General features: G+C 41.0%; 1 protein-coding gene and 1 pseudogene across 20 annotated transcripts, besides 7 other annotated features; one reads left to right on the forward strand and one right to left on the reverse strand.

Moving 5' to 3' along the window:
• Positions 6,134-6,781: an enhancer, noted in NCBI's record as "NANOG hESC enhancer chr10:4857623-4858270 (GRCh37/hg19 assembly coordinates)". NCBI's record gives its function as "activates a minimal SCP1, AML or CMV promoter by ChIP-STARR-seq in primed H9 embryonic stem cells {active_cell/tissue: H9 hESC(primed)}" and the evidence as "EXISTENCE:reporter gene assay evidence [ECO:0000049][PMID:30033119]".
• Positions 6,218-6,267: an enhancer, noted in NCBI's record as "active region_2923". NCBI's record gives its function as "activates an Ori minimal core promoter by ATAC-STARR-seq in GM12878 lymphoblastoid cells {active_cell/tissue: GM12878}" and the evidence as "EXISTENCE:reporter gene assay evidence [ECO:0000049][PMID:35858748]".
• Positions 15,676-63,940, forward strand: AKR1E2 (aldo-keto reductase family 1 member E2). Of its 19 annotated transcripts, XR_001747220.2 has the most exons (11): positions 15,676-15,741; positions 21,378-21,545; positions 24,053-24,169; positions 26,378-26,512; positions 28,162-28,284; positions 30,432-30,529; positions 32,488-32,560; positions 33,124-33,207; positions 37,851-37,933; positions 38,191-38,363; positions 63,917-63,940. XR_001747220.2 is itself a non-coding variant. In XM_011519715.3 (10 exons), exons 1-10 carry the CDS (start codon positions 15,691-15,693, stop codon positions 38,231-38,233), a joined length of 975 nt encoding a protein of 324 aa, XP_011518017.2. In that variant the 5' UTR covers positions 15,676-15,690; the 3' UTR covers positions 38,234-38,765. The 19 variants fall into 19 exon arrangements, 8 of the variants coding, with proteins under 8 accessions (XP_011518017.2, NP_001035267.1, XP_047281767.1 ...); XR_930518.3 differs by lacking the exon at positions 63,917-63,940 and having other exon boundaries at positions 37,851-38,002; positions 38,191-38,765; XM_011519715.3 differs by lacking the exon at positions 63,917-63,940 and having other exon boundaries at positions 38,191-38,765.
• Positions 17,337-17,416: a silencer, noted in NCBI's record as "silent region_2078". NCBI's record gives its function as "represses an Ori minimal core promoter by ATAC-STARR-seq in GM12878 lymphoblastoid cells {active_cell/tissue: GM12878}" and the evidence as "EXISTENCE:reporter gene assay evidence [ECO:0000049][PMID:35858748]".
• Positions 40,400-40,694: an enhancer, noted in NCBI's record as "tiled region #4775; K562 Activating DNase matched - State 5:Enh". NCBI's record gives its function as "activates a minimal TATA promoter and a strong SV40 promoter by Sharpr-MPRA in K562 cells {active_cell/tissue: K562}" and the evidence as "EXISTENCE:reporter gene assay evidence [ECO:0000049][PMID:27701403]".
• Positions 57,382-57,657: a transcriptional cis regulatory region, noted in NCBI's record as "candidate enhancer chr10.180 targeted for multiplex CRISPR interference". NCBI's record gives its function as "positively regulates AKR1C1 gene expression with high confidence in K562 cells {active_cell/tissue: K562}" and the evidence as "EXISTENCE:mutant phenotype evidence [ECO:0000015][PMID:30612741]".
• Positions 58,340-58,634: an enhancer, noted in NCBI's record as "tiled region #12277; K562 Activating DNase matched - State 5:Enh". NCBI's record gives its function as "activates a minimal TATA promoter and a strong SV40 promoter by Sharpr-MPRA in K562 cells {active_cell/tissue: K562}" and the evidence as "EXISTENCE:reporter gene assay evidence [ECO:0000049][PMID:27701403]".
• Positions 61,348-61,875: an enhancer, noted in NCBI's record as "NANOG hESC enhancer chr10:4912837-4913364 (GRCh37/hg19 assembly coordinates)". NCBI's record gives its function as "activates a minimal SCP1, AML or CMV promoter by ChIP-STARR-seq in naive H9 embryonic stem cells {active_cell/tissue: H9 hESC(naive)}" and the evidence as "EXISTENCE:reporter gene assay evidence [ECO:0000049][PMID:30033119]".
• On the reverse strand, positions 62,370-106,976 carry AKR1C6P (aldo-keto reductase family 1 member C6, pseudogene; annotated as a pseudogene). The gene is made up of 11 exons (NR_026743.1): positions 106,896-106,976; positions 104,439-104,505; positions 82,586-82,727; positions 80,540-80,707; positions 78,788-78,904; positions 78,041-78,117; positions 75,683-75,796; positions 68,158-68,267; positions 67,340-67,505; positions 66,674-66,756; positions 62,370-62,641 (listed from the first exon to the last, which is right to left on the reverse strand). The product of NR_026743.1 is annotated as an aldo-keto reductase family 1 member C6, pseudogene (transcript).
• Positions 106,977-131,386: the final 24,410 nt, after the last annotated feature.

The raw sequence follows: 131,386 nt of genomic DNA on the forward strand, positions 1-131,386 counted from the left end.
TGACATGGGTGGATTCTTGAGGAAAGATGTCACCATGATTTGTGTCTCATTAGCCAGCGTCCCTACAACTTTGTGGAGCACTGGCTGGAGCGAAGAGTGACTAGAAGTGAGATAATCCTCTTCTGCAGTTCTGCGTTCACTGTCTGTAATGCCCTTTGGACTCACAGACTACATCAAACTTACAATGAATGCAGAGAGTTCTTTACTACAAATATATCTATCTAAGCACAGACACAGCAAGTTTTCAATTCCAAAAGGCTCATAGAACTGTTGGTTCCATCCCTTTCCCAATGTGTAAACAGGTTTTCCATTGTGAGTTACACAGAGGAATTATAGCAGTGTCCGGTAAGACCGGGTGATCCAGGAATGGAAGACGGGATGAACAGACAGATGAAGGAACCTGAGAAACGGAGGCTTGGGATAGACCCAGGGTATCTTCTTTCCACCTTTGTTGGAGATCCTTGGTTAGGAGACCGTAGGACAAAAACTGTCGGGCTGTTCTCTGTCGTCAGCGCTGGGGCTTGAGAGCAACATCATGGGATATTTACTGTTCCTTCGCAGATACCATTCACAAATGGCCAGAGTCTTAATGGTGTTGTTTGGAGTAGAGAATTAATAGGGGCAAAGCTCTAATAGCCTCGAGGAAGCTACGGTTTTCTGCTGAGAAGTGTGTAAGGGTTGCTGCAGGACAACTCTGCAGCGGAAGCAGACAACCCAGTTGTTAGTTCCTGAGGAGAGAGGCCTGTCCTCCCACCTCTCCTTAAGGAGCCATTTCTCTCTGCTTCTCTACTCGCTGATGACATCCAAGCTCTTCTTTGTGCCAAGTTTTCCCTCTTTCAATGAAGCCTCGCCCTCAGCAAATAAACACAGTCCAATGCCCGTTAACAAAAAGGCAACAAAGCAAAACTAAAACAACAAGGGCAAAAGAAATCTAAACCCAAAACACAAGAAAGTATCGTCACTCTGACCTCATCTGGCTTTCATCCAATCTCTCCATTCACAGCCAAATTCTGTAGAGAAGAGTGCAGGGCCTACACATCCTGCCTCCTCACTTTTCATTTACTCTCGAATCTTACGCGATGAATCTTGCGTTCATGTGGGTCACACTGAAGCCGCTTGTGTGAATGTCACCAATGAACTTGTCACTGCTTCACCTTCCCCTCCTTTAAGCAACTTTTCAGGCGAGTGTCTGAGATGCCACCATATAAAAATCGGAATGTCTTTAGCTTTGTTTTTTTAAAAAATGGGTAAAAATGAAAGACTCTATAAGGAAATTTTATTATCTCAGGCAAACTAGCCACACTTGGCAACAAGAGCTCCCAATATCTGGAGTCCCCAAGATTAATTCATCATCAGGGCCCACATCATCAAGGCGCTACTGCTGCCTTTTTCAATGTGGCCATGTTCAGATGTTATGCTGATTTGGGGGCTCGATCCACTCGAGCTTTCGTGGTGTGTGTGTGTGTGTGTGTGTGTGTGTGTGTGTGTTTGAGAGAAGGCATAGGAAGTTGGAAGGAAGAGAAAGAGGGAAGGAGGGAGGAAGAGTAATAGAGAGAAATAGAAACAGAGAGTGCTGTGTGCATGTGTGTGACATGTGACAGTGTGAGAGTACCTGTGTTTGGAAAGAGCAAAACCAGACACATCACTGTCCACCAAATGCAAGGAAATTGTTTCTTCCCCAGCTTTGAGAACCTGAAAAAATTTTCTAGGAATCCTTCGGCAGCCTCTTGTCCCAGCATAAATGATTCACAGCCTAAAAAGAAAAGACTCCCCTTAGCTTATGAGTTCCTAAGTAGAAAAAGTCCTATTTGGGCTTAGGAGCCATTCCCCCCTCTAAATGATTCAATCCAATAGGGAAGGGGACCACAGGACAGGCTTACGCTCATCAGGACTGTCCTGATTCACGAAGAAAGGGGTGGCCAGGTTCTGCCAGTGTGGATGGAGGAGCAATGCTTGTTGAGTGGACGACCAGTAATGCCTGCCAAACTCCTTCCACTGGGTTCTCCTTTCCTAGTTCTGCAGTACAAGCTTCATGGTCTCAGCTTCTGCCCATCCATCAGTGTCCTTGTTAATGGAGGTGTTCAGGACCCTCTCCCATCACTTCTTCCTCCCCACTCTCCACTCACAACTTTGGGCCTGTCCACCGCCTGAATGCGCTTGACCTGGACATCCATTTATCTAGGAGAGCTATCTCACTTGTGTTCAAATTGGTATTCTCTCCAATAGATAAGACAGAAAATCTGAACTAATCACACACACTTATACACACACAAATGCACTCACACTCAGACACACACATTCATACACAGACATGCACAGAAATACAGACACACACATACACACACACACCAACACATGCACAGACACACAGACACCCTCAGACACACAGAGACACACACAAACACACACAAACTCATGGACACACACACAATGACACAGATGCACAGACTCATTCCAAATCTTTCCTCTTGCCTTGCACTTTTATGATTAGTGAATTAAATCATAACCCACACCATTACCCAAGCCAGGAACCAGTGAATATTCCTGGCTGTTACTCCTCTCTTGAGCCCCACAGTTGCTGCAAGGAGTTGTGTCCTGCTGATGGCTCCCCTTCCACATGTCTCACCACCTTCTCCTCTCCTGCACACTCTGAGATTGTTTAGTGCAGGCCTGTACAATTGCACACAGGTGCTGCCTGTCACCCCAACAGCAGGCTTGTTCTCTCCATCTGCACCCAGAGAGAGGCTTTGCAGCTGGGGGTGCGAATGTGGCAGAATTTCCATCCTTTCCAACACACATTCATTTTATGGCCCAGAATGTGTTCTCTTCTCTCTTGGTGAATGTCCCAAATGCCTGTGAGCAGAATGTGTATTTGCTTCAATTGGGTGTGGTCACTAATGTCCCGGGCAGGGTAGAGTTGTCCAGCTCTTCTGTCTTTCCACAGATTGTCTAGGCACTGATTCTATCCATTACTGTGTTGAAATCTCTAGCTAGAATTGCAGACTTATTTCCCCTTTTCAGTTCTATCAGCTTTTGATTCCTGTATTTTGAAACTCCAATATGAAGCCCACACTCATTTAGGATTAATATGGAAGCCAGCCTTTAAATAAGAATTTTATCTTAAAATTAATATCACTCTGTCATCTTAAGAAGATGTGAGGCCTGTGAGAGCAGGTACTGTGTATTTTGTGTCTGTATTCTTTCTGTTTCACACTGCAACCATAATCGATGATGAATAAATAATGTTCCCTCTTGAAGATCTGGTCCCTGTCTCCAGGGCAGTGCTATGTAAAAAAAAAAGAGCAAATTCCTGCCTTCTAAACACTCCTCCACACCAACAAACACACTGTGCTAGGAAAGCAGCAGTGATGAAGGTGCTGGGCCTCCGGTGGAAAGGTAACACACATTTCCCATCCTCGGGAGCTTGCAGCACCGGCAGGCGGGCCGTTACACAGATAACACAGTATGCTTCTATGCCAGGGTGGACCCAGGAGTCCGTCCTCCCTGTCACTTACGAGACTGGAGTCCTGGAAAAGTTACTGAACTTCTCTGTGCCTTGGTTTATCCATCATGAAAGTCGGGTTAAAAAGAATACCCCACCCCTAGGGTGGAAGTGGGACTTGCTTGAATTGAAACAGTTGGTTTTTAAGTATTTTGCATAGCTGTTATTATTAAATTAACATCAAAAAAGTTGCCTGGTTATTTTAATATGGTCTTCACATAGGCAGTACAGCCGGCCAGATTTAGCATTTGCATTTATAACTGAGTCTCTCTTCTGCCTCCGTGAGACTTCCCAGGAGTTGCTTTGATGCTGCAGGGAGTCACACATCTCCAGATGCATCACTGGTGACTCAGCAAGCACCTGACCTGGTCCGTTACACATGGGGCTTATGTGCTTAACTCCTATGCGATGATGATTCTTCTCTAGTTCTTGGGGGTCGTTCCCTTTCTCCTACTGTACTGGCTGTTTAAAGTCAGCACTGTATGAGTTGCATACATAAGCCAAATGTCATTGACTTCTTCTTTTTTTTTTTTTTTTTGACAGTCTTACTCTGTTGCCCAGGCTGGAGTGCAGTGGTGTCATCTCGGTTCATTGTAACCTCTGCCTCCTGGGTTCAAGCAATTCTCGTGCTTCAGTCTCCAGAGTAGCTGGGATTACAGGCATGAGCCAACGTGCCCAGCTAATTTTTTTTTTTTTGTATTTTTAGTAGAGACAGGATTTTGCCACGTTGGCCAGGCTGGTCTCAAACTCCTGGTCTCAAGTGATCAACCCACCTTGGCCTCTCAAAGTGCTGGCATTACAGGCATGAGCCCTTGAGCCCAGCATAGATGTCATTGAAATTCAAGGGGGAAATCATTTGGAATGATCACAGCGACTGGTCCAGAGATGACTAACAGCTTAAAATGACCCCACCTGAAACAGCGGCGATCAGTGGAATGTCCAAGTATATATATATATATTTTTTTAATGAAGCTCTTTTGGACCAGAAACCCTAAGAATGTTTAGTCTGGAGTTCCATAATTATAAAAAAAATCTTCTGAAGTTAATCACCGTTTTTATCTGAAACCATACTCTAACTCAGTAACTCTTTCTCAGGGTTTACTTTCTCTTGAGCCACAAGCATCCATTTGTCCCCTACCAAAGGGACTAGACTTTCATGATGGATAAAAGGACACTAGTGCCAGGTAGCTTCTGCTTCTAAATTTTGGTTTAAAAAATGAAACATCTCCTTTTAGATATTCTAAAAAGTCATCTCCCCTAAAATCATGAAGCCTGGTTTATAAACTTTATAGAAGAAACTAGGTCTTTGAGGCTAACACATATTAGTGTATTAAAAAATACGGTAAACCAGCCGGGCACAGTGGCTCACGCCTGAAATCCCAGCACTTTGGGAGGCCAAGGCAGGTGGATCACTTGAGGTCAGGAGTTTGAGACAAGGCTGACCAACATGGTGAAACCCCGTCTCTACTAAAAATACAAAAATTAGCCAGGCTTGGTGGCATGCTCCTGTAATCCCAGCTACTCGGGAGGCTGAGGCACGAGAAAGGCTTAAACCGGGAGGCAGAGGTTGCAGTGAGCAGAGCTCCCATCACTACACTCCAGGTTGGTCAACAGAGCAGGACTCTGTCTCAGGAAAAAAAAAAAAAAAAAAGGTAAACAAACATTGCCTTAAACAAAAATTGTATCTTATAAGATTTTACAAGTTGCACATTATCAACACATTCTAGTTAAATGCTTAAAAATTACTTCACAATTAACCCTATGGATTTTTAAAAGAAGGAAAGCTTAGACACAAACTCAGGAGCCAGATTGTTTTCCAACCCTTGGGCCTGCCACTTACTAAGTGTACCAGCCTCCCTCGGAGTCACTCTATTCCTCGTGGAATCTGAATAGTAAGTGTACACTTGACAGAACATACGGAGTGGTAATGTGAAACAAAAATATAGAATATTTAAAGGACTTACCTAACAGTAAGAAAAAAAATAAGTTCACTTAAAAGTGTTTTTATTTTCTTATTTGCAAAACACCCCTTATTGTGGTAAGGTCTAACAATATACTATACATGTAAAAGTTTTACAGAAAATTACTGTAGCTTTCGATAATTTAATATATAACTGAAATACTTGAGATGGCATAATTCGATTTTATGTCAGTAATATCGAGTGAGACTAATCAAGATAGCAAGATTATGTTGCAAAATTAAAATGAGGAAATTGAGAGGATTTCTCAGGCTTCTGTGAGTCACTGCCTGGGCTGTATTAATAGTTTCATTGTGCTAGGTGCAGTGGCTCATGCCTGTAATCCCAGCACTTTGGGAGGCCAAGGCGGGCGAATCACCTGAGGTCAGGAGTTCAAGACCAGCCTGGCCAACGTGGTGAAACCCCGTTTCTACTAAAAATACAAAAATTAGCTGGGCATGGTGGCAGGCGCCTGTAATCCCAGCTACTCGGGAGGCTGAGGCAGAAGAATCGCTTGAACCCGGGAGGCGGAGGTTGCAGTGAGCCGAGATTGCACCATTGCACTCCAGCCTGGGTGACTATAACGAAACTTCGTCTCAAAAACAAAACAAAACAAAGCGAAAAAACAAAAAAAGTTTCATTGTTTCACCTCCACACAGCTCTGTCTGCATTTTGAGCAATGGCCACCAGAGGGCAGGAAGAACCAATCTATAAAGCACACAAGGGTTTCACCAACTTTGAAGTCCTCCGTTAGAAGGCAAGTTGTCCACTAATATGTAGGAACGATTAATGGCCACCAGAGGGCAGGAAGAACCAATCTATAAAGCGCACAAGGGTTTCACCAACTTTGAAGTCCTCCGTTAGAAGGCAAGTTGTCCACTAATATGTAGGAACGATTAATGGCCACCAGAGGGCAGGAAGAACCAATCTATAAAGCGCACAAGGGTTTCACCAACTTTGAAGTCCTCCGTTAGAAGGCAAGTTGTCCACTAATATGTAGGAACGATTAATGGCCACCAGAGGGCAGGAAGAACCAATCTATAAAGCGCACAAGGGTTTCACCAACTTTGAAGTCCTCCGTTAGAAGGCAAGTTGTCCACTAATATGTAGGAACGATTAATGGCCACCAGAGGGCAGGAAGAACCAATCTATAAAGCGCACAAGGGTTTCACCAACTTTGAAGTCCTCCGTTAGAAGGCAAGTTGTCCACTAATATGTAGGAACGATTAATGGCCACCAGAGGGCAGGAAGAACCAATCTATAAAGCGCACAAGGGTTTCACCAACTTTGAAGTCCTAACTTAGAAGGCAAGTTGTCCACTAACATGTAGGAACTATTTTTAATTATACCATTATTTTCCCTCAATTTTATTTATAAATTAATGAATTCACAAAATATTTCCAAAGCTCAAGTGAAGTACATCCTAATCAACTTGATTTACAATTTGTGATTTTTCTCTGAATCAATCTATAAATAATCAATAAGAAGATAATTATTTAGAAAATGAGGCTCCGAAAAATATGTTGGCTTTACATTTTTTGCCTGTGCAAGTAAATATAAAAATGTCTTTTCTCACATTTCTTCCATTTATAAACCGTTTTTAAAAATCATAAATTAAGACATGTGTGTTTTAAAAGTCTCACAACATGCAGCATTTTAAAAATTGTCTTATGCTTTACTGCTCCCTCCCGTAGGTAATCACTGTTACATTTCTCATTTACTGCAAAATTCTCTGTGCATATGGAGCACATAGATGGATAGATAGATGGGGTGTGTGTGTGTATATGAATGTGTATGTGTCTTTGGGGTGAGTGTGTCTATGTGGGTGTATGTATGTGTGTCTATTTGTGTTTATTTGTGTCTCTGTGTATGTGTATGCATATTACATATGTGTATGCACGTGTGTGTATACAGTATATGTGTGTGTGTCTGTGTACTTGTGTCTGTGTATTTGTGTGTCTGTGAGTACATCTTTGTGTGTATGTCTATGTGCCCATGTCTGTGTATTTGTATGTATGTATGTGTGTATTTACATATGTGTATGTTTGTATATGTATGCATATGTGTATATGTGTGTGTATGTATATACAGTATATTAAGTGTTTGAATGTATGTATCATATTTATCAAATTCCACGTTGTATTAATTGTTCTCACACTGCTATAAATGACTACCTGACACTGGGTCATTTATGAAGAAAAGAGGTTTAATTGACTCACAGTTCTGCATGGGTGGGGAGGCCTCAGGAAACTTACAACCTTGGCAGAAGGCAAAGGGGAAGCCAGCACATCTTAACATGGCCGATCAGGAGAGAGAGAGAGGGAAGCGGGTACTGTCACACACTTTTAAACCATCAGATCTCATGAGAACTCACTATCACGAGAACAGCAAGGGGGAATCTGCCCCCATGATGCAATCACCTTCCACCTGGTCCCTCCCCCAACACTGGGAATTACAAGTCAACATGAGATTTGGGTGGGGACATAAAGCCAAACCATATCACACGTCTTGCTTTTTCACTGAATGTGGGACCTTGGACACTTTCCCTATCAGCATGTGTGGCTGCACCACATGGATTTCAGTAGTGGCAGAATATTCCCTTCTATAGATTCCACAATTCATCCAATCAGTCTTTATTCTTCCAATTTAAGGCAAAACAAATTCCAATGTAAAAGCTTAAGGCCAGGCGCAGTGGCTTACACCTGTAATCCCAACACTTCGGGAGGCCAAGGTGGGCGGATCACGAGGTCAGGAGATCGAGACCATCCTGGCTAACATGGTGAAACTCCATCTCTACTAAAAATACAAAAAATTAGCTGGGCGTGGTGGCAGGCGCCTGTAGTCCCGGCTACTGGGGAGGCTGAGGCAGGAGAAAGGCGTGAACCCGGCAAGCAGAGCTTGCAGTGAGCCAAGATTGTGCCACTGCACTCCAGCCTGGGCGACAGAGCAAGAGTCCGTCTCAAACAAAACAAAACAAAACAAAAAAACAACTTAAATTAATATTAAAAATAGTTGTTGTTTCCTTCCAGTGGACTTAATTCCAACCAGGCTGGTGAAGAAGCCAGTTGGATAGCCAGTCCCTGCTGAAGGTGGATGGCCCCTGCTCTTGTCTCCCGGTTATCAGGCTCTCGCTGCTTTTGGGCCAGAGGAACAGGGCGTCCTCCTTGAGGCTGCGAGTCGTCCCTCTGAGTGCCTCTCACCAAGGGATGAAGCAGCAGCCATTTGGCCAGAGAGCAGTCACTCACCCATCCTTGGGTCCAGGAGAGGCATTGCAGGCTTTACCCTCAGATCTTTCTTTCCAAAGCTCCTTCTCTTCACCCTGTATCCAGGGCACTTGGCCTGAAGAGCCTTTGTCTTCTGGAAGCTTCTGCTGCCTTCCCTGCCCAGATCCCTCAGACAAGGAGCTGTAAGGCCCAACTCCAGGAGGAAATAAAGGAAGAGGGAAGAAGGAGAAGCAGAGAGAGGAGAGATGCATAAATTAATACCTCCAGAAGCAGCCTTGCTACAGACACATCATTTGTTCCTATTTTTTTCTCTGTGTCACACAGTGCTATAATGCAGAGGAACTGCTGCTTCGAAGGGTACGTGCCTGCACAGTCTGAGATTGGCAAGTTGCTATCCCCTGTGTGTCCCCATCGAGGGGGACAAGACCCTTTCCTTCCACATTCTCATGTGTACACGACGGGGCTTTAACATTTACTCATATATATACCATCTTCTTGTCATCTAGAGTTTCAATTCTTTCATTATAAAGAATGTGGTAATTGTTCATTTGTTTACATCTTTATCATTTATATTATTCTCCTAAATTCTTGCCCAAGACATTTGAAGCACCCTAAAACAAGAAGGCATATCTGGGTAGTTCAAACTAAGATTTTATGAAAAGATGCAAATCATTTACAGAAAGGACAAATATATTCTAGACATCTGAGATTGAATTGTTGTAAATTTGACTATGAGCTATAAAAGCTGACATATAATATCAACAATATTATTATCTAATATTATCTAATATTAGATATCATCCCATAAATGAATGCTTTCATATTATTCTAAACAAAAAATTTAGAATAAAAACCTACAGGAAATTATCTTATAGTTCTAAAATATGGGCTACCTTTCCAACTTAAAAAAAAAAAGCACAGTGGTAGTAAAGAGAAGTAGAGAGGAAATGGGGAGTTTTCCATACTGAAGAATATCTGCAATGAAGACCTGGGTACATTTTTTTAAATTACAAAACTAAAAAAATAAAGGCATCTAATATATAATTCAGTGTGGGAAAATAAAAACAAATTGCTAGTTTAACTTACCAATACTGTGAGCAATTTAAAATTGTTAGATTCCACCAAATAATTGTTAAATGAGATAAGCCAGGTAAATGTCCTAGCACAATACCTGAAGTACGGTATTCTCAATAAATTTCAGTTATTGTCATTTCAGTAGTTACAATTATTTTCAAAAGTTGTTTAATCTTTTTTTCTTTCAATCCATGTTAATTCTAACTGACTCAGCTTAAAAGGAAACTACTTCAAGATTGAATTTGAACTAGAAATGGGATCCCCTTGTAGTGATGTTTGAGAGAGCAGGGATTACTCTCCTTAAGGCTTCTATTTAACTAAAATTTTATTGGAACTGGATAACATGTGGAGGTCGGTCATAATCAATCACTGATAGACATAAATCTGCAAAGAATTCACTTGAGGGGGAGATGAGTGTCTTCCACCCCATTCAAGGTTGCCATTTTCCACAAAGTTCAGGCAGTGGAGTGAAATGCCACAATAATACTCTATTAAATCAACACATTGGTAATGTGATGGCAACACCTGTAGCCATTTCAGATACAGGCAGAAGCTCGCAGTTATTAAAGCCACATGGAGAGGGTACAGCAGGAAATGAAGAAAGAGGGAAGAAGGAGAAGCAGAGAGAGGAGAGATGCATAATTTAATACCTCCAGAAGCAACCTTGCTACAGACCATCGTCTGTTTCTATTTTTTTTCTCTGTGTCACACAGTGCTATAATGCAGAGGAACCACTGCTTTGAAGGGTATATGCCTGCACAGTCTGAGATTGACAAGTCGCTGTCCCCCGTGTGTCCCCATCGATGAGAACCACATTTATGGTTCTTGTGGTTGCTTGGACAGTCTTTATTTTCATCATGAGACAAAGATAAGGCAGACATTTCTGGTGAAAGTCTAACAGTTAAGTTGTGGTAAAAGATAGGATAGTTGGCGTTGGGCAACTTCAGTGAAAAAGAGCTCCTTATAATATCATAATCTTGTCCTCAGAAACTCGTGGACTATTATTTGTGGCTGCCTTTTCATCCTTTACTTTAGCAACTTACCGGTTGCTTTCTGTGTATGTGGGGCCAGTTTATGTGAGATTTGAAGAAGGGATTTTCCTTTATTGGGAATGTCTAATGAGCACTTACAAGCAGAATTTCCTCCCGATTTTTTTCCTCTGCACTCTGAATACTGGAAAGTGTTTTGAGGGCCTTCTGACAGTACACCACAGTGATTTTTTTTTCTGTCGTAATCCATTTATGACTAAAAAACATGATGCTTTTTGTTTTTGAGATAGAGTCTCGCTCTGTCACCCAGGGCAGAGTGCAGTGGCACAGTCTTGGCTCACTGCAACCTCTGCCTCCCAGGTTCAAGCGATTCTCCTGCCTCAGCCTCCTGAGTAGCTGAGATTACAGGCATGCGCCACCACGCCTGGCTAATTTTTGTATTTTTAGTAGAGACAAGGTTTCACCATGTTGGTTAGGCTGGTCTCGAACTCCTGACCTTGTGATCCACCCGCCTCAGCCTTCCAAAGTGCTGGGATTACAGGCATGAGCCAACGCATCTGGCCACATGATGCTTTTTTTTTGGTTGCTCACATGACAAGCTATTATTTTTGTGTCACTTTAAACAGAACTTAAGGTATAGACTTCATGCATTCCTTCTTGAGCCCTCTTCCATTACAGCAGTTAAATTTTGTCCAGATTCTGTAAACTAGTATTGCTGCCTGAGTGGCCGTGGTATTTCCTTTGAGCTGAACTTGGCCATTTTAGCTTCTTATTAGACAAAACAGTATACTTGGAGTCCTGGTGAATAACCAGACAAATGGAATTTCTTGTCCACAAAGCTCTAGCACAGTGGTTCGGCGCAGAGGCCCATGCTTCCCTACTTGATCTTGTCGTCACTGGCTCAGCCAAATGCTATTTCTCAAAGTTCATAAATCTCACATCCTCTTTGTGGAGTCTTTCCCCTTTTTGTACATGTATAATCCCCGGCCTCTAAGTAGTCTATTCACTTCTAAAGCTGTTGACTTGGCAAGATAACAACTGCATCATTCACACAAGCAAATCTGCTCTTGGAGGACAAAAAGAGGTTTATTTTGGCTTAGATGACTCCGATTGGCCATCTCCATTGAAACCTTGGCAGAAGATAGGTCCCTTGGCTACTGGGGAGAAAAGTCAAGTAAACCTTTAGTGCCAGGAATGGTGTTTGTAAAGATTCGGCATGAAGTGGTACATTTCGTCCTTGGGCTTCTTACTGGCTTCAACCCAAACAGAATCACTTAGTGCTGTTCCCCGGGTTAATGATGTTATTAGAACAATTGACTCAAAGCAAGAACTGAAAGGCTGAGTGCTTTGTTGTGAGGTGTGCAAAAATTCAAGTCTATCAAAACAGGCTTAGCAGAGCTGCCACCAGCAGGACAGCGTTTAGCTTTTGTTTGCTGCTTCTTTGATTCTTCATGGGCAGCTGGCATTTCTGTTGCTGGTTTCTACTCTCTCATCCCTAGTGGACCCTACGTTTTCTCCCCTGAGTGTGCTTATCTGTCCAGCTGCAAAAAAAAAAAACAAAAGGTGTGCTGTTGTTTCTGCACTTCTCCCTGTCCTCATCTCTCAACATCATATGTGTGCAGAGAAATCACACTTGTTGCTCTGTTGTCTCAAAAGGTCTAGCCCTGAGTTTGCTGAGGTGATGATGAAGGTTGTGTGAAGCTGTGTCAAACACTGAGAAACATACACACAGGCTGTAGCAGATGTGTGTTATTCCCTCAATGCATGCACCAGTGATGGGGATTTAGAATGAGCCACTGTGCAAAGATGCCCCAGAGAGACTATTCCCTATACATTATTATTCAGTGTAAGATACCCAATAAAGCAACTAGATAAAGAAATGCCTATATCTAAACCTAAAATATTCACTCACTCCCAGCGTTAACTTCCCTCATCCTTAAGAACAGGCTATCCATGGAGCTACCAAAATGCACTTTTAAAAAGTGTGTTCATGCTGCACTTCATATTCATGCTCCCTTTTCCCTTGACAATGTGTTATATGTTGAGAATCTTTAAATAAAACTGCTCAACCACCAAAAAATTATTTCTCCCCATTTCTATTCATCAGTACTTCTTATCTTGAAGGCTGATTTCAATAATCATTTATCCCTCACAACTTCATACAATTTCTTCCTTTTAGAGTCCCACTGAATATCATTTATATTTATCCCACGCTATTTTTTTATTCTAGTTTATATTATTACTTGTGAACTTTCCTAATCTCGTCTCCCAAACACACAAACCCTTTAGCTACTTCCATGGGAGGCTATCTTATCTATTACTCTCCACACCCCCAGCCACGGGATATGCAGGAGACACTAATGGATCTAGTATATCACACAGGAAGCAGATCACCAGGACGACAATTACAATCAGCAAATCCCAGTATCCACTAAAGACAGTGACAAGGGTAAAAAGACAATAGCTGAGAGCGAGGTAATAAGTGTTCATGAAGAATTTCTTAAGCCTCAGCATCTTAGCAGCTATAGCAGAATGCCATAACAAAGACAAAAGTATTTTGAGTGTGAAGTTATACCATGACATACAAATGCATCTGTCAATGAGGCCGTTAGAAATCTTCCAGACCAAAGGTCCCAAACACCCACCATAACCTTCTGATTCAATAGGGCACATATGGGGAAACTGTACTGTTAAAAAGCACTTCTACCAAGAAAAGGCAAAAAATGTCCCCTCACCACTCCTTCTCAACACTGTACTGGACATCCTAACTAATATAATAAGACAAAAAAGGAACTAAAAGGTATACAGGCTGGGTGCAGTGGCTCACGCCTGTAATCCCAGCACTTTGGGAGGCCAAGGAGGGTGGATCATGAGGTCAGGAGTTTGAGACCACCCTGACCAACAAGATGAAACCCCATCTCTACTAAAAACATAAAAATTAGCCAGGCATAGTGATGCATGCCTGTAATCCCAGCTACTCATGAGGCTGAGGCAGGAGAATCGCTAGAACCCAGGAGGCAGAGGTTGCTGTGAGCCGAGATCCCGCCACTGCACTCCAGCCTGGGTGACAGAGTGAGACTCTGTCTAAAAAAAAAAAAAAAAAAAAAAAAAAAGATATACAGTTTGGGAAGAAAAAAATTAAACTGTCTTTGTTCACAGGTGACATTATTTGCTATCTTAATTTAATTTCCAAAGAATTGATGAAAAGCTTCTGAAACTACTAAGCAATTATAGCAAGGTTGCAGAAGACAAGATTAATATACAAAAATCAACTATTTTCCTATATACCAGAATTCAACAAGTGGTATTTGAAATTAAAAGCACAGTACCATTTACATTAGCACCCCCGAAAATGAAATACTTATGTATAAATCTAACAAAATACATATGAGTCCTATATAGGAAAACTACAAAACTCTGATGAAAGATGTAAAAATAAATAAATAAATCGAGTGATATTCCATGTTCATGAATACAAGGACTCAATATTGTCAAGACATCAGCTCTCCCCAAACTGATCTAAACATTCAGTGTAATCTCATCAAAATCTTACTAAATTATTTTGTGGATAAACTGAATCCATAGTTCATATGAAGAAGCAAAAGACACAGAATAGATAACTCAATATTGAAGGAAAAGAACAAAGTTAGAGGACTCACACTACCTGACCTCAAGACTTACAATAAATCTACTGCAGTAATCAAGACAGTGTGGTATTTATGAAACAGGCAAATGGATCAATGGAACAAAATAGCACAGAAATAGATCACCACAAATATAATAAGCTGATGTTTGACAAAGGAGCAAAGGCAATACACTGGAGAACTTTCAGTCTTTTCAACAAATGATGTTGGACATCCACATGCAAAAAAATAAATCCAGACACAGATCTCACACTCTTCATTAAAATTAACTCAAAGTGGATCGAAGGCCTAAATGTAAAACACAACACTATGAAACTTCTAGAAAATAAGAGAAAATCTAGATGATCTTGGGTTTAGTGATTTTTTTTATTTTTATTTTTTATATTGATTACTGTGTTCCAGGATATTCTAATTTACTAATTTTTATTTTAATTTTTTTCTGTCTAGTCTCTGATTTTTTAATTTTAATTTTTATTTCAATTGTTTTGGGGCGACAAGTAGTGTTTGGTTGCATGGAAAAGTTATTTAGTGGTGATTTCTGATATTCTGGTGCACCCATCACCAGAGTAGTGTACATTGTGCCCAATGTGTAGTCTTTTATCTCTCACTCCCCTCCCAGCCTTCCCCCTGAGTCCCCGAAGTCCATTATATAATTCTTATGTCTTTGCAATGACTTTTAAAATACAACATCAAAGGGATGAGCCATGAAAGAAATAATTGATAAGCTCACTTCGTTAAAATAAAAATTTTTTTATTTTGCTAAAGACAATGTCAAGGAAATGAAAAGACAAGTTACAGACAGACTGGGAGAAAATATTTACAAAGACACATCTAATAAAGGACTCTTATCCAAAATACACAAAGAACTCTTAAAATCCAACAATAAGAAAATGAATGACCCAAATAAAAAATGGGCAAAAGACCTGAAAACACACCTTATCAAAGATATACAGATAGCAAAGAAGCAGAGTAAAAGATGCTCAACGTCATAGACTTATGGAATTTCTGTTAAAACAATGAAATAGCATGATACACGATTGCAGTGCAGTAGAGCTTCCCCCAGGAATACTGTTCCCAGACTTGTGCAGGGCTGGTTCCCTCACTCTTTGCCTTTCTGTTTGCAGCATAAATGCCACTTCATTGAGGTGTTGAGGATTCCCTCACTCTGTCCCTTCCGCCTCTCACCACAAGCACCTGCTTTATTTTACTATAGCACCTGCTCTTTTTTTTTCTCATGCATTTGCTTTTATGCTCTGTCCATTCATTCCTACAGATGGTGAGCTCCTGAGGGCAAGGCCCATGCAGGTCATTTTCAGCACTGCACCCTGGCCTAACTTGCCCCGTGCACAGGTGAGTGCTCCAGGCACAGTTTCTGAATGAATAAATGAGAGTATCGAAGATCCCCCTTCCCACCTGTGAGGAGCTCACATTGAGGAGATGGATGCTCACAGGAGATGCAAGTTGGGTGGGAGGCAGGGGGACACCCAGAGTGACCCTGGGAGTTTCTCTGGCTGCAGCCGCCCCATTGAGCAGAATGGGCAGCGCCTCCCCTGATGGCCAGCACTGAAGACCCAGGCAAGGAACCTAGAAACAAAGCCCTCATCTGGGTGTGGGTGTCCTCAAGGCAGTAGGACTCCCAGGGCTGAGGGGGGCAATGAAGGGGGAGCTGTAAGCTCCAGGAGAGATAAGAGGGGCGTCGGAAGGCTCCCTTGACCCCTCTTTCCCTCCACTGGCCCTGGGGGAGCCCAGTCCACTCATAAGGGGGGTGTCCAGTCCACCCCATCCACTTCCAAACGGGGGCCCGAGGCTGCAAGCAAGGACGCTCCCCTCTACATGCAGGGCTCGGCCTCCCCTGCACCACCCAGGACCCCCGCTGTCCTGCAAGCCCCAGCCGCTCTGGGCCAGGACCCAGGGAGTGGAAGGCATTTTCCAAGGGCACAGTGGCTCCCTGACGGGGAACCAAGGCCAGGCACGCTTCTCCCAGACTGGGGGCCTCGGGGCACCTGAGAATGGCCATCCTTGGTACAAGAGAGCGGGGACCCACTCCCGCGCACCCTGTGCCCCAGGGGACGCAGGACTCTGCACCCTGACCCTAGAGCTTGCCCTAGGATGGCCCGGCCATGGCGAGGCCCTGGAACGGTGAAGACTCTCTGCCCATCAACCTAGCACCTCTGCCCTACCCTCAGTCGCATATGCACCCGGTGCGAGGGAGAAGGCAACCAGGAGGTCACACCTAAGGTGGGGGCGTGAGCGGCAATGCCAGCCGATTGTAAAACCTTCCCTGCTCCTGCGTGGCTCTGCAAGCCAATCGAAAATTCCGTCGTCTATGCCGCCAGCCAATCAGGATGTCCAGAGCGCGGTGCTTCCAGCCATTTGGGACTCCAGCTGGCTCTGCGCCTCCAGCCAATCGGGGTGCCCGTCCTTAATACAACCAGCCAGTCAGTGCCCGGCGCGCGACACCAGCAGCCAGTCAGGAAGCCCTGCGTTCATGCTTCCAGCCATTGTCGGAGTGTCAGCCGTCACAAGGCACTTCCAGCCAGTCGCAACGGCGGGTCGCCAGCGCCGCAGTAGCTCGCGCGGTGCCTGTCGGTAGTCGCGTGCGGGGCGGCGGGGCGGCGGGGCGGCCGGCGGCGGCCATGGGAGATATCCCAGCCGTGGGCCTCAGCTCCTGGAAGGTGACGCGGTCGCGGGCAGGGAGGCGCGCCTGACCTAGGGGAGCGCGGGACTTGGGGGCGCCCGATGGGACCCAGGCCGGGGCTGGGGAGAAGTGCGGCGGCCTCCCCTCCGCCTGGCCGACGCCCGGGAAAGGCGCTGCTGAGGTGGCCGCCCACCGCCCACAAGCAGCCCGGCCCGGCCTTTCCTAAAACGGAGTCGGTGCTGCCCGCCGAGGCGCTCTCTGGGAGAAGCGGGAACCTCGGCAGCCAAGCCTCAGACTCTGGGGCTGCGGCCGCGGCGTTGGGCGGGGCTGCTCTGTGGAGAGGCGGAGCCCTTGAAGTTACTCAGAACTGGAGCGGGGATGCCGAGGGGAGGCCTTGGCGGCGCTGGACTCGGCCGGAACAGGGAACCTCGAAGCCTCCTCTCCAGCAAAGAGAGAAAGAAAAGTTGGGGCCGGGCGTGGGGTGCGGGCTTGTAATCCCAGCACTTTGGGAGGCCGAGGCAGTAGGATCGCCTGAGCTCAGGAGTTCAAGACCAGCCAGGTCAACATGGCGAAACCCTGTTTCTACAAAAAATGAACAAATCAGCTGGGCTTGGGGGTGCGCGCCTGTGGTCCCAGCTACTCAGGAGGCTGAGGTGGGAGGATCACTGGAGACCAGGAAGTCGATGCTGCAGTGAGCTTTGATGGCGCCACTGCACTCCAGCCTTGGGGACAGAGCCAGACCTTGCTGGAAAAAAAAAAAAAAAAAAGAAAAAAGGAAAATTGGAATTGCTGATTAGGCTTTAAAAGAAACTTTGGGATCTCATGTTGTTCCCTGTTTAGAAGCAACCTGCCCTGATGCCTGAGACATATAATCGCTCTGTGCATTTATGGGGTGCAGCGTAATGTTTTGAGCCGTGTATACAATTGCAATGTGGTTAAATCAAGCTAATTAACATATCTATCACCTCTCTCAGTTATTATTGTTTGTGGTAAGATGTTTGAAATGTCTTGTTATTTTGAAATACACATGTGTAGTAAATTATTGTTGACTGTTGGCATCCTAGTGCGCAGTAAGTCTTAAAAGCTGTGTCTCCTGTGTGTTTGAAACTTTGTACCCTTTGATCAGCAACTCCCCATTCCCTCCTTCCTCACCTCCCCCAGCCCCCAGCGTCTTATAACCACCATTCTATTCTACGACCTTTCTCTGCTTTGAACTTCACAATTCCTGCCAGTGATTTGAGACAGCACTGACTAAAAAGCGTTTAAAATTTGATCTTTAAAAAAAAAAAGCTAAACTTAGTTGTTGATAAAAGCTATAAGAAGTCATATAGGAAGTTAGTTACTGAAGGAGTCAGAATGTTCAAGGCCTGCTCATGAAAATATTATTTAAATTATTTCTCTTACCTGCTTACCAACTCTTAGAGGCTAGGAGTGTCGTTTTGTTCATATTGGTTCTCAGCATCTAGTGAAGGACGTGCATCTGTCAGCCCTTCATTCAGTAAGCACTCGATGGATTAAACTGTTGAGTCTCTTGCTTCCCTTTATTTCTGCAACAATTTGGTGCAGGAGTCCAGACTTTCGTGCACACAGGATAAGGAAAAATTAGTGAAAACTGTGCTTAACAGGTCAAAATATTCTATTTATTTTTCTTGGACTGCAGGTGCATCAAATTGGATTAATCATAATCACTCATCACTGGTCTATGCAAAGGCTTATTTTTACTCGTCTATTTTTAATAGTGAATAAACATCACAGACCTATCCGTTATCTGTTGCCCCAGAAATGCTGCATCAATGGCCAAACACCAGACCTCAGTGGTGTACAGCAGCAAGTGTATTCCTCCCACACGGGAGGTCAGGAGAGCAGCTCTGTGGACCTTGGCTGGGCTCAGTTGGGATGGTTGGGGCTACTCCACTTGGCTCCGCACATCTCCTGTCCTCGTGCGGTTAGTTAGGGAGTGTTCTCAAGATGATGGCTGAAGCACAAGAGAGCAAGGGGAGCGGTGAGATGTCTGGAGACCTCAGCCTGGGCTCTTCATTATTAGGGGCCACTTGATCCATCTGTGTGCCTGATCGGTGCTGTCTTAATTACTACAGTTCCTTGATAAGCGCCCATACCTAGTAGGGCAGGTCACCTCTCCCTGCTGTTGTAGATTTACAGTGTACAATTTGATGAGTTTTGACAGATGCATGTACCTGGGTCCTGGCTTTTTATTTTGGCACCTTACTCTCCACTGTAAGTTTTAGAACTAGCTTAGAAGGTTCCATGAGAAACTTTATTGGGGTTTTGATTGGAACTACATTAAATCTGTAGACCAGCTTGGAGATAATTGACACCTTTGTAATGTTAAATCTTAACTTTTCTACAAGCATGGTATTCTTCTCTGTTAATAAATTGTCCTGAATATGGTTCATTTCTAACATCTTTTCATATGGTTGTATAGTTTTTCCTGAAGAGAATATATGTCTTTTGTTGGAATTATTATTGGGTTCTTGATAGTGTGTTATACTACTGGAAATTATATTTCTCTGAAGTTACATTTTCTACTTGTTTCACCTGCTATATTCATTACACTTCCAGCCACTTTACTAAACTGTACTGTTATTTCTGTTAATTTGTGTTACATTTGTTTGGATTTTCTACACAAATGATCATATCATCAGCAAATAATGGTAGTTTACTTTCCTTTTTTTCCACTCTTTAAGCTTAAAATTGCTTCTTCTTAGTTGTTCAGGTGCTTCTGGAAAGCACCTCCAGCACAGTGGCCATTCTTGTTTTGTACCTGATTTTAAAGGATGTAAGATGGATATTTTTTAATATTGATACTCTTTATCAGATTAATTCTTTTCCCCGACTTACTGGGAGTTTAGATTTTGAATCTAAACTGGTATTGAATCTTAACAAATATTGATTGAGTTGACTTTTGTTTTTGTACTTTAATCTGTTAATATTGATGAATTACAGATTTTCTAATATCAAACCATCCTTAGATATCTGAGATACACTCAACATGGGTGTGGTATATTATCTTTTCATAAATATTGTTGCATCCAATTTGCTTTTATTTTACTTATGAATTTTGCAACGGTATTCATGAATAAGATGAATGTGTGACTTTTAATATTTTTGTCTGATTTTGATTCAGGGTTATGCTAGTTTTGTAGAATGAGTTGAGATAAGTCCGTCTTTTTCTGTTGTTTGAAAGTCTGTGTTAAACTGAGATGATTTTTTTCTTGAAAATTTTATGAAACTGGTGGTTTTCTCTTTTTTTTGAATTCCTTGCATTCTTTAATAATTATGTAACTATTCAAGCTTTATTCTTGGGTTAAATTTTTCTAGGAATTTTCCCATTTTATCTCATTTTTCCAAGTTATTGACATATAGTTATTGGTAATATTTTCTTTTAAGTCCATTTTATCTGCATGTTTTACTGTCCATTCGTGTCAGTTTTTTAAAAAGTTGGCCTCTTCATCAACCTAGCCAGAAGTCTGTTTATTTTACTGAAGTTTTTCAAAGAACTGACTTCTGGTTTTGTTGATCTTCTCTGTTACATCTTTGTTTTCTATTTTATTGATGTTATTCTTAATCATATTTTTATCTTTCCATCCAATTTCTTGGGTTCTTTTTCTAACTTAAGATGGATACTTGGTTCATTAGCTTTCAACCACTCTGAATCTGTTGCCTATAAAATGAAGATAATTATGCTGCTCTAACTCCTAGGGTTACCGTGAAGCTCCAGTGAGAAAGTGGTTTGTGAACTATAAAGCCCTTGTCAGTCTTCAGTTTAATGAGACTGCAAACCCGCCCACCCCCATAGTCTTCCCTAGTTCTAGTCCCTTCCCTTGCCTGAGCTTCATTTAGAGTGACTGTTCTCTTTTCTGAACTACCTTATTGCTTGTAGCATTATACATTCATTTAGGTTTTGTTATATACTTCTTTTTGTATGGATACCTTCGTGTGAGTCTACACCTCAGCCTTTATTATTGGACGCTGTGGTATCTGAGTATACAGGATAAATCTTAAGCCTCTTTGCATCTCAGTTATTATTCATTCTGTACTTTTTTATTGCTTTGATCATTCAGGAAGCATACCATCTAGCTCAGTTTTCTGCAGACACTAAAAATAACCTATAGTTTTTTTTTCCCAAAATATGTAAAGGAGTTGGAACTTAGATTATTCATAAATTCCTTCATAACTGATATTGCCTGTTTTTAGACTGATTATACTAGTACCAAATTAGTGACTTAATTTTTTATGTATTATGTTGTCCACATGCTTGGGTGAAAGGGGAGATTTGTGTTGGATTCCTCTGACTGTGAGAAGACACTTTGTTTTGTTGGTTTTGCAGGCTTCTCCAGGGAAAGTGACCGAGGCAGTGAAAGAGGCCATTGACGCAGGGTACCGGCACTTCGACTGTGCTTACTTTTACCACAATGAGAGGGAGGTTGGAGCAGGGATCCGTTGCAAGATCAAGGAAGGCGCTGTAAGACGGGAGGATCTGTTCATTGCCACTAAGGTAGGGCTTCTCTATGCAAGGCTGGCAGAGCTTGGGTAATGCTACATCTCTGGAGGGCTTTCTACTTTCTTTATGGGAGTTGATGACTTTGTTTCATACTCAAATCGGAATAAACAAGAATATTCACAGCTTCATGAGCATGCTGAATTATATTGTGTGCAGGTTTGTTTCATATTATTTACTTGGTCATTCAGGTAGGAGTACACAGATATCCCCCAATTAACAATACATTATCAAAATTCAGTTAGTGATGGGCACTTTGACTACAGTGGTGAATAGGACAAAGTCCTAGCCCTCATGAAGTCTGTTTACACAGCGATTCCTAAATTCAGAATCACTGGGGTGATTGTTAAATGCAGATTCCAAATTCTACCCCACATCTGTTGAAGGAGAAACTCTGGGTGTGGAGGAAGCAGCTTGAGCACAGGCATAAGGCAGGAAGCAGCACGGCAGGTGCAGGGGTTTGTAGGAAGCTTGGTGTATTAGTCTGTTCTCATGCTGCTGTACGAACATACCTGAGACTGGGTAGTTTATAAAGAAAAAGAGGTTTAATTGACTCACAGTTTCACATAGCTGGGGAGGCCTCACAATCATGGCAAAAGGCGAAGGAGGAACAAAGGCACGTCTTACATGGTAGCAGACAAGAGAAAGTGTACAGGGGAACTGCCGTTTATAAAACCATCAGTTGTCACGAGACTTATTCACTATCACCAGAACAGCATAGGAAAAACTTGCCCCCATGATTCAGTTACCTCCCACTGGGTCCCTCCCATGACACGTAGGGATTATGGGAGCTACAATTCAAGATGAGATTTGGCTGTGGACACAACCAAACCAAATCACTTGGTCTCTCTGGACCACACAATGTCAGGTTGCAGGAGTAATGAGAAGTGAGGCTGAGTGGTGGATAGGCTAAGCCATGGAAGTTCAGCTGTGCCCTGTCAGGAGCTGTGCTTTTACCTAGAGACAGAGGAGCCCTGTTTCATTTTTAAATAGGGCAGCTTGTATCATATGTGAGTGCAACTTGTGTTGTATATAGGATATTTTAGTAGGTGAAAGAAGCTTGCATTTGAGGCAGAGGCAGGAGGCCAGGTAGGAGACATTAACAGCAGTGCAGGTGGAAGATGATGAAGGCCTGCACTGGCACAGTGGGTGAGGGAGGGAGAAGAGGAAATGGATGTGGAGGGTATTGGGAGTCAGGACCTGTGGAAGATGCAGAGTGGACTACGATAGTGGAGAATTCAAGAATTCCTTTGCTTTTGATTTGGAAGCAGAATGTAAGACCATGAGATCAGGAGTCATGGGTTCATGGTCTAGCTGCCATTCAGGAGCTGTGAGTATTAGGGATTAGATGGCTCAGGCTCACAGCTTCATTATTTGTAAAATGAGACTTTGGATTTGAGAATTTCCTGAGTAACTTCCCAGCTAAAGTTTCATACCTCAAGATTCAATGTTGTTTCTATAGTTGAATTGCCTTCTGTTTTACTTTATGGAAGTTAATGTTCTTCAGGCACCATTGCTATCTGCACTAGAGCAGAGGGTGGTAAGAGAGCAGCCTTGGTGTGTGCTTGGCCAAGCGGGGAGAATGTCTTCTGAATAGTCCAGGTAGGGATGTGAGCAACTGGAGATTTCTAAGGCTCACCCTGCAATTTGGAGCAAGTTGCTTCTGTGTGGATCGTAGTCAGCAGTGGAAATATGTTCATTATTTTGGAAATTTGGAAAAGTCATAGAAATGTAATTAGAAATAAATAAATCACACATATAAGCACCACATGGAGACAACTGTGATTAACAATGGAATACATTTACTTCCAGCATTCATTTTTTTATTTTTGTGAAGATACTGTGCTCGTTTGTTTTCATTTATTTGATTCCCCTTTCTTTTACTTTCTTTTACTTTACTTTCTTTTACTTTACTTTCATGTTTTTCCCTTGCTGTGATGGAGCCTTCAGGTTAGCTTATGTCACAGTCAATAAAAGTAAAATGAGGGGAAAAACACAAGTTTTTCTACATAATGAGAGTGTGGAAGGAGATAGCTAAAAGAAGTAAGGCAGTGTGAGCTAACTCACCTATAGGCTAACCCACATGGTTACAGTGCCTTAGGAACAGAGAACTCTTAATACGGAGTCTGTGTAAGTGAGAAACACAAGATAGAGATTCTTCTGATTTTTCGTCATATCTTTTCTGCCTGCAGGAATTTCATTTTCGTTTTTGTTTTTGGTCCCAATGAATCCAAATAACCATCAAATATCTCTTGGATTCCTGAGCTTCCCTTGAGGAGGAGTCAGGCAGAAGGATCCCAGCTTTGGAGCCTCTCCCTGCAGGTGTCCTGGAACTCTTCTGAGGATAATGTCCCTGTCCTCCCATCAGAACTTGCCGTGTTGTATTTGTGGTCATCTCATCTTGGCTATTTTGGGTTCAAGACAGTAGCTTTGTGGGGCTACAGAATGGGTGCCATGCTGGCTCTGGGTGGGCACGTGTGACGCTGGTCCCCTCTCCTTTGTAGCTGTGGTGCACCTGCCATAAGAAGTCCTTGGTGGAAACAGCATGCAGAAAGAGTCTCAAGGCCTTGAAGCTGAACTATTTGGACCTCTACCTCATACACTGGCCCATGGGTTTCAAGGTACCGTTCAGTAGGTAGTTCGTTCTGCAGTTTGCAGGACCTTCCTCCCCGTGCTCACACCCTGTCTTGCGGTGGGGAGAGCATGGACCAGCATTCAGGGCAGGGGTTCCCAGGCTGCATCTGCCACATGCTAGCTGCGGCATTTGGGCAGTCCTCTTGATATCTCTGGGCCTCAGTTAAGGAGAGGCTTGGCTTGACCTCTGAGGCCCCCACAGGTCTGTCTTTCAAGCCAGTCGCTTTTTTTCCAAGCCAAGAGAGCAGTAGATTTTTTTCCCTTAGGTTTTTAGGTGAAAGCAGTGATCAGATGAGGAAATACTGCTGCTCAGAGAAAGTTCCCAGTGAATTCCTAGGCCTTGTCTCTTCTTGCAGGTTCTGTTCTCTTTGGGGAGTAAATGCTGTTTTGCAATATGGGAGATATTTGCTTGTTCACCTGCAGCAGGGTCCAGTGGGTTGTGCTGGTAGTTGACTTTTCCACTTGGTTTTATTCTCTTAATTGCTTCACAGTGTGTCTGGAGCATGCATCTGAGCCATGGCTCTGTCACTAAGCTACCCCAGTCTGGCCGTGCAACTTCCCTACTCTAGGCAACCTGCTTCTGCCTCACACGGGTCCTGGCCAGGATGTCCCTGCATATTTGCCCTGGGCTGTGATGACAGCCTGCCTGGGCAAGGGCCTGATCACACAGTTGACACCTGTGAAATACAGAAGCCCTTGCAGGGATGTTCTTCCTACAATGGAATGGGTGACTGCTGCTCAGCAGTCTTCTACATACCAACCTGTGAGAAGGTCCCTTTATGTGTGCCACACTGTTGGTTACTGTTTTAGAGTAAAATAACAAAAAACACTTCATTCCTAGCACAGCTTTACTTAACTAAGGCTTTGTATCTAGTTTCCATAAACGATGTGGGCAGCTGTCCGTTAGTGACACTGACTAAGAGGGGAAGATACCCAGAGGGCAAAACCAGAGTGATGTCTGTGCCTTGAAATTCATTGCATGCAGAAAATCATAATTAAAACAATGGCTACAGCTGTATTACACTCATTGCCAGCCAGCATTGTTGTAATTATGTACCCAGAACTATGTTAGGTACTTTACACATATTAACTCATTTAATTCTCATGACAGTTCTACAAAGTTGACACTATTAACATCCCTCTTGGAGAGATGATGAAACTAAGATACAGAAAGTTTAAGGTTTAAGTTAGATTATTGGAGCCCAGAAGCATATGCTCAGGTCAGACATTTGTTACACTTTCCTTGCCCTCATCCTTTAGCAGATTCCTGTCTTTGGATTTCTGGGTCGTAGAAAAGGAAAAGGTCTCAGATCATCCAACAAATTACAGAAGAGAATAATGCAGCATCGTCAGCATGTCTTCTGGCCAGTAGGAACTGCTAGGCCTTGTGTGATGCTGGACAATTAGATCAGGGTCCGAGTATGAGTCCCGGGCTGCAATTTTGTGGAGGCTTGGATAAATGGCAACATGGGATGTGGCTTTAAAGTGAGACTGTTAGTTACTTCAGCTCATCATGGAAAATGCCTCTTTCATGTGTATCAGGCTGGAACATGTGACATTCTTCCACTGTTGTTTAGGAGTGTGATTAGGTGTCATTAAATAAACATGCCTATGCCATTCACCCTTAACATGCTACGTGGGAGTACATGAGGGAGGTAGCTGGATTGCACGTCAGTGCTTCTCTGAAAGATGACTTTAGGTTCTTGCCCTTTCAAGATGTATCTCTCTGCCCTCTACCTCCTGTGTACCTTTGTATTCTCACTTCCTTACCTGTCATCATGATGGGGATTCTAAGAAAGAAGACAAGACCCTAACAGTGGAGTTAGGAGAGGGTTGATTGGGCTCTATAAGACATGAAGAAAATGCACTCCTCACCCATTCTTTACCCGAAATTAGTAAACTATTTTCTGGAGGCAATGGGAGAGGACAACCTTGCATCAGTAAGGATACAGGGTCTTCCTTTCCCATCTTGTGAGAGATGAACAGTGAACATCAGGCTGGCAGAGGCTTTGCCAGCCATCCAGTCCACCAGCCATTCATCTTTTCTTAGAAAGGTGAAGACTGGGCCTGGTCACATGGCCAGGCTGGGGTTGCTTAGTGACAGGGCTGTGGCTTGGATGCAGGTCTCCTGACACATGGTTTTTTTTGTTTTGTTTTGTTTTGTTTTCACACATCTCAACTCTCCTTCTTCGCAGCCTCCTCATCCAGAATGGATCATGAGCTGCAGTGAACTTTCCTTCTGCCTCTCACATCCTCGAGTGCAGGACTTGCCTCTGGACGAGAGCAACATGGTTATTCCCAGTGACACGGACTTCCTGGACACGTGGGAGGTGAGCTGAGCCACACCACCAGGCAGCCTCATCCTGTGTGGGTCTCCACCCAGGATGCAGTGAGCCCTGAGCTGCTTGTGTTCAAAGACATCAAGGTTGTCTACCTGAGATGTGGGGTTTGTGGAGCAAAAAAGGAATCAATACCCGAAGAACTCAGAGACCTCAGTGACTTTCTTGTTACCTTTGGTTTGGTATGGTGCAGTTCTCTTGACACATTTGAGGGGTAGCTCATTATAGACCTCACTTTTTTTCTCAAATATTTATTTATTTTTTTATTAAAAACCATATTTATTTCAGAAAATACAGGAGAGTTCTTCTGCATTAAACTAACATTAAAAATTTTATTTTCCTGGCACCCAGCAGTAACCACTGTTAATGTTTTATAGTTCCTTTTTCTCTCAAGCATTTCAGAATGATAAAGTTGGCAGCATGGAAGCTCAGGCTGGGGAGGTGAGACCAGTGTCGGGGAAGGTTACCAAGTGTCAGCCCATTTCCAGGGTTCAGACCAAAAACAGCCCTTTACTGCAGGGGCTTGCAGTAAAGACTTGAGCAGGAAATTAAGGGGGTGGTGGATTTGAGAGGTTCCTGGAAGTTGACCCACAGGCTGGGGTGGGTCTCAGGCTTGGGCTCCAGCATGGCTGACCGAGCACGTGTGGTCTTACAGTCTTGCTAACCATCATGTGGGATGGGACATCACATTTGAGGCCCAAGAAGAAAGTAAGCTTAAGCTTAAGCTTGCTGAGGTTAGGACAGAGCTTGCTGGGTGAAGCTCTCCAGGGAGGAGGCCAGAGGGAACCCTCGGACAGGGAGGAGTCCCAGGCTAGGCTCCCCCCATCAATAGAAGACAAAGACTGACCTAAGGTATCTGAGATGTCAGGACCAGGGCCCATGGGCCTCAACTCTTTCTGTCACAATGTTTTAGGTCCTAAAAGATTTGGGTTAAACTCTAGGGTGCTCATGTAGCACCAGCGAGGTTCCGGTGATTGTTGCAGAGTTGAGGCAGTAACTAACTGCTGCGTGTTGGCCCATTGGTCACTCAGGACTTGCTGCTGACTACGGACCCTGGCACGAAGCTATGCTCTTCCTGAAGCTCAGGGGCAGCCTGGCTTGCTGGTCAGTGACCAGCTCAGAGCTTTAGGTTGCTCTGCCCTAAAGTGTCTTAAAATAGTAAGTGGAGAAGGTGGGATAGGAGAATGGTGATGTATCCGTGTGCTTAAGAAGGTCAGTGTCTCAGTGGAAAGAAAGGTGAACAAATAAAATCCGCAGCAGACATGCTTGCCAGACATCAGGAGGAATAGGAACAAGAAGAGCTCACATGTGTCGAGTACTGGACGCCAGCCTTAGCTGACACTTCCTGTGATTCCACATAACCCCTAAACATCCCCGTGGCACAGGCCATGTAGACCTGTCCTGAAGCTGAGAAAATTGGGGCCAAGTGAGGCCATGCAACTTGCCCAGCATCCTCTAGCCAGAAAAGATGGGACTGAAATCAGACCTTGAGTGCAGAAATGCTTTTGAAGCTTCAAGTAAAATATTGTAAAAATATTGGGTCCAACCAGTTTTAGAATACCATACAGAACTGCTGAGGGACGTAGATTGTCAGTGCAGTAGACAGAAGCTTCACACCCAGCAGAGTCGTTCTCTTATAGGCCATGGAGGACCTGGTGATCACCGGGCTGGTGAAGAACATCGGGGTGTCAAACTTCAACCATGAACAGCTTGAGAGGCTTTTGAATAAGCCTGGGTTGAGGTTCAAGCCACTAACCAACCAGGTAAGCCGATGGAAGCATCAGAGAGTTTAACCTGTGTGGCTGGTCCCCCAGCTGCCACCTCCACAGGGCTCTTCTGGAAATGGAAGAATGGGTGAAGCACAAAACAGGCCTGTTCTCCTCTGGCAGCACTCAGAATGGTGATTAAAGGCAGCAGCTAGGCAAGTGGCTTTCTTGAAGGTGCATCTGGGTAGATGGTACTGTTGGCAGGCAGGGCATGAGCTGGTGCTTGGCCCTCCATGTGCAGTGCAGGCAGGTCACCAGGTGTACTCAGAAGCAGTCAGGGTCCTGGCAGGTGCCTCACCCTTATCCAGGAACATGGGCCTCCCCTCTACCTCTTCCCAGCCTGCAGACTGCAGCAAGAAAGAGTGGATGACTAGATGGCTTCACGCGAGGCTCACAGGCTGCTGAAGGTGATGCAGGCACTTCGTTTTTTTAATGCAGAGAAAAGACTTGTGGGGAAATAACTATTGTATTTTCTAGACTAGCTTTGTATGTTCAAAGATCATTTATACAGTACTTAAGCTTTTTATTGAAGAGTAGAAGTGCACATGTGAAAATGGAACTGTATAAATTCTCATAAACTGAGCATAGCTCTGGGACTAGCATCCAGCTCAGTAAACAGCACGTCCAGTGCCCCTGTAACCCCTGCCGAGCACAGCATCATTCCCATTCCCAGCAGCTGGGATTCACGTCTGAACTTTACACAGGTAAAATAAAATAATAATGCAACATAAACCCCTCTGTGCTCGCCTCTTTCACACAGCACTGTGTTTCTGTACATGTGATTGTAGATAGTGCTCTCTTATTTCTTGTGGTATTCTGTTTTGTGAATTAACCACAATTGAGTTATCCATTCTGCTGTTAATGGGCACTTAGACAGTTTCCAGTTTGGGACTATTAAGAATAGAGCATCATGTTCTATTTTTTTGAATAAATATGCTTTTTAAAAAAGTTCTGTATGGAGTAGATGCAGAAAAGTGTGTGAATCATAAAAGGCATACATAGCTTGATGAATTTTTGCAAGTGAACAAACTCAAGTATTCAGCACCCAGAACAAGAAAAAAGCCCTCAGCCATTCAGTAGCTCCCCTGGGTCCTGTTGTAGCCACCACCATGAAGAGCAACCTGGCTTCTGACCCAGCTTCTCATGTAGTTCAGCTTTGCCTTGTATACAACCCTATATATATAAGTTTTGATATATGTTTATATGGATAGTAGCTTCCGTTTTGTGTCAGTATTTTTAGTTGTTCAGCACTTTAAATACCTGGGAATGATTATGGCATAGTCTGAGTAGACAAAGTGGGGTGGAGGGTCTGCTTTCTGTTAGGTTGATGGACACCAGGAACACAGGATGCGGAAGGCTCCAGAAGGGCTGGCCTCTCTTTTGGAGGCTTTCCAAACAGGCTGATCTTGATGAGCTTGGCATGTTCCTGAGAGCAAACGCACTATTCATAGTTCTCTGTAATTTACACTAAATAACTATTTATTTTAAATCTCCTTATAACCTGGAATTATATGTGAGAGTTTGGAGAATGTGCAAGAGACAGAGATCCTGCTCTCTAGCTTCTTAAAATTTTCATTCAAGTCACCTGTAGAATGTATTTGTCACATGTAGTTCCTCAATTTCATTCATTCATTCAGTGGATATATTTTTAGCACTTCCTACATGTCTAGATTGTTCTTAGTGTTGGTGAGACATCTATGAACAAAACAAATTCAAACAAAAATCTCTATCTTCATGAGGCTTAGATCTTGGTGACACAGAAAGACAGTGAGCAAATATGTAAAATCTATGAGATGTCAGATAGTGATAGATGCTGTAGAGGAAAATAAAGGCCGGGGGAGATGAGAGCTATGGTGTGTTAACAATCTTTATCTGAGTGCTCAGGGAAGGCCCTGCAGAGCAGGTGGTATTGGAACATTCAGATGATGTAGGTGTCCCCAAGGCCGTGGACTCAGAGACCATGACACCTGCTGGCCTCTTGGAGATTGCTCTGTCCAGACTCCTCACAACAGAAACACTTAGGCCTGGAGCTGGGCCCCATGGCTACTCGGTGACAGCCAAGACTTTGACGCAGGTCTTCTCTTGTAGAGCTTTTCTTGAACACTAGTGGTCTGAATTTTATGTAAGCTATGATTCTGTTATAGATTGAGTGCCACCCATATCTTACTCAGAAGAATCTGATCAGTTTTTGCCAATCCAGAGATGTGTCCGTGACTGCTTACCGTCCTCTTGGTGGCTCGTGGTAAGGATACCTCAGTGGTGTGTTAGTCAGAGTCCGACTGGGAAGTAGATGCCACCTTCTCATTTCCTTGGGATGACTGAGGGAGGGCTTAATGGAGGTTTTGACAGGGTGTGGAGGGATGGTACTATAGGGGGCTGTCCACACCTCTCAAGCCTGGGATTGAAGGCATGGTTTATTATTGGAAGCCAGGGAGTGGCTGTGAGTGGGCTGCCCTGGGAGGGTCAGGACCTCTTCAGGGACGTAAATCAGCCTGGAGTGACCCCTTTGCTGAGTTCCCCACCAGGGTGTCAGCCCCCTTCTGACCTCCTGACAAGGATGCTCCCCAGGCCTCTCCATGGTTGGATGAGGCAAAGCCTGCTGTCATCTTTACCCAGGCCCTCCTGCAGCTGTACTGTGCTCCCAAGATCAGCTAAGAGACCTCCAGCCATTCAGCCACCTAAGCCAGAAGCTTGGAAATCATCCCTTCCCACATCCCGAGTCCAATCCAGCACCAAAATCTATTGATTATTCTGCCAGGAGAAGTTGGACTTTGTTTCATGATTTCATTTCTGCCATCACTGTCACTGCCTTAGTTAAGTAGCATTCCCGAGGTCATTAGAGGAGCCCCTCAGCTCCCTCCCTGGCCCACTCCATTCCAATCCATTGCTCCCAGTGGGAGCTGAAAGGAGCTGTCTCTTTCCTTTCCTATGATCCTATCACTTTCCTGGGAAAAATTCTTCAGGTCTTGGTGTGGCCTGTGAGATGCAGCCAGCCTGACCTCTGCCTGCCTCTGGCCTCATTCCTTCCCATCCCTGTGAACATCCTGGGCTTCAGCCACATGAAGCTGCTGTGGGGTCCTTGGATAGAACATGTTTTCTCACCTCTGTGCCTTTGCAAATACTGTTCTCTTTACCCACAAATCTTTTTTTTTTAAATCTGGCAAACTCCAGTTTCTAATTTAAGGTTCAGTCCAGCATCATCTTCTCCAGGAAGCCCTCCTGACCCCTTATTTATGTTTCTTACACAGCCCTTGTCACACTGTCTTGTGATTTTCTTCTCAGTCCCTTCCACTAGTCAAAGCAACCAGAGTGCAGGTATCTTATTTATTCTTCTCTTCCCAGCTTCTAGCTCAGCACCTGGGAAACATTGGGAACCCCGAAAAGGCTGAAATTACTTGAGTTTTATCACCTGTGTGTTTTCCTTGTGAAGTGGGGCATGTGTGTTTGAACTTGGAACCAGCTGGAGAGTCTCTAGAAGGCTGGGTCCATTCCACAGCTGAGCTTTGGGGTAGCGGATCCTCTGATGGAGTGAGTCAGGGAGCTCTCAGACTGACTGGGGTGGGCAACTGGGCACTCTGTTTGGTTCCTTCAGGAGACCTCGAGGACGATACTAGCACAATGCCTGAAACAGGGTGATGGCTCAGTACACACTCGTTAAAAAACTGAATCCTCAGAGTTCTCAGGGCCCACCCGTGCCTGAGCAGAGGATGCACAGGGACTCTATGACCATCTTCAAAACCACTTTTAAAGGTTCCACGTGTTCACAATATTCACTTTTTAGTAGTATTTTGGGCGAACTTTTCTGAAAGTATCATCATCAACAAATATCGATTCGCTGTGCTGTGCCAGGGTGTACAGTAGAAGCTGAGAAGTCAGAGAGCCCTGAGAGTCGGGGGAGTCAAAGCTTGAGAGCCCACTGGCTGCATGCGCTGACATGGCCACCTGGTTTTTGAGGAGAAACACCAAATACACATGAAAAGTGATGTCGTGTAGCCTTGTTCACCAAAGTGTTAGCAGTGGTTATCTCCATACTGGAAATGTGGGGCGATGTGCTTTTCTGCATTTTAAAATTTCCTGTAGTCGGCATGTGTCATGATCAGAAAATAAATCTTTCATTTTGGACAAAGATTTCTTCTTTCTAAAGAAAGGGGCATCCATGTTGGATCTCCTGGCTCACTCCCCTGTACTGTGTCTCTCTAGTGAGGGGGTTGACCTGATAGACAACCCTGTGATCAAGAGGATTGCAAAGGAGCACGGCAAGTCTCCTGCTCAGGTAGGGAGGGAGGGCTGTTCTGAGCCAGGTGGGGTTCTCTGACCGCTCTACATCCTTGGGGAGTCCTGGGGCTTGGCAGGTCCCAGGAAGGGACTGGCTCACCCAGGTGAGTCCATGACTCATTAGAACCTCCCAGCGTCAAGCAGAATTTGGTCTGCAGCCGCATTTCTAGTCACTCAAGCCATGTACTCTTGCCTCCGAGCCTGTCTAGACTCAGAGGAGGAGTTTCCAGGCCTTCTCCCTCTGCCCCACCAACTGCATGCATGGTTAGTATGAGATGGTACAGAAAAGTTATTTATTCTAGTCTTCTTTGTTCTAATGTCCAGTGGGGGGCTGGGCGCATGTTAAGGAATTCTCATTAAGCAGATTCTCTGATCTCCTCCTTGGGCTGATGGCTGTCATTACCAACATATTGACAGAGCTGCTCAGTGAATGCCAGTAACAATAGCTGCTGTCATTGATTCTTGGACTCTTACTGCATGATAAAACTCACATGTTAGAAAATAACTTAGACTACATGGGATTTCCCTTTGTGTGATAGTAGACTTTTTGTTTCCTTGCAGATTTTGATCCGATTTCAAATCCAGAGGAATGTGATAGTGATCCCCGGATCTATCACCCCAAGTCACATTAAAGAGAATATCCAGGTAGGTGTATTCCTTCTTTTATTTGGCGGGTTTCAGATCATGTGTTAGATGGGAAGGGATGACTGCTGTAGCATACAGCCTCAGGGTTGCGGAGCTTGATGCAACAGGGGCTTCTCCCTCTGCACTGTGGGTGTTGGTGGTTGACCTTCCCTCAGCGATCAAAGGACCCAGGCTCCTTCCATCTTAGGGCCCTTTCTCCCCTAGGGTGTTGGTGTCTTCTCCATCCAGCCCAAGATTAGGAAGGAGGGAAGAGCATCTTGTTGGGATGATTTGTGTGGGCCAGGCTGGAGCATGTGCACCAGTCACATGGCTGCGCTCGCCCACAGGGGAGGCTGGATGTCTCCTAAGCGTGCACTCAGGAGAAAGGGGAGGCAGTTGGTGGACAGGTCACCACCTCTGTCGCATGGAGGCATGCCCACGTGGCCTGAGGGCACTGCTTTGAGTTGTGTGGGAAGATTCTGGTCCTGACTCCTGTCTAGTGACTTCTGAGAGGCAGGAGTGAAGACTGGAACAGGTGGAGCGTGTGCAGAACACAGAGAGGCAGCGGTCCTTTTCAGGGCAATCTTTTCACCTAAGCCAAGAACCACAGAAGTGTGTGAAGTGTGTGAAATCTATTTTTGGAGCTATGTGAAGGAACTCTGTGTGGCTTCAACCCTGACGACATAGTCTGTAACCCAGTCAGGGCCATGGACTTGGGATTCCCACAGTCTCACTCACGATTTAACTGCTGCATGACCTCTCTCAGCCTTTGTTTCTTCAGTAGAGCACCCTTCTGATAGGATCACTGAGGGTGAAATGTAATGATACAGTGAAGGGATAGCATAGTGCCTGGCGTATGGAAGTACCTGATGCTCTTAGCTGCCAGTCACCCTCAGTCACGGATGTCACCTGTGATGATCTCACAGGCAACGACAGGCATTGGTGGCAGCCCACACCCATTGATCATGTCAGCATAGGTGTGTGTGATCCTGGGGCCAGCTGCACAGCTGCATTTTCATAGACAGCATGTGCCCAGGAGTATGCTCCCTCTTGGTGTCTGAGCTGCCCATGAGCTCCACAAGGCACTGCTGCATCCTGAGGGCTCGGTTTGGTTGTGCCAAGCAAGCATCGCCATTGGGGTTTATTGACCCATCTGTAACAGTGCCTGTGCCCTCAGGCTTGCTGTGCATGCCAAGCTGGCTGCAGGTGGGCATAGCCCTGCCATTGGCAGGAGAGGCAGGCCACCCACGATGGGAGGACCAGGGGATGGGCAGGTTCCTCATGGTGTCTACAGCACTCTCCCTGCCGGGCCCTTGTCCAGCTCACCTGCTGCCCGCATGCCCTTCTCCTCTCCTTTCTCAGGCGTCCTGCTCTTTGAATGGCCCAGAGCAGCTCTGGGTGACCAGCCAACCTTAAGCCTGAAAGGTATGGATTTGGCTAAACTGTAAACTCAGTTCTCTCCAATGGCTGCTGACGGGCCTCTTGGAACGAGACTGCAGGTCTCTTGTAGTGGTTAGAATTGAGCACTGCTGACTGACCGGCATCTGCTCCACATGGTGTGTCCGGAATTGGTGGGTTCTTGGTCTCACTGACTTCAGGAATGAAGCCGCGGACCCTTGCGGTGAGTGTTACAGTTCTTAAAGGTGGTGTGTCCGGAGTTTGTTCCTTCTGATGTTCGGATGTGTTCGGAGTTTCTTCCTTCTGGTGGGTTCATGGTCTCACTGGCTTAGGAGTGAAGGTGAGGACCTTTGCGGTGAGTGTTACAGCTCTTAAGGTGGCGCGTCTGGAGTTGTTCGTTCCTCCCGGTGGGTTCGTGGTCTTATTGGCTTCAGGAGTGATGCTGCAGACCTTTGCGGTGAGTGTTACAGCTCATAAAGGCAGTGTGGACCCAAAGAGTGAGCAGCAGCAAGATCTATTGCAAAGACCGAAACAACAAAGCTTCCGCAGTGTGGAAGGGGACGGGAGTGGGTTGCCAGTGCTGGCTTGGGCAGCCTGCTTTTATTCTCTTATCTGGCCCCACCCACATCCTGCTGATTGGTCCATTTTACAGAGAGCCGAGTGGTCTGTTTTGACAGGGTGCTGATTGGTGCATTTACAATCCCTGAGCTAGACACAAAGGTTCTCCACATCCCCACTAGATTAGCTAGATACAGAGTGTCAACACAAAGGTTCTCCAAGTCCCCACCAGAGTAGCTAGATACAGAGTGTCGATTGGTGCATTCACAAACCGTGAGCTAGACACAGGGTGCTGATTGGTGTGTTTACAAACCGTGAGCTAGATACAGAGTGCCGATTGGTGTATTTACAATCCCCTAGCTAGACATAAAGGTTTTCCAAGTCCCCACCAGTCAGGAGCCTAGCTGGCTTCACCCAGTGGATCCCGCACGGGGCCGCAGGTGAAGGCGCCTGCCAGTCCCGGGCGGTGTGCCGGCACTCCTCAGCCCTTGGGTGGTCTATGGGACCTGGTGCCATGGAGCAGGGGGCGGTGCTCGTTGGGGAGGCTCCTGCTGCAGAGGAGCCCACGGAGGGTCAGGGGAGGCTCAGGCATGGCGGGCTGCAGGTCCCGAGCCCTGCCCTGCGGGGAGGCAGCTAAGGCCTGGCGAGAAATGGAGCGCAGCGCCGGTGGGCCAGCACTGCTGGGGGACCTAGCACGCCCTCCTCAGCCGCTGGCCCGAGTGCTAAGCCCCTCATTGCCCAGGGCCAGCAGGGCTTGCCAGCCGCTCCGAGTGCCGGGCCCACCAAGCCCACACCCACCCGGAATTCGTGCTGGCCTGCAAGCACCACGCGCAGCCCCGATTCCCACCGGCGTCTCTCCCTCCACACCTCCCCGCAAGCTGAGGGAGCCGACTCCGGCCTCGGCCAGCCCAGGAAGGGGCTCCCACAGTGCAACGGTGGGCTGAAGGGCTCCTCAAGTGCCGCCAAAGTGGGAGCCCAGGCAGAGGAGGCCCGGAGAGCTAGTGAGGGTTGTGAGGGCTGCCAGCATGCTGTCACCCCTCAATGGGGGCTGCCAGCATGCTGTCACCCCTCAATGGGGGCCTGGCCTAAGGTGCCCTCTGTGCCCTGCAGGGCAGCTAGGATTGCCCCTGGGAGGACATAGGCTGGGGAAGATTATCTGACCCTCCCATGGGAGGAGCCACCGAGTGAGCAGCTCAGCAGGTGGCAGGGGGCCACATCGCCCCAGTTCTGCCCTTCTGCCGTCGTGGCTCTCAATGCCCGGGATCCCCATGGCCTAGCAAAAGTGAATGTGACACGGGGACCTTGGGCCCAGCTGAGATGCCCCCATTCCTCTGTTAGGTCTGCTACACACTGAGGGGAAATGCCATCCTCAGGCAGTGAGACAGGACCAGGCTGACGTGAGACCTGAGGGCCAAAGCCGAAGTGATCTGATGGCTGAGGACAGACAGCAGCGGCGGGTTAGGAGGGGCCGGAGGAAGTGCTTATGCTGTCAGGAGGAGGTGGGAGCCAGGTCCACAAGACTCACCAGGGAGGAGAAAGGCATCCAGTGCAGGGGGCTGCCCCGGCCCGCCCCCTGTGGCCCCAGTGCCGCTCAGAACTGCTGCTGCAAGGCTGCCTACCCTTTATAAGGAGTCTTCTAGAACTGCTTGCTGTTCCCCTTAAACCCAAGAATCCGCCTACCCCGGCCCCAGCACTCCCCACTACCTCCAGATGACACGCTGAGGCTACTTTCTCCTGCCCTCAGGAGGGGAAGGCTCTTGTGGGGAAGAGCCTGGGGTGCTCCAGGTCCTTGCATTGGAATCACTCAGTGCACCCCTCCTCCCGCCGCAAGACAGCCACTCTGCCAGGCCGGGGTGGATGCTGATGCTGTGGCCATGGGTCCTGTTCCTCAGTGTGTGGGGACAACAAAAGGGGAGGGAAGGGCTGAGAAGAATACTATTTTCAAGGAAGAAAAATGGATCACTCAGAAAATGTACTCTGTGATATGGGTACTGTTAGAGTTCATAGTCCCAGGGCCAAGTGGGTCCCTAGTTGGCAGGTGTATGGAACAAATTGTTTTGTTGGGGTTTTGAGGGGTAGCAGAGTCAGTGGGAAAAATTCTGTGCCATCCTTTTTTTTTTTTTTGAGATGGAGTCTCACTCTGTCATCCAAGCTGGAGTGCAGTGGTGCGATCTCGGCTCACTGCAACCTCCACCTCCTGGGTTCAAGCGGTTCTCCTGCCTCAGCCTCCTGAATAGCTGGGACTAGAGGCATATGCCACCATGTCCGGCTAATTTTTAAATTTTTAGTAGAGATGGGGTTTCACCATATTGGCCAGGCTGGTCTCAAACTCCTGACCTCGTGGTCTGCCCATCTTGGCCTCCCAAAGTGCTGGGATTACAGGCGTGAACCACCGCGCCCAGCCGCTATAACTTTTAACAATTCCCATATGTCCTTTATTCCACTAAGATGAGTGCAGTATATATTTCCATCTGTCCAAGGCTTCCTAAATGTAGCCAAGGCCAAGCCAACACCAGTCACATGATCAAAATCAAAGGGCATTTGGGGAATCCAGGCTGTGATTCAGGGAAGTTCCAAGTGTCTGATGAAGTGTTTGTTTTACATCTTTGTGTCCCTTGCAGGTCTAGCACTGTGCTATGTAGGTAACATGTGCTCCATTAAATGTGAATTAAACTAAGTTTTCTACAAACATTGTGTTTTGGTTCCAGGTGTTTGATTTTGAATTAACACAGCACGATATGGATAACATCCTCAGCCTAAACAGGAATCTCCGACTGGCCATGTTCCCCATGTAAATATGGCTCCTTCTTTTTAAAACAGAGGGAAGAATATACAGATTGAATGATTGGTGTCTGAATAGGTATTTATCATACACATTTTAGATTAATTAAACTTTCTCATTATAATTCTTTCCTGTTTGAAGATGAGCCACTGAATGAAGCTAATTTCATGCACTGGGGAGTTTAAAAGTATATACCATTTAAAATGTTTCTCTTAAAAAATAATCATTCTTTGTTCCTATTTTTGATTTGTTTTTCTGTTTTTCAGAACTAAAAATCACAAAGACTATCCTTTCCACATAGAATACTGAGGACGCTTCCCCTTCCTTGTTTCTGCTCAGCCCAGATGCACAGACACTATTGGCAATGTTGACCCTCCTCTGTCATCACAGCGCCAGGGCAGCTGTGCCTGGGACAGGAGCCACACAGTCAGAGGGGGATGTAAGAGCCACCTTCTCTGACAAATCTGGAGAATTGAGTGTGTTCTAAGTGAAGGCAATGGGGTTTCTCCAAGACAGCCTGTGTGGCCTCTACTCTGAACAAATACACTGATGAGTCATCAGTGAAATTTGCCTTCACATTTTAAGAAAACTTTATCTTATGGAGTTATTTAAGCCATCTACAGAGCTGAGGAAACAGTGTAATGTGTCTCTGCCCCATTGCGCAGCTCCACCCATTGTGCCCCAGGCCAGCCCGCGTCACCTACACTTCCTTCTGTGCCCTGCCAGTGACCCCCAGGTTATTCTAAAGCAGAGTCCTTCCCTTCCCCCAGTGAGAAGGAAAATGGGATAAGTCTGGGACACTGTTTCAGTTCAATAAAGAGGCTTTTTTCTTCCTTAAAAATCTGAATTTTAATTTCTTTTTTTTTTTTTTTTTGAGACAGAGTCTCACTATGTCACCCAGGCTGGAGTATAGTCAAGTGATCTCAGCTCACTGCAACCTCCGCCTCCTGGGCTTAAGTGATCCTCCTGCCTCAGCCCCCCAAGTAGCTGGTTAATTCCTAAATACTAGTTTTTAATACGGTCTTCTGATAAGTCAGATTATACCTGGGGAACCCCCATAGCGGAGATGAAATACAGCTCACTTTCTCACATCTGCTCATTCAGCCTGTTTAGATTCATGTATCAGAAGGAGGCCCTGCAGAGCATGGTGTTCACGCCCAGGCGTTGGTAGAGGGTGTGGGTTAATGGACTTCCTGTGGTCCAGACGCCATGATCCCTGTCTTTGCTGTCTGCTCAGTGAATCTGGCCTAGCTCCTGTGCCCTGGGATTCATACCGGATCTCCAGGGATATAACTTCTCAACTCACAGGCCCTTGGCTCCTATTCAAAATGAGTTAAGCCAGAAAGAAATTGATGTCTACTCCATGGTCTCTTCCCGCTTCTTGTGTCCCCCACATCAGCCTCCAAACAAGCCTCTCATTTCCTCCTCCCTCTGCATCAGGTTCAGGGAAGATATGGAGGTGTTGCCCAGTGGCTGAAGGGGACTGTTTGGGGACAGTTCCCCTCCACATCACTTCCCATTTTCACTCTATCACAAGCAGGCCAGCTGAGTCAGAGGTGTGGGTTCTGCAGATAAAAGTTGTGCTTTTCTAGCTCTGTGATCCTGAGCAGACTGCCTCACCTCCCAGCCTTCAGTGTCCTTGTCCACTCAGTGGAGGAATTGCAGCACCTCCCGGTTGTGGAGACAGCATCTGGCCCAAGTTATGTTCTAGGAAGAATGCATTGTTACTGCGACCAGTATCATTGCCATTGCCTCATTCCTCAGTTTCTCATCCACCTCCCTGCCCAGCCTTCCAGATGTGCAGGGATGTGTAGAAACCTTCTAGCTTGGCCTCAAGAGAGGACTTTGCTGCGGGTGTCACCAAAACGAAAAGACATGACTGGTGCAAGAGCTTCATGGGAGCCTCGCCCTAGTGGGGGTAGGATTGAGGGTGGGGTGTCATGGTTTGACCAAATTTCCAGGGAGAGTTTAATCAGAAGACTGTTTACAAAGGACTGAGGAAATGGGAGAGTCTCTTGACCTTCCTACGATCAGGCCCTGTCCACCACCATGGACCTTTAATTTTTCCATGTTCGTGACTCCTTATCATTCATTAGCTGTGTGACTTTGTGCAAATTACTTAACCTTTTAAACCTTTAAACTCTTTGTCACTGTCTACCTAGAGGTGTTAGGATTCAGTGGCATAGTGCCATGCAGCAGGTGACACAGTCATCTGCATGTAGCACTCTTGTGAACACATGCGTGTGTAGGTGTGTGACTTGTATTTTATCTCCCACAGAGTCAAAAATCTAACTGCTATTTTGTGAATTTTCCTTGTCACTTATACTTAAACCATTGTTCATTGACCTTAAAAGTAGAGAGTAGAATGGTGGTTACCAGAGGCTGGGGAGGGCAGGGGTGGATGGCTGATGAGGAGAGGTTGGTCAGCAAGGACACAGTTGCAGTTGGGAGGAATGAGTCTCAGCGCTCCATTGCACAGTAGCGTGAGTTGGTTAACAGTAATACGTCAGGTGTCTCACGATAGCTGGCCAATGAGGATCCACTACGTTATTTGCATTTCATGGATTTACTTCCAGCCGGCATGAAAACTGAGTGAAGCTGGCCACCAGGTGGCGCTGGGAAGCACTTAATGGTCCAGTGCATCTGCGGCTCTTAACAGGAGATGGCAGCCTTTTACTGTCTTTGATTTTAAGACCTCTTCAACTTTGTACAATCACAGTGAGGAAGGAAACAATGGATAGCAAAAATAGGCAAACACTGGGCAACTGCAAAGCTTAAAAAGTTTCACAGAAGTTACGCAGCCTCGTTCTTGAGCAGTATTTCCCAGTTCCCTTTTCAGATGGTAATTGATAACCCGGCCCCTCTTGTCTGTTCATTCTGAGTGGAGCTGACAAGCCCTCCCCTTCTTTGGTTCCCTGCTTTTCTCTAGGGAATGTGACTTCTGTGTAAGTTCTTCCCCACTCTGGGGCCTGGAGACCAAGGTCCACAGAGGAGGTGTAAACGTGTGCCCTTAAGGGACCCTCTGCGTCAAATGATTGTGGGCATCTCTCCTGACTTTAAGACTGGGAGATACTCAGATACTCGTTTCAGTAGCTGCTTCTCCTCATTGGCACTTTCGTATTTTATTTGAATGGAAAATCCAAGGATAAGTGGTAATCAAAGGCTTAAAAAGCTGGAAACAGATTCGGGAGGTGTGGATGGGCATCAAATGGGCATCAAGGAGCAAGAGACCTTGGGGAGGATGGCAGGGCCTCGCTGACTGATGGCAGTTTATGTTTGATTGTTTTGAGAAACTGCCAACTGTTTCCCAAAGTGCACAGGCTTACAGTCGCATCAGCAATGTGCGAGGTTCCGGTTTCTCCACACCCTCGCCAGCATTAGTTTTGGTCTGCCCCTGTTGTTGTTACAGCTGTTTTAGTGGGTGTTCAATGGTGTCTCATTGTGGATTTCATTACAATTCCTTACTGCCTAATGATCTGAGCATCTTTTCATGTGCTTATTGGCCATTTGTATGTCTTTGGTGAAATCCCCCATGGCATTCCTATGAGTTCACTGTGGGTGCCGCAGGGTGACTATGTGCACAATCTTGGAACTGTGCATTTAGACACTATTTATTAGTTCCCAACTTTAATCAATGATAAAATTCGCATTTTAGCACGTTTATTTCTCCATCTTTTCTCTTTCTTCCATTTCTCCTTTTCTTCACACAGACATCTAATATGCACCTTAAACTTTATGTGTCTAAAACAATGCTTCAAGCTCAACCCCAGCTCTCCAACAAGCTTTCTTTATTGTTATTCCTTAGTTATAAAGATGAGGGAGACTTGGTCTTGCCCTTAAACACCCAAGTTGAAATGGGAGAGGCACGCATGTGGAGGCGATCACAGAACAGTGACATGTGATGCGACCAGCTCTGGCTGGGTTTGGGCACATTTTCATTTTATATCATGAAATTGATCAAGACCCTGTGTCTTCATTGTGTTCCTTTTTCTTGTTATGCAGCATATTTTCACAGGACTGAATTCTTTTACGTATCCATACACTGGGGCAAATCAACTATCCAGACCTAGGTTAGCAACATTAGATGATGTGACATCCACCATACTGTGGTCATTGTCACTCCCGGTTGGATTCTGCTCTGGGCAGAGAGGGCTAATGGGCGTGACTCTAGGCCCAGTTTCCATAGCCTGGCAGTCCTCACTAGGAGGCTAGAGCTGGACTGGAAGCCTGTCTTCACCAACTGGTTTCTGGTACTTTGAACACATGGAGAACAAGGAAAACTACAATTTTTAATGTGCACTTCTGTCACGTATCGCCTCTGCCACTTAGAATTATATCCATGCTCCAACACCAATCCCTCCCTAACATTAGCTAGTACTAACTCGATGCTTTCTGTGTGCCAGGTACTATTCTATAAGTATGTTACAGGTTTTAACTGAATCTTCACAGAAAGGTAGGATTTACCATTATTTCTGTTTTATAAATGAAATAACCAAGGAATAGAGAAGTTAAGTAAATTACCCGCAAATACCCAGCTAGTAAAGTGATGTAAGTAGAATTTGACTCGGGAAATCTGGCTTCAGAGGCTGGGCTTTTAATTACATACCATGTGGGAAACAGTTAACTAGGTACTCTTTCTCTTGGAATTAATCTTTTTAAACTATGTAAATAAGAGGGTGAGACTTTTGGTGTTGATTCCCGAGAAGATAGGACACATTCCACCCCACAGGACTGGCATGTGGCCCAGTGACAGTGCCAGACCCTTTGAACACACAGCTCCGTTCCATGTGACGCCAGTGGAAAATCAAACATTTCTTGGCAGTATTGACGAGTATTTGGATGAAAGAAACAGAAGAGCTCATTAAACCTGCAAAACTCTATTCCAATGGTGACCAGCATTACTTCACCTGGGAAATCATTGAAAAACAATTACTGTGAGACTGGATTGGTGAGTCACACGAGTTCAAGCCATTATATGCTTAATTTACTTCCAGCCCTGATTTTAAACAGAGGCGGTATATTTAAATCAGAAGGAGATACGGAAACAGCAATTTCTTGGCTAGAAAAATCAGCATCTCTAGGGGGAAGTGGAAAATTCTCAAAGAGCTGAAGAGCATGAAAAAGGCTCCTTCTCTTGTCAAGATAGATCACGGCCCTCATTAGTGAAGAAGATTCTGCAGGCACAAAGGGCCCTGAACAAATGCTGGGCAACAACAGAAACTGTGGTGCGATTAATTCTTGTAAAATAATAAGACAGAAATAGCTCCATCAATGGAAGGAGAATACCGTTAGCTAGAGACTACCCAAAGGAAGAGAATCTCTGAAATTAAGTTAGATTAAGTGGGATTGAGTTGTGACAGCTGCAGGGACAGACCTTCACCACTGTGCCACCCCACCTGGTGTCTAATGAATTTACGCTGAAGCAGGTTAGGACAGTTTGCAAGCAGAAAATACAACAGAGATGGATTGGCAAGGTCTGCTGGAATTGCTGCTGCTTTTTTATTTTCATTTTATTTTGTTGTTTTTGTTCTAAAAATATTTTATTCTTTTTTTTGGCTTACACGGCAGAAATCCATTTTCTCACAGTTTTAGAGGCTAGAAGTCTAGGGTCAAGGTGTTAACAGATTTGGTTTCTTCTGAGGCCTCTCTCCAGGACTTTTCCTTCTGTGTCCTCACATGGTCTTCCTTCTGTGTGTGTCTGTGACCTTGAGGGATATTTTAAAGCTGAAGAGATAAAAGAGGTTGTGGGGCTATGTCTTAAGACAAAAGAACATTTAGGAAACCTCAGGAAATGATCAGAGTGGGATAGATGTTACTAGAAGAAACAAAGAAATTGAATTCAATTAGGAGTTAGAATCATTTACAAAGCAATGGGGAAAGTAAGCCCCTAAAAACTATTGTAGCATATAGTAACCAGAGCCAAACTCTCATAATATATTCCCCAAGGCAAAAGAAAAATATTTACAAGATTGGCGTTGTTTTATATGTTTGCAAACTTATTTAATAAGTCTGGCTTTGTAGATTTCATATCTGAGTCTGCATTCAATCAAAATGTCTTGGCTAAACTTCATGAAAAAACCCCAGCCTCATAAATTAGTAGTTGGAAAAAGGAGGCATATTTAGAGCTTTTTCAGATAATTGTATTTCTTTGATACATTAGACTGGACACACAGTAGTTTGTTTAAGGTTAATTGCAATATTGCAATGAGGAACTTGTTGCCAAAAAAAAAAAAAAAACCAAACTCTGTAAAATATCTGAAGAGATTGATTCTAAGCCAAATATGAGAACCATGACCCATGACACAGCCTCAGGAGATCCTGAGGACATGTGCCCATTGTGGTCTGGTTACAGCTTAGTTTTATATGTTTTAGGGAGACATAAGACACCAATCCGTATAAGTGAGATAGACTTTGGTTTGGTCTGGAAACATGGAACAACTGAAAGTGGGGACAACTGTCAGAGGCATTTAAATCAGAGCAACTCCACCTTGAATAGGGGCTGAGTAAAATGAGACTGAGACCTATTGGGCTGCATTCCCAGATGGTTAAGGCATTCTAAGTCACAGGATGAGATAGGAGGTCACACAAAATACAGGTCATAAAGACCTTGCTGATAAAACAGGTTGCAATAAATCCCCCAAAACCAAGATGGCGATGAGAGTGACCTCTGGTCGTCCTCAATGCTACACTCCCACCAGCGCCATGGCAATGTCAGGGAGCTACCCTATAGGGTCTAAAAAGGGGAGGCAGAAATAATGTACTCCTTGTTTAGCATATCATCAAGAAATAACCATAAAACTGGGCAGCCAGCAGCCCTTGGGGCTGTTTTGTCTATGGAGTAGCCATTCTTTTACTCCTTTACTGTTTTTTTTTTTTTTTTTTTTTTTTTTTAGACAGAGTCATGCTCTGCTGCCAAGGCTGGAGTATAGTGGCACTATCTCAACTCACTGCAAACTCCACCTCCCGGGTTCAAGTGATTCTTCTGCCTCAGCCTCCCGAGTATCTGGGACTACAGGTGCATGCCACCACATCCAGCTAATTTTTGTATTTCTAGTAGAGATGGGGTTTCACCATATTGACCAGGCTGGTCTTTAACTCCTGACCTCATGATCTGCCCACCTTGGCCTCCCAAAGTGCTGGGATTATAGGCATGAGCCACCGCACCTGGCCTACTCCTTTACTTTCTTAATAAACTTGCTTTCACTTTACTCTGTGGACTTGCCCTGAATTCACTCGTGCGAGATCTAAGAACCCTCTCTTGGGGTCTTCTTCCAGACCCTTTGCTGTAACATCTTTCTTGTGACCACTGAAGGGACTATAGTGAGGAACCCCCCGCCCCGACCCAGAGGCTAACTTTGGGTAAGTGGTGGGTGGGGTCCAGTAACATTTTTCTCATGAACCACAAAAGGGCTGATACTGAGGAGACCTCCCACCCAAAGGAAATAGACTACAGCAGTGATCAGCGGACTTTGGGTAAGTGGGGTGTGTATACCCAGGTAAAGAATGGGATTTGGTAGCAGGCCTAACTTAGGGGAGTTAGGGTCTCTCCTAAGACAGAGTAGGTTAGAGGCCCCTCTTCATAAAAGGCAAGGACACTTGACTGACCTTGGGTTAGAGGCCCAACTAAGGAGGGTTAGAGGCCCCTCTGGGTAAAGTCTCTTTCGGCTAAGAATGGGTTTGGCACTATGGGATGTTAACTGCTATTGTCTTTGGAATAATCTGCCTTGCCCTCTTTGCTGATGGCTATGGGTGACAGGATTAGACATGTACAGGATCATGGGACATGGGGAGCTTTTTCCTCCCTAAGAAGGGAAACTTGAGAGCTGATGGGACTGCTGGAAAAGATCGCTTCATGACCACAAGTTGCCACCTGAACTTTTCAGTGTAGCTGCCTTTGGGTGGGTCTTTCTCTGTCCTCCCTGAGCACCTTGCCTTTCCCACCCTGCCTCAGGCAGTGCTTCACCATCCCTGCAAATGGGTTGAATGAATGGTAAAAATAACTGTTTATCTTCTCTTCTTTGTAAAGTGTTGATTAATGGAAAAAAGGATTTGTGAGGCTAGTCATAAGTTGGGGCAAATCTGATGTGCTTTGTGTGTCTTTCTGTATTGTTCTGTCATAAGGAGGAGTATCTTAGAATAGAATATGGGCTTAGGACAGCTATACACCTGCTGTTCAAGATGGCCAAGCAGACGTGTCAGTTATAAACTTTGCTGCAGGTCCCAGAAAAAAACCGGATGAGGTTTCCCCCTTGTCTTGTGTGTCCTTGCGAGCTTGACCTTGTAACCATGTGGCAGTACTTTCTCTTGGTTTCTGCCATCACAATGGCAGCCCAGGTTCAGGTCCAATTCCTGGCTTAGGGAATGAGTCCTTTATCTTCTCTCTGTCTGTATTTGTATGTGTTGTGCATGTAATGTTTACATACGAAAGAGCTTTAATTTATTGGCTTAAAAAGAATAAGAGCTTAAATCAAACATTTTGTCAGAAAAATAAAAAGTGTAATGCCTTTTAGTTCATGTGACTTAAGTAATCTTTGGGAAATAAAGACAGTTTTAAAGATTATTGGTAAAATAAATACATTTGGTCTAAATTAGGCAGGTCAAATATTAGGTTTGCTAAATGCTTTAAGGGCATAAACTGCTTCTTAGACTTTTGAAAATTGTTCAATTTACCTAGTTCGGAGCATTCGATTCTAGATAAGGCCTGGGGACATGTGGAGAGCCATGCCCCCTAGCTGTGCAGGAAACAGTCAGCCCTTACCTGAACTTCTGTCTGCTGTCCTAGCCTGCACACCTAGTACAAAATTAAAATCCCAAACTTACCAAGGTTTTTCACCAAAAGTAAAAGTCGCTTAGAGTTAACAGTGTAACATATATTTGAGACTACTGGAGAAACTGTTCTACATGCAAGGTATGTAAAGAAAGTAGAATATGTTTTTGGTAAAAGACTATAAGAAGTCATGGGAATGTAGATTTTTCTGCTAAAGGGTTAAATAATTGTCTTAAGTTAGAGTAAAGCTGAAGGTTTAAGCTAGTCGTGGAAGGTTTGTGAAAAATTAATCCTGTAAAAGAAATTCTGTTTGTGAACATATTGGCTAAAGTTAAAGGGGTATTATCTAGCTTTTTGTAGACTGAATATTGGAATAAAAGCACAACAGGTTTTTCTTAGAGCAAAAACCTGCTTATGACCTGCTCTTTAACAAAAATTATAAAGGGTTATAAAAGCTTTATAAGAATCTTACCTTATGGTCAAAGTGAATACGATTGGATACATTTATCTATAAGGTTTTATTAAGAATTAGGTCTGACATCAATAATGCACTAATGCAACAGTGACAGTTGACTTATTTGGTATAAAAGTCATACAGGAAGCATTGTCAAATATGAAATGGTGTTTGATTTTCTTTCAGGTGTGTTTGTATAAATGTATTATTAGTATATGTTCCAAAATTATGGGAAACTGCTATAATTCTGATATGACTTAGTGTATGTTATTAATACACTAGTTGTTACATAAAATCATTCCATGGCACAGAGGTAACCAAATTTCTTTGTCAATTATGTTTTTGACTGTAACTGTCCTGAGACTTTTGTCATCCATGGACAATTTTTGCCTTGTTTTGGTCCTCTTTAGAAGATGGTTTATAATCAACTGTAGAACTCTACTGTTCGGTGGTATTAAGTACATTCACATTGTTGTGCAACCATCACCATCATCCACTTCCAGAGTATTTTCATCTTCTCCAGCTGAAACTCTCTACTTATTAAACAATAACTCCCCATTCCCTCCTCCTCCAACCCCTGGCAACCACAAGTCTACTTTCTTGATCTATACATTTGACTCCTCTAGGGACCTCATATAGGTAGAATCACACAATATTTGCCTTTTTATGCCTGGCTTATTTCACTTACCATATTGTTTTCAAGACTCATCCATAATTCATTAGTTCACATTGCGTGGCTGTACCAAAACATCTTATGTACCCTGATATGGTTTGGATCTGTTTCCCCACCCAAATCTCATGTTCAATTGTAATCCCCAGTGTTGGAGGTAAAACCTGGTGGGAGGTGATTGGATCATGGGGTTGGAGTTCTCATGAATGGTTTAACACCATCCCCCACTTGGTACTGTATAGTGAATGAGTTCTCATAAGATCTAGTTATCTAAAAGTGTGTAGTACCCCCCACACACACATCTTCTCTGTCTTCCTCATGCTCCAACAATGTGAAGTGCCCCTCCCTCTTTCCCATCTGCCATGATTGTAAGTTTCCTGAAGCTTCCCCAGAAGTTGAGCAGATGCCAGCATCATGCTTTCTATACAGCCTGTGGAACTGTGAGCCAGTTAAACCTCTTTTCTTTGTAAATTACCCAGTCTCAGGTATTTCTTTATAGCAATGCAAGAACAGACTAATACGTACTCCATAAATATATATACCCGCTATATGCCCACAGAAATTAAAAATAAAAATAAAAATTTTTAAAAAGATTCATCCATGATTCAGTATTGGTAGGTTATGTGTTTCTATGGATTTGTTCATTTTATCTAGGTTATCTAACTTGCTGGCATACAACTTTTTACACTACTCTCTCATACTTTTTTTTATTTAAATGAGTTTTTAAATTTCTGATTTCAGTTGAGTCTTATCATTTTTTAATTTTCTTAGTAAAGCAAGCTAAATGTTTTTCAATTTTGTTGACCTTTTTTGAAGAACCAACTCATTGTTTCATTGTTGTTTATTTCTACCTTTGTAAATATTTTCTATTTTATATATCTCTTCTCTTGTCTTTATTATTTCCTTCCTTCTGTTAGATTCGGTTTCGTTCTTTTTCTAGTTCCTTAGGATGTAAAGTTAGTTTGTTGATTTTACCATGTTAGTTTTAATATAAATATTATCTATGTTGTCAATTTCTTTCATTGACATTTCAGGAAAACGAGTCAAAATGAGTCATACTTATTCTTTGACTTTGTTTGACGTAGCTCATAGTGTTAACTACTCCAGGGAAACAAATTTGAGAAGATCAATTTTAGGCCATTTGAAAATTGGAGTCAGTAAGCATATGAGTAGATCTTACATATATGAAGAAAAAAAGGAAAGTTGGGTACTGTTTTTATATAGACCCACTCATTTATTTCTTCATTCATTCATTCATTCATTCATTGAGCCTACAGCAGGCTGAATCCTATATTCCCCATTAAAAATGAATAGATGAATTGTCTTTGGTCTTTACCACAATATTAAATGGTGGAGATAGTCATGTAAGCAAATAATTATTTCAATGCAATTGGTGCTTCAATTGAGGTAACACAAGTTAGCATAGAACTACAGAGAGAAAGTGTGTGGAAGATCAGGCCAGGGTGGTGGAGACATTTTAGATGAATGCCTAAGGTTCAATAGAAAGACTGCCCAAGACGAGAGGAATATTTCAGGCAGCTTTTACAATGTTCTATATGGTGTTTCAAGGTGGAAAGAAGGCATGCACTAGGGGAGTAGCAATTCGTCGGCACAACCAGAGACTAGAATGCATGGAGATGAGTGGTGGAAGATGAGGCTGAAAAGGTGGGTAGAAATCAGATCACTTTAAACACATACTAAGGAATTTGGATTTTTTTTTTTTTTTTTTGAGATGGAGTCTCACTTTGTCACCCAGGCTGGAGTACAGTGGCGTGATCTCAGCTCACTGCAACCTTCGCCTCCCTGGTTCAAGTGATTCTCCTGCCTCAGCCTCCTGAGTAGCTGGGATTACAGGCATCCACCACCACGACCAGCTAATTTTTGTATTTTTAGTAGAGACGAGGTTTCACCATGTTGGCCAGGCTGGTCTCAAACTCCTGACTTCAGGTGACATCCGCCTCAGCCTCCCAAATTTCTGGGATTACAGATGTGAGCCACTGCACCCAGCCAGGAATTTGGATTTTATCAACGAGATCATGTATGGTCTTTGAAGTTTTGTCACAATTTATTCATTTATTTCACCCACATAAATTGAATCCCAATGTGTTAGTCTATGTATTGGGTTTAGGATACAAATATGAATGAAGCATCGTTTCTATTCTCAACTCTGTCAGTTGAAACACAACAAATATCAGGCACAACAAATGGAAAATGAAACGTTGAGTGTGATATGTGCTACGACTACATTCGGTACCAGAGGCCAAGAGGCAGGGAGGAAGACATGGCACAGGATATACTGGATATAAGATAAGACATTGAGTAGTTATTTGATATGTGAGAGAAAGAAAAACAGTCAGAAATGCAAACAAAATCATGAGGCCTGGAAGAACACTATGGTCTTAAAAAGCAACAGTTTTTCCCCTCTGGCTAGAATTAGCATAGGAAAAGGAGAGGTGAGGCTAAAGATCTAAGTGTGGGGATACAATTCTGCCCGCACTTCTCATATTTCTGCCAATTCTGGGTTTTCTGAGCAAAGGCATTTACAGCCATTGTATGAGGTGAAATTCCAGGAAAGTGAAGAATAGGGTCAGATCTCTCTTTAGATATCTTAAGGTAAAAAGAGGAAGACTGTCCTTCCTTTCTCTGAAAAAGAATGGCTTACGTTACATGAGTGATCTCTCTCTGGAGAGGAGAATAGACAGGTCAGCAGTGGCTCTGTGTAAGATCAGAATTTTCTAATTTTGTGGTGTCTCCCTTAGAATGCACTCCATGCATGTGCAGGTGCCATTTGGCCCTCATGGAGTTGACCTGTGGGAATTGGGGATCGAGGCACCAGATGGGGCTCTGGCTGCTGCTTTTGAAGAGTAGTGAGCCATCTTAGCTCCTGAGGCAGGGCCCTTGTGTCTTCCGCCAGTGTCTGTCTATCTATTGTCAGCAAGTATGACTGTCAGGAGCTGACTATTATATTTCTACTGGGGCAAAAACCTCAGATCCTTTCCAGTTCCTGATTTAACAGTTGGCAAGGCCTACACTATCCCCCCATGTTCCAGGCCAGTGAACTTAAACTTTAACTGACAGGAAATCTTTACAGAGATAAGTCATGATATTGGATTTGTGTTTTTAAAATAATGAGTTAGAGGCTGGGGGTAGAAGATGAGTCCATAGGGCACTAGGCACCTTTGAGGTCAAGAATATGTCTTCTCTCTTCACGGTGCCATTGCAATCTTCTGACAAATAGCCCATCCAACTGCTTCTTCGTTTTTATAGACAGAAGCTGAATCTATGTGGCAAGAGCCAGTTTTGATAGCTGTTGTGATGGACTCTTCATACTCTCTCTGAGGAACCTTTATGACCAAGGACAGCATTGTTGTCCTGTCTGATTCACACAAGGGGAACCTCATAGTGGCTGCCAACTTTTTTGATTGCACCTCTATCAGTAAAGCTTTTTGAATTTGCATAGAAATATATCCATGTTTATTGATTTATTACTATATGAATGTACTGCTTTACTAATACGATGTATACATTATTAAATACTCTTAGAGCATCTGAAGATTAAATTTAAAAATCGAAAAATAAGAGCTTTATTAATAACCCAAACTCTGTGCTCTCTCTAATATATTGTGATTAATACCAAATTCTTTTCAAAGCAATGGTATGAATATGCTTTATTGGCTTTTTTTGTTGGTCCTTCTTGATTTAATGCTTTTTGACCTAGAAATGTGAACCTTGGGATTCTACATTCAGTTTAATTTGAAATACGGTTTTCATGGCAGTCAACTGCAGCTAAGGATGCCTCATAGAGATGCTTCGATGCACATAGGGGAAGTCCGTCTTTGGGTCCTCTTCATAAATCATGGTATGGTTTTCTCAGTCCCCTTTGCCATTTGTATAATTTTTGAAATTTGACCAGTACATTATAATCTCCTCTGATATGCTCTTGGTATGTAATTGTAATCAATCAGGCTCAAAACTTACAAAACATTTTATTTGGAAGATTTTTAAACAGATTAAAACACTCTATCCAAAACTTTTAAAGTGTTCAGGAAATTTTTGTAGGTGCCACACTTCTATCATTTTAACAACAAAATCTCACAGTGACAGAAATATTTTCGGACATCTATTTCAACCTTAAGAAAGAAGATTTAATGTGTTATTTAATTAAAAAAACTCTAAAAACTAATCATCATCCCAGAGCACATTAGCAAATATAGAACATTTTTTTGGGAGGGGAGTAAAAATGTGCAATATGTCTTCTTCTTCTTTTTCTTTTCTTGAGATGGAGTCTCACTCCATTGTCCAGGATGGAGTGCAATGGCGTGATCTTGGCTCACTGCAACCTCTGCCTCCTGGGTTAAAGCGATTCTTGTGCCTTAGCCTACCAAGCAGCTGGGATTACAGTTGCACCACCGCGCCCAGCTAATTTTTGTATTTTTATTAGCGATGGGGTCTCACCATTTTGGCCAGGCTGGTCTCAAACTCCTGACCTCAAGTGATCCTCCCGCCTCGGTCTCCCAAAGTGCTAGGATTACAGGCATGAACCACCGCGCCTGGCCAATATGTCTTTATAGTCAAAAATTCTTTGAAATAATTTACCATAGATAAGTGAACTTTTTGTGTGTGGCCTAAAAGATATATTCCTTCACTCACTTTTTGATGGGGTTGTTTGTTTTTTTCTTGTAAATTTGTTGGAGTTCTTTGTAGATTCTGGATATTAGCCCTTTGTCAGATGAGTAGATTGCAAAAATTTTCTCCCATTCTGTAGGTTGCCTGTTCACTCTGATGGTAATTTCTTTTGCTGTGCAGAAGCTCTTTGGTTTAATTAGATCCCATTTGTCAATTTTGGCTTTTGTTGCCATTGTTTTTGGTGTTTTAGACATGAAGTCCTTGCCCATGCCTATGTCCTGAATGGTATTGCCTAGGTTTTCTTCTAGGGTTTTTATGGTTTTAGGTCTAACATTTAAGTCTTTAATCCATCTTGAATTAGTTTTTGTATAAGGTGTAAGGAAGGGATCCAGTTTCAGCTTTCTACATATGGCTAGCCAGTTTTCCCAGCACCATTTGTTGAATAGGGAATCCTTTCCCCGTTTCTTGTTTTTGTCAGGTTTGTCAAAGATCAGATAGTTGTAGATGTGTGGTATTATTTCTGAGGGCTCTGTTCTGTTCCATTGGTCTATATCTCTGTTTTGGTACCAGTACCATGCTGTTTTGGTTACTGTAGCCTTGTAGTATAATTTGAATTCAGGTAGTGTGATGCCTCCAGCTTTGTTCTTTTGGCTTAGGATTGACTTGGCAATGCATGCTCTTTTTTGGTTCCATATGAACTTTAAAGTAGTTTTTTCCAAATCTGTGAAGAAAGTAATTGGTAGCTTGATGAGGATGACATTGAATCTATAAATTACCTTGGGCAGTATGGCCATTTTCACGATATTGATTCTTCCTATCCATGCACATAGAATGTTCTTCCATTTGTTTGTATCCTCTTTTATTTTGTTGAGCACTGGTTTGTAGTTCTCTTTGAAGAGGTCCTTCACATCCCTTGTAAGCTGGATTCCTAGGTGTTTTATTTTCTTTGAAGCAATTGTGAATGGGAGTTCACTCATGATTTGGCTCTCCGTTAGACACACATAGGCTCAAAATAAAGGGATGGAGGAAGATCTGCCAAGCAAATGGAAAACAAAAAAAGGCAGGGGTTGCAATCCTAGTCTCTGATAAAATGGACTTTAAACCAACAAAGATCTAAAGAGACAAAGAAGGCCATTACATAATGATAAAGGGATCAATTCAACAAGAAGAGCTAACCTAAATACATATGCACCCAATGTAGGGGCACCCAGATTCATAAAGCAAGTCCTTAGAGACCTACAAAGAGACTTAGACTCCCACACAATAATAATGGGAGACTTTAACACCCCACTGTCAACATTAGACAGATCAACGAGACAGAAAGTTAGCAAGGATATCCAGGAATTGAACTCAGCTCTGCACCAAGTGGACCTAATAGACATCTACAGAACTCTCCACCCCAAATCAACAGAATATACATTCTTCTCAGCACCACACCGCACTTATTCCAAAACTGACCACATAGTTGGAAGTAAAGCACTCCTCAGCAAATGTAAAAGAACAGAAATTATAACAAACTGTCTCTCAGACCATAGTGCAATCAAACTAGAACTCAGGATTAAGAAAGTCACTCAAAACCACTCAACTACATGGAAACTGAACAACCTGCTCCTGAATGACTACTGGGTACATAACAAAATGAAGGCAGAAATAAAGATGTTCTTTGAAACCAACGAGAACAAAAACACAACATACCAGAATCTCTGGGACACATTTAAAGCAATGTGTAGAGGGAAATTTATAGCACTAAATGCCCACAAGAGAAAGCAGGAAAGATCTAAAATTGACACCCTAACATCACAATTAAAAGAACTAGAGAAGCAAGAGCAAACACATTCAAAAGCTAGCAGAAGGCAAGAAATAACTAAGATCAGAGCAGAACTGAAGGAGATAGAGTCACAAAAAACCCTTCAAAAAATCAATGAATCCAGGAGCTGGTTTTTTGAAAAGATCAACAAAATTGATAGACCACTAGCAAGACTAATAAAGAAGAAAAGAAAGAAGAATCAAATAGATGCAATAAAAAATGATAAAGGGGATATCACCACCGATCCCACAGAAATACAAACTACCATCAGAGAATACTGTAAACACCTCTATGCAAACAAATTAGAAAATCTAGAAGAAATGGATAAATTCCTCGACACATAAACCCTCCCAAGACTAAACCAGGAAGAAGTTGAATCTCTGAATATACCAATAACAGGCTCTGAAATTGAGGCAATAATTAATAGCTTACCAACCAAAAAAAGCCCAGGACCAGACGGATTCACAGCTGAATTCTACCAGAGGTACAAGGAGGAACTGGTACCATTCCTTCTGAAACTATTCCAATCAATAGAAAAAGAGGGAATACTCCCTAACTCATTTTATGAGGCCAGCATCATCCTGATACCAAAGCCTGGCAGAGACACAACAAAAAAAGAGAATTTTAGACCAATATCCCTGATGAAATTGACGCAAAAATCCTCAATAAAATACTGGCAAACCGAATCCAGCAGCACATCAAAAAGCTTATCCACCATGATCAAGTGGGCTTCATCCCTGGGATGCAAGGCTGGTTCAACATATGCAAATCAATAAACGTAATCCAGCATATAAACAGAATCGAAGACAAAAACCACATGATTATCTCAATAGATGCAGAAAAGGCCTTTGACAAAATTCAACAGCCCTTCATGCTAAAAACTCTCAATAAATTAGGTATTGATGGGACATATCTCAAAATAATAAGAGCTATTTATGACAAACCCACAGCCAGTATCGTACTGAATGGGCAAAAACTGGAAGCATTCCCTTTGAAAACTGGCACAAGGCAGGGATGCCCTCTCTCACCACTCCTATTCAACAGTGTTGGAAGTTCTGGCCAGGGCAATCAGGCAGGAGAAAGAAATAGAAGGTATTCAATTAGGAAAAGAGGAAGTCAAATTGTCCCTGTTTGCAGATGACATGATTGTATATCTAGAAAACCCCATCGTCTCAGCCCAAAATCTCCTTAAGCTGATAAGCAACTTCAGCAAAGTCTCAGGATACAAAATCAATGTGCAAAAATCACAAGCATTCTTATACACCAATAACAGAGTAAGTGAATTATAGTGTGTTCACGTTGAGTCCCTTGTGTGGGCCAGTCTTCCAACAAGGCTATCCTTCTTGTAATAACTTCCTTTCTTTTTGCAGAGATACAGTAATAAGTTCATGAGTGAAAAATGAAATATTCCTACATATCTATGTACCAAAATCCCAATTTGAATAAAGAGTTAACTATGAGTAAAACTACAGAAAAATTAGAAAGGAATATAGATGAATATTTGTTATTTGGCCTAAAAGTAAAGGAAGGAACGATGGGGTGTAAAAAGGGTGAATAAAGTTACTCTCTAACACATTAAAAACAGATATGTCCAAACTTCACATTAAACAAATTAAAAGTCAAATAACCATACTGCAAGAAAAACACTTCTATCTCATTTAAAAGACAAAACAAAAATAATACGTAAAACAGATCTTTTAAATCATTAAGAAAATGAAAAATTTAAAAAGATGGTATTGGAGTGATACTAGTAACTAACAATTATTGATTATAGTTAGTACCCTGTACTCTATATTTATTCCTCAGAATAATCCTTTGCACTGGGTACTGTTGATACCAATAACAAATTTTAGAAGACAGGTAGAAGTCAAGTAATTTGTCAAAGATTATAATAGATAGTAAACATTGAAGCTAGCATTTGAACCTGGGCCATAAAGTAAATGAACAGGTAATTTTCAGAAGAAGAAAATTCCAAAAGCCAGTAAGCAAATTAATGATAATTGAAATAAAAGTGAATCTGACAATGAATTTCCCTTTTCCCCACTCAAACTAGCAAAAGTAAAACATTGACAAGTGAAGAAAAAGAAAATCCCTCAATACATATTAAGTTTGTGGAAAAATAGCCCTTTCAGTGACTTTTGGTAGGACTATAAATTTATATAGGTCTCCTAGAGATAATCGGTATTAAGTTTCAAAATCTTTAAAAATGTGCATAATTATAAATTGGTAGGACTTGAGCCTTTAATTACTGAAGCTTAACAAAAAGAGTCCACCCCAACCCAACCGTTGCCACCACATGCTCAAGTTAGAGAGTTATGTTGCTAAAGAAAAATTGTATTCATCATTATTCATTTGGAATTCTGGGGGAAAATTTAAATTTTATGTTGAAAACAATTTCTAGAAAGGATTGTTTTCCCCTAGGGTTCTTTTGGTCAATCTCCTTCTCTCTCAAACTTACTGAATTCTTACTGTTTTGTAACTAGCAGTACCAAATCCCAGGACAGACGTGAAGTTTCTGTCATTCAGTTTCAGAGAACAGCATGTATATTGGGCCATTGTTTTTCACTGTCCAGGCTAAATAGGTCTGATTATATTTCAGCAAAGTGATCCTCTTTATCATTTCCACTTCCTCCTTCCTGTGCTCTGAGACAGATTTTATGTTTGAATTACATAATAAAAGGTAGGAGGGGTTAAATCTAGAGCCACATCCACATTCTTTTGACGGTGGACTAGAAAAGAATCCAAAGAGAGGACGCGTAGCACTGGAACCAGTTTTCTGGTTTTCTTTTAAATTAAACTGCATTTTGAGATGATTATAGATACACAGGAAGTTGCAAAAAATAATTCAGAGTCTGCCCTTTATTCAGATTCCCTGAATATTACCATCTTGCAAACCTATATAGTAAGTTATCACAAATGTAGCTGCCCAAGGGGTTCACCTTGCTTGCTGCCTAGGCAGAGCCAATTCATCAAGACAGGGAAATTGCAATAGAGAATGAGTAATTCACGCAGAGCCAGCTGTGCAGGAGACCGGTGTTTTATTATTACTCAAATCAGTCTCTCGGAGCATTCAGGGAGCAGAGTTTTGTTTTTGTTTTTGTTTTTTTTTTTTTTTGAGATGGAGTCTCGCTGTCGCCCAGGCTGGAGTGCAGTGGCGCCATCTCGGCTCACTGCAGGCTCCGGGAGCAGAGATTTTAAGGATAACTTGGCGGGTGGGGGGAAGCCAGTGAGCCAGGAGTGCTGAGTAGTTAGAGATGAAATCACAGGGAGTCAAAGCTGCCTTCTTGTGCTCGGTCATTTCCTGGGTGGGGGCCACAATATCAGATGAGTCAGTTTACTGATCTGAGTGGGGCCGGCTGATCCATCAAGTGCAGGATCTGCAAAATACCCAGGCACTTAGGAGCAGTTTACGGAGGGTCAGAATCTTGTAGCCTCCAGCTGCATGACTCCTCAACCATAATTTCTAATCTTGTGGCTAATGTTAATCCTACAAAGGCAAATCTAGTCCCCAGGCAAGAAGGAGGTCTGCTGTGGGAAAGGGCTGTTACCATCTTTGTTTAAACTATAAACTAAGTTACTCCCAAAGTTAGTTCAACCTACCATCAGGAATGAACAAGGACAACTTGGAGGTTAGAAGCAAGATGGAGTCAGTTAAGTTAGATCTCTTTCACTGTCTCAGTCATAATTTTGCAAAGGTGGATTCACAACCAAGATACTGATATTGATATTGTCTTAGACTTCTCCAGTTTTGGTTGCATTCCTTGGTGTCTGTGTGTGTGTTCACTGTTGTACAATTTTTCACACATTCACGTTTCCATCTCCACAGTCAAGGTACAAAACATTTCCGTCACCATGAGGGCCCTCCCTGTCACCATTTTCTAATTGCATTCAGCTGTCTTCTGCCTCTGCTGCCTCCTTAACCCCTGGCAACTAGTATGTTCTTCATTCCTATAATTTTGTTATTTTACAAATTCAGTATAAGTGGAATTACACACTATGTAACTTTTTTGGACTGGCATTCCTCTGTCACCACAATTACCTTGCCATTCAGCCAAGGTGTTGGATGTGCCAATAGTCAGTTTATTTTCATTGCTGAGTAGGATTGCATGGCAAAGATAACGCCATTCATCCGTTGAAGAACTTGACTAGTTTCTTTTTAACCCACAGTTCTAACATTGCTTTCAGCTCTGTGTAGCAGTGATAAGAACAGCGTTGGCCTTCCAGTGTTTTTCCTTCCTTTTCCAAGCCATGTGTTACTTGATGTGACTCATTGTCTGGGCTTTGTCAAAGCGAGAGGCAGCGTCCTCAGGGTCCGTCTTTCTTATCTTTGTAACGAAAACCTTGGAGCATTTCAAGTTTGCAGCTTTCCTATTTTGGTGACTCTTGAAACCTCACTGTGATATATATACTGCCCCCAGAGCAGGCACACTCTAATAATGGCTCCAGTTTTAAGATGGTGCAGCTTAGTAGGAGACTGGATCGTTGGGGGTTTGGGAAATAATGTGGGCTCTTTCTATGGAGTAATGCAGCTGTATAAACTCCAGGCAGCTTCCTAAACTGGGGTCAGGCCTGTAAATACTGTAAGATTCTCCACTATCAAAGACTACAGCAGTCTGTGGTGGCAATGCCAGCTTCTGGGTTCCTGTTGCTTACTTTTTTCCCACAGAGAGAAGTTCTTCCTGGTTCTGAGCTGATCCTGACTGGATGACAGAGTGGCAGAGGCAGCGTGTTTTATTCCTTTCTCTATATGGCCATCCTGAGTCTCTTTGCTCCACAGAGTTTCTCTCATCCATTATCTAAAGACTCTACAGCTCTCCTTTAGTTGCTCTGGTCAAAATGTAGTTGTTTCTTCATCGCTTTGGTCTGTTTTTGTGGGTGGGGAGAAGTGTAGGAACCTCTAGTCAGTTATCTTGCTGACATAAGCCCGTGGAATTTTCTATGTAGTCAATCACGTCACCTGCAAATGGAAACAGTTTTCTTTCTTGTGATATGTATGCCTTTTATCTACTTTTCTTGTCTTACTGTATTGGCTAAAACTTTTAGCACTGTGTTTAAAAAGAGTGCTGAGAGTGGACATCCTTGCTTTTTTCCCAGTCTTAGGGACAAAGAATTCAGCTTAGCTGTAGGTTATTGCAGATGTTCTTTATCAAGTTTAGAAAGTTATCCTGTAGTCCTATTTTCTGAAAGTTTTAATTATGGATGGATGTTAAATTTTGTCAAATGCTTTCACTGCATCAATTGATATGATCATGTGACTTTCTTCTTTAGTTTTTTAGTATGATGGATTATATTAACTGATTTTTGAACATTGAACCAGCCCTGTATCCTTGATATAAGCTATACTTGGTTTTTGTGTATAATTCTTTTTATATTTTTTTAAATTCTATTTGCTAATATTTTGTTGAGGATGTTCACATCTATATTTTTGAGAGATATTGTTCTTAGTTTTATTTCTTTCTTCCTTTCCGTTTTTGTCTCATTTTCATATTGGGGTAATGCTAGCTCTGTAAAATGAACTGGGAAGTGTTCCCTCCTCTTTTGTTTTCTGAAGCGATTGTATAGAATTGGTGTTAATTCTTCTATAAACATTTATAAGCAATCCCCAGTGAAATTGGACATGGAGACTTCTATTTGGGAGTTTTAAAATTATAAACTCAATTTAGTAATAGGGCTATTCAAATGATCTATTTTATGTTGGGTGAGTTGTGGTAGCTTGGGTATTTTTCAGGGGAATTGGTCCATTATATAACTTGTGAAGTGTATGTGTGGAGTTGTTTGTAGTACCCCATTACCATCCTGTTTATTTCTACAGGATCTATAGCATAATTCCCTGTTGCATTCCTTATGTTGGTAGTCTATATCTTCTCTCTTTTTTTATGTCAGTCTTGCTAGAAGCTTGCTTGAACTTTATCTTTTCAAACAACCAATTCTTTGCTTCATTTTTTTTCTCTGTTTTTTTCTTTTCAATTTCATTGATTTCAGCTCCTCTATTTATTATTTCCATAGTTCTGCTTGCTTTGGGTTATTTTGCTCTACCTTTTCTAGGTTCTTGAGATAAGAGCTTAGATAGTTGATTTAAGACTTTTCCCCTTTTTTCTATAAACCCTCCTCTTGGCACTACTTTAGCTGTGTTCTACACAATTTGATATGTTGCGTTTTTATTTTCATTCAGTTCAATGTACTTTTTTATTTCGCTCAAGACTTCCTGTTTTACCTGTGGATTATTTAGGAGTGTGTTGTTTAATTTCCAAGAGTTTGGTGACTTTCATGTTACTGTTCTGTTTTTGGTTTCTAATTTGATTCATTTTTCGTTGGATAACATACTCCGTATAATTTCAATTAATTTCTATTTGTTCAGGTTTTTATAATTTTGGTTATTTTCTATATGTTGTGGTTTGTTTTATGGCCAGAATATGGTCTGCTTGATTATGTGATTTGGGAATTTGAAAAGAATCTGTTTTGTGCTATTGTTAGGTAGAATGTTCTATAAATCCCAGTTAGATCCTGTTGGATGCAATTTGATTAATACATAGCATTTTTTGGTGTTTCTCTTTGTATAGCATTGGTTGCTATTGGTATTACATTACATACACACAATTATCACAGTGTATTGGTGTCATTATCTTATCACTTTGAAAGAAGTACAAAATCCTTACCTCCCTTCATGTTCCTTTACCCTCCCCCATTTATAATAGAATTTCATTACATATTTCTACCACATCCATTTAAAACCATATAAGACATTTAGTTTTTGTTTCAATTGCCAAACATCATTTAGAAAACTCAAGAGGGCAAGAACAATCTACTGCGTTTACCCATATTTTTGCTTGCATATTTGTTATTTTTTTCTTCCTGATGTTACAAGGTTCTATTTTTTTTCCATTTTCTTTCTGTTTAGAGAACTTACTTTAGCCGTTATTTTAGGTTAGGTCTTCTGGAAAAAAAATCTTTTATTTTACCTTCTGCAAATGCCTTGATGTCTCTTTTATTTTGAAAGATATTTTTGCTGGATACAAGATTCTGGATTGAAAATTATTTTCTTTCAGCATTTGAAAATTATTGTTACTTGCCTCCATGGTTGTTTGATGATAAACTCACAATTATTTGAATTCTTTTTTTTTTCTATAGGTTAGGTGACATTTTTCTCTTGCTTTTTCACAAGCTTTTCTTTTAGTTTTCATGCATTTAATTATGATGTGTCTTGGTGTGCATTTCTTTTGGTTTATATTGTTTGAAGATCACTTATCTTCTTACTCTGTAGGTTTATGTGTATTTCTAAATTTGAAAAGCTTTCAGCAATTAAAGTAGCCATTATTTCTCTAAGCACTTTTCCAGCCCACCCTTTGCTTCCTTTCTTTTCAGGATTTGATGGCATGAACGTTAAGTCTTTTGTTATAGTTCTACAAGTCCTTGAAGCTCTGTTCCTTTTCTTCTGTCTCTTTTCTCCCTGTTGCTCCTCTTGGATGATTTATATTGCTTTATCTTCCAGATCAATAATTATCTCCTCTATTTCTTATGTTATGCTATTGATTCCATTGATTAAAATTTTAATTTTGTGTATTGTGTTTTTCAGTTCTAAAATTTCCAAATCTGGTTATTCATTTATCTTCTATTTCTTTTCTAAAACTTTCTAATTTTTTATTGAAACTTTTTGTTTTTTCATTTGTTGCAAGTGTGTTTATAATTGTTTGTTGAAACATTTTTACAATGGTTGCTTTAAAATCTTGGTCAGATAATTATAATATCTTGATCATCTGGGTGTACCATCTGTTGCTTATCTTTATTTATTCAACTTGAGACCATCCTTGTTCTTGGTATGATAAGTAACTTTTAAAATTAAAACCTGGACATTTTGGGTGTTATATATTAAGTTTTACATTCATTTATAATATCTAATATATTTGTATAGTGTGGATAATTCACAGAAAAGAAAAAATGCTCAAGAACTACAAACAAGTAAAAAATGTAGATTTTGCAAATTTGAAGGTATACCAAATTATTAGCATTTTTTTGAGAGATTCACATCCATTGTGATCACCCCTTCCAGGGATGTCAGCATTTTAGCCTCAGTGAGATGGGAAAGAAACAAAAAAGCAAATGCCAAGGCTGCAGCAGATTAGGTTATTTCAAATACATCTTTATTTTGGCAGTTGTGGGGGTGGGGTGGGGGCGGGAATCAAGAGAAAACTAGGTTTAGATACTTTTATTTTCTGATCCGGGGTCTTAGGCCAACTTGTGACTGAGCAGGCTAATCAATCTGGAATAAACTAGAAAACTTCCCATCCATGAGATATTCTCTATTCATCTCAACCCAAATCAATAAACTCTGGAACAACCACAGACTCTTTTCTTTATATTCATCAAGAAATGGATAATCTGGGTGATGAGAAAAGCTGAAAAGGAAAGGGAAAGTCTTAGTCATTGTTTCTGGGCTCATAAAGACAGATTTCTGTTAAACTGGTGTGAGCCTACAATTAACACAGTTTTCTTTGTGAGTTAAGTACAAACCCAACTAGTTTTATGATAATAACATACTATTGCATGATGCTGTTTTGAATACACTGTGGAAAATAAATATACCTACACACGTGGGCACACATTCACAAATATACCAGTGCATTCCATTTTTGCAATATGTCATTCTACAGCTTGAGGAGATAAACTATTTGTGTTTATATTTTGAACCTCCAGGAGGGCAGAAACAAATTCTCTCTTTTTTAAAACAATGCTTAGTCTGATTTAATATATAAAGTTAATAAATATTTTAAGGTGATAATGAGGAAGGTGATAAAATTATTACTGTTCAATGTATGTCAAACATTCAGAAATGATTTGTCTATGACTTTTCTTGGGAGAAAATTTTATATTATACCTAGAGAGAGATACAGTGGTTAGAAGATGAAGTCACTTCAATGGGGTAGTTCCATTTTAGCAAGGGGGATACAAATTCTTTCTGTATATGAAGTAATAATTTTTGACATAGAAAATGCCAAGTCATTGAATAGTTATTGTTGATTAATATTACTGATATTTATTGTTAGGGGTTCCTGCCTGCATCTCCACTCTCTGTTACCCCTACCCTGTTTCTCATTTTATTATGTTATTTATTCAACCAATATGTATTGAGTACCCAGGGAGAGACTAGTTTAAGAACAAAAACAAAACAAAAACCCTGCCCTTAGAATCTAACACTCTAATGTGGTAAAGATAAAATAAGCTAAATAAACTAGTAAAATATATGGTGTGTAAGTTAGGGATATGTGTCAAGCACAAAAATAAATCAGAATAGAGAGAAAGGCTCTTCTAGGACGAGTTGCATTTTTAGATAAGTGACAGAGAAGGCATCATCGAGTGATATATGAGTGAAGACCTGAAGGATGTAAAGGAGTGAGCAATCCTGCTCTATGGGGAAAGAGATTTCTAGGCAGGGGGAATGGCCAGTGGAAAGGCCCTAAGACAGGCCTGACATATGTCAGTGATGTGGTTTGGCTGTGTCCCCACCCAAATCTCATCTTGAATTGTAACTCCCACAATTCCCATGTGTCGTCGGAGGAACCCAGTGGGAGGTGGTTGAATTATGAGGGTGGGTTTTTCCTGCGCTGTTCTTGTGATAGTGAATGAGTCTCACGAGATCTGATGGTTTTAACAACAGGAGTTTCTCTACACAGGCTCTCTTTTTGCCTGCTGCCATCCATGTAAGACGCGACTTGTTTCTCCTTGCCTTCTGTCATGATTGTGAGGCTTCCCCAGACACTTGGAACTGTAAGTCCATTAAACCTCTCTTCTTTTGTAAATTACCCAGTCTTGAGTATGTCTTTATCAGCAGTGTGAAAATGGACTAATACAGTCAGGAACAGCATGGAGGTCACTGGTGCTCCATTGGAGTCAAGAGTGGGGAGAATAGCAGGACAGGGACACAGAGAGTTAAGGGAGGGAGTGTCTATTGGCCCTTGTAGGTCTGTGTAAGGAATTTGGTCTCAACTCTGAGTGAGATGGCAGTCTCCCACATATTGAGGAGTTCCTGTGTACACCCTTTTTAACCTGTTCACTGTGGCTACTATGCCTGGTGCTGAAGTACAGAAGAGGGAGCACTACCAGGAGCCAGTTACTTTATCATAAAGATATCGGTATGAGTGTGGGGTGTGTGTGTGTGTGTGTGTGTGTGTGTGTGTGTGTCTGTGTGTCTGTGTGTATTGGGGAAGGGATTGCAGATACCAGTATGAGCCCAGTTACAGACATGATAAGTTGGAGATGCATAGTAGATATCCAAGTAGAGGCAAGTAGACACATATACAAACCTTGCTCCAGAGCCTTGAACTGGGCTGGATATGATTTGGGGAATCTATATTTAGATGATATTTGAAGCATGAGACTAGATGAAATCAACAATGATGTTAAAGTAGATAGAGAAAGGAGAAGAGGTCTAGGTTGAGCTCTAAGTCACTCCAAAACTGAGAGGTCAAGCTAATGCAGAGAAACCAGCAAAGAACATTAGAAGAAATGGCAAGGGTTGAGGGTATTTACAAGGATGTTGGTATATTGATTGACCCCATAATTTAAGTAGGCAAAGAAGGACAGAGGGCACATTAGAGGGTCAAGTAACAGTGAAAAGGTGGTACGGTCAGTGAATTATAGCTCATGTGGTAATCAAAGGATTGTTGAAGTTGGCCATGTAGAGAAGGAGCGGGACATGTAGGAGGTGATGACTATAGTGTAAGAATTTAAAATTGACATCCAGGCATGGTTATAGTAACTCGTAATGACAAGGTCTAGAATGAGACCATTAGGTTGATAGGCTGAGTTAGACTGAAGGATAAACACATTGGAAGAGGAAAGTCACAAAACTGAAAGATCAGACTATTACAAGGACTGTCTCTGTAGTGTTGAAATCAAAAGAAATTATGGCAGGTCTACTGTTGGAGAGGATGAAAACTAGGAACTAAAATCTTCGGTGGATGAGAGAAGACCTGGGAATGCAGCCCTGATGACTGCAAAGGACAGGGGTAGTGCTGGGTTTGTCTGATGACACAAAGTCCAGAGCTGAATGCTTTTAGAAAGAGAGTTCCTACTCAATATTCAGGCTTAGCACTACTAAGGTCTTGGGAAGGATAACAGCCCCAACTGGAGAGGGCTGACAGGAATCAGTGCTACCAAGAGAAATGGGGTTTCAGCTATTGGGAAAAGGTGAAAAGAACATTTAGAGAAGACAACAAAGATAAAACGGTTTTGCCAGTGGTTGAGTAGGAGTTTCAGAAAGCACAGTGAAAACATGTTGAGGTGGTGTACACAGAGCTATTTGGGAACCAGGAATTTTAGGCTCCTGTAGTGACTGAACTAACAGTGACAAAGACCATGTTAGCCTCAAGGGAGTTAAGGGGCTGGTTGGCAGGGGAGGATGGGAGTCTGTCCAGGAGCTACTGGATTGCTTGCTCTTCCCGTGTTTGGAGATGTTTACATACATATATGTACTAAATGTCACTGAACAGAAAAAAAAATAGCTTACAGATTTTTCTCTACAGCCTTCTGAGAATCATAGAGTCTAAAAGTTTGAAGGGCCATTAAAAGTCTATCTTTGGAAATAACTTTTTTCCTGCCATTGGATTTTCATTATCACCTCCATTTGCTTGATACTCAGCCTGTTCCCTTTTTCCTTCTTGATTTTCCGAACCTGCTTACTCTTTACTATTGAAAACCCCCCCAGACCTGAGCAAAGTTCTGAACATTGTTCAGAAACCACAGCTGAAGATCCACCCCTGTGGCCAGCCTTGCAAGAGAGCTGATTCAGGTTCAAAACCTGAATCAGAGGGGGTGGGCTTTGTGATGGAAATTAGAGAAACATGAGAAATGTTGAAATTTAGAATCAACATGAGAAATGTTGAAATATAGAATCAACAGGACTAGGTGGTTATTTAGATGTAGGGGATGAGGTTTGTGCCATAATGGTGATGTGTGTAGTATTACCATGAAGAGTATATATAGAGAAAACATTGAAGGCTTTAATTTTAAGTGTATTAAGTTTGAACTGTGGGAATAAATAGAACTATCTCTAGGGAATTTTAATTTAAAAGAAAATCAGTGGGCTACAAGAGACCAAGAAAAATGTCTAGGTTAGAGATAGAAACCATGGAATTATTAGCATGTAGATTGGAGGGAAGCCTAGTGATGAGGGACACACAGAGGCAGTGTGGAGCCAGGAGAGCCCAGTCTTAAACGGGGAGCTTCCGTCTCTATTGAGTTCTGCTCACACTCTTGTCTGGGCAGAGCTATGAGCCTTGGAGAAAAAAAAATGTCTGATATGAAGTCTGAAGAAAAAATGTTTTCCAACAACTTTCCTAAGCAACAAACCCTGCCTTCTGTGGGCTGAAATCAATGGAATTCCCCCACTGTCCTGCTCCCTAGTGTCAACAACGAAACAAGCTACTTACATAGACATTTACAAATGGCATATATTCTTGTTCAAGCCATCTGTGGTTTTCATGTCCTCTGGTGTCAGCTAGAAGTCAAAAACCTGTCAGAAACGTGAGAAGATCAATTTAATATCCTTGAGGCAATTGCTGTTCCTCTTCTCCCCTCTCCACAAACAGACAAATCCATGTAGGACTTTGTGTAGGTTTTATGAGTGAGTTTTCATGGACCAAGGATTCATTCAGTGGCATGTCATGGGAATTTGTCCATTTATAAAGTTGAGATTGGCATGGTTAATCTTCCCTCAGATACTTTTATTGGGGAGCCATCATGATAGCAAAGAAATCCTAGAGAATTTTAAGCCCAAACCTCACGTGATCTAATTCCTTTATTTTACAGCTATAGAAATCAAGGGATGACTTACCCAGCGCCATACTATAGGGGAAAAACCCGGATTAGGACCCTCTCCTGACCTTCTCTTTAGTGTCCTTTCCAACCATCACACTCTCCCTTGCAGCAAGGGGAGACAAAGCAATTAAATATGGTGCTTATATGCTTATATGCATAGAATGTAAAAGGAGATAAGCTTTGCCCAAATATACCTTGAGAGCTTTGCAAAAACTCAGATACCGTGGGGAAATGATGTGCCTCTGTCAATCCCCTGCTGCCACCACCATGCCCTGTACCTGGAAGTTTTCTTTGATTCTCTTCTCATTGAAGCTCTTCACCAGGACCACCACCCCGCGCTGCAGCTGGTAGCACAAGGCAACCTGGGCTGGAGTTCGCCTGGGCTTTTCAGCAATGGCATTGAGTATTGGATCCTCCTGGAGAACTGGGTTTCCTTTTTTCACCCTGAGAGGAGAGGCAGAGGTGCTGCAAGTCTGAGGCTGAATATCCATTTTACTTGCGGGCTGCTTATTTTGGCCAGGGATGCTAATCCTCCAGAACCTTCCTCATTACCTTCTGGCTGTCTCAATATCTGTTTTGCATCTTTTGTTATAACCAAAGAAGGACAAAGGAATGGAAGGTGGCAGTTCTATTTAGTTCTTATAATGTAGGTCTGGGTTAGGTAAAAGGTTTACAGATGAATTTATTCCTGCTGTCTATTTTTAATTTTGCCAGCTGATTGAGAGATTACTTCGGAAGGTACAGTATCTATGATTAAAATAACTTTATAGGCCAGTCACCGTGGCTTACACCTCTAATCCCAGCACTTTGGGAGGCCAAGGTGGGAGGATCACTTGAGCCCAGGAATTCAAGACTGGCTTGGGTAACGTAGTGAGACCCTGTCTCTACAAAAATGAAAATAAACAATTAGCCAGGCATGGTGGTGCACTCCTGTAGTCCCAGCTACTTAGGAGGTCTAGGAGGGAAGATCCTGACTTGAGCCTGGAAGGTCAAGCCTGCAACAAGCTGTGATTGTGCCCCTGCACTCCAGCCTGGATGACAGAATGAGACCCCCACCTAAAAAAAATAAACAAAATAACTTTATGAAGATGATTACCAGTCTTTGTCTGAGTCAGACCCCAAGGCAGAATATGCAGTCATGACAATGTCCTTGGACTTACAGTACTCCAGGAGTTTGCTTTGGTTGAGGTAAGGGTGATATTCCACCTGCAGAATGCCAAGCAGGAGAATTAGGTTACAGAACCACCAACACCAAGCTTACCAGGGACATGCAGTGCTGCATTGCATGGTATCAGACATCTTTTAGAATACCAGCAACACAGGCCAAGCCATGATTGTCATCCACAGCTGTATGCATGAAGCTCCCAAGGGCTTTACTTGGGATGACAGCCCATGGAGGGCATAGCAGTATTGATTAAATAATTAACTCAGTGCTCTTAGATGGCAGGTTGTGCACAAGGCCAAAAGAGAATTTCAGTCTTCCAGACTGAAAACCATGGTGACATCTTTGGTTCTTGCTCATTTATTGTTGACGTATAGCAAGCAGCAATTTCTGCCTTTCTTAGTTATTTAATCTCAGTATTCTTTATTTTTAAGGAGTATTCCCATTTTGTTCATTGCTGCAACCCCTGATAGCCAATAAATCATCCCTCAACATTTTTTGGCTTTATGAATGTATAATTGTTATATGAAAACATGCACACACTTAATGGATACATCTGGATGGATTTGGGCATGTGCATATACCTGTGATACCATCACTGCAAACGATGCATTAAACATGCCCATCACCTCCAAACATTTTCTTATGTCCTTTTGTGTGTGGTTTTGGTTTTAGTTTTTGGATTTTTTTTTTTTTGCAAGAACACTTGACATGAGATCAACTATCTTAAACATATTTTAAAGTATGCATACTGTTAATAACAGGTATAAGGGGTTAATATCTAAACTATGTAAAAATCTACAATGCAATAGCAAAAAAACAAACAAATAACCCAGTTGAAAAATGGGGGAAAAAAAACTTGCATAAGCATTTCTCCAAAGAAGTCATCACTCCAATTTGAAACAGTTTTTCATCAGGTTATTCCTTGGCTGCAGGAATGAGAATGTTTTCCTCTTTCCTAGCACAGGACATTGTGACATCTTTGTTTGCTCCTTACCTCCCCCAACAAATGGCCCCACTCAGACTTATGGTGCCCATACACTTCCCGAAGCTCCAATCTTGTCCCATGGGGAAAGGGATTTGGAAAGGCTTCTGGCCCTTTTATCATCAAGGGGAAATAAATTGCTACTTGTTTTCAGTCAGAAAAAAAGTTACTGGTGTTATTACATTTACACATTACTAGTGAGAGAGGTTTCTGTGCTGCAGAAGGTATTTAGTGGCACTATAATCCCACGTTTCCATTTTTCTCACTTCCATGCACATGGAAAGTCAGAAACCAGGATCCATCACTGAATTTTAACCATTTTTTTCTGCTCCCTTGTCTGGGTGACATGTGAGCCAAGACCATTGCCTTCACCATGGGATGGGTAGTCTAGGGACCAGCTCAGCACTAGACAAAAGGGGCAAGTGTACTTTAAAAAATACAATTAGCAGACAATTTTTAGAGCAGTTTTAAGTTAAGAGAAACATTGATAGGAAAGCACAGAGTTCACCATATCACCTCTCCCACCCACCCTTACCCCTACTCTCTCCTCTTATTTAAGTTGTATTAGTGTGAAACATTTGCTACAATTGATGAACCAATATTGATACATTATCACAGGGTTCACTCTCCATTGTACATTCTATGGGTTTTGACAAATGTATGTCATGTGTATTAGTCAGGGTTCTCTAGAGGGACAGAACTCATAGGATAGATGTATATGTAAGGGGAACTTATTAAGGAGCATTGACTCACACGATCACAAGGTGAAGTCCCACAATAGGCCGTCTGCAAGCTGAGAAGCAAGGAAGCCAGTCTGAGTCCCAAAAACTCAAAAGTAGGGAAGCCGATAGTGCAGCCTTCAGTCTGTGGCCGAAGGCCTGAGAACCCCTGACAACCCACTGGTATAGGTCCAAGAGTCCCAAAGCTGAAGAACCTGGAGTCTGATGTTTGACACCAGGAAGCATCCAGCACATGAGAAGGATGGAGGCCAGAAGACTCAGCACATTCTAGTCCTTCCATTTTTCTCTGCCTGCTTTTGTTCTGGGCATGCTGGCAGCTGATTAGATGGTGCCCACTCAGATTGAGGGGGGGTCTGCCTTTCCCAGTCCATTGACTCAAGTGTTAATCTCCCTTGGCAACACCCTCACAGACACACCCAGAAACAATACTTTGCATCCTATAATCCAGTCAGGTTGACACTCAATATTAACCATTGCAATATGTATCCACCACTACTAGATCATACAATATGGTTTCACTGCCCTAAAACCTCTGTATTTTACCTATTCATTCCTCCTTCCCTCTCCCTGAGTCCCTGGAATCCACTGATCTTTTATTTTGAGCAGTTTTAGGTTTACAGAAAAAAATGAGAAAAAAAATGCAGAGTTCTCATATATACCTCCATACCTCTCTCCCCAATCGCCCCAATTATTATCTTACAATAATGTGGTATATTTCTTATAATTGGCCAGCCAATATTGATACATTATTATTAAGTAAAGTCCATAGTTTACATTAGGGAATATTATTTGTGGTAACGTTCTACGGGTCTTGACAAATGGATAATCACCGTTACAGAGTCTATGAAATAATAATTACACACCCCTAAAAATCCCCTGTGCTCCACCTACTCATCCATTTCTCCCCCAACCCCTGACCTGACAACCACTGATCTTTTTACTGTATCCATTGTTTTGCATTTTCCAGAATGTTACAGAGTTTGGATTAGATAGTATGTAGCCTTTCTAGATTGGCTTCTTTTACTTAGTAATGTGTATTTAAGGTTTCTCTATGGCTTGATAGCTCCATTTGTTTTTCATGCTGAATAATATTCCATTGTTTGGATGTAGCACAGCTTATCCATTTACCTGCTGAAGGACAGATTGGTTGCTTCAAAGTTTTGGCAACGATGAATAAATCTGCTATAAGCATCCTTGGGCAGGTTTATGTGTGGGTATATGTTTTCAACTCATTTAGGCAAATGTCAGAAAGCATGACTGCTGACTGCTGGATCATGTGGTGAGAGTATGCATAGTTTTGTAAGAAATTGCCAAACTGTCTTCCAAAGTGGCTGTATCATTTTGTATTTTTGAGAGTGGCAGGATGCAGCCAAATGCCTAGGCAGATAGGGGTGAGTCCTCAGTGAAACCCCACCTCCAACCCCAGCACAGTTTAAAGCTTGAAAGCCAAACTACAAGTTAAATCCTCAAACCAGATTGAGAATTTGTCTTCCTGTTTGTCGCACTTTCCTGTGATTGATCCCATCCTTCACCTATTTTACATATACCTAGCCTTTCCTAATTGGTTTTCTACACTGTCATGTCCACCTTTGAGTGGTATCTTCACTTTAACCTTTTTTGCATACTCACAAACCAATCAGCATGCACTCCCCCTTCTGAGTCCATAAAAGCCCCAGACCCAACCACATGGGAGGACTTTCCTGCCTTTGGGTAGGGGGAACAACACTGCATCCCATCTCTGCTGAAAGCCATTTTCCTCGCTTAATGAAATTCTTCTCCTCCCTCCACACCCTTCAATGTCCAGCATATTCTCATTCTTCTTGGGTGCGGTACAAGAGCTCAAGAACCACCAAACACAGGTACAAGCTATAATATAGGCAAGCTAGGGCACACCAGCATGGCCGAGTGAGGCCCAGGTGGGGCATCACCAGCTGGGGATCTTTGACTTGTAAAGTGACCAAAAAGAAAAATCCTACATCATTTTCACCAGCAATTAAGAAGAGTTTCAGTTTCCCTATATTCTCATCAGTGGTTGGTGTTGTCAGTGCTTTGGAGTTTGCCCATTCTAATAAGTGTGCAGTAATTAATTTATGATTGTCTAGTGATACATGATGTTTAGCAACTTTATTGGATTATTTGCCATCTGTATATCTTTGTTAAACTGTTCAGATCTTTTGCTCATTTCTACATTGGGTTGCTTATGGTTTCTTAACCTTGAGTCTTAAGATTTCTTTGTATAATTTGGAAATCAATTTTTTATCAGATATATGTTTTGCAAATATTTTCTCCCATAAATGGTTTGTCTCCTCATTCTCTTGGCAGTGTCTTTCACAAAGCAGAATTTGTTAACTTTAATGAAATCCAGCTTATCCATTCTTTCTTTCTTGGATCATGCCCTTGGTATTATATCACCATACCCAAGGTTTTCTAGTTTTTCATTTATATATTCTAGGAGTTTTATAGTTTTGTATTTTACCTTTAGGTCTGTGATCCATTTTGAGTTAATTTTCATGAAGGATGGAAAGTCTGTGTCTAATTCCTTTTTAAAATGTTTGAATGTGGATGTCCAGTATTTCCAGCATCATTTGTCAAAAAGGTTATTTTCTCCATTGAATTGCTTTGCTCCTTTGTCAAGATCAGATGACTGTATCTGTGTGGGCCTATTTCTGGGATCTCTCTGTTCTGTCCCATTGATCTATTTGTCTGTTCTTTCACCAATACCACACTGTCTTTATAGTATCTCTTAAAGATGGGTAGTTTTAGTTATCTGACTTTGTTCTTCAGTATTGTTTTGGCTATTCTTGGTTTCTTAATTTTCAGTGTGAACTTTAAGATTAGATCATTGGTATTCCCAAAAATAACTTACTGGTAATTTCATTGGGATTGCATTGAATCTATAGGTCAAATTGTAAAGAACTTACACCTTCATATAGCATCTTCCTACACATTTAAATATAGTGTCTTTTCATTTATTTAAATCTTCTTTGATTTCTTCTTCAGCGTTTTAAAGTTTTCCTCATATAGATCTTGTCCATACTTTGGTTTTTTGTTTTGTTTTGTTTTTTTGAGACAGAGTCTTGCTCTATTGCCCAGGCTGGAGTGCAGTGGCATGATCTCTGCTCACTGCAACCTCTGCTTCCTGGGTTCAAGCGATTCTCCTGCCTCAGCCTCCTGAGTAGCTGGGATTATAAGTACGTGCCACTATGCTCAGCTAATTTTTGTAGTTTTAGTAGAAATGGGGTTTCACCATGTTGGCCAAGCTGGTCTTGAACTCCTGACCTCAAGGGATCTGCCTGCCTCAGTCTCCCTAAGTGCTGGGATTACAGGCATGAGCCATCGCACCCAGCCCACTTTGTTAGATTTATACCAAAATGTTTCTTTGTATGGTGCTAATATAAATGGCATTGTGTTTTTAATTGTAAACGCCACTTTTTCATTGCTGACATATAGAAAAGCAATTGATTTTTGTATATTAACCTCATATACTGCAACCTTTCTATAATCACTTATGAGTTCCAGGAGATTTTATTGATTCTTTCAGCTGGAATTGAGTATTTCTTTTCCCTCAGGTTAGATTCAAGTAAAACCTCAGGCATAGGCTCTAGTAAAATATCTTCTGCTGAGGTCAGGCCCTTTTAGGAAAACATGGCTGCTTTGGGCTCCTCCAGCCGGAAGCATGAGGGAAATTTTCTCTGGTATTCACTGAGAAAACTTGGTAGGCTCTAGAGGTAAAATTCACAAAAGCGTGGAGGCCTCCATAAGAATGGATGTCCCTGGAGCTTTTCTCTCTCAGACTTGTTCACATTGAGCTCCCAGCAATTCATTAATAACAGTGTAGGTTTTCCTACTCAGCACTGGCCCCAGCTGTGGTTTTTGCTTCCTGGCTTCTGCAAGGCACTGATCATGTCTCTATCAGCCTATCCCTCCAAGTTTTGGAGGCAGCATTTTGCCCTGTGACCTCAATTATCTGTTGAGTCTAATTGTTAGTTTTCCATCTGTTGAATTGCTTACATTATTTGAGGACGTGAGTAATGACTTTCCAGCTTGTGATCCACCAGCCCAGAAACCAAAAGTTTAGTAAATGAACTTTTCGCTGCATATTTTTCTTACTCTTTGTTCCCTGACTCCAGTGATTTGATAAGAGGAATCGACAGAGATCCAAAGAAAAGCAAGAGACCTCATTAAGGTTCACTTGAAGCATGTTCTCCCACGCAGCCTGCAGGCAAGGTCCTGCACTGGGTTACAGGGGCTGGGTTAGTCATCAGGCACACACCAATTTTCTATGGAACTGTTGCATGTGTGTTTGCTTAGTCATGGACACTAAATGGGAAGGAAGGGTAGTTCATTAGACTCAGGGCTTAAAACCTACCTGGACCCTGTAACCCCTCACCTGAGCTAATTTCTCACTATGATCAGTTTGCTGCACATAATTAACCAGTTGTACTTCTACTCAAGCTTCCTAGGCCATGTAAAGTCCCTCCCAGCCAATCAGCCTTCACTTGGCCAAATTCCTTTCACCCTTTAGAGTTCAAGGTAATGTCCAAGTTCCCCTTTGGGTCTCCATCAACTATTGAACTCAAAACCTTTTTTTTTATTTCTCTAAATTGATTATGTCCAAAGTGGAGGTAAATCTCCTAAGGGTCACAAAAGAAAACTTTTTAGAACTCCTATTTGTATTTTTTATCCAAAAAGATGAAATAAATGAAGATTTACTAATACTCAATTGTAAATTGATAATCATCCTTACTCAGTCAGCATGTAAGATGTTTACACAGAGATATGACCACCTGGGTGAAGTGTGAGTCTTCCCCAGCACGGACAGATTGGCAGTTCTTCCTACAGTCATGTGACTTCCTTCACAATCCTCCAGGATACTGCAGTTTATATGTTGCCCATTCAAGTGGCTTTATCTTATTGAGTAGACTTTAAAAACATCTTTATATTTTTTATTGTGGTTAAACATCCATAACATAAATTTTACCTTTTTTTTAAATCAAGGGGTTCAGTTTGATATTGATTTTTAGTTTTTTCTTTGAAAATACTCTCAGACTTACAGAATTGTTACAAGTAGTTCGAATAACTTTTGTTTAAATGACAGAATTATTACAGAGTAAGTTGCTAACAGGTTGTCCCATCATCTCTCAATATTTTAATGTATATTTCCTACAAACAAGGAGAGTCTCCTAATAGCATAATCACAGCCACCACAATCAGGAGGTCAACACAACTGATTTTGATGATCTCATGCTTAAACTTTATCATTTCAATGATTTTTAAGTGCCTAGTTTAGTGACATTCAGTGCATTCACATTGTTAGGCAACCTCACGTAATCCAAATTTCTCCCAAACTTATGAAAAGTGACTGTTTTTAAAAGACTAGTCTGAATCCAAACAGTCCCTTTTATAAGTTTGGGAGAGATTTTGTATTTTGGAGAGGCTCAATGGTTATTTCATGGCACAGCCCTTAAAGGAGTTGTCAGACATAAAAATGAATCATTCATTTTCTTTTACATACAAATTGATTTGAAATTGTTTTCCAAATTTGCTGAACTTTTCTGTTATAAGAAGTGGTTGTCTGCCGGGCGCAGTGGCTCATGTCTGTAATCTCAGCACTTTGGTAGGCCGAAGCGGGTGGATCACCTGAGGTCAGGTGATCGAGACCAGCCTGGCCAACATGTTGAAACCCTGTCTCTACTAAAAATACAAAAAATTAGCTGGGCGTGGTGGCGGGTACCTGTATTCCCAGCCATGTGGGAGGCAGAGGTACATGCTTGAACCTGGGAGGCGGAGGTTGCAGTGAGCCGAGATCGTGCCACTGTACTCCAGCCTTGGCAACAGGAGTAAAACTCTGTCAAAAAAGAAAAAGTGGCTGTCAGTCATTCACTAGCTCTAACTTCTAGAACAAACTACTATAACACCTAATAGATTATACTCTTAGTATTTAAAAAAAAACCTTAGATTTTTTTGATAAAGTGACATGGCCTCATGCACTGTTTTCAACAACTCAGAATGTGTTCTCTTCCCTTGAAGCATCTGATGTTCAAAGGTAAAATACATGTGAGAAGCATGTCATAAGTAGCCTTGTCAAATCGAGAATAGAGGAAGCCAAAGAGCAGAGGAAGCAGTTGGTGCGGCAGATGTTTGGGGCTCATCTGGTTGCAGACAGGCTTGTGCTTGAGCCCTGGCTTGTTGAGGATCATTTCCAGTTGCCTGCGGTTGAAGTTGGACACCCTGATGGACTTGGCCAATCCTGCATCCTTACACTTCTCCAGGGCCTGGAGAGGAAGGTGTTGTGAGGAGTAATCTGTATAGCAGGCTAGAGGCAAATAATAAACGTACACACGCTAGGAGTAGGCGAAGGGTGGGAGAGTGTATAAGACAGTGGGAGAGACACAGCCTTGCAAAGTGCAGATGTCAATCAATAAGGCATGAATGGACTGAGTAAGAGAAAAACGAAAAGTAAACAGGTAAAATAAATGGGCACAAAAATGAAATAAAAAAAGAATGTGAGGCCGGGCACGGTGGCTCATGCCTATAATCCCAGCACTTTGAGAGGCAGAGGCAGGTGGATCACGAGGTCAGGAGTTCGAGACCAGCCTTGCCAACGCAGTGACACCCCCTCCTTACTAAAAATACAAAAATTAGCTGGGTGTGGTGGCGGGCACCTGTAATCCCAGCTACTCAGGAGGCTGAGGCAGGAGAATCTCTTGAACCCGGAAGGTGGAGGTTGCAGTGACCCAAGATTGTCGCACTGCACTCCAGCCTGGGCGACAGAGCTAGACTCTGTCTCAAAAAAAAAAAAAAAAAGAAAAAAAGAATGTGAGTGGCCAGGACAGAGTTAAAGAAACCAGCATGGTCTTTAGTGAATACCTAGAAAAGTTTGATGGAGCAATGGCAAAACAAGTACCAACAAGGAAGTGTAGCAGGTGTGGCCTGAGAGGCAGGCCTTCCACCTACAAAACCACCAGCTTCTACTTTCTGACCTAATTCCCTGCACTGTCCACTCACTCACAGTGTCCAGTCTCACATGTCCTCTTGCTGTTCTTGGACATGCTAGTGTCTCTCCCCTCTTAAAAACGTTGCTGTGACCTGGCATGGTGGCTTACACCTGTAATCCTAGCACTTTGGGAGGCTGAGGCGGGTGGATCACCTGAGGTCAGGGGTTCTAGACCAGCCTGGCCAACATGGTGAAACCCTATCTCTACCAAAAATACAAAAATTAGCTGGGCGTGGTGACACGTGCCTATAACCCCAGCTACTCAGGAGCCTGAGGGCAGGAGAATTGCATGAACCCAGGAGGCAGACCTTGTAGTGAGCCAAGATCACACCATTGTACTCCAGCCCGGGTGACAGAGTGAGACTCCATCTAAAACAATAAAAACAAAAGAAAAACTTTGCCTTGTCTTTCTGCGTGCATCACTCTCCCCAGATACCCACACAATCAGTTCCTGCGTCTACTACAAGTCTTTGCTCAAATGTCACTCTTTTTTTTTTTGAGATGAAGTCTCACTCTGTCACCAGGCTGGAGTGCAGCGGCACGATCTCTGCTCACTGCAACCTTCGCCTCCTGGGTTCAAGCAATTCTCGTGCCTCAGCTTCCCGATTACAGGCGTGCGCCACCACACCCAGCTAATTTTTGTATTTTTAGTAGAGATGGGGTTTCACCATGTTGGCCAGGATGGTCTCGATCTCCTGATATCGTGATTCACCCGCCTCTGCTTTCAAAAAGGCCTACCCTGCCACTCTGTTTTTCATTGCCAGTCTGTGCCCCAAACCAACTCCAGCGCTCAGCTTTATTTCTCACCTCCACCCACCACAGCACCTATCCATGCCTGGGCCAGCACCCTGGTTCTCTTCACTGATGTTGCCTGGGTAAGAAGAGTAGAACTTGATACGCTGTAGGCACTCAATGCATACTTGCTGGATGATTAAGTGAATGAAATGTGAAAACAGAGGCAGAGAGACATTCGGGACTCTCCCCAGTCTGAACACTGGGCAGAATTAGACCAGGTCCAGTTTCCTGAATTCCTTGTACATTTTTCCTCTCCCCCACAAGGTGCAGAGATGTTGTGCTCACTGGAGCTGCACTCACCTCCCATGTGCTGCAGAGACCCACTGTGTCAAACATGATCTTTCCCTGTGCATCCGTCAGCAAAAGCTCCTCCCAGGCTGGAACATGGAAAGAAAGAGAGTTTGCACAAAGCTCTGTCTGGCCTCAGCCAAGCTTGGGGCCCATAAACCTTGAGACTGATAGAACCATCTGTCCTTATTCTTGAACAGAATTGTAAAATTAGGCTAACGGCAAAGGAAGTACATGCAGGAAATATGCGTCCTAGAAATGCTTTCGAGCGTTACAGATTCAATAAATCTTGTCTGTGTCAAGGCTAAGCTGAGGCACCTAGGATCCCATCCTAGGCAGACTCTAGGGTGGTATGATGCCCAGCAGGTCCCCTGGTCCTGGATCCTTGCAAAGAGCTCTCTCCCTTGCCAGTGACTTATCAGCATTCAAAGCTGAGTGTCGTCCTCACCGAACTTCCTGTTCGTCAACTGAACTCCACTGTCAGCGACATGGGTTTGAGACTCCAGGGTATAAGAACTTGAAAATGTCGGCAGTACATCCACAACACTGAGGCAAAGCTGTGGATACCAGTGAACTCCTGTCACTCTGGGGCTAGAGTTGTGAACTGACTTTGGAATAGTTTCAGAAAAATAAAAATAAAAAGCACAAGAGAGAATCTTAAAGTATTATTTATCTTCTCATCCTCACAAACTGATTCCTCTCTTGCGTTCAGTTACTAATATTTATGTTGATCACTAAAGTAAAACAACTTGAGCTAACCTGCAAAGGTACTGGGAAATGAAAAAGGTAAAGATCCATGTAGCTCAGCTGAAGTTTCTTCAGTGACATTTCAAGGCCTCTTTGGACCAATTCTGGGCGGGAAAAGGTGCCCCACACCTGCAATGGTTGAAAGAGAAGTTGTGTGAGATTATTTCTTCAAAAGTCTTCGAGAGAGCTTAGTGAAATGGCAAATAAACATCAGCAGCCAAACCCTCTTAGAGAAGTGACAAGTTACTTCCAGTGAATGCATAAGTTCTTAATCATCATAGCAGATTTTCATATGGAATGAAGATGATAAATGTAGGAAAAAAATACGAGTTTCAGCAGAGATTCTCAAACTTTAGAATGTAAAAGAATAATCTGATTTGCTTGTGCAAAACGTATTCCTGGGTTCTACTCCAAACGTAATAAATCACAACATCTGGAGAGTGGACTGGGAAATTGCCTGCCAGACAAGAGCCCGAAGTGATGGTGATTCAGTAGGCTCTGGCTTGACTGTATTAAATGGTTAGGTTTCCCAAAGAATGGCCATAGGGGAAATCTTTTTGGGGTGCTTCTGTTACCTCATTCTAAGCAGCAGTAATCTAGGGGAAGAAATCATCAAAATGACTAAAACTAAGGAAACCAATGTTTCGTACGATGTTTTGTACAAAGGGTCACACATTTAGTACGAAAAGAGAGTTAAAAGATGAGACTGAGAAGGCTACTGCACAGCTAAAGGCAGTCAAATGTCACATGCTGGGCTGGAAGGAGGAAACTTTTTTATCAACTTGCATGGGATTCACTTGCATGGGCCTAAGTGCTGTCTCTGTGGACTACTTCCCGTCACGTTTAAATGTTTTCTGTTTTGTTTTGTTTTTTGTTTTTTCTAGCAGTAGTCAGTTCAGTGAACACTAGGGTAAAAATTGCTTTGGGGTTCCTTTTCCTATCTGACTTAAACACCTAAGTTCTTTTACTTGTTTTAGATATGACGCTAGTGAATATGAAGAATATTATTAATAGAAGAAAATGGCTCAAGGGTTTAAAAAATACATAAGTACATTTACAAACATTAACTTAATCTTCAGAGAAATAAACATTTATTGACCACAAAATAGGTTGAGATGTCACGATGAAGGCTTAGAGAGTTTAAAAAACTTGTTTTTTGGTTAAGAAATTTCACCAAGTCAAATGGAATATTCAAGAACTAAAATTTGATCCTAGTTCATCTGTTTCCAAAGCCTACACTTTCTGACTAAATCACATTACCTCATACTTTAGCTAAGAAAGATTAAGTCAGTTTGTCAAAACTTGACTATAGTAGAGTAGGAAGGGTCAAATCATTTCTGAGTTAAAACATATGATAATAATAACAGCATTTTTGAGCATCTGAAATGTATCAAATACTTTTCAGCAAGATTTATATGTATTTTTAAAAGTGTAACACTCATGAAAATCCTGTGAGATAAATAATACTGTCTCCATTTTACAACTTGGGAAACTGAAGGATAGTATTTTAGTAGCTTGTCCAAGGTCGCACATATTCATTTATTTTTACACTTGCTATAGACTAGGGAAGGTCACACATTTAGAAAGTGGCAGAGCCTGGATTCAAATATTAAAGTCCCATTACAGAATCCACATTCCTAACCAGACTTCTCATGAGGCAAGGTCTGAGTAAATGAAGATTAAACTAATGAAGAGAAATTTGCCAAGGAGCTCTACAGCTAAGAGTGAGCTCTCCACAGAAACAGATGCATTGGTACACAGCACCTTTGTGGTATAGAATATATCTTTTCTCTTCACAGTGCCGTTGGCAATCTTCTTTCGGATGGCCTGCCCGATGCCTTCTTCATTCAGGTGTGTATAAGCTGAGTCAATATGGCGGTAGCCTACATCAATTGCTACCTGGACGGCTTCTTCTACATTACTCATAGCAACCTGGAAGAGCATAAAGAGATAAAGATTTGTTTGACTCAGGAACAGATGATCAATTCTCTTAGCAGAGATATTCAAAAGAACCTTTTTTTTCCCTACTAAGGGCTAAGAGCTACAGGTGGCAAAGCTAAATGTTGAGTAAAAATCAATGGTAAATGTTTAACAGCTAGCTCTGAGGAAGTCCTGGTTTGTAGTATTTGCCAGTTTCAATAGTGTAAATACTCCCACCATGGATAAGTTCAAGCTTGCCAAATTGGGCAAAGATGCTCACAATACACTCTTTTGAGTCCTCATGAGCACGTCACAGTCTTTAAACCTCTATTTATGTATTTATAGAATGTATATGATCTATAGATTTGCACAATCTATAGATTTACATTCCTAACTTAATTTGCTCTATAAGAGATTATGAAATTGGTTTTGATCCAATAATTTAATGCTAATAATTATCTATCTGCATAAAGATATAACTTTAGACACAATAAATTATTAATTTACCTATCTAAACTTGGAAAAACAAAGAACATTTGAGGAAGAACAAAAATAGGAATCATTTTAAAAAATCATTTTAAAAGAAAATTTTTAAAGAAATAGCTTTTAAAATAAAATAAGCTATTTTCTTTTAAAATATTTTAAAATAAATTATTTTATTTTTAAAATAAAAAATTATTTTAAAAGAAAAACTTTTTTCACTTAAAAAAACTCATAATTAATTCTTCTTTTGGTTGCTTTGCTGGTTCTTAGGCATCACTTTCTCCTTCACATCTTTCTTATATTTTTTTATTCTCCTGGCCCACCAGCCTGGACTCTTTAAGTCATCCATAATTTTTCTGTTTATATTAGCACCCCCTACACCTCACTCAGTAATTATAATGCCTTTTGGGTATATTTGTTTCATTTCTATCTACCGTTGAGTCAACTGAGTCCGTAAAGATAAACTATCCCCAGGTTAAAGAGCCAAGGCATGGCAAAAGCAATACTTCATGAGAGTCTTCTTTGCAGTCCTCAATGGTACACACCATGTTTCTTTTGTGTTGGGAAACAATCCTACAACTTTTATAACATTCTTCACCAGGAACCACTGAGATGTGCCCTTGTAGGTCTGGAGTGTTTGATCCAGAAACATGCATGGAGCCAAAGAGAAGAGAATTTTCCAAGTACTACATAACTCTTTGATGGCACCGTCTTACCAACCTGGCTTCTCAGAGACCGTGGCCACCTTAGACCACACAGCTACCTCTAAGCCTGCCTCTCTTTCCCCAAGTTCCTTTGCCACACAACTTTCTCTAGATACTCTTATTGGTGGTGAACAGGGAGGACTTGGGTACTAAAAATTACAGCACAACTTTAAAGTTTGCTGTGAAGTTTCTGGCACATGGTAATCATGTCAATAGTGTTTTATTTCCTCTAATATACTGTGAAAATGGCTACAACTGTACAACAAGAGAGAGTAACAGCCACAGACTTACCCACCCCTGAATTCTGAGCAATTGCTTGCACACTTCCATCTCTCTTGACGGACTGCCACTCCAAGCGTGGTTTTGGACAAGCAGCATCAAAATTGCTTGGGAGCTTATTATAAATGTGAATTTTACAGCCTCATCCAAGATCTACTCAATCAGAACCTTCAGGGATAGAGCCTCCAAATCTGCATTTTTAACAAGATCCTGAAGTGTTTATATCACTACTAAAACGTGAAAAGCCTTTACTTAATCCACAAAGTGGTGAGTAAGGGCTAACTTCTCACCAAGGGCTAACTTGGTGAGAAGTGTCTTAAAATGAGAAAAGTGAGGCCCACCTGAATTTCCCAAACTCACATAGTGACTAATTCTGATCAGGAACCACCTGCTACTCCTCCATCCCCAATGCCATTATGGTTACCTTCCTAGCAACAGAGGTGCCAAACCCCAGAATAGGCATGAACTTTCCATCATTCAGTTTTACAGAAAGGAGTCTGTTAAAACTCATCTTCTTTTACTTTTCCTGCAAAGCAGAGGGTTTTTTTCCCTTTATTAAGGGAAATCTGTAGAGAAAAGAAAATACAATGACTATTTTTATAACAACCTTTTTTTCTTTTGAGATGAAGTCTCACCCTGTCGCGTGACCTCTATATTGATCTTGTATCTTGTATCTATATTGATCTTGTATCCCACAACTTGTCTGAACTTGTTTATCAGCTCTAATAGTATTCTAGTAGATTCCTTAAGATTTTCTTTTTTCTTTTTTATGAGAATAGAAATGGGGCCTCACTATGTTGACAAGGCTGGTCTCAAACACTTGGTCTCAAGCAGTCCTCCTACCTCAGCCTCCCTAAATATTGAGATCACAGGTGTGAGCCAATGCGACTAGCCCATAAGATTTTCTACAGGCATGATTATGTAATCTGCAGGTAGAAATAGTTTTATTTCTTTTTTATAATGGCTTGGCTGGTGTCCCTCTAAAATTCATGTTTACCCAGAACTTCAGAATATGACCTTTTATGGAAATAAAGTTTTTACAGATATAATTAGTTAATATGAGATCATAATGAATTAAGGTGGGTTCTAAAGTCAATGACTAAAGTCTTTAGAATAAGAAGAGAGAATACAAATACACACAGAAAAGAAAGCCATGTAACCATGAAGGCAGAGATTGAAGTGATTCAACTATAAGCCAAGGCATGCCAACTGCTACTGGGAGCCACCAAAAGCTAGTCAAAGGCAAGGGAACCATCTTCCCGAGAGCTTTCATGGGGAGCATGGCCCTATAAACAACTGGATTTTTGACTCAAGTCTCCAGAACTGGAAGAGAATACAATCCTCTTTTGTTGTTCTAAACCATCCAATTTGTGAGTAATAGGTTATGGCAGCTCTAAATCTAAAATATTTTCCAATCTGGATGCTTTTCTTCCCTTGCCTAATTTTCCTAGCTAGAACCTCCAGTACAATGCTTAATAGCAGTGGCAAGAATAGACATTCTTATGTTGTTCCTTATCTTAGCAGGAAAGCGTTCAGTCTTTTACCAATAAGTATGAAGTTTGGGTTTTTTTTTAATAGTTGCTCTTTATAAAATAAAATCTCTTTTATTCCTAGTTTTTTGAGTGTTTTTTTAAAATCATGAAAGGATGTTGGAGTTTTTAAAATGCTTTTTCTGAATTTGTTGAGATGATCATGTAGTTTTGTTCTTCATTCTATTAATACAATGTATTATATTGATTGATTTTTGTATGTTCAAACAATATTGCATTCCTGGAATAAGCTTCACTTGGTCATGGTATATAATGCTTTTATGTGCTACTGGGTTCAATTTGCTGGCATTTTATTTATATTTTTATAGCTGTATTCATAAGGGATTTTGTTCTGTAATTTTTTTTCTTGTGATGTCTGTCTGGCTTTGGTATCTGGTAATACTGGTCTCTAAAAGTGAGTCCTTAAAAGTGTTCTTTCCTCCTCTATTTTTGGAAGAGTTTGAGAAAGTTAGTGTTAATTTTTAAATGTTTGGTAGAACTCATCCATGATGCCAACTGTATCTGGGCTTTTCTTTGTGAATTTATAAAAATATATATTAGTATTTACATCACTTTACTTGTTATAGAACTGTTTATATTATCCATTTTTTCAGTGTTAGTATTTTATATTGTTCTAGGAATTTGTCATTTCATCTGAGTTATCTTTAAAGAGATTGCAATGTCTCCTCTTTCATTTTTTATTTTAATAATTTGCATCTTGTCTATTTTTTGCTTGATAAGTCTAACTAAAGGCTTATTGTACCAGACAAATCACTAAGTGACCTTGAATTGACATTAATACAAATAGTAAGTTTTATCTCAACACCAGTAGCTTAATAACAGCAGATACAAAGCAGGCAGGAAAGGAAATAAAGGATAAATAGTTACAGAAGACTCTCATTAACTCTGTAGTTACGGGTTAACCATTTAAGCTCTGAATTTTTATTTTCAATTTGCCCATCAGTTTTAAAATATGCACAGGAATAGACCATAATATGTAATCAGCTGGATTCCTAGCAAACCTGGCATGCCTCTGAACTTCTGCGGGTGTTCCTACCCTTTCTTCCTTTCCTGCTCTAATGATTCCTCAGTAGCCAGCATTTTTGCAGAAACAGCACGTTTGCTCTCCTTATCATACTTTTAATATATTAGCTTCTTGCAATATGTGCTCAGGCCTTGTCTGTTTTCTGAGCATCCTGGTACTCATGTGATGGCCCACATAGCTTCAGCAGTTGGGCAGCTTCACCCCACATACATGTTACCGGCCACCCCAGTATTCCCCCTGCAGACGCCCCTCCCTCACACATCATTTGGTATCTAGGATCCTGTTCATGATTCCAATTGTGATGAGAAAAACCTTCCCCCAAACTGGGAGGGAACTGAGAGGCCAAAGAATGACTGTAACAAGTCTAGCTTGGTGAGTAGATGAGTTTATTAAGACTTTACGTGGGGCACTCCTGGATAGTGGCAGAACAGCTCCAGAGATCTGCGCCTCCTCCTGTCTCTAAGCTGCTTTTAAGCTAATTTTCTGGCACTTTGCCTGCTGTGTGGCTGTGATGGGGCTGTTTCTCTTGGTAGGTTCTCAGATCCTTTTGGGGATGTTTGGGTTCTCAGGAACACCTGCTCCTCAGCTGGACACCATGACCTTGGCTCACCACCTGGCCTTCAAGGTTTAAGCAGCAGACATTCACCCTTAAGTAACCTGGTGGAAGACCCATCACACATAGACACACACACACACACACACACACACACATACACGCACACACACACGCATGCATTTTGTGTGCTGGAAGAACTGGGCCAGCTGTCTTGGCTGTCTGGAGAGGATATTCTAATATCGTGCATTCTGGATTTGTCTTATCATTTCTTTTGTGGCGTTAGTTGGTTTCTCTATCTCTTTCTGTAAATAGATATTGGATTTAAAGACTTGATTCGATTCCACTATTTAATTTTTTAAAAATTTTTGTGGGTACATAGTAGGTATATATATTTATGTTGTACATGAGATGTTTTGATACAGGCATGCAATGTGTAATAATCACATCATGTAGAATGGGGTATCCATTCCTTCAAGCATTTATCATTTGTGTTAAAACAATCCAATTGTACTCTTTTAATTATTTAAAAATGTACAATGAAGTTATTATTGACTATAGTCACCCTGTTGTGCTATCAAATATTTAGGTCTTATTTATTCTTTCTACTTTTTTTGTACCCATTAACCACCTCCACTTCCCTCCCCTCCAACCCCCCTCCCCAGCTACACTTCCCAGCGTCTGGTAACCATCCTTCCACTCTCTATGTCCATGAGTTCAATTGTTTAGATTTTTAGATTCCAAAAATAAGTGAGAATATGTGATGTTTGTCTTTATGTCCGTGGCATACTTCACTTAACATAATGATCTCCAGTTCCATCCATGTTCTTGCAAATGACAGGATCTCACTCTTTTTTATGGTTGAATAATACTCCACTGTGTATATGCACCATATTTTCTTTATCAATTCATCTGTTGATGGACACTTAGGTTGCTTCCAAATCTTAGCTATTGTCAACGGTGCTGCAACAAATACAGGAGTGCAGATATTTCTTCTGTATACTGATTTCTTTTCTTTTGGGTACATACCCAGCAGTGGGGTTGATGAATCATATGATAGCTCTCTTCTCCGTTTTTTGATGAACCTCCAAACTGTTCTCCATAGTGGTTGTACTAATTTACATTTTCACCACAGTGTACGAGGCTTCCCTTTTTCTCCACATCCTCTCCAGCATTTGCTATTGCTTGCCTTTTGGATATAAGCCATTTTAACTAGGTTGAGATAATATCTCATTGTAGTTTTGATTTGCATTTCTCTGCTGATCAGTGATGCTGAGCACCTTTTCGTATATCTGTTTGGCATGGGTATGTCTTGTTTTAAGAAACATCTATTGGCTTAGGATTGACTTGGCAATGAGGGCTCTTTTTTGGTTCCATATGAACTTTAAAGTAGTTTTTTCCAATTCTGTGAAGAAAGGCATTGGTAGCTTGATGGGGATGGCATTGCATCTATACCTTAGGCAGTATGGCCATTTTCACGATATTGATTCTTCCTACCCATGAGCATGGAATGTTCTTCCATTTGTTTGTATCCTCTTTTATTTCATTGAGCAGTGGTTTGTAGTTCTCCTTGAAGAAGTCCTTCACGTCCCTTGTAAGTTGGATTCCCAGGTATTTTATTCTCTTTGAAGCAATTGTGAATGGGAGTTCACTCATGATTTGGTTCTCTGTTTGTCTGTTATTGTTGTATAAGAATGCTTGTGATTTTTGTACATTGATTTTGTATCCTGAGACTTTGCTGAAGTTGCCTGTCAGCTTAAGGAGATTTGGGGCTGAGACGATGGGGTTTTCTAGATGTACAATCATGTCATCTGCAAACAGGGACAATTTGACTTCCTCTTTTCCTAATTGAATACCCTTTATTTCCTTCTCCTGCCTGATTGCCCTGGCCAGAACTTCCAACACTATGTTGAATAGGAGTGGTGAGAGAGGGCATCCCTGTCTTGTGCCAGTTTTCAAAGGGAATGCTTCCAGTTTTTTGCCCATTCAGTATGATAATGGCTGTGGGTTTGTCATAGATAGCTCTTATTATTTTGAGATACATCCCATCAATACCTAATTTATGGAGAGTTTTTAGCATGAAGCATTGTTGAATTTTGTCAGAGGTCTTTTCTGTATCTATTGAGATAATCATGTGGTTTTTGTCATTGGTTCTGTTTATATGCTGGATTATGTTTGTTGATTTGCACATGTTGAACCAACCTTGCATCCCAGGGATGAAGCCCACTTGATCATGGTGAATAAGTTTTTTGATGTGCTGCTGGATTCATATTTTATTGAGGATTTTTGCATTGATGTTCATCAGGGATATTGGCATCATGCTACCTGACTTCAAACTATACTACAAGGCTACAGTAACCAAAACAGCATGGTACTGGTACCAAAACAGCGATATAGACCAATGGAACAGAACAGAGCCCTCAGAAATAATGCTGCATATCTACAACTATCTGATCTTTGACAAACCTGACAAAAACAAGAAATGGAGAAAGGATTCCCTATTTAATAAATGGTGCTGGGAAAACTGGCTAGCCATATGTAGAAAGCTGAAACTGGATCCCTTCCTTACACCTTATACAAAAATTAATTCAAGATGGATTAAAGACTTAAATATTAGACCTGAAACCATAAAAACCCTAGAAGAAAACCTAGGCAATACCATTCAGGACATAGGCATGGGCAAGGACTTCATGTCTAAAACACCAAAAACAATGGCAACAAAAGCCAAAATTGACAAATGGGATCTAATTAAACTAAAGAGCTTCTGCACAGCAAAAAAAAAACTACTATCAGATTGAACAGGCAACCTACAGAATGGGAGAAAATTTTTGCAATCTGCTCATCTGACAAAGGGTTAATATCCAGAATCTACAATGAACTCCAACAAATTTACAAGAAAAAAACGAACAACTCCATCAAAAAGTGGGCGAAGGATATGAACAGACACTTCTCAAAAGAAGACATTTATGCAGCCAAAAGACACATGAAAAAATGCTCATCATCACTGGCCATCAGAGAAATGCAAATCAAAACCACAATGAGATACCATCTCACACCAGTTAAAATGGCGATCATTAAAAAGTCAGGAAAAAACAGGTGCTGGAGAGGATGTGGAGAAATAGGAACACTTTTACACTGTTGGTGGGACTGTAAACTAGTTCAACCATTGTGGAAGACAGTGTGGCGATTCCTCAGGGATCTTGAACTAGAAATACCATTTGACCCAGCAATCCCATTACTGGGTAAATACCCAAAGGATTATAAAACATGCTGCTGTAAAGACACATGCGCACGTATGTTTATTGCGGCACTATTCAGAATAGCAAAGACTTGGAACCAACCCAAATGTCCAACAATGATAGACTGGATTAAGAAAATGTGGCACGTATACACCATGGAATACTATGCAGCCATAAAAAATGATGAGTTCATGTCCTTAGTAGGGACATGGGTGAAGCTGGAAACCATCATTCTCAGCAAACTATCACAAGGACAAAAAACCAAACACCGCATGTTCTCACTCATAGGTGGGAATTGAACAATGAGAACACATGGACACAGGAAAGGGAACATCACACACCGGGGCCTGTTGTGGGGTGGGGGAAGAGGGGAGGGATAGCATTAGGAGATATACCTAATGTTAAATGACGAGTAAATGGGTGCAGCACACCAACATGACACATGTATACATATGTAACTAACCTGCAGGTTGTGCACATGTACCCTAAAACTTAAAATATAATAAAAAAAAACTAAGAAAAATAAACAAACTTTATAAGATAAAGCTGGAAATAATGACAGATTAAAAAAAATCTATTCAAATCTTTTGACCATTTTTTAAATTGGATTATTACATTTTTTTCCTATAGAGTTGTTTGAGCTCCCGATGTATTTTGGTTATTAATACCTTGTCAGATGAAGAGTTTGCAAATATTGTCTCCCATTCTGTGGGGGTTTTCGCTTCACTTTGTTAATTGTTTCCTTTTCTGTGCAGAGCTTTGTAACTTATGATTCCGTTTGTCCGTTTTTGCTTTGGTTGCCTATGCTTATAGGGTATTAGTCAAGAAATTTTTGCCCAGACCAATGTCCTGAAGATTTCTCCAATGTTTTCTTGTAGTAGTTTCGTAGTTTGAGATCTTAGATTTAAACTTTTAACCCATTTTGATTTGATTTTTTTGCATATGGCAAGAGATAGGGGTCTAGTTTCATTCTTCTGCATATAGATATCCAGTTTTCCCAGCACTATTTATCGAAGAGATTGTCTTTTCCCTAGTGTATGTTCTTGGCACCTTGTTAAAAATGAGTGCACTGTAGGTGTGTAGATTTGTTTCTGGGTTCTCTGTTCTGTTCCATTGATATATGTGTCTGTTTTTATGACAATACCCTGCTGTTTTGATTACTATAGCTCTGTAGTAAAATTTGAGGTCAGGTACAAGGCTACAGTAACCAAAACAGCATGGTACTGGTACCAAAACAGATATATAGACCAATGGAACAGAACAGAGGCCTCAGAAATAACACCACACATCTACAATCATCTGATCTTTGAGAAACCTGACAAAAACAAGAAGTGGGGAAAGGATTCCCTATTTAATAAATGGTGCTGGGAAACCTGGCTATCCATATGTAGAAAGCTGAAACTGGATCCTTTCCTTATACCTTATACAAAAATTAATTCAAGATGGATTAAAGACTTAAATGTTAGACCTAAAAGCATAAAAACCCTAGAAGAAAACCTAGGCAATACCATTCAGGACATAGGCATGGGCGAGGACTTCATGACCAAAACAACACAAGCAATGGCAACAAAAGCCAAACTAGACAAATGGGATCTAATTAAACTAAAGAGCTTCTGCACAGCAAAAGAAACTACCATCAGAGTGAACAGGCAACCTACAGAATGGGAGAAAATTTTTGCAATCTACCCATCTGACAAAGGGCTAATATCCAGAATCTACAAAGAACTCAAACAAATTTACAAGAAATTAAAAAACCTGTCAAAAAGTGGACAAAGGATATGAATGGACAGTTCTCAAAAGAAGACATCTATGCAGCCAACAGACACATGAAAAAATGCTCATCATTACTGGTCATTAGAGAAATGCAAATCAAGACCACAATGAGATACCATCTCACACCAGTTAGAATGGCAATCATTAAAAAGTCAGGCAACAACAGATGCTGGAGAGGATGTGGAGAAATAGGAATGCTTTTACACTGTTGGTGGGAGTGTAAATTAGTTCAACCATTGTGGAAGACAGTGTGGTGATTCCTCAAGGATCTAGAACTAGAATTTCCATTTGACCCAGCCATCCCATTACTGGGTATATACCCAAAGGATTATAAATCATGCTACTATAAAGACACATGCACATGTATGTTTATTGCAGCACTATCCACAATAGCAAAGACTTGGAACCAACCCAAATGTCCATCAATGATAGACTGGATTAAGAAAATGTGGCACATATACACCATGGAATACTATGTAGCCATAAAAAATGATGAGTTCACATCCTTTGCAGGGACATGGATGAAGCTGGAAACCATCATTCTCAGCCAACTATCACAAGTACAGAAAACCAAACACCGCATGTTCTCACTCATAGGTGAGAATTGAACAATGAGATCACTTGGACACAGGGTGGGGAGCATCACACACCTGGGCCTGTCAGTGGGTGGGGGGCTGGCGGGGGGATAGCATTAGGAGAAATACCTAATGTAAATGATGAGTTGATGGGCACAGCAAACCAGCTTGGCACATGTATACCTATATATCAAACCTGAAAGTATAATTTAAAAAATATTTGAGGTCAGGTAATGTGATTCCTCCAGTTTTGTATTTTTTGCTTAGGATAGCTTGGGTTATTCTGGTTCTATTAGGCTGATAACAACAGTGTTTGTATAAACAAACAAACTGGCAAAAATAAAACTAATAAAAACTTTACACCTTAAGTTCGTACTCGTACCCCAGCTTTTAAACTTTTTGTTGTTTCTATTTATATCATATTGTACTGTTTATGTCTTGAAACGTTGTTATTATTTTGATTGGTTCATCATTTAGTTTATCTGCTTAGGATTAGAGTAGTTTAGACACCACGGTTACAGTCTTATAATATTCTCTGTTTTCCTGTGTACTTGCTGTTACCAGTGAGTTCTGTACATTCAGATGATTTCTTATTTCTCATTAATGTCCTTTTCTTTCTGATTGAAGTGCTCCCTTTAGCATTTCTTGTAGGACAGGCCTGGCATTGATGAAATCCCTCAGCTTTTGTTTATCTGGGAAAGTCTTTATTTTTCCTTCATGTTTGAAAGATATTTTCACTGGATATGCTATTCTAGGGTAAAAGATATTTTTCTTCAGCACTTTAAATATGTCATGCCACTCTCTCCCGGCCTGTAAGGTTTCTATTGAAAAGTCTGCTGCCAGATGTATTGGAGCTCCATTGTATGTGTTTTTTTTCTCTCTCTCTCTCTCTCTTTTGCTGCTTTTAGGATCCTTTCTTTATCTTTGATCTTTGAAAGTTCGATTATTAAATGGCCTGAAGTACTCTTATTTGGGTTAAATTTCCTTGGTGTTCTATAACCTTCTTGTATTTGAATATTGATATCTTTCTCTGGGTTTGGGAAGTTCTCTGCCATCCCTTTGAATAAACTTTCTATCTCTCTTTCTTTCTCTACCTCATCTTTAAGCCCAGTAACTCTTAGATTTGCCTGCTGATTCCTTCCATTGATTTTACCTTTTTTTAGACAACTGTCTTAATCAAGTAACTATCAACATAGTAGAAAGTATTAGTGGAAAGTATTAGTGGCACATAACACCTCACACTCTAAAAAACAGCATATGTTAAATTCGAAAAATGATGTGAACTCATATCTTCAAAATAACATCTTCCAGGCTGGGTGCGGTGGCTCACACCTGTAATCCCAGCACTTTGGCAGGCCAAGACGGGTGGATCAGTTGAGGTCAGGAGTTCAAGACCAGCCTGGCCAATAACGTGAAACCTCATCTCCACTAAAAATAGAAATTAGCCAAGTGTAGTGACATGTGACTGTAACCCCACCTACTTGGGAGGCTGAGGCAGGAGAATCGCTTGAACCCAGGAGGCAGAGGTTGCACTGAGTCAAGATCTTGCCACTGTACTCCAGCCTGGTGACAGAGGGAGACTCTGTCTCAAAAAATAAAAATAATAATAAAAAAATAAAAAACACATCTTCCAGCCCAGTAGTACTTTTACCCCACCAGTTCTTTCTTGTGTGTTGAGATGGAGTCTTGCTCTGTTGCCCAGGCTAGAGTGCAGTGGCGTGATCTTGGCTCACCACGACCTCCACCTCCCGGGTTCAAGCGATTCTCCTGCCTCAGCCTCCGGAGTAGCTGGGATTACAGGCACGTGCCATCATGCCCAGCTAATTTTTGTGTTTTCGGTAGAAACGGGGTTTCACCATCTTGGCCAGGCTGGTCTCAAACTCCTGACCTCAGGATCCACCCACCTCAGCCTCCCAAAGTGCTGGGATTACAGGCGTGAGCCACCACACCCACCCCCCACCAGTTATTTTCATGTGCAACACTAATGACCAAAATTTGTTTGATCTATTTCCCTCTAAAAGAATTTTGTCTTCTTGTAGTATAACTGTTTTTTGTCTTAAAGCAGGCAAAATAAGGACAAATCAGAATATTGTGTTATGTCCAGAAAGCAAGGTTGGTTTTGAAGGCTGCTAGCAATGATTCTGAAAGGGCAAAGCTGCTCACTGAAGGAATCCTATTAGACTCACTGTGACATTTAAAAATGAAAATAGTGTTAACATTGTTATTTGGAAAAGTGGAGTCTATAAAAAGCCATGAATTAATAATTATGCTGAAAAAAGCAAATTCATATAAAGTTTGGAGAAGGTAGCTAGAATATAAAAAGAGGTGAACAAAATGTTTAATTCGTTACTGATTTTAATAAGTTAGGGAAGATTATATGTACGAGCACTTTTTTTTCTTTCATATGAGTTTCAGATTAGAGAATGAACAACATGTACTTCTTTCTGGTTTCGGAAGCAGAAACTTGAAAGCAAGCCAAGCAGTGTTGAAAGTGTGACAAGTACAAGAATAATCAGTTCAATCAGTCATCATACAAAATAAAGGTTAAGCACTCCAGTGGAAAGTACCAGTTTTCAAACACCAATAAATGGAAACTCTAAAATGCATATCAACTCAGGACACACAAGTTTGAGAAACGACTAAAGCTTATGAGAAAGTCAAAAGGCACAGACATTTGTTTAACTGTGTGGAAAGAAGTGCCTTTGTGTGAAAGAGAGCTCACTCGGCCTGATGATTGTGGCCTTGGGATTGACTCATCCTGGGAAAGGGACTCACGCTTAGGACTGAAGGGGGCCAGCCCCTCCACACCTGTGGGTATTTCGATTCAGGTGGGAGGAGAGACTGAGAAAAGAAATAAGACACAGAGACAAAGTACAGAGAAAGAACTGTGGGCCGAGGGGACCAGCGCTCAGCATACGAAGGACCCGCACCGGCACCAGACTCTGAGTTCCCTCAGTATTTATTGATCATTATTTTTACTATCTTAGCGAGGGGAGTGTAGCAGGGCAACAGGTGGGGAGAAGGTCAGCAGGGAAACATGTGAGCAAAGGAATCGGTATCATGAATAAGTTCAAGGAAAGGTACTGTGCCTGGATGTGCACGTAGGCTAGATTTATGTTTCTCTTTACCCAAACATCTCAGCGTAGAAAAGAGTAACAGAGCAGTATTGCTGCCAGCATATCTCGACTCCAGCCACAGGGCGGTTTTCTCCTGTCTCAGAATAGAACCAATGGGATTGGTCTGCTTTACACCTAGACATTCCATTCCCAGGGACGAACAGGAGACAGAAGCCTTCCTCTTATCTCAACTGCAAAGAGGCCTCTCTCTTTCACTACTCCTCCTCAGCACAGACCCTTTATGGGTGGGATGTCGGGCTGGGGGACTGTCAGGTCTTTCCTTTCCCACGAGGCCATATCTCAGTCTGTCTCAGTGGGGGGAAACCTTGGACAGTACCTAGGCTTTCTTGGGCAGAGGTCCCTGCAGCCTTCTGCAGTGCATGGTGTCCCTGGTTAATCGAGAATGGAGAATGGCGATGACTTTTACCAAGCATACTGCCTGCAAACATATTGTTAACAAGGCACATCCTGCACAGCCCTAAATCCATTAAACTTTGATTCAATACAGCACATGTTTCTGTGAGCACAGGGTTGGGGCTACAGTTACAGGTTAACAGCATCTCAAAGCAGAAACAATTTTTCTTAGAACAGATCAAAATGGAGTTTGATATGTCTTCCTTTTCTACATAAACACAGTAACAATCTGATCTCTCTTTCTTTTCCCTACATAGGACCTGCTGAGAAACAATATCAATTAATCAATTATCCAAGTTCAGCAATTTCAGCTGGTCTTTTTGGGGATATTTCAATAAAGCTTTATTCATGAACACTGAAAGTTTTAATTCATGTAATTTTACATGGCATGAAATAATATAAATCTCTTACATTTTCAATCGCTAAAAAATATACAAACCATTTTTGGCTCATGGGCTATACAAAACTGGGCAGCACGTTAGGCTTGTGGGCCATAGTTCTGTATAGTTAGTGGGTATTATTATATCTGTAGTTATTTTTCTATAAATTCTTATTTTAAAATTATGATCACATACATACAATGTAATATTTATTATTGTAACTATTCATAAACATATAATCCAGTGGCATTAAATGCATTCACAATGTTGTGTGACCATCACCATTTCTATACCCAAAACATTTTTGTCATTCTTAGCAAAAACTCTGTACCTATTAAAAAATTTCCTTTTGAGTTGTTCATTGTTGGTGTATGGAAACACAACTGATTTTTTTGTGTGTTGATCTTATACTCTGCAACTCTGCAGAATTTATTTATTAACTCTAGAAGATTTCTTATGAATTATTTGAGATTTTCTACATGTAGGGTCATATCGTCTGTGAAGAGAGGATTCCTTTTACTTCTCTTTCTTGTCTGATAGCTCCAGCCAGAATATCCATTACAATGTTAAATAGTAGTGATGAAGGCAGGCATCCTTGTCTTGTTCCTCACCTTAAGGGGAACACTTCCAGTCTTTCCCCTTTGAATTTCTCACATATGGCTTTTATGTGTGTTTTTTACCTTTATTATATTAATTGTTTTATTACATTAATTGATTTTCTTCTTTGAACCATCCTTGTGTTCCTAAAGTCCCATTGGATGATGATGTATAATCCTTTTAATATGTGATGGGATTGGATTTTCTAATATTTTACTGCAGATTTTTGAATAAATATTCACAGGGAATAAAGGTCTACAGTTCTCTTGCAATAACTTTATCTGAGTTTTGTATCAGAGTAATGATAGCCTCATAGAATGAGTTTGGAAGTGTTCCTTTCTCTTCAAGTTTTTGGAAGCATTTCAGGATTGGTATTATTTCTCTTTAAATGCATGGTAGAATTCACCAGTGAAGCCATCTGGTCCAGAACTTTTCCCCACTGGGAGGTTCTGATTACTGATTAAATCTCTTTACTTGTTACAGTTCTGTTGAGATTTTCTATTTATTCTTCAATTAGTTTAAATAATTTGTGTGTTTTAGGGAATTTGTCCATTTCTTCTAGGTTACCTTATTAATTGACATGCAATTGTGATAGCATTTTCCTATAATTCTTTTTATTTTATAAGGTAACATTCTCACTTTCATTTATGATTTTAATTATTTGCATTTACTCTCTTTATATTTTTGTCAGTCTAGCTAAAGCTTTGACAATTTGCTGGTTTTTTTAAGTACAAACTTTTCTTTTCATGAATTTTCTGTATTGTTTCTCAAGTATCTTTTATTGTTTTCACTCTAATCCTTATTATTTCCTTCCATCTCCTAGCTTTGAATTTAGCTTGTTCTTTTTTTTAGCTTCTTATGATGTAAAATTAAGTTATTGATATGAGGTCTTTCTTCTTTTCAATGTACGTATTTACAACTATAAGTTTCCCTCTGAGCATTACTTTTACTGCATCTAATAAGTTTTGGAATGTTGTGATTTCATTTGTATTCCAAGTTCTTTGTAATTTCCCCTGTAATTTCTTCTTTGACCTATTGATTATTTAAGACTATTTCATCTAATTTCCATATAATAGTGAATTTTCCAGTTTTCCTTCTGTTATTGACATCTACCTTATCTCATTGTGGTTAGAGAAGGTAGTTAATATAATAGCTATCTCTTAAAATCTATTGAGATGTGTTTTGTGACCCAGCATAGGGTTTATCCTAGAGAATGTTCCATGTGCAGTTGAGAAGAATGTGTACTCTGTGCTTGTTGGGTGGAGTGTTCTTTATATATTAATTAGGTGTAGTTGGTTGGTTTATTGTATTGTTCAAGTTCTCTATTTCTTCATTTCTGTCTGGTTGCTCAATCATCTATTGATGGTGGGGTATTGAAGTCTCCAGTTATTATTGTAGAACTGTATATTTTTCCCTTCTATTTTGTCACTTTCTTGCTATATATATTTTGAGGGTTTATTATTAGATCTATAAATGTTTAGAATTATATATTCTTGCTGTAGTCTTTTATTAAAATATAATTTATTCTTTGTTTCTTGTAAATTTGATTTAAAGGCAATTCTATCTGATATTAATATAGCCAGTCCATCTCTTTTGTAGTTATTATTTCTATGGAATATCTTTCTTTATCTTTTCACCTTCAAGCTATTTGTGTCTTTAGATCTAAAATGAGTCTCTTTTTTGGCATCATATAGTTGGGGTGGTTTCAATTTTTTATCCATCCTGCCAATCTCTGTCTTTTGATTGGAGTGTGTAGTCTATTTAAAGTTAATTATTAATAAGAAAGGGCTTACATCTGCCACTTTTCTCTCTGTTTCTTATATATCTTATGCTCTCTTCTTCCTCATTTCTTTCGTCCCTATGTTCCTTTGTGTGTAGTTAATTTTTTAATGAAACATTTTGATTCCCTTCTCAATTCCTTTTGTGTAGCTTCTGTAGATACATTCTTTGTTACCATGGAAATTACATTTAGTCTCCTAAAGTTATAACAATCTAATATAAACTTATGCCAACAACTTCAAAAGCTTACAGAAGTTCTGCTCGTAACAGCTCCGTCCACTATTTTATTATAATGTAATAGATTACATCTTTATACATTGTGTGCCCAATAGCATACATTATAAGTTATTTTAACAAATTTGTATTTTAAATCTAGTAGAAAATAAAAAGAGGATGTACAAACCAAAATGAAAATAGTAGTAGCTTTTATAATTGCCCATGTATTTATGTTTACTGGAGATTTGATTTCTTCAAGTGGCTTTAAGTTACTGTCTAGCTTCTCTTATTTCAACCTGAAGGACCCTTTTTTGTATTTCTTGCAGAGCAGGTTTAGAGGTAATGAGCTCCCTCGGCTTTTGTTTATCTGGAAATATCTTAATTTCTCCCTCACTTTTGAATGGCAGTTTTGTCAGATACAGAATCCTCAGTTGACTTTTTTTTTTCTTCTAATGTACTTCTTTCAGTATTTTGAATATATCAACCTACTGCCTTCTGGCCTCCAAGGTTTCTGGTTGCTTCTGTCTTACTGCCTTTAAAGTTCTCTCTCTCTTTTTATTATTTTTAAATAATTTTATTATAATGTGTTTTGGTGTAAGTTTCTTTGAGTTTATCATAGTTGGAGTTCTTTATAATAGCCATACCCCTAGAAGGTTACAAAACTAATCTAGAAATAATCTTAAAAATTACGGTCTTTTAAAAAAGGATTAAGTGTCAGTATAGTAACATATTTTACAATCTTTGCATTTGTATGTTTTATCTGCAGCCAGTTTTATCAGCTATGAACCTGGCTTTGCAAAAATTATAACTGAGGAAACCATGACAGTGAAAGAGATCAGACCTAATTGATTCCATGTTGCTTCTAACCTTTAAGCTATCCTTGCTCATTTCTGGGCGTGCACCAAACTAACTATGGGAAGGAATTCAGTTCATGGTTTGACTCTGAAACAAAATTGATAACAGCCCTTTCCTGAAAAGACCCCCTTCTTGACTGGGGACCAGTCTGCCTTTCCAGGACTAACAAATTAGCTACAATATTAGAAGTTATGGTTTAGGGGTCATCCAGCCTCTGGCTCCAAGAGTCTGAACCTACCCAAATTGCTCCTGGGGATAACATCACTATTGTAAAAGTGAAGATCAGCACTTGAGATATTTTGCAGACTCTGTACTCCATGGATCAGCTGACACCACCCAAACCAATAATATAGCTGCTCAGCCAGTCTGCCATCCCACCCAGGGACAAAAGACAGCAAGAAGACCACCCTTCAACCCCCTATGATTCCATCTCCAACCTGACCAATCAGCAGCACTCCCCACTTCCCCAGCCTCTACCTGCTAGATTATCTTGACAAACTCTGATCTAATAATAAACAATAAAACTCCAGTCCCCCACACAGTGGGCTCTGCGGGAATTACTCTTTCTCCATTGCAATTCTCCCGTCTTGATAAATAGACTCTGTCTAGGGAGTGGGCAAGGTTAACCCACTGGGCAATTACAGGTATATAAAATTCTTAATTTCACCACAAACTGTTTAAGAAAACTTGATTTTTCAAAATTTTAATCAATGTGTAAATATTCAGAAAAAACTACTTTCTGTGTTTTAATTGGTAGGATACAGTCAATCAACTTGGTGTAAAACTAAGCAAAATTAATTGTAGATATTATTTCTCTCCAGGCACAAAAACGTGTTTTGAACCTACTCTAACCAACTGTCAAAAGGCTGTGTTAAGTGATTCTCTGACAAGGTAAGATCTAATGCTTGGTGTCTTTTTGAAGTTTTTCAAAATTGCCTCCAATATCAACCTTCCCTTCCCTTTCAGCATTCTGTTCCCTATCTTTCAGCTCATCTTTCTAGTTTTCCTATAGCAAGAAAACGTGTTCAGAGAGCAAGATAATTATATGTATTGATTCTATATGAGAAATATCACCTGTTCTGTCATTAGGGGCTTTAAATATGCCTACCTTATTAAAGAGCTACTTCTCTAGACACAACTGTGACTGAAGAATTAATTCACTCAAGATCCAATATTACCCACAGCGACTCCTTCAATCTCAACCTCCTACTGTGTCAAAACCAAGCTTCCTTCATGAACACTTACCTATACCAAGAGTGCAGACTTTCTTTTCCCTATAGTAATTCAAACTGGGTATTGTGTTGCTTTTCCCTACCACTTTTCTCTTCTGGGACTACTTATATTTACTGTAGTGCATCTGTCTAATTTCAAATATTAAAGAGGCAGGTTCTGTAGTGACAAAGGACTATAGGGAGTTGGTTTTATCTAAACTTTAAAGTAGTGGTTTTCAAAGTTTGGTACCAGAACCTATGGGGTCCCTAGAATCCTTCTGGGGGCATGATGTAAAAATTATTCTTATGATAATACTAAGAACCTATTTCTTTTTTACTCTCATTCTTTTGTGAACGTACAGTGGAGTTTCCCAGAGGCTTATGTGGTATTGATAGATGCAGGACGCAGATAAGGTGGGGGTCGAGGGAGTCCCCAGAGAATCTCCGACCTACTCCGCAAGTGTTTACATCAGATGCTTTCGTGCAGATGAGGGAACCTGCCCAGGGTGTTGTCTGCACATGCCCACAATGGACTGGGGACCCGCCTGTGCACTGGGAGAATAAGGTGGAGCCACAGGAAGTTCATGGCCTGTGCAGCAGGAGGAGCCTGGCCTCTTCTGGTCCTGTGTGTTGGCCTGGTACTCAATCTGTGAGGTGGTAGCATGTTAGCAGGAGTCCCTCTCAATTTGCTGACAGCTTTTTTTTTCTCCTTTTTCCTATTTGCCCATACATTCTGCTCTCTTCACCCTTCAATGTGTCCACATGCCTCATTTATCCTGGTCATGACACAAGAACCGGGATTTAGCTGAACTAAGAAGCAAAAATTCTGCATCATTTTGGTGGCGTGTACAGGGACATGAGGAAGGGTGAGTAAGATGTGAACCAAAAAAATCATTTTCCCTTTTGTTTCTAAGCCTTTTTGTACTCGGACTTCTTATGAGGATAGAGGAAACTGTGTACCACCCTACCTCAATGGCCACAGGTGCTCCCTGCCCCCCTTCGCTCCTGACTGGGATGCATGGCCATAACTGCCACAGGTGCGTGTGGTGTCTAACGGCCATGCTGGGCAGAAATGAGCCACAGCCACTGCCTGGGCCCCAAAGTGGCCTCAGGGACCCAGGCCCCATGTGGCAAGCTGGCCAGTGTTCCCTGCAATGCATCTACGGAGTCTTCCCCACCCCTGGCCAAGGGGTCCAGCTCCATCAGACAGTAATTAAATTTCTCTCTCTGTTGTAGGAACCATTTGCATAATTAAAAAACATCTTCCCACCCCTGCACTTTAAGCTTTTTTTCTTTTCTCCACCAGGTCAGGAGTTAACTTTTAAGTGAGACCTTTTTTCCCCCTTTTAGAAAACGTTTTACTAGGCCAGGGCCCCAGCTGTCACTGTTTATATTCTCTGTAAAGTTTGAATTATAAAAAAGGATTTGTAAGGTTGGTCTTAAGCTGCAGCCAATCTGGTGTGCTCTGCATGTCTTTCTGTATGGTCAACAGCAAACTTTGCTGCAGGCCTCCATATTGTTTTACATCCTTGGAATTGTGACCTGTAACCACATGGTAGTGCTTTATTTTAGCTTCTGCCATTTTGCAATGGCAGCCTACGTTCAATCCTGGCTTAGGGAATGAGTCTTTTCTGGTTTGATATCTGTGTGACTTTTGCCATTTGTTGATTGTCTTCCATTCTACAAACTGCCTTGGATTTTCCTTTTCCTGAGCCTTTAGTAAAGTTTGAAAGCCAGAAATATTGGCCTCTTGGCACAGCTAAAGTGGGGTAACAGGGATATAAAGGGTTTTCTTAAAGAGCGCTCAGCTTAATTAAAAGTGAATGTCCAAGTTACAGGTATATTTAAAAGGCCTTTATGTTTTTTCTTCTTGGCTCTTGCTTTCCTGGAAAAAGGTTTTTTTCTCATTTGACTGAATTATTTTTCTCCATTTTGCCTTGCCACTCATAATATACTCATGAGTGGGGAGAGACCTCGGATTTCCTCATGCAGCCTCAGGAATTAGAGGCGGATGGAGCCCTCTCAAAATCTGTTTTGTCTTCCAGCCATACCTGTTTATTAGGCCCTAGAAACTGCATGTTTTCCTAGCCTTGCTCTTAAGGCTCCCGCTTGCAGTGCAAACCAGTAAAAGGCCTCAGGATTTTTGAGCTCTTCTTATCCCACCTTGTTTTCTTTTGATACATGTTTTCTAATAACCCAGTTTGTCTCTTCTCACCTTCAGGCCAACAAACTCCAACCAGTCATGCAACTAGAGCCCTGGACAATGCCCTCTTCTACTGGGAACCCTTAGATCAAACTCTGAGGGAGATCTGACTGCTGTTTTCCCAAAACAGTACCCCTTGTCAGCAGGACGCACTTCAGATTTGTCTTTGCCTTATCCTTATCCTTACTCTAACAGCTCCATTAGATGTATTTCTTTAGGTGGGGAATGATAGATGCAGGAGGCAGCTGAGGGAGGGTCCCTAGAGAATCTCCAAGCCACCCCACAAGTGTTTACATCAGATGCTTTTGTATAGATGAGGGAACGTGCCCAGGGTCTTGTCTGCACATGCCCACAACGGACTGGGGACTTGCCTGCCTGCTGGGAGAGTGGAGTGGAGCCATGGGAAGTTCATGCCATGTGCAAGGGGGAGGGGCCTGGCCTCTTTAGCTCCTGTGTGGTGGCCTGGTACTCAATCTGTGAGATGGTAGCCTGTTAGCAGGACCCCCCTCACTTTTTTTCTCTTTTTTCCTTTTTGTCCAAAAAATTCTGCTCTCTTCAGCCTTCAATTTGTCCATGTGCCTAAATTTTTCTGATCATAATACAAGAACCTGGATTTATCTGAGCTAAGGAGCAGAAATTCTGCATCAGTGTATGACATTGCAACAGATTAAGGCAGAAGCAGATTTGAGATTCTGGCTGTCCTCTGTGAAGCTACTCATGAGATTTTCAAAATTATAAAACCACATCATTTTTCTCTCAATGATTTTTGTTTGGTGAAATATTGTATTTTGTTATAAAATGTATTATTTATGCTAATAGGTAATAGGTTTATTTCTTAAATAAATTGATGCATAAATATTTAAAAGTTTTTTTTAGTTTAAATTTCTAATTTGGTGCCTATCAATGGATGTAGCACATGTAAACTAAAGCTTTGGGGGTCCTCAATAATTTTTAACAGTATAAAGTGTTCCTAAGACCAAAATTTTGCAAAAATATAGTTTCAAATTTATTTAAGGTACTTCAGGCTGTGGGAAAAGATATGGAAAACTCTCTATTTTATGAGGCTAGCATAACTGATAATAAACCTAAAAAATAACAAATGAAAAAATACAAGTATAGCTCAATTACACTGATGAGCCTAAATGCATAATTCTAAATAAAAATATTACTTAATAGAATCCAAGACTGTATAAAATAAAATAATATGCCAATTTGTAAGTTTTAATGTCAGTGTTATAATTATTTTTTATATCTGGAGATCTAGTAACATAATTTATGACATCAATAAATTTTAAAAGAATAAAAACATAAATTTATATCTATAGATGCTTAATGATATTTTAGGCAAATAAAACTATAACTAAAATATAAATTGAGTAATTATTTAAATGGAAATAAAAATAATTTACCAAAACACCCAGTAAATTTTCCTGTTGCAAAATATTGAATTAAAATGTACAAATAAAGAGATCACATCACCATTTTAATTTTTATTTATTTTTTTTTTTTTTGAGAAAAGGTCTCACTCTATCACCCAGACTGGAGTGCAGTGGTGCGATCATGGCTCACTGCAGCCTCAATCTCCAGGACTCAAGTGATTCTCCAACCTCAGCCTCCTCAGTAGCTGAGTCTACAGCTGCGCACCAGCACACCCAGCTAATTTTTGTATTTTTTGTAGAGACAGTGTTTCACTATGTTTTCTAGGCTGGTCTTGAATTCCTGAGCTCAAGCAATCTGCCCACCTCAGCCTCCCAAAGTGCTGAGATTGCAGGTGTAAGCCATCACGTCCAGCTTTAAAATTTTTATTGCCATTTTTGTCAAGTACCAGACACTATTAATTACAGAGCATTATTTTGTGTACCTCTAAGAAAGAAAAATGCTAATTATTATTTTAAGGTGCCATGAATTAGACATGTTAAACTGTGAAAATATATATACTTTAGAACTGGCTAACTATAGTAAAATTGTCTTGGATGCTGCAAATACAATATCAAAAGAGAACAACTGGTGAAATATTGGATATTATTATAATACAACTAGAAAATTCGAGAGATCCTAGTAAAAAAAACACTCAGTAGAATAAACTGGAAACTTCTGTAGTGACTGTATACAAAACAAATGCACAAAACTTGAGCCAAAGCATCTAGAATTGGAAATGAATAAAAGTTGCATTCACTCAGATAACAACTTCAAAATACTTAGGAATAAAGTTGACAGGATTACTAGAGATTCCACAGAATAAAACTATGTGATATCATTGAAGGCATATAATAAGGTCTGAACAAACAAAATGTAACATTTTTGGATGAGAAGACAATCTATTAAAATGTAAATCTCATAAAATAATATATATATATCCAAGAAATTCTATTTCAAATTCCAACTGACTTGTTTTTAATTGGATACAATTTCTTTAAGTGTATATAAAAATTAATGTGAGAGAGAAAATTTATGAAAAGTAGAACAGTGAGGGAAACTTGCTTTAATGGAACTCACATCATATTGCAAAGCCAATATATTCTAAGCAATAACAATAACATTGGTATAAGTTTACACAGAAATATCAGTTAACTAGACTAGGAAATTCAGAATTAGTTTTTATTTATATAAGAATTTAAGATATGATTCAAAAGGTAGTGCAATTCAGGGGAGATAATAAGTTATTTAATAAATAATGCCTGAAAAATGTTATTGACCTTACAAATAGAATTCTATACCTTCTGACATCATATATGTCCAAAAAATTCCAGCTATATGACACAAACTATAAAAAACGAGGAGGAAAAACTTACAAGGAATGTCCAACGTGCCATCTTGTGTGACAGAAGACCTTGTTTAATAAACAACAACAACAAAATCCTTGCAAGAGACAGAGATATTTCGTTATATAAAAAAATTAAACTTTTGCATGAAAATTTACTATTAACACAGTTAATAAGTAAATGGTAAATTTGGAAAACTTTTATAAATCAGGCAAACTGAGGGTGATATTAATAACCTGAGAGAGCTGTTAAAAATTGTCAAGAAAAGGACACATAATTTATAAAAGAGTGACTAAACTCTGAGATGTTTCAAGGAAAAGAGGTCCAAATGGTCACAAGCATAGTCAAAGTTGTATAGTTTCACTAGTCATTTGAGAAAAGCAAATTAAAACAATAAGGAGATTTTTTTCACTATACAGCCATTTAATTGGCAAACATTTAAATGACTTATATTACCTATTGTGGGCAGAAGCATGGATAAGAAGGTAAAAAATTTTTTAAAAAGTACTTTCCTATGTTGCTGATAGAAATGTAAAACTGAATTTTAAAAGCAATCTGGTAACAGCTACAGAAAGTATAATTTTACAGACCTTTTAAGCCATAAATCCTGATCGCATAGAAATGAAAGCTCCCATGTAGTGGCATGCATGCCAGGATATTTTACACAAACGTGTTTAGTGCCATCACTGTACCCACATGAACACTCACCCACGGGCAATCACTGGTAACTGTGGTGCACCGACTCCAGTAACACTGGAGTCTAATTACTATAGTCTAATTCCTCTACTTATTTTCCTAAAGAGAGTCTTGCAAGGCCTGAGAAGTCCAAAAATGTGTCATCCCAGCCTTCCACACCCATTGCCATATTTATGGAGGGAGGGAAGAAAGAGAAAAAGAGAGTCAAGACTCTTCAGAGGATTCGCTCCTCTCAGAGATCAGGAATGAAAAATTAACCAATAAAATAACACTGGTGCACTTAGAGGAATTTCTATGTGCTAGACCTCACAGGACGGTGTATCAGGATCCAGTTTTGTTAAGCCATGACCAAATACTTTCTGTGTGTTGTATTTATACATACATATATATAATATATACTTTATATATGAAATATTTATATATTATAAAATTATATGTGAAATATTTAAATATTTCATATATAAATATATAATATGTAATTATATATTTGAGAAAAAATATATGTTATGAGAAATATATATATATTACACCAGAATAATTATACACCAGAATAATTACACCAGAAATAAATATATATATTTGAGAAAAAATATATATTAATATATATTATATAATATATATTATATAATATATAAATATATAATTATATATAACTATATAATATATTAATATATTAAATATATAATATATAAATATGTAAAGTATATAATATCTAAATATATATATTATAAATTCACACAGGGACAGAAAACCAAATACCACATGTCTGCACTTATAAGTGGGAGCCATTTATAGATATAAAATATATACATATTTTATATATAAAATATGTTATATATATTTCATATATATTTTATATATATAAATTTATTATATATAATTATATTTATATATTAATATTATATAATTAAATATGTATAATTATATGTATACTTATAATTATATACTATATAATTATATGTATACATATAATTATATATAAAAATATATATATATATTTTTTAAGATGGAAGTTCGCCCTTTTTTCCCAGGAGTGCAATGGTGTGATCTTGGCTCACTGCAACCTCCACCTTTCAGGTTCAAGCAATTCTCCTGCCTCAGCCTCCCAAGTAGCTGGGATTACAGGCGTGCCCTGCCACCATGCCTGGCTAATTTTTTGTATTTTTAGTAGAGATAGGGTTTCTCCATGTTGGTCAGGCTGGTCTCGATCTCCTGGCCTCAGGTGATCTGCCTTCCTCAGCCTCCCAATGTGCTGGGATTACAGGCGTGAGCCACTGCACCCAGCCTACATATATATATATATATATGTTTTTTTTTTAAAGAAATAGTTCTGTATTATATGAGCATGGGGAAAATATGGAAGTACATATTAAGCTGTTAATAAATTAGTGTGAGGAGCTGCTGAAAAGAGTGACATGGAAAGGAAAGGGCATAAGGAGATCTGAAGAGAAAGAAAAAAGTTCAGCTACACAGCATGTATATATCCATGCGACTGAGGACAAATAATTGAAAGAAAAAGTAAAAAGCAGAACATGGTTGCATTTATGCATTTATTTAAAATTACATAATTATAATTTATATCCTTTATATAGAAATAATTAAACAAGTTTAGCAAGTAATTTCAAATTACAAAGAAAGCCCTAAGAAAGCACTCAATATAATCACTTAAAAGACCAAAAAGTATGCATGATAATTTAAAGCTTAGTAACTGGGAATGGTCCCATATTGAGACAGGAATATTTCCTGACATCCAGAGAATTGTTTCCTATAAATAAAGATTTTGGTGCTTACCTCTAAGTGATGTCTAGGACATGTCCAATCATGAATAGAAAAACACTGAACTTCACAGCGGGTGTAAAGGGAGAAACCATTGCCCTTTAGACATTGGAAAAGTTCTTATGTTCTTGCTTGCCTTGTGATCTTTTATTGTGAAACTTGCAAAATAAATTGATCTTGGCTGTTACCTGCTCTTTTATATTTAACCCTCCCTCCTATGCTACAGTTAAAGTCACAGACCAAATTATTTATCATAATCAAAGCAGAAGTGGGTCAAGCACAGATTTAATAACTATTTAATAGAATTTAATATTGATTTAATAGATATTAAATTTAAATTTAATATCGATTTAATAGAATATTTAATAGAAAAATAATAACAATAACATATCCCTAAGGACCCTCAGGCAAACAGTAGCCCTTCCTGAAATGTGAGAACCTGGCCGGCCATGTGCTTGTCTTTCAGAAAAGTGTCTGAATCTGATATGAAAATTCAGAAGTTATTCATACAATATATTCTCATTGGAAAACTTGAACCATTTGGCCCAACAATCCCATTACTGGCTGTACACCCAGAAGCTTATACATCATTGTGTTATAAAGACGTGTGCCTGTGTATGTTTATTGCGGCACATTCACAATAGCAAAGCCGTAGAATCCACCTGAATGCCCGTGCATGACAGACTGGAGAAAGAAAATCTGGTCCGTATACAACACGAAATGCTGTGCAGCCGTAAAAAAGAACAAGATCGTGTCCACTGCAGGGACATGGATGGAACTGGAGGCCGTTATCTTTAGAAAATTAACACAGGGACAGAAAACCAAGTACCACATGTCCGCACTTATAAGTGGGAGCTAAATGATGAGAACACATGGACCCAGAGAGGGGAACAACACACACTGGGGCCTTTCGGAGGGCGGAGGATAGGAGGAGGGAATCAGGAAAAATAACTGATGGGTACTAGGCTTAATACCTGCGCGATGAAATAATCTGTACAACAAACCTCCATGACACAAGTTTACCTGTGTAGCAAAACTGCACTTGTACCCCTGAACTTAAAATAAAAGTTAAAAAAAGAATTATCTTAATATAGATACAATAAGTTGTCATTTCTAGAATTAAAAACATGTATCTTAGTATGAATCAAGTGCGTAAATGGTAGGAAAATGTTATTTTATTGGCTAATTTTTCATCCCTGACCTCTAAGAGGAGCGAGTCCTCTGAAGAGTGTTGACTCTCTTTTTCTCTCTCTTCCCTCCCTCCATAAATATGGCAATGGGTGTGGAAGGCTGGGATGAAGCATTGTCGGACTCCTCAGGCCTTGCGAGGCTCTCTTTAGGGAAATAGGTAGAGGACTTAGACTCCGGCGTTACTGGAGTCGGTGAACCACAGTTACTCAGTGATTGCCCATCAAGATTGTTCCATCAGTCTTGGATTCTATTAGGTAATATTTTTATTTAGAATTATGCATTTAGGTTCATCAGTGTAATTGAGCTATAGTTATAGTTTTCCTTTTTTATTTTTCAGGTTTATCATCAGTTATGCTAGCCTCATAAAATAAATTGAGAGTTTTCTGTATTTTTCCCACAGACTGAAGTACCTTACATAAATTTGAAACTCTTTTTTCTCAAAATGTTTAGTCTTAGGAACACTTTACACTCTTAAAAATCATTGAGGACCTCCAAAGCTTGAGTTTATATGTCCTACATCCATTGATATGCACCAAATTAGAAATTTAAACTAAAAAAATTTAAAATATTTATGCATCAATTTATTTAAAAATAAACCTATCACATATTAGCATAAATAATATATTTTATAACAAAATACAATATTTCACCAGACAAAAATCATTCAGAGAGAAAAATGATGTGTTTTTATGTTTTTGAAAATCTCCTGAGTAGTGTCATAGAGGACAGCCAGAATTTCATTTCTGCTTCTGCATTCATCTGTTGCAATGTCATACACTGATGCTGAATTTTTGCCCCTTAGTTCAGCTAAATCCAGGTTGTTGTGTTGTGACCAGGAAAAACTAGGCACGTGGACTCATTGAAGGGTGAACAGAGCAGAATTTTTGGGACAAAAAGGAAAAAAGAGAAAAAAAGTGAGAGGGGGGCCCTGCTAACAGGCTACCATCTCACAGATTGAGTACCAGGCCACCACACAGGAGCTGAAGAGGCCAGGCCCCTCCCCCTTGCACATGGCATGAACTTCCATGGCTCCACTCCAGTCTCCCAGCAGGTAGGCATGTCCCCAGTACGTTGTGGGCATGTGCAGACAGGACCCTGGGCAGGTTCCCTCATTTATATAAAAGCATCTGATGTAAACACTTGTGGGGTGGGTTGGAGATTCTCTGGGGCCCTCCCTCATCTGCTTCCTGCATCTATCATTCCCCCTTTAAAGAAATACATCTAACTAACTGCCATTAAGAGTAAGGATAAGGATAAGGATGAAGACAACTTAAACCGTTTCTTGTTGATTCTGGATATTAGACCTTCATCAGATGCATAGCGTGTAGGCATTTTCTTCCATTCTTTAGGTTGTCTGTTTATTCTGTGGCTAGTGTCTTTTGCTGTGTAGAAGCTGTTTAGTTTATTACGTCCCACTTGTCTTTCTGTTTTTGTTGCAATTGCTTTGCGTGCCTTCATCATGAAATCTTTACCAGGGTCTATTTCAGAATGGTATTTCCTAGGTTATCTTTAAGGGTTTTTCATAGTTTTAGGCTTAAAACTTAAGGTTTTAATATATTTTGAGTTGATTTTTTAATACAGTGTAAGGAAGGCTTTCCAGTTTCAATCTTCCGTACATGGCTAGCTAGTCATCACAGCATCACTCGTTGAATGATTGCAGGTGTGCAGCATTATTTCTGGGACTTCTCTACTGTTCCCTTGGTCCATGGGCCTGCTTTTGTACTAGTACCCTCATGGGTGACTTTGAGGAATTCAAGACTTCAGTGGAGAAAATAACTGCAGATGTAGTGGAAATAGTAAGAGAACTATAGTTAAAATTGGAGCTTGAATATTACTGAATGGTTGCAATCTCATAATATAATTTTACCAAATGAGAAGCTACTTTTATGGATGAGCAAACAATGTGGTTTGGTGAAATAGATTCCACTTCTGTTGAAGATGCTGTAAACATTCCTGAAATGACAGCAAAGGATTTAGAATATGACATAAACGTAGTTGGCGAGGCAATGACATCGAGAGAATTTTCTCTTCATGCTTTCATGTCCCCACATTGATGGAGCTGCCTCACAGAGCCTTTCTCAGAAGATAGCCCAGGCATTACACGACACATGACTGTCATTAATGACAGGGAAAGAGTTACTTGTGCCATTTTCTTTTTCTTTATTATTATTTTTTTTCCTGAGACAGAGACTACCTCTGTTTTCCAGGCTGGATTGCAGTGGCGCAATCTTGGCTCGCTGCAACCTCTGCCTCTGGGGCTTCTGCATAGTTGGGGTTACAGGCTTGCACCACCACACCTTGCTTAATTTTGTGTTTTTAGTAGAGATGGGGTTTCACCATGTTGGTCTTAAACTCCTGGCCTCAAGTGATCTGCCTGCCTCAGCCTCCCAAAGTGCTGGGATAACAGGTGTGAGCCACCAGTCCCAGCTACTTGTGCCATTTTCAATGTTTTACCACTCTCTATAGCTTTTTATCCTTCATATTCACCATTACTATCATCTTGTAAGGTTGTGTGACTTTTTTATAAATGACATTTGGATTCCCTTCTCATTTCCTATTGAGTATATTCTACAGTTATTCTCTGTGATTGCTATGGGGATGACATATGATTTTATAAAATTATAACAATTTATTTTGAATCAATACCAATTTAACTTTAATTTTATATAAAAACTCTCCCTTTCCCCAGGTTTTTACTCTACTTCACATTGTTTTGTCACTAATTACAGCTTTCTGCATTGTGTACATATTAACTTAGAATTATACTTATTTCTATACGTTTATATTTTAAATCTTGAAGAAAAATAGAGTACAATTCCAAAATTTCAAAAATACATGTTTTCATATTTTGCCACCTATTCACATTGACTAGATGTCTTTATAGGTCTAAATGGCTGTAAGTTACTATTTCCTTTTATTCAACCTGAATAATTCCCTTCAGCATTTCTTGTAGAGAAAAAATAATGAAATCAGGGATTGGAGGTCCCTATACAATTTTCTTACATCCCAAGTGTTCCTAAAACCAAGTGTTGAGCTTTAAGAAATTCTGAGTAAGTTTTTGTTTGTTTGTTTTTAACTAAGAATTTTGTGGAAACAGAGGGTAAAGAACTGGAATAAGCCTGTAGCAGATTTAGTATTTACAAATGACTGTCCTAATGATTATTTCACATCTGGAAAAACATGTTATGCATGCTAAAGAAATCTGAAATTTAAAATATTTCCTAAGAACTACACACTTGACCTGTAAGTTTTAAGAAAATGTCATTCTTTTCTTGGTAGTTACATCAATCAACCTTATGAGATGTGAAATAATTATTAGTTAAAATAAGAAAGTTGAGGTGGAACAGGAGGCAGTTGTTTACATGGTTTGTTTGAGACATGCTAAGGGTGAATGTCCCTTAGACACTAATAGGAGATGTAGAGCACACATTGTTATGTTCTGTCCTGGAGTTTGGAGGAAAAAGCTCAGCTAGAAATATTTTTGGGGTGTTTCTCAACCTAAAGGTGGTATTTAAAGCCAGAGATCATCAAGGGAATGAAAATAGACAGAAAACAGTCCAAGAAATTGGCCTAGGGCGCTCCAAAGTTTATGACCTCCCTCAATTTTAAGGAATAAATAGTTTAAGGAAAGATTGTGGGCTGCAAAACTTGCTGGGAGACCTGGCTTGAGAAAGCCTCTTTGATGGGGTTAAGGTGGCCACCAGACTAAGAACAATTGAGAGTGAAAGTGTTAGTGTGCCCAGGTCAAAAACCACTGTCCTCAAAACGCTCTCACCAGGATATCCCAAGTTTTCAAAAGAGCTGCCTGAAATGAAAATTTATGTCCCCATGATTAACTGATTTACTTCGTACCCCTAAAAACTATGTAAAAGAATTACATATATTTGTAAGAGTTGTTCCTGACATTTACTAAAGTTTGAAAACATTGTGCAATTTTGCAGACACTGTTTCCAAAAGATTTTTGGGATTTTGGAGAATTTGCTTTATTAGATGTATTATTTACCATTTTGATCTTAATTTGAGAGTAATATGTAATGGCTTTAGAACATTTTGTCTTTTATACTTGTAAGCATGCCTTACAGCTCTCTTCCCACCGTAACCACATGCCAAAAGCAAGGAAATTAACATGAGTGACCTAAACAGACCTTTTGCAGTAAAACACATGTTGATGAGATTACAATCCTGACCCCAAAACCATCACTTATTTTATGTATGAAACATGTAAAAAGATCAAGTATCATAAATTAATAGTATATTTTTGGAATCTAAGAACATTCTCTAAAGATGGGGTTGGTATTTAGGGGAATCTGATCAGTCAATGGTGTCTTCAATGTCCTTTCCCACCACAGCCCAGTACGGTCAGTGCTGTAACTGGCCACACATCAGAGGTCCAGGCCTGACTCTCAGCTCTAGGATTTCTTAAAGCATTGTGGAGAGAATTTCCTTTTATGCACAACATATAATTATCCAAAAAATGGTGCCAATGTATTTTTCCAAGCATACATGTACTCAACCCTCTCCTTCTAAACCTCTTCAATATCTGACTTCTAATCATTTCTCCTGGGTGGGTGCCCTCCCTCCTCACTGAACACCCCTCCCACAGGGATGCCTCATTCCTAGGCTCTGGGAGGGATGCCTCATTCCTAGGCTCTGGGAGGGATGCCTCATTCCTAGGCTCTGGGAGGGAGCCTAGGAATCTGATCCCTGCACTGCTGGAGGAAGCCCATGGATTCCTGGTCATCCTTTCAATAGCCCTCACCCTCCAGACTCGATGCTGTGTGTGTTCTTGTTCCTCAAATAGCTAAAGATGCACTGATATATACCTGTCACCAGCTCCTTCTTTAGAAGCTGGAAATCACCCATGCCCACCTAAAAATGTCTATAAAATGGTTGTCATCATCTCCCACCCCCTGATCCTAACTTATAAGCAAATCACCATTTTTGAGCTAATGAGTCAGAAAGAAAGAAAACATACAAGTAATGGAGACCAAAGTAGGTAAAGAATCTTTGGAAGAGAGCACTCAATTTTTTCAAAGAGAAAAAAAAAATATTGTCTTTCCCTTCTGGCCTGTGAACTTATATTTGGCTGACTGAAGTCGCTAAGCAGGGTAGATTTAGCCAAAGGCGATGTGTCCAATCACCAGCATAAAGACGTCCTCTGTGTCACCATCCACACACAGGGCCTCTGATAGAACTCATACAAAGTCCTCCATGTTAATATTCACCTGAAAATGGATAATCAGGGTGGCCAGCAAGACTGAAGAAGAAAGGATAATGCATGATAAGAACTGCAATGATTCCATTATTGGGGGGGTAGCACAGTGATTTCTAGGAAGCTGCCATTAGTGTGGATGTTAAGAAGTTCATTTTCTGATTGCTGGAGTGTCTGCATTTTTTACTTTTATGAACATGACTTTACAGTATCTGTATTATCAAAGTAATAAATTATTCAATTCTACTCCCCTGCCTGGAACTTAATACATAAAACACAAATTCCACCGGGCCCAGTGGCTCACGCCTGTAATCCCAGCACTTTGGGAGGCTGAGGTAGGTGGTTGTATCACCTGAGGTCAGGAGTTTGAGACCAGCCTGACCAACATGGTGAAACCTCGTATCTACTAAAAGATACAAAAATTAGCCGGGTATGGTGGCAGACACCTGTAATCGCAGCTATTTGGGAGGCCGAGGCAGGAGAAGCATTTGAACGCAGGAGGAGGAGGTTGCAGTTAGCTGAGACAATGCCATTGCACCCCAGCCTGGGCAACAAGAGCGAAACTCTGTCTCAAAACAAACAAACAAAACACACACAAAGTCAAATGTTCAAACATATTCCTGTACATCTGCCTACAGAGCAAAGAGATATTCTATTTCAAATTCTCAATGGAAGTAGGAACTCTTTCTGCCTTACTTTGAAGGAGAAACAAGTTATACGCTCATCACTAATAAATAATTTTGAGTGTGAAAGGCTACTGGTAGCAATTAGGCTTTCTTTTATTACTTTATTTATTATTTACTGCCTGCCTACCATATGCAACATATTTGTTAGTTTCAGAAATGTAAATTGTTGTATATGATCCAGGGTCCAATATCCAAGAAAATACAATGCACTAAAAATGTCTATGTAGACATAATGCAAAAAATAAAGGGACAAATAAATGCCTGCTTATCGTTAGATATTTCATTGGTGGTAAGAATTACAGATGCTTGCTATTCTTCCTTTTATTTAATAATTTCCTTTTTATTTTTTATTTTCCTCTATATTAATAAAATATCAACAATGGTATCTACCAGTTTTTGAGTTCTTATGATATGCCATTGTGGTTATGTTTTTCACACATTATCTCATCATCTCTATTCTTAAAATCTCCAGTGTCAGCAGTTACATAACTTCTCTTTTCCCTCATTACATCGGTGACCATCCATGACTCCTAAAACCTTAAAGCATTTGAAAGGCAGTCTCCCAATAGATAGAAACACCTGAAATCGGTAAAGACAGTAGTTACATTGCCTTACTGTCCATCAATGCTAGATTGCAGTCTTTTTTTTATCTTTTGTTTTAGGTTCAGGGTACATGTGCAGATTTGTAAATTGCATGTCATGGGGGTTTGGTGTGGAGATTATTTTGTCACCCAGGTACCAATCACTTGAATAGAGTGTCCCTTCCCCAGTGCTTGTTTTTATTAATTGACAGAAATCAGATTATTGTAGTTGTGCAGCATTACTTCTGGGCTCTCTATTTTGTTCCATTGATCCATGTGTCTGTTTCTGTACAAGTCTCATGCTGTTTTTGTTACTGTAGCCTTTCAATATAGTTTGAAGTTGGGTAATGTAATGCCTCCACCTTTGTTCTGCCTTGACTATTAGAGTCTTTTTGGTTCCTTATAAATTTTAACATAGTGTTTTTTTCTAGTTCTGTGAAGAATGTCATTGATAGTTTGATGGGAATAGCATTAAATCTGTAAATTGCTTTGGGCAGTATGGCCACTTTAACAGTATTAATTCTTCTTATCCATGAGCATGGAATGTTTTTCCATTTGTTTTTCTCGTCTCTGATTTCCTTTGAGCAGTGTTTTGTAATTGTAATTCTCATGGTAGTGATATTTCCCCTCTGTGGTTATCTTATTCCTAGATATGATGCTCATTTACCATTCCAACAATCCTAGGGCACAGACAATCACACACACACACAGGTACACACACTTACATGGAGTCATGCACACAGGCACACACACATGCACACACTTGCATACACATACACACTAGCACACAAACACATATACACACAGGCACACACACACACAGGCACACATACACACAGGTGCACACACACACAGGTGCACACAAACACATATACACACAGGCACACACACACACAGGCACACATACACACAGGTGCACACACACACAGGTGCACACACATACACACACAGGCACACACACAGACACTCTCATCTTCTCCAGCTCTTCTTCTTCTGTGTATTGATGTTATCTTCAGGGTGGGTGGAGGCTGCTGAAGCAATTTTTGAACTCACACTGCAGCAGGACAATAGCTACTTGCAGAAGAAAGGCCACCTTATTTTAAAAATTTCTTCCTAGAAGTGAGGAATCCTTCCTAGAAGCCCCTAGCATAGTCCCTCTTATGTGGCATTGGCTAGGACTGGGTCACAGCAGCTCTCTTCCCACTGCAACCACATGCCAAGGGCAAGGAAATTAACATGAGTGACCTAAACAGACCTTTTGCAGTAAATCACATGTTGATGAGATTACAATCCTGACCCCTAAAACCATAATATGAAATTGATGTTTTTCACAAAAGTTAGACATTTCCAATATTGCCTATATTTCCAAATTGCTTTGCAAAGTTTTAAAACAACTCAAAATAAATTAAAGTTTTAAATGTAAGAACTGAAACTATAAACTGCTATCAGAAAATGTAAGGAAAATTCTAAATTCTTTGGGGAAAAAGTAATAACTAAATTTAGGGAAATAATTCAAGAGTATGACCTCAAGAACACAAACAAGAGAATAAAAACAGACATATATGGCTTAATAAAACAAATAAGCTTCTGTAAATCAAAAGAAATAATCAAAAGGGTGAACAGACAACCTACAAAATGGAAGAAAATATTTACAAACTGTAAATCCAATAGAAAACTCATATCAAAAATTTATGGCCAGGCGTGGTGGCTCATGTCTGTAATCCCAGCACTTTGGGAGGCTGATGTTTGTGGATCACCTGAGGTCAGGAGTTCAAGACCAACCTGGTCAACATGGCGAGATCCCATCACTACTAAAAATACAAAAATTAGCCAGGGGGGTGGCTCATGGCTATAATCCCAGGTACTTGGCAGGCTGAGGCACGAGAATTGCTTGTACCTGGGAGGTGCAGGCTGCAGTGAGCTGAGATTGTGCCACTGCACTCCAGCCTGGGCGACAGAGCAAGACTCTGTCTCAAAAAGAAAAAAAAAATTCTAAGAAACTCAACAACAACAACAACCCAAATAACCTCTGTTAAACTGGGTGAAGAGCAGAGGTTTCCCAGCTTCATGCTTCGGCATACCTCTAGGAACTTGATATCTGCCCGCCGAAACTTCTTCCTCCTGCTGGTGCTTGTGTCTGCCATTGTGTAACCTGTAAGCGGGCCTTCTACTTGGCTAAGCAGGAAGATTAGATGGCTGTGCCTTCCACAGGTCAGATCAATGTCTTATTACACAGATAGCTTCTCTCAGTTAACAGGGATCCAATATATACACATCTGTATCAGCCATAGCCAGTTCTTTCCCATAGAACCATCTACTGGCCTGGAACTTGAATCACTCAACACAAAAAGACATCTGCTGATGCAAGCCCACTGCACTAGGGAATAAGATAAACTCCCTGATAAGCTCGACATCCAAAAAAAGCAAATGCAAAACATAACAGGGTAAAATAGTTTATGCAATTGAGAAAAAAACAGGAAACAACTCTGAAAGTATGAAAAAACAGACTGTTTAACACCCTCAAAGGATCACACATTAACTCTCCAGCAATAGATCCTAACTTAAATGAAATTTTGAAATACCAGATAAATAATTCAAAATATTGAGTTATAGAAACTCAATGAGACCAAACAGAAAGCTGAAAACTAACACATAGAAATCAGAAAAAAACAATTCAGAATATGGAAGAATATATTGACATCATTTAAAAAAGAATCAGAACTTCTGGAAATAAAAAAATTCATTGAAGGAATTGTGAAATACAGTTGAAAGCTTTAACAATAGGCTAGACCAAGAGGAAGAAAGAATTTTAGAGCTGGAAGACAAGTCTTTGAAATTAACTCAATCAGACATTAATATAGAAAAATTAATTTTAAAAAATCCACAAAGTCTTTGAGAAATAGGGAATTTTATGAAGTGACCATCCCTCAGAAATGTAAGTATTCCAGAGTGAGAAGAAAAAGAACTAAAAAGTATGGAAAACGCTTCGGAGGATATACTTCAGAAAACCTTCCCTGGTATTGGGAAACATTTAGACATTCAGATGCAAGAAGATCACAGAATTCTTGGAAAATACATTTCAAGATGAACCTCACCACAGCATATAGTCATCAGACTATTTGAAGTCAACATAAAGAAAAAAATTCTAAGAGTTGCAAGAGAGAAACACTTAATCACCTGTAAAGGAAATCCCATCAGACTAAAATTGAATTCTCAGCAGAAACCCTACGGGCCAGAATATACTTCAGGCCTATATTCATCCTCCTTAAAGAACAAAAGGCAGCCAAGTATTTTATATGCTGCTAAGCTAAACTTCCAAAATGATACAGGAATATTCTTTTCCAGACAAACAATTACTAAGGGAATTCATTACCATTAGCTCAATCCTAGAAGAAATGCTGAAAGAAATTCTAAACATGGAAATTAGGGGACAATACACATCATCATAAAAGGGCACATTAGTACAAATCTCACAGATCCTACAAAGTAATTACATAATTGAAACTCAAAGACAACTAGGAAACAATACTATGACAGAAACAGAACCTCACATACCATGTTAACCTTAAATGTAAATGACCAAAATGCTCCACTGAAAGACACAGAGTGCCAAACTGGATACAAAAAGCAAGATTCAACCATACACAGCATAGGAGAAACTCACCAAGTGACTAAAGGCATCTACAGACTTAAAGCAGAGGGGTGGAAATGCATATATCACACAAATAGAAAAAAAATACCAAAAAGCAAGAATGAGCAGAAGTAGCCACTCCTGTATTAGATAAAACAGACCTTAAAAGAACAACAGTGAAAACAGACAAATAAAATGCATTTTATAATGATAAAAGGTTCAACACACAAAAAAGACCTAATTATTTAAAGTTGTATTTACCTAACACTGGAGCACCCAGATACATAAAACAAATACTACTAGACCAAAGAAAACAGATTTATAGCAGTACGATCATAGTACAGCACTTCAGCACCCACTGATATTATCTGACAGAACATCAAGGCAGAAAATCAGCTGAGAAACTCTGGAAATAAACTAGACCACAGACCAAATGGACCTAATATTTGCAGAACATTCTATCCAACAACCACAGAGTATAAATTCTTCTCATCTGCACTTGGAATATTCTCCAAAATTAAGTATATGCTTCACTGTAAAGCAAGTCTCAACAAATTTTTAAAAATCAAAATGATATCAATTATATTCTCAGACCATAGTGGAATAAAATCAATACCAAGAGGAACTTGGAAAATTACACAAGTACATGGAGACAAAACAACATGCCCCTCAATAACTTTTGAGCAAACAATCAAATCAATTGAATCAAACTAAGTGCCTATCAATGGATGATTGGATAAAGAAAATGTGGTATATATAAACACTGGAATACACTTCAGCCAGAGAAAAGGGAAATCATGTTTTTTGCAGCAACATGGATGAACTTCAGAAACAGAACTCAAAAAGAGAATAATTGGTGACAAAAAATGGATCCCTTAAATTAGTCCCCTAAATTTTATTTTTAGAAAAAGTTTTGCAGAACTACAATTTGACCTGGCAAGTCCATTACTGGGTATGTACCCAAAGGAATATAAATCATTCTATCATAAGGACACATGCACACCTGTGTTCATTGCAGCACCATTCACAATAGCAAAGACATGGAATCAATCTAAGTACCATCAATGGCAGACTGGATAAAGAAAATATCGTACATATACAACATGGAATACTATGTAGCTGTGAGAAAGAATGATATAATAACCTTGTCAGGAACATGGATGGAGCTAGAGGGTAGAAAATCTTACCGTATGGTCAAAATGAATAAGATTAAGTAGATTTGTCTATAAGGTGTTACTAAGGATTGGGTTTAACATTAGAAGTATACTAATGCAAAGGAAAATTTTTACTTTCTTTGGACATATTTGTATAAATGTACTATTGGTGTGTGTTCAAAAATTACGTGAAATTCCTATAATTCTGTTATGACGTAGTTTATAGTACCAGTTATAATTATAATTGTTATGTTAAATTATTGTATGCCACAGAGGTAACTAAATTTCCTTGCCAATTGTGTCTTTGACTGTGGCTGCCCTAAGATTTTTTGTCATCCACAAACAATTGTTGTCTTGTTTTGATCCTCTTTAAATGTGGTTTTATCATCAGCTCTAGGATTCTGTGCTCTTGAATGCAGGTTTGTGATAACTTTTAAGAAGGTGATGTTGAGATGGAGAGGAAAGAACTTCCAAGACCCTCTTGGAAAACTAATGTGATAATAAATATTGAGCAAAACAGGAATTAATTGCATAAATTGAACTAATAAAGGACCAAAAAATATGCTTTTTACTTTTTGCTTAGAATGTTGCTGATCCTGTGTTTTCTTTTTCAGAATCAAGAAAACTTTTCTCTCAAGCTTATTTACAGCTTTTAACAATAGAGTAATGTACACTCCTGTAAAGAAATTTAGAGCATATTTGTTTCTCTCTACCTGATTTATTCAGAATTTGGAGACTATTTTTGAGTGTTCCTAACATACGGCAATATATTTATTTGCATAAGTGTGATAAGAATTCGTTGTTGTTGTTGTTGTTGTTGTTTTTTCCCAACAGGACACAATTGGAGAAACTGCTTATTTTACCAAGGTTTTGACTGGAATGATGTGCTTTCTTTTAAGGAATCAAACTTGACTTATAGAGCCAAAAATAGCTTCTTTGGAAAACTGTCCTCATGCCTTGTCTACACAGTCCCTTTACACAGTTTGCCACCCATGGAAAATAAAGAATGTCACTTTCTCACAGGCCCAGGAGCTTCAAATTGTCTTGGGACCTCAAGAGGAGAGGAATTTAGCCAAATCATGCAGGTATTTGATAGCACACACCCATGGCTGGGCTTAAGGCTTGAAAAAGTCTTATCTGAGATTCCTTATGGAACAAAGTTTCATCAAAGCCAATTTAAAAAGGAGCCTAAATGGTAAATAGTTATTCTTGCTGTGTGTTATGCAGATAATCAAGCCAAGTATAATAAGGCTAAAGCTTATTTTGCAAACAAATGAGTCCTATCATGATTTATTTGTAATAAAAATGAGGACTGTAGGGGGAAAAATGATGTTTCAAGAACTGTGGTACACCTGTTATTAGAGTCTAGTCTCCACAGTAGTTTTTGTATTTTCATCTGCAGTTTACACTAACCCTGCCTATTCCATGAACCAACCAGTGATCTCTGGCTACAGCTCAGAAGAAACTAGAGAGATGGACCTTCAAGCTCCAAATTATCCTCAGTGAGGATACCATCTTCTAAATACTCAGGAGTCACCCTTCTATAGAAGACCACTAGGCTGCCCATCAGTAGAACACAACAAAGGAAAAATCCTGTTTGTGTTTCCCTTGGACCTACCTGGATAGCACTTTCACCAAACCACAGAGCCACTCTGCCCTGACAGTTATCAAGAGGCCAAAACCCACAGGACAACTTTCACCACCCCTCTCTCAGTAGGAAGCAGTTATAGACGCCTGATCTTTGTCCATTTTCCCCAAGAACTGGGTCTTGGAGTATTGAGGGGGAATGTTAGAGTAGGTAGTTAGTCAGACATGAGCAGGGCATGAAAGTGGCTCATTCTCCCCAGGAATATCAGGTGACCATCAGGTGATGGTCAAGCAGTTGTTAACCTGTCTCTCTAAAATAATTGGTTGCAACGGGTGCCAGAGAAAGGCCATCTCCCAATACAAACACGTGAAATCGGTAAAGACAGCCTTACTGTCCATCAATACTGGATTGCAGACTTTTTTTTATATTTTGTCTTAGGTTCAGGGTTCAGGTGCAGGTTTGTAAATTGCACGTCATGGGGGTTTGGTGTAGAGATTATTTTGTCACCCAGGTACCAATCACTTGAATAGAGAGTCCCTTCCCCAGTGCTTGTTTTTATTAATTGTGAGAAATCAGATTATTGTAGTTGTGCAGCATTACTTCTGGGCTCTCTGTTCTGTTCCATTGATCCATGTGTCTGTTTTTGTACAAGTGTCATGCTGTTTTTGTTACTGTAGCTTTTCAATATAGTTTGAAGTTGTGTAATGTAATGCCTCCACATTTGTTCTGCCTGTCCGTTAGAGTCTTTCTTGGTTCCTTGTAAATTTTAACATAGTGTTTTTTTCTAGTTCTATGAAGAATGTCATTGATAGTTTGATTGAATATCATTAAGTCTGTAAATTGCTTTGGGCAGTATGGCCATTTTAACAATATCAATTCTTCTTATCCATGAGCATGGAATGGTTTTCCATTTGTTTTTCTTGTCTCTGATTTCCTTTGAGCAGTGTTTTGTAATTCTTATGGTAGAGATATTTCCCCTTCGTGGTTATCTGTATTCCTAGATATGATGCTCATTTACCATTCCAACAATCCTAGGGCACACACACATACACACAGGTACACACATATACATGGAGGCATGCACACAGACACACATTCACACACACAGGCACACACTTGCATACACATACACACTAGCACACACACACACATATACACACAGGCACACACACATACACATTACAGCATCTATTTTTGGCTAACAATAATAAATGAGTCCATAACACCCAACCTTTCCAGTTTCCAACCAGCTGAGGCCTGCAGATCATTTATGATGCCTTTTTCCTTCATTCCCAAGTACTTTTTCCACATTGATGCCACAGGCATTTATTGAGTGCCCCCTGTGTGCTTGACTTCTAAGCCTAGAAGTGACTAAAGTCAATGCGCCGGTATCTCATGCAGGGGGTTATACAAGGCTGTGCCCTGCTCAGCAGCAGCAGAACCTCTGTGGGAGGTCTGAGAGGGAGGAACACTGCAGCCAGATCCAGGACATATCACAGCGAGAGCAGCTGGGTGCAGAAGCCCAAGAGCCGCTCCCACGCATGTGACCAGCTGGTTTCACCCATGGCACAGACCTTATCTCACCAAGCTGGCATTGCCTGTGGGCAAAGTCAGGACCACAGCAAGTGCACATTGTCCCTCAAATTTCAAAGAGGTAGTGGATTAATGACTCAATCTGAAAGTCTGTGCTTGTGAGCTTCCCAGAAAACAAACTTGCAGGACAAAAGAACCCACAGTGCACACTGGACCTGCTTCCTGTTCCTGCAATGCCCCAGGTGAAAACACAGAGTGTTGGGGAGGTTTTTATTTCACTTCCCACCTTTTTTACTGTATGAAATTTAATCACACATGTATTAATTTTATTTTTGTCAGCCAGGAAATTATGGGACATTCTGTTCTGTTCTCTTTAGCTCTGTTCTGTAGTTAACAACAGTAATAAAAGGTGGACATAACATATGTGAGACTTATGCTTAACTTATGCTTAAGTTTTCACAATGGATGAGATGGACAATTATGCCATTGAAAAGAAGGTGGTTCTGTCTGACAGCTGTTACCTGGTGATCTCTCATGTAATAGTTCTACCAAGACTGAGCACATTGGTCTCTGTCATTTTTGGGGCAATCCCTCCAAAGTAACCCCAAAGCTGCTCTTACTTTACCGTAACCATAGTGTGCCACTTCAAATTCCCTGCTGTGAACTGCAAATGGGCATGTAATGCATTTGGTGAGAAGCATGAAATAAATCAAACTATTTTACCCCAAATAGGGCTCCTTAGTATAATGGATATTTTAATTTTAAAACCCTCAGAGATCAACAACCAATGGAAGAGTCTATTTCCCCTGTCCACATATAGCTAGAACCTGACCCACGAAGGAGAGTAAATATTCTTGCTCCCCTCTTGTTATCTCATGACTCAGTACAGAAAAGAAGGTTAAGACTATAACGAGGCCTTAACAGAACCTTTTCAAAATAATGACTGGCTCCAAGGATCAGTAAATCCCAAGGAAAACTATTTACCAGTTAATTACTGTTGCCTGAAACAGTCATTCTCCCTAGTAATCATTTATTTTCTCCCCAAATAATTGCTCCTTTCCAATCTAAAACAAGCTGTTTTACCAGAATTCAGGCCCCCATTTTTTCTGTAACCTCCAGATGGGATACAGGCTTCTGCAACTCATTGAGAAGCTGAGTCTTCATCCTGAAGGCTCCCGTGTATACACAATAAATAAATTTGTGTGCCTGTTTTCCTATTAGTCAATCTGCCTTACATCACCTGATTTTCAGTGAAACTTTAGAGGGCCAAGAGCCTTGGACCCCACAAGCACAATTCAGTCTCCATTGTGACTTTATGCCTCCTAAGCCATCCTTCCTCATTATCTAATTTTTGGTATCACAGTGGCCTCTTACATGATAAAAGATTTAGTTGGTTGATATTCTCTGTCAAATACTTCCAGCCCCAGCAATCTCACAGCAGAGGTGCCACCAAGTATTCATGTTGGTTTCCATTTACTTGCAGAACCTTGGCCATTCTGATGTTTAACCAAGAGTTGAGCTGAGTGGCTCTGACCAGCGTGGAAGATGAGAGCAGCCTGAACTTACACTGTGAAAATGTAAGAAATACATAATAATAAGAGTACTTATATAGAAGAGTTGTTAAGAAATTAAATTTTAAAAGTATATAAAATGCTTAAAATACACAGAAAGCACTGGATATCAGTTAGGTAACAATAATAATAACAATAATACTAAATATCATCTACCCACAAAATTATCAACCTCTGAATCCTCATAGTCATGAGCTTGTCATGTCACTTTCATGCAAAAAAAGATCTCTGTGACTTTGAGAGGGGCAAGTTACAGACAGAGAAATGGAAGCTCAGACAAACACTTCCAGGCACCCACTGCCTACCAGGTGCAGGGCTCCTGCCTGCTGGCCACCCTGCAAGGACAGCTGATCTAGGACCCTTCAGACCCCAGGATCCACTTCCATCTTCAGGAGCATAAGTGCCAAATCCCAGCACCCAGACGAAGTGTCCACCATTCAGCCTCACGGAATGGCTGTGCTTCAGATCCGTCATCAGTCCCAGCTAATCTGACCGTCTTTCCTCCTTTTCCTCTGTGAGATCCCAGTAGAAGAAAAGGCTCCCGCGTTCTTTATTTCCACCAACCTCAATATGTGAAGAGCTCATATTACAACTGTCAGTGATTCCAAATGAAGCTGGAATTGATCTATTGCCTTTTTTTCAATTGCTTCCTATCTGTGCAGGTGTATCTTACAGGAACATACAGAAATGGTATGCTGAGAGAGGAGTTTGAATGATCTTCTAGGCATTGTTCACTCTTGACACTTAAGTTGAAGTATTAAATATTCCAACCTGTCTTTGATAAGGATATAGGACTTACTTTAGAAGATACAACCTGATTATTAAATTGGTCATTTCTAGACATTGATTCTACAAGAAGACCTCAGTTAAGTCTCACACCATCCATTTTATCACAAATCGCATCACAAACAGCGTATTGAGAATTCCCTGAACAAAGCTAGATGCCTGGTCCCAGGCACACATGTAATGAGATTCCTTGGAAGCACCCATTTCTACCTTCATTATAATGAAATTCTCCTGTATCAAGGCCTCATTTCATTTTGTGACTGTCTTTGCCTTTTCTTTGAATCTTCTTGGCACAAAAAGCCTGGTCTGAGATCATGAGTACATCTCTGTGTTCTTGCTTTTTTCCAGCTATTTCCTCTTTCTAGGACAGCCTGCTTGGTTTGCACCTTGTTTCCAGCGGGTTTCTGATGTCTTACTTATCCTAAATACACCCGATCCAGCCACACGTTTCAGGAGTCCTTTTATGACCCCCTGGATAATGTTGGCCACCCTTTCCTGTGTGCCCTTCATTTTTATTGCTTCTACTATGCAAGTCAAAGAACAACATTAGCAAAAGTTCATTCTCAAGTAATAAGGATCTTTGGCTGGATAAAATCACTAAGTGGTGTTTTGTTATCGTTATGCTGTGCTTTGCCCAACCTGTGTTTGGCCAAACATTGATAAGATGAATTGCCTTGTTGAAAATGCCCACATGGAGAGGAACTGAGTGTGGCTTACGGCCATCAGCCAGCTAGAAACTGAGGCCTTCACTCTAGTAACCCAGAAGGCACTCGATCCTGCCAGTCACCCATGACCTTAGAAGCAGCTTATTCCCCATCGAGCCTTCAGGGAGACCCTGCTTTTGGATTATGCCTTCATTGCAGCCCATTGAGGATCCAAACAGAGGCACCAGCTGAGTTCTGCTTGGCTACACAAAAATCGCTACAACCTTTGCAGCTTGAAGCCAACACAAGGGGAGACTGCAAATGGCAATTATAATACAGCATGGAACCCAAGGAGACAGAAGGCCACATGCAATCCTGGAAGATGGGGTAGAAGGAGTGTCAGAAAAGGTTTTGCAATGGCATCTGAGTGGAGTATTCAAGAATTATATGAAAGTGTATTTCGTTCAATAATAAATATTCTATAGGCACTAGAAACAAGCAGAAAAAAAATCTAAGCCCTCATGGGTCTCACTTTCCAGGAGAGAGAATCAGACAAGAAACTAATAAATACATAGAATGAAGATCATGTCACATGATGAGAAGTACCGTGAAGGGGAAGAAAGCAAGGACAGGGGTAGAGTACAAACGGAGTGAGGGACAAATGAAATTATGAATAGCATAAGCCGGGAATCTTCACTGAGACAGAGACAATTGAGAAAAGACCTGAAAGAGTAGAGGAAGCAAGCCTTGCTGACAGCTGAGGGAAGAGGGCTTCAGGCAGAGGGATCCTGAAGGGCACACTCCCTGCAGCAAGGGCAGGCCAGGCTTGTTCTGGGAACAGCAGGATTAGGAGAAAGGTCAGAAAGGAACGGAGGGCCACGTTTATACAGAGCCCTGTAGGCCATTTGCAAGGATTTGGCTTTTACTCTAGGACAGATGAGGAGACACTGGATGATACTGAGCTGCTGTGGAGAGAGTAAAATATAAGTTGATGAAAAATAAATATGGAAAACTGGTTAGGAGGCTATTTGAATAACCAAGGCAAGGAATGGCATGACTTGGAACAAGATAGTTGAAGAACAGCTGATGAGAAATGGTCAGATTCTGGATATATTTTTAAGGTGGACATGGCAGGGCTTGATCACAGATTTTATATTGGAGAGGAAAGTATTATTTTAAAAAAAGCAAGAATGACTTGGCAAACTTTAGTATTTATGACTGGAAAATGGAGTTTTTGTTTTATTGAAATTGGGGAAATTGATGTGGGGCAGGATTGCAGGGTGGTTAAGGGTATTTTGCCTGGGATATCCTGAGCTTGAGATTCCTATTGGGCCCTGGAGTGGAGATGTTCAGTAGAAAATTTGATATTCCAGTCTGAGTTTCTGGGAAAAGAATTGAGCTGCAGTTATTAATTTGGGATTGTAAGCCTATTGACAATATTTAAAGCTGTTGAAATGTCTAGGATTATCAGAGGAGTCTGACTTCCTGAAGATAGGGAAGAATCTAAGGACTATGGGACACCCCAATAATTAAAAGTGATGAAAATGAGGAGCAGTCAGTGAAGAAGTCAGATACGGAAAAGAAGGAGGAAGACAGAGAGTGTGATGTCATAGAAACCAACTTAAGAAAGTCATTTTAGAATGATGGGCCAGGCGCAGTGGCTCACACTTGTACTCCCAGCACTTTGAGAGGCCCAGGCAGACAGATTACCTGATGTCAGGAGTGAGACAATCCTGGTCAACATGGTGAAACCCTGTCTGTACTAAAAACATAAAAATTAGCTGGGCGTGGTGGTGCGTGCCTGTAATCCCAGGTACTCAGATGGCTGAGGCATGAGCATGATTTTGTGTCCGGAATTGGTGGGTTCTTGGTCTCACTGACTTCAAGAATGAAGCCGCGGATGCTTGCAGTGAGTGTTATAGTTCTTAAAGGTGGCATGTCTGGAGTTTGTTCCTTCTGATGTTCAGATGTGTTTGGAGTTTCTTCCTTCTGGTGGGGTTCATGGTCTCGCTGGCTTAGGAGTGAAGGTGCGGACCTTCGCGGTGAGTGTTACAGCTCTTAAGGCAGCGCGTCTGGAGTTGTTCGTTCCTCCTGGTGGGTTTGTGGTCTCGCTGGCTTCAGGAGTGAAACTGCAGACCTTCACAGTGAGTGTTACAGCTCATAAAGGCAGTGTGGACCCGAAGAGTGAGCAGCAGCAAGATTTATTGCAAAGAGCGAAAGAACAAAGCTTCCACAGTGTGGAAGGGGACCCGAGCGGGTTTCCACTGCTGGCTTGGGCAGCCTGCTTTTATTCTCTTATCTGGCCCCACCCACATCCTGCTGATTGGTCCATTTTACAGAGAGCCGAGTGGTCTGTTTTGACAGGGCGTTGATTGGTGCGTTTACAATCCCTGAGCCAGACACAAAGGTTCTCCACATCCCCACTAGATTAGCTAGATACAGAGTGTCGATTGGTGCATTCACAAACCCTGAGCTAGACACAGGGTGCTGATTGGTGTGTTTACAAACCTTGAGCTAGATACAGAGTGCCGATTGGTGTATTTACAATCCCTTAGCTAGACATAAAGGTTCTCCAAGTCCCCACCAGACTCAGGAGCCCAGCTGGCTTCGCTCAGTGGATCCCGCACCAGGGCCGCAGGTGGAGCTGCCTGCCAGTCCAGCCCCATGCGCTGGCACTCCTTAGCCATTGGGTGGTCCATGGGACTGGGTACCGTGGAGCAGGGGACAGCACTCGTCGGGAGGCTCCAGCCACGCAGGAGCCCACAGCGGGGACGGGAGGCTCAGGCATGGCGGGCTGCAGGTCCTGAGCCCTGCCCCGCAGGAAGGCAGCTAAGGCCCGGCGAGAAGTGGAGCACAGCAGCTGCTGGCCCAGGTGCTAAGACCCTCACTGCCCGGGGCTTGCGGGCCGGGGGGCAGCTCCGAGTGTGAGCCACGGAGCCCACACCTACCCGGAACTCATGCTGGCCTGCAAGCGCTGTGCGCAGCCCCGGTTCCCGCCTGCACCTCTCCCTCCACACCTCCCTGCAAGCTGAGGGAGCCAGCTTCAGCCTTGGCCAGCCCAGAAAGGGGCTCCCACAGTGCAGCAGTGGGCTGAAGGGCTCCTCAAGTGCCGCCAAAGTGGGAGCCCAGGCAGAGGAGGCACCCAGAGCAAGTGAGGGCTGCGAGGGCTGCCAGTGCGCTGTCAGCTCTCAATTTGAACCTGGGAAGTGGAGGTTGTAGGGAGCTGAGGTCGCACCACTGCACTCCAGCTCCAGCCCAGGTGATGAAGTGAAACTCTGTGTCCAAAGAAAAAAAAAAGAATGATAAAGGACCAATAGTGATAGATTGTTAGATACTGCTGATAGATTAAACAAGTCAAGGACTGAGATTAACTCTTATTTTAGCAATGTGGTAGTCATTGGTGACTTTATAAGAACATTTTTAGCAGGACAATGAGGGCAGAAAAAAAACCTCAGTGACATAAGTTTAAGAGATGGTGGGAAGGAGATGAATGATTAGAGCTTGGGTTGCAATATCTATGAGCGTATTGAAAACACCAGGAAGGATGGCAGAAGTAGGACTGCACAATGTAACTCAAACACAGGAAAAAATCTCTAAGGAATCAGAGCAAGTGAGGTAGAAGGCAGGTGATTGCCACAAGGAAAGGTAGTTTGAAAAATGGGTGTTTCTAGGGAGCAGGAGGGGGACTGGGTAGATGAGGCAGTGAGGAGAAAGGAGGATGTCTGTCCTCCCTCCATGCTCCCTGGGAGGACAGTGGGAGAGGACCCACACCTCCCCTTAGGAGCACTGCAGGAGAAACAGAATCCTCATGGAAACTAGAAGTTTGGGTTAGAAAAACAGGGGAGGGAACAGAAGCTGATAATATTAACATAAAGTGAGAATTTTGAATTTTCTAATGGGAAGTTACAGGTTCTAGAAGGACCATCAGAAGGGTTTTAGAATTAAGGAAAGTGTGAGAAAAAGTCAGAAAACTGGAGGTAAGAGCTCTAGGGAATGAGAGTTCAGTTCAGAACTGGAGTCCTGGGCTCTTTTGATGACTGAAATAAAAGTGGGAGAGAGCCTAAGGAAATTACCCTGGGGACATCATGGTGCCTTGTGGTGCTGAGGCTGTGAGCTTTGAAGTGGGCAGCTGAGGGCTTGGAGGCTTCTGAGAAACATTCAGACCTCCAGGACCCTCTCTTGAATTCTGACCCTGAAGAAGAGGTGTCCAAAGAGCGATAGACTCACCAAGACAGTGAAACTCGCTCTATTTAAGTCAGAGTCATCTGGAGAATGGATAGAATGGAGGACTTACGCATCTCTTTCAATAAAGTATGTTTCTTCTAAGTGTAACAGACATCATCATGCAAAGTAGGTTTAGGGTGAATGCCATGTCGCCTCTATTTTTCTCTTGCAACTTGGATATATCAGAATGAAAGCTGACAGAAAGAAGCAAGAAGTCAGGAGCTCACGTTCTGTGTTCTTCCCCGCGGAGATGAGGGCTCCTGATGAGTGATCAAACGCTAGAAGGGGGTGAAGAGTACCACATTATTACCAATGCCCAGGACAGATGCCAAGCTGGGCAGTGATGGCGTGCAGAAAAGCCTCAGGGGAAAGACACAGCAGAAGGGGAGAGGGAGCATTTCTGTCTTTGATTCCACACCTGGGAAGGAAGCAGAGTCAGGATTAGTGAACAATATTCAGAATTATGCTTAGTTGGATCCCTTCATGTAAGTTCTGAGAAACTGCTGGGTGATGCCCAGGCTGAAATATGTGCTGAGATCAGCAGCCTTCCCTTGAGCAAAGTAAAGGATTTTGTTTTTAACAACAAAACACATTTCTTGTGTACCCTGAGTGTTTCCCAGAGACTCTCATGACCTAGTGCTTACTATGGAGGAATGTTTTCATTCAGATGAAGGAAAGCTTTCCATCAATGCAAGCATTGTGACAAGTTGATAGCCATTGCAACCCAGCTGTCCCTCAGAATGAGTGTGTTCACTGGAGGAGGTGACAACATCTTCATCATATTAATGAAAGCAAATGTCTAGGTTTTTTAGCAAAAGCACGAACTCTGAAAGAAAGCATAGTTACACATTAACCAGCTTGCCCTGTAGCCCACTTCCATGTAACTTCTTACACTTTGGAATCATGTAGTCCCTATCACAAGGTCCTAACCTCATAGATAACATCTCAAACAGTAGGAAATCTCACGTTTTCCACTCGAGATATTTTCTGCATCATGCATTATAACAGTTCTACAGATGCCATCCAATCTACAGCCCCCTCCGAGGAACTGACTCAGCCCCACAATGCAGTTACCACATCCTTAGGCTTTCATAGTCCACACCCTGGCCAGTCAGCACCCCGCCCTGCTCCTCAGCCCCCTGCCTGCCAAAATTCCCTTGAAACCCCTGTCTAAAACTCCTCAGGGCAGTGAATTCGAAGTTTCCTCCTATCTCCTCATTTGTTTGCCTTCAAGTATTAAATCCCTTCTCTGCTCAACAGCCGCTATTTCTGTGTGTTGATCAGTTACTGTACAATGAGCACAAACACGGGGATCTTGTACAGAGGCTTGTCCTGTCAGGTTTCCACTGGAAAGCTGCCATAAGCCCAAGGAGAAAGTGAGGCACAGACAGCGTCTTCCTCAACTTCCTTCCAGAGGATCGCACTACACACCCAACAGCAGGCTCTCAGAAGTCTTAACATATAAAAACGTAGTAGATAGGTAAATAGACTTGCAGAAGGATAGGTTTTCCTCCCCTCAATTCTTAACATATTCACCCTCACTCATGCACATTCTCATGTACAGTTTCCCAGTTACCCTCCCTAATCAGATGCTCTTACCAAACTGTGTCCTGTGTCCGGCTGTGTGCAGTTGGGGGTGAAGGGAAGGGAGGAAGGAAAGACAAGAGACTTGGCCCTGATGGTCCTCAGTCGTGGGGAGACCAAT

This window comes from Homo sapiens, chromosome 10 (assembly GCF_000001405.40).
Source record: "Homo sapiens chromosome 10, GRCh38.p14 Primary Assembly".
NCBI lineage: Eukaryota > Metazoa > Chordata > Mammalia > Primates > Hominidae > Homo > Homo sapiens.

What these genes read in the sequence shown, in the direction of transcription:
- AKR1E2 (XM_011519715.3), top strand. Translation starts at nt 15,691, where the DNA reads ATGCAGGTCATTTTCAGCACTGCACCCTGGCCTAACTTGCCCCGTGCA. An exon ending in ACTGGCCCATGGGTTTCAAG is followed by an intron (nt 24,170 to 26,377) that starts GTACCGTTCAGT and finishes CCTTCTTCGCAG; the next exon opens with CCTCCTCATCCAGAATGGAT. An exon ending in ACATTAAAGAGAATATCCAG is followed by an intron (nt 33,208 to 37,850) that starts GTAGGTGTATTC and finishes TTTTGGTTCCAG; the next exon opens with GTGTTTGATTTTGAATTAAC.